Source organism: Oncorhynchus gorbuscha, linkage group LG12 (assembly GCF_021184085.1).
Source record: "Oncorhynchus gorbuscha isolate QuinsamMale2020 ecotype Even-year linkage group LG12, OgorEven_v1.0, whole genome shotgun sequence".
Taxonomy (NCBI): domain Eukaryota; kingdom Metazoa; phylum Chordata; class Actinopteri; order Salmoniformes; family Salmonidae; genus Oncorhynchus; species Oncorhynchus gorbuscha.
Window position 1 is genome coordinate 15,572,381 of NC_060184.1, and position 105,453 is coordinate 15,677,833.

The 105,453-nt window shown below is 42.0% G+C and overlaps 3 protein-coding genes across 14 annotated transcripts; 2 read left to right on the forward strand and 1 right to left on the reverse strand.

Moving 5' to 3' along the window:
* Positions 1-41,680: 41,680 nt before the first annotated feature.
* Positions 41,681-64,687, reverse strand: LOC123990593 (TATA box-binding protein-associated factor RNA polymerase I subunit A-like). 6 transcript variants are annotated; one of them, XR_006830678.1, is made up of 8 exons: positions 52,670-53,859; positions 52,480-52,591; positions 50,550-50,745; positions 49,955-50,073; positions 49,067-49,719; positions 43,652-43,771; positions 43,319-43,476; positions 41,681-43,062 (listed from the first exon to the last, which is right to left on the reverse strand). XR_006830678.1 is itself a non-coding variant. In XM_046291218.1 (8 exons), the coding sequence occupies exons 4-8, from the start codon at positions 49,671-49,673 to the stop codon at positions 42,983-42,985; spliced, it is 537 nt and encodes a 178-aa protein (XP_046147174.1). In that variant the 5' UTR covers positions 49,674-50,745; positions 52,480-52,591; positions 52,670-52,794; positions 64,571-64,687; the 3' UTR covers positions 41,681-42,982. The 6 variants fall into 6 exon arrangements, 3 of the variants coding, with proteins under 3 accessions (XP_046147174.1, XP_046147173.1, XP_046147172.1); XR_006830680.1 differs by having other exon boundaries at positions 49,067-49,139; positions 49,383-49,415; positions 49,568-50,745; XM_046291218.1 differs by adding an exon at positions 64,571-64,687 and having other exon boundaries at positions 49,067-49,139; positions 49,568-50,745; positions 52,670-52,794.
* On the forward strand, positions 56,906-76,573 carry mia3 (MIA SH3 domain ER export factor 3). Of its 3 annotated transcripts, none has more exons than XM_046291213.1 (27): positions 56,906-57,174; positions 58,136-58,269; positions 58,371-58,457; positions 58,572-61,242; positions 61,758-62,048; positions 62,141-62,274; positions 65,481-65,612; positions 66,438-66,459; positions 66,587-66,675; positions 66,783-66,860; positions 66,985-67,095; positions 67,394-67,465; positions 67,574-67,678; positions 67,766-67,888; positions 68,048-68,129; positions 68,449-68,501; positions 68,626-68,716; positions 68,805-68,943; positions 69,153-69,351; positions 69,552-69,619; positions 69,703-69,791; positions 72,114-72,227; positions 73,020-73,091; positions 74,144-74,190; positions 74,378-74,431; positions 75,397-75,745; positions 75,918-76,573. In XM_046291213.1, exons 1-27 carry the CDS (start codon positions 57,054-57,056, stop codon positions 76,202-76,204), a joined length of 5,814 nt encoding a protein of 1,937 aa, XP_046147169.1. In that variant the 5' UTR covers positions 56,906-57,053; the 3' UTR covers positions 76,205-76,573. The 3 variants fall into 3 exon arrangements, with proteins under 3 accessions (XP_046147169.1, XP_046147170.1, XP_046147171.1); XM_046291214.1 differs by having other exon boundaries at positions 74,381-74,431; XM_046291215.1 differs by lacking the exon at positions 74,378-74,431 and having other exon boundaries at positions 56,907-57,174.
* Positions 76,574-82,940: 6,367 nt separating this feature from the next.
* LOC123990594 (NACHT, LRR and PYD domains-containing protein 3-like) lies at positions 82,941-98,409 on the forward strand. 5 transcript variants are annotated; one of them, XM_046291222.1, is made up of 15 exons: positions 82,941-82,960; positions 89,028-89,084; positions 89,267-89,440; positions 89,604-89,633; positions 89,876-91,625; positions 91,891-92,064; positions 92,217-92,390; positions 93,490-93,663; positions 93,747-93,920; positions 94,103-94,282; positions 94,469-94,642; positions 96,112-96,285; positions 96,381-96,554; positions 97,239-97,412; positions 98,025-98,409. In XM_046291222.1, exons 2-15 carry the CDS (start codon positions 89,072-89,074, stop codon positions 98,056-98,058), a joined length of 3,573 nt encoding a protein of 1,190 aa, XP_046147178.1. In that variant the 5' UTR covers positions 82,941-82,960; positions 89,028-89,071; the 3' UTR covers positions 98,059-98,409. The 5 variants fall into 5 exon arrangements, with proteins under 5 accessions (XP_046147178.1, XP_046147179.1, XP_046147177.1 ...); XM_046291223.1 differs by lacking the exon at positions 82,941-82,960 and adding an exon at positions 87,607-87,626; XM_046291221.1 differs by lacking the exon at positions 82,941-82,960 and adding an exon at positions 87,747-87,845.
* The last annotated feature ends 7,044 nt before the right edge of the window (positions 98,410-105,453 follow it).

Genomic DNA, 105,453 nt, shown 5'->3' on the forward strand with positions numbered 1-105,453 from the left:
ACCGAGGTGTCCAGTGTCCTGTTATAGGAGACACCTCACCTTCTGCCTTACTAGGTCCTCAGTCTATAGGTCCAGAGTATCTTAGCCCTGAGTTTCCTGATTCCCTAGTGGCTTCACAGTTTCCTGCTAAGCTGGGTTCCCAGTTTCCTATCCCAGTAGGCCCAGAGCTTTCTGTATTGTTTAATATCCCCTAGCTCACAGTCTGTGACCCCAGCATGCTGTGTGGTCAGAAACATGCTTTCCCCATCCTGATGAGCACTTCCACACACCCTCCTGCATAACTTTTCCTCCTGTGGACTGAATCCCTGTATGTCTGATGTTTAATTGTGCTTGCATCTAAATGACCACATAGTTAATGTCAGTTCTCACTGGACATGATTCTCGGTTATCTGAACCATGAGTGGTCAGATGTGTGTGTGAATGTGGACATCTTCCATTAAACTCCCCTTAACCTGGACATCAGCCTCATCTTTGCTCTGACATGACATTCTGTAGTGGTTGCTATCGGCTCTCAGCCAGCACCTAAGGTTTCTTATTACATTCATGGTCCTTCGATTCTCTACAACCCAACCCCTATTTTTCACATGTCGTGGGGAGAGGGTCTCACCGCTATCAAAGTCCAAACAACATCTGAGCTCTCTATTTATACCTGTCAGCAGCCTTGAACAATGCAGGACTTTTATTATGGCTGCTATTCTTAGCAGCTGCACAAAGGGGGTATTTAGAAATGTGTGACTGGAGCTGATCAAAGCCCTATCCAAATTGAATTCTCAGAGACTCTGGTATCATTTGTTGAGGAAGGGTACAGGGACAGGGACCCTTGCCCATAATTGAGGATTACCTTGGCCACAAAGAATTGTTCACCCCGCAAAACCGTGCTATAATCGGATCAATGTCCATGATAAATGGTTTGGTATTATGGCTCGATAGAGTGTTTGATGTTGTTGACATTATGTTATGTTGTTCCCATAAACTATTCTGTTCAAAGTGCAAAGGAGGTAAGCTACTCCTGGAGTTTATGTTTTTGTTGGTGTTGCTGAATGTGGTAAAAATGAACCACAGTTGTAGATCCAGGAAAAGCAACACGTTGAGATTTACATAACATTCAAATGAATACTAACAGTCAATGCTGAAATAGCATCGGCAGTTGGTGACGGTGGTGTGATCACAGACAGGTTGTGTTGTTATGAATATGTGTCACTGTTAATGTCCATGAAAAGCACTTACAGTAAATGTGCAAGGTTGAAAAAACAACACAATAAATCAACAACCATGTGTCATTAGTTGTACTAGGCCACTATCAGACCATGTTTGATCATGATCTCCCATTGTTTTCTGTGGTAGGAGTTAGGATTAGTTATTTTTATCAATTTCAATTTTTTGGAGAATAAATAGAGAATTGTTTAAGAAAAGTGCATTTGTGCCAATATATTTGGGTGCCAATATATTTGGCTGCAACTGTAGCACTATGGTGTGTGGATCTTTTATCAGAGCAAAGGATATGTAGCTGTCACGTTCTGACCTTAGTCCTTTTGTTGTCTTTGTTTTAGTATGGTCAGGGCGTGAGTTGGGTGGGTTGTTTATGTTCCTTTTTCTATGTTTTGGGATTTCTGTGTTTGGCCTGGTATGGTTCTCAATCAGAGGCAGCTGTCAATAGTTGTCCCTGATTGAGAACCATATTTAGGTAGCCTGGTTTCACTTTTGAGTTGTGGGTGATTGTTTTCCGTGTTAGTGCCACACGGGACTGTTTAGTTTGTTTCATTCTTTCACTTTGTTATTTTGTAGTTTAGTGTTCTTGTCAATAAAGTAACGTTATGGACACTTACCATGCTGCAAATTGGTCCGATCTCTCTTACTACTCGTCAGAAGAAGAGGACAGAGTGTTACAGTAGCATCTTTGTCAAAAGCCACAACTGAAGTTCCCTTTGGTAAAAAGTCAGTTATTCTATTCTAAAGCCTTTTCCAAAATACACAATATACTCCTTACCATAGCAGGTTCATCAGCTTTTCCCATTGAGACCCATGCAAACGCTGACAGTGTGGTTGATGTGCTTACGCAAACTAAACCAGTTTAGTGTGGTCACAAACCATGGAATAAAAGTATAGGTCAACATTAGGATTATGTCACACTGAAGTTAGTGAGGTCTTTTGAAGGCTAGTTTGTTCTGTAGTAGAGTTTATCTGATGCACGTAGGTTCTATGTTTGGCTTAGAAATAGCTCAGAAATACTGCATGAATACAGTGCAACCTAGCGTTTCTGGTCTTGTCACTTTCCATGATGAACCATTGTCTTCTGACTTAACAAGACATTGAAAGATCACTAAATTATTTGTTACCAATGCATTCCATTGTAGCATGTAATTCAAAATCAAATCAAATCAAATGTATTTATATAGCCCTTCATACATAGGCTGATATCTCAAAGTGCTGTACAGAAACCCAGCCTAAAACCACAAACAGCAAGCGATGCAGGTGTGGAAGCACGTTGGCTAGGAAAAACTCCCTAGAAAGGCCAAAACCTAGGAAGAAAATGTTGTGGAAATTTCCTCTATTTACCAAATCATGAGAGCAAACCACACAAGTCAGAGTTAGTTATCACAAAGTCTATCTTTAATTATAGGAACTCCATCACAACCCCGTGACTCTCAGATCAATTCAGTGTCTATGAATGAATTCTCTGAGAGTCCCTTACACATTGCAACTGAGATCCTTTATAGCAAAGACACACATAGCCAGACAGCATTGGCATAATTTATCATTCAGCTTTGTCTCCTAAACTATGTTCTTTTCTCAAACTCAGATCCATAAACCAAATCCACATATCAACAGGCATACAGTGCCTTGCGAAAGTATTCGGCCCCCTTGAACTTTGCAACCTTTTGCCACATTTCAGGCTTCAAACATAAAGATATAAAACTGTATTTTTTTGTGAAGAATCAACAACAAGTGGGACACAATCATGAAGTGGAACGACGTTTATTGGACATTTCAAACTTTTTTAACAAACCCAAAACTGAAAAATTCGGCGTGCAAAATTATTCAGCCCCCTTAAGTTAATACTTTGTAGCGTCACCTTTTGTTGCGATTACAGCTGTAAGTCGCTTGGGGTATGTCTCTATCAGTTTTGCACATCGAGAGACTGAAATTTTTTCCCATTCCTCCTTGCAAAACAGCTCGAGCTCAGTGAGGTTGGATGGAGAGCATTTGTGAACAGCAGTTTTCAGTTCTTTCCACAGATTCTCGATTGGATTCAGGTCTGGACTTTGACTTGGCCATTCTAACACCTGGATATGTTTTTTTGAACCATTCCATTGTAGATTTTGCTTTATGTTTTGGATCATTGTCTTGTTGGAAGACAAATCTCCGTCCCAGTCTCAGGTCTTTTGCAGACTCCATCAGGTTTTCTTCCAGAATGATCCTGTATTTGGCTCCATCCATCTTCCCATACATTTATCCATCTTCCCTGTCCCTGCTGAAGAAAAGCAGGCCCAAACCATGATGCTGCCACCACCATGTTTGACAGTGGGGATGGTATGTTCAGGATGATGAGCTGTGTTGCTTTTACGCCAAACATAATGTTTTGCATTGTTGCCAAAAAGTTCAATTTTTGTTTCATCTGACCAGAGCACCTTCTTCCACATGTTTGGTGTGTCTCCCAGGTGGCTTGTGGCAAACTTTAAACGACACTTTTTATGGATATCTTTAAGAAATGGCTTTCTTCTTGCCACTCTTCCATAAAGGCCAGATTTGCGCAATATACGACTGATTGTTGTCCTATGGACAGAGTCTCCCACCTCAGCTGTAGATCTCTACAGTTCATCCAGAGTGATCATGGGCCTCTTGGCTGCATCTCTGATCAGTCTTCTCCTTGTATGAGCTGAAAGTTTAGAGGGACGGCCAGGTCTTTGTAGATTTGCAGTGGTCTGATACTCCTTCCATTTCAATATTATCGCTTGCACAGTGCTCCTTGGGATGTTTAAAGCTTGGGAAATCTTTTTGTATCCAAATCCGGCTTTAAACTTCTTCACAACAGTATCTCGGACCTGCCTGGTGTGTTCCTTGTTCTTCATGATGCTCTCTGCGCCTTTAACGGACCTCTGAGACTATCACAGTACAGGTGCATTTATACGGAGACTTGATTACACACAGTTGGATTGTATTTATCATCATTAGTCATTTAGGTCAACATTGGATCATTCAGAGATCCTCACTGAACTTCTGGAGAGAGTTTGCTGCACTGAAAGTAAAGGGGCTGAATAATTTTGCACGCCCAATTTTTCAGTTTTTGATTTGTTAAAAAGTTTGAAATATCCAATAAATGTCATTCCACTTCATGATTGTGTCCCACTTGTTGTTGATTCTTCACAAAAAAATACAGTTTTATATCTTTATGTTTGAAACCTGAAATGTGGCAAAAGGTCGCAAAGTTCAAGGGGGCCGAATACTTTCTCAAGTCACTGTATATCAAATCCATCCTATCTTGACAAGATCACAGAGACACATTGACTGGCACACAGACATTGTGGAGCCAAGTGATACACGCTTGACCTCTCCCCTCTCTCCGGCCCAAGTAACTTAGTCTTGACATAGAACAGATAACTGCAACCCCGGCCACAGTATAAACATTCTGATGAGAAGTAACTTACAAACATATAATAATAATAATAATAATAATAATAATAATATAATAATAATATAATAATAATATGATGCCTACATATGATGAATATAAAACATCTTACCTATGTTACCAACTAATTCTGATTATTCCTCAACAAAACATAGAGAGGAACCAGGCAATGAGGGGTGGCCAGTCCTCTTCTGGCTGTGCCGGGTGGAGATTATAACAGAACATGGCCAAGATGTTCAAATGGTCATAAATGACCAGCACGGTCAAAAAATAGGTCCGGGACAGGTAGCACGTCCGGTGAACAGGTCAGGATTCCATAGCCACAGAAGAACAATTGAAACTGGAGCAGCAGCACGGCTTGGTGGACTAGGGACAGCAATGAGTCATCATGCCAGGTCCTGAGGCATGGTCCAAGGGTTCAGGTCCTCCGAGAGAGAGAAAGAAAGAAGAGAGAGAGAGCATTAGAGAGAGCATACTTAAATTCACACAGGACACCGGATAAGACAGGATAAGTTCTCCAGATATAACAAACTAACCCTATCCCCCCGACACATAAACTGCTGCAGCATAAATACTGGAGGCTGAGACAGGAGGGGTCAGTAGACACTGTGGCCCCATCCGAAATAACCCCGGACAGGGCCAAACAGGAAATATATAACCCACCCACTTTGCCAAAGCACAGCACCCCACACCACTAGAGGGATATCTTCAACCACCAACTTACCATCCTGAGACAAGACCGAGTATAGCCCACAAAGATCTCCGCCACGGCACAACCCATGGGGGGAGCCAACCCAGACAGGAAGATCACATCAGTGACTCAACCCACTCAAGTGATGCACCCCTCCTAGGGACGGCATGAAAGAGCACCAGTAAGCCAGTGACTCAGCCCCTGTAATAGGGTTAGAGGCAGAGAATCCCAGTGGAAAGAGAGGAACCGGCCAGGCAGAGACAGCAAGGGCGGTTTGTTGCTCCAGAGCCTTTCCTTTCACCTTCACACTCCTGGGCCAGACTACACTCAATCATATGACCCACTGAAGAGATGAATCTTCAGTAAAGACTTAAAGGTTGAGACCGAGTTTGCGTCTCTCACATGGGTAGGCAGACCATTCCATAAAAATTGAGCTCTATAGGAGAAAGCCCTGCCTCCAGCTGTTTGCTTAGAAATTCTAGGGAATATTAGGAGGCCTGCGCCTTGTGATCGTGGCGTACGTGTAGGTATGTACGGCAGGACCAAATCAGAGAGATAGGTAGGAGCAAGCCTATGTAATGCTTTGTAGGTTAGCAGTAAAACCTTGAAATCAGCCCTTGCCTTGACAGGAAGCCAGTGTAGGGAGGCTAGCACTGGAGTAATATGATCAATTTTTTTAGTTCTATTCAGGATTCTAGCAGCCGTATTTAGCACTAACTGAAGTTTATTTAGTGCTTTATCTGGGTAGCCGGAAAGTAGAGCATTGCAGTAGTCTAACCTAGAAGTAACAAAAGCATGGACTAATTTTTCTTCATCATTTTTGGACAGGAAGTTTCTGATTTTTGCAATGTTACGTAGATGGAAAAAAGCTCTCCTTGAAACAGTCTGATATGTTCGTCAAAAGAGAGATCAGGGTCCAGAGTAACGCCGACATCCTTCACAGTTTTATTTGAGACGACTGTACAACCATTAAGGTTACTTGTCAGATTTAACAGAAGATATCTTTGTTTCTTGGAACCTAGAACAAGCATCTCTGATTTGTCCGAGTTTAAAAGTAGAAAGTTTGCAGCCATCCACTTCCTTATGTCTGAAACACAGGCTTCTAGCGAGGGCAATTTTGCGACACCATGTTTCATTGAAATGTACAGCTGTGTGTCATCTGCATAGCAGTGAAAGTTAACATTATGTTTTCGAATGATATCCTCAAGAGGTAAAATATATAGTGAAAACAATAGTGGTCCTAAAACGGAACCTTGAGGAACACCAAAATGTACAGTTGATTTGTCAGAGGACAAACCATTCACAGAGACAAACTGATATCTTTCCAACAGATAAGATCTAAACCAGGCCAGAACTTGTCCGTGTATACCAATTTGGGTTTTCAATCTCTCCAAAAGAATGTGGGGATCGATGGTATCAAAAGCAGCACTAAGGTCTAGGAGCACAAGGACAGATGCAGAGCCTCGGTCTGATGCCATTAAAAGGTCATTTACCACCTTCACAAGTACAGTCTCAGTGCTATGATGGGGTCTAAAACCAGACTGAAACATTTCGTATACATTGTTTGTCTTCAGGAAGGCAGTGAGTTGCTGCGCAAGAGCCTTTTCTAAACATTTTGACAGGAATGGAAGATTCGATATAGGCCCGATAGTTTTTTATATTTTCTGGGTCAAAGGTTTGGCTTTTTCAAGAGAGGCTTTATTACTGCCATTTTTAGTGAGTTTGGTACACATCCGCTGGATAGAGAGCCGTTTATTATGTTCTACATAGGAGGGCCAAGCACAGGAAGCAGATCTTTCAGTAGTTTAGTTGGAATAGGGTCCAGTGTGCAGCTTGAAGGTTTAGAGGCCATGATTATTTTCATCATTGTGTCAAGAGATATGGTACTAAAACACTTGAGTGTCTCTCTTGATCCTAAGTCCTGGCAGAGTTGTGCAGACTCAGGACAACTGATCTTTGAAGGAATACGCAGATTTAAAGAGGAGTCCGTAATTTGCTTTCTAATCATGATCTTTTCCTCAAAGAAGTTCATGAATTTATTACTACTGAAGTGAAAGCAATCCTCACTTGGGGAATGCTGCTTTTTAGTTAGCTTTGCGACAGTATCAAAAATACATTTCGGATTGTTCTTATTTTCCTCATTTAAGTTGTAAAAATAGGATGATCGAACAGCAGTAAAGGCTCTTCAATACTGCACGGTACTGTCTTTCCAAGCTAGTCGGAAGACTATCAGTTTGGTATGGCGCCATTTCCGTTCCAATTTTCTGGAAGCTTGCTTCAAAGCTCTGGTATTTTCTGTATACCAGGGAGCTAGTTTCTTATGACAAATGTTTTTAGTTTTTAGGAGTGCAACTGCATCTAGGGTATTGCGCAAGGTTAAATTGAGTTCCTCAGTTAGGTGGTTAACAGATTTTTGTCCTCTGACGTCCTTGATTAGGCAGAGGGAGTCTGGAAGGGCATCAACGAATCTTTGTGTTGTCTGTGAATTTATAGCACAACTTTTGATGCTCCTTGGTTGGGGTCTGAGCAGATTATTTGTTGCAATTGCAAACGTAATAAAATGGTGGTCCGATAGTCCAGGATTATGAGGAAAAACATTAAGATCCACAACATTTATTCTATGGGACAAAACTAGGTCCAGAGCATGAATGTGACAGTGAGTAGGTCCAGAGACATGTTGGACAAATCCCACTGAGTCGATGATGGCTCCGAAAGCCTTTTGGAGTGGGTCTGTGGACTTTTCCATGTAAAGTCACCAAAGATTAGAATATTATCTGCTATGACTACAAGGTCCGATAGGAATTCAGGGAACTCAATGAGGAACGCTGTATATGGCCCAGGAGGCCTGTAAACAGCAGCTATAAAAAGTGATTGAGTAGGCTTCATGACTAGAAGCTCAAAGACGAAAACTTCATTTTTTTTTTGGTAAATTGAAATTTGCTTTCCCTTTGCGGGATGCACGGGGGATATGGTCACTAGTGTAACCAGGAGGTGAGGCCTCATTTAACACAGTAAATTCATCAGGCTTAAGCCATGTTTCAGTCAGGCCAATCACATCCAGATTATGATCAGTGATTAGTTAATTGACTATAATTGCCTTTGAAGTAAGGGATCTAACATTAAGTAGCCCTATTTTGAGATGATTCAGTATGCAGCCTGTATTCTGCTGGTTAAAAAAATATACATGTGTCTCACTGGTCACATTACCTAATGTAAAATTGAAAAATGACATTCAAACAAAGATGGCATAAGTCAGACAAATTCAAGGGTGGAATGAGACCAAAGCGCAGCGTGGAAATTGTTCATATTTAAGCCTTCTCGTCAAATAATGCGTTGTTGGAAGGAACCAAAGGGGAACATCATACCCAATACACATCTACGCTGAACAAAAGTATTAACACAACATGTAAAGTGTTGGTCCCATGTTTCATGAGCTGAAATAAAAGATCCCAGAAATGTTATATGCACAAAAAGCTTATTTCTCTAAAATGTTGTGAACAAATGTGTTTACATCCCTGTTAGTGAGCATTTCTCCTTTGCCAAGATAATCCATCCACCTGACAGGTGTGGCATATCAAGAAGCTGATTAAACTGCATTATCATTACAAAGGTGCACCTTGGGCTGGGGGACAATAAAAGGCCACTCTAAAATGTGCAACACAATGCCACAGACGTCTCAAGTTTTGAGGGAGCGTGCAATTGGCATGCTGACTGCAGGAATGTCCACCAGAGCTGTTGCCAGAGAATTGAATGCTCATTTCTATACCAATGTCATTTCAGAGAATTTGGAAGTGCATCCAACCTGTACATCCAATACACATCCAATAACCTGTGCATCCAATACACACAACCACAGACCATGTGTATGGTGTCGTGTGAGCAAGTGGTTTGCTGATGTCAACGTTATGAACAGAGTACCCCATGGTGGCGGTGGGGTTATGTTATGGGGCAAGCATAAGTTACAGACAATGAACACAATTGCATTTTATTGATGGCAATTTGAATGCACAAAAATACAGTGACAAGAGCGTGAGGCCCATTGTTTTTTGGGGTACTTGTACCCCTTTTTCATGATATACAAATGGTAGGTCTTGTCCCATCGCTGCAACTCCCCTAAGGACTCAGGGGAGGCAAAGGTCGAGAGCCATGCGTCCTCCAAAACACGACCTTGCCAGGCCGCACTGCTTTTTGACACACAGCTCGCTTAACCCGGAAGCCAGCCACACCAATGTGTAGGAGGAAACACTGCCCAGCTGGTGACCAAGGTCAGCTTGCAGGCGCCCGGCCCACCACAAGGAGTCCCTAGAGCACGATGGGACAAGGAAATCCCAGCCAGGCCAAACCCTCCCCTAACCTGGAAAACGCTGGGCCAATTGTGCACCACCTCATGCGTCTCCCAGTCACGGCTGGCTGACACAGCCTGGGATCGAACCCAGGTCTGTAGTGATGCCTCAAGCACTGAGATGCAGTGCCTTAGACCACTGCCCACCCAGGAGGCCCCCTGAGGCCCATTGCAAGGCCAATTTATTTTTAAGGTATCTGTGACCAACATATGCATATCTGTATTCCCAGTCATGTGAAATCCATAGATTAGGGCCTAATGAATTTATTTGAATTGACTGATTTCCTCATATGAACTGTAACTCAGTCAAATCTTAGACATTTTTTCATGTTGTGTTTATATTTCTATGACCATACCTACAGTGTTTTCAGAAAGTATTCACATCCTTCGAATTAATCCAGATTTTTGTGTTAGAGCCTGAATTATAAATGAATTACATTTACATTTTTTGGTCACTGGCTTACACACAATACCCCATAATGTCAAAGTGGAATTATGTTTTTAGAAATTTTTACAAATTAATCAAAAATGAAAAGCTGAAATGTCTTGAGTCAATAAGTATTAAACCCCTTTGTTATGGCAAGCCTCAATAAGTTCAGGAGTAAAAAGGTGCTTAATAAGTCACAGAAGTTGCATGGAATAGGGTTTAACATGATTTTTGTATGACTACCTCATCTCTGTATCCCACACATACAATTTTCTGTAAGGTTGCTCAGTCGAGCAGTGAACTTCAAACACAAATTCAACCACAAAGACCAGAGAGGTTTTCCAATACCTTGAAAAGACATTGACTAACACTTGAGCACGTGTATTAATTACACTTTAGATGGTGTATCAATGCACCCAGTCACTACAAACATACATGCGTCCTTCCTAACTCAGTTGCCTCACTCAGTTGCCGGAGAGGAAGGAAACCGCTCAGGGATTTCACCATGAGGCCAATGGTGACTTTATAGAGGCAAAAACAATACAACACTGAGTACCACTTTTCATATTCCAAGCATGGATGTGGCTGCATCATATTATGTGTATGCTTGTCATCAACAAAGACTTCCGTCAAAATCTACGGAAAAGAGCTAAGCAGAGGTAAAAATCCAAAAGGAAAACCTGGCTCAGTCAGCTTTCCTACAGACACTGGGAGACAATTTAATCTTTCAGCAGGACAATAACCTAAAACACAGTTGCTTACCAAGAAGATATTAAAACTTCCTGAGTGGCCTAGTTACAGTTATTATTTAAATTGACTTACAAATCTAGGGCAAGACTTGAAAATGTCTTTCTAACAATTAGCAATTTCACAGAGCTTGAAGAATTTAAAAAATGTACAAACGATGTACAATCCAGGTGTGCAAAGCTCTTAGAGGCTTGCCCAGAAAGACACACAACTGTCATCTCTGCCAAAGGTGCTTCTGCAAAGTATTGACTCAGGGGTGTGAATACTTATGTTAATTAGATATTTATGTATTTAATTTCAATAAATTTGCTAAGATTTCTACAAACATGTTTTCACTTTGTCATTATGGGGTATTGTGTCTATTTAAGCCATTTTAAATTCAGGCTATAACACAACAAAATGTGGAATAAGCCAAGGGGTATGAGTACTTTCTGGAGGCTCTGCATACGTACAGAAATGTTCATGAAATGTGGGAAACCCCTTGATATGTTAACATGCAATTTTTCCCGTTTCGTTTTTTGAACTTGATTATCTTGAGAAGCTCACACCACCTGTCATTCCAAAGTTGCACTGTAAGGCAGAATTAAATGTACCTTGGTCCTGTAAATAATAAAACTTACGCGATAGGAATTGTATATTGACATAATATCATAATGGAGGCTTATTGTTTTGTTTTTAAATAGCAGCACTATGGCATATAGGAAGGGATCTTGCAATTCATTAGCTTTTTCGGGTGCTCACATTATTTGATTTCTATTTAAGTTAGTTTATCAAACTTCATGTGTTCTCAACAAAGAGGATCCATGATTTGGAACAGCAGCACAAGGGAAATGCCCACGTTCCATATGGGGTCACAAGGTCCCCATTGGGAGAAGAATGTTCATGTGTCTTGTATCTTCTATTTTTCAGGCTTAAGTCACATTTAGCTGCAGATATGGTTCAGTCTGTGTCTTACTTCAATGGCAGCTTTCTTAATGTCAAGGCTTGGAAAGCATGACACAATTTAGTCACAGGTTTCCGTCGTCGACCGATTGCATGCATAATACCGGATCATGTCAAAAGTTTGATGCTAAACAGGGTAATGTGGGTTTGTTCGTGTTTCTCGCTCTGTGTATGGAAAATCTGACAGCTATCTCACTGTGTGGTATTTGCTGGCTCTGAAGTACAGGAAGAAGCTAAACCATTTCCTGCCTTCACTTAAAGAGCAGCCAGAGAAATGAGGGCAGTCACAACTCGGTGAGTTGTAACCTTGTAACCTTAGAAACAGGTTGTCATACGTATATATATTTTTTAGCTAACCCTAGAAACAGGTTTTCATGTATACCCTCCTTATGTTTGCCTAGACTAGTATATGGTGTTACGTGAGCTGCATTTAAAGCCAATAATCAATAAAAAAACAATATACATATTTTCTTTGGGCCCATCTGGCCATGAAATGCCAACTTATACCATTTTGTCTGCGAGGCTAAGGATTTAAGAGATGCTTTTGGGTTTTTGTGAGAAAATGGCACAGATGGGCATACTGCAGAATCGACAGCTTGAAAAGCAACATGTCCAAATCGATCAAATCAAATCAAATTGTATTTGTCACACGCTTCGATAACAACAGGTGTGGACCATCAGTGAAATGCTTACTTACGGGTCCTTTTCCAACAATGCAGAGTGAAAGATATGAAGAAGAACAAAATTAAATAGTGACACGAGGAATAATACACAGTGAATAACCAATAAAAATAATGAGTTAAAATAACATGGCTGTATACAGGGGGTATCAGTGCCGAGTGATGGGTGAGAGAGACAGTGCCAAAGATTGAACAGTCTGTAGACCCTAAACTCTCTGCATATTCATCCGTTTGGACTTAATTTACGTAGCACAGCATTCTTGTAAAGAGGGGGATTATGGACTTGGAAAGAGAGACGAAGGGTGTCGGGGTGTTATCCTTTTTATCATTGTTTTAAATCCATTTCAAAAGCTATATGAGAAAATCACAGACACACAAACAATTCACTTACAGGTCCTCATCCATTTCAATGTCAGATATTTTATTGCCTTAATGACTAGGTTTCATTTGATATACAAATGTCCTTTATTCAGCACTGACTCCCTCCTATTTTTTTTAACCTTTATTTAACGAGGCAAGTCAGTTGAGAACAAATTCTTATTTACAATGACAGCCTACTCCGGACGACGCTAGGCTAATTGTGCACCGCCCTATGAGACTCCCAATCATGGCCGGATGTGATACAGCCTGGATTCGAACCAGGGACTGAGATGCAGTGCCTTAGACCGTTGCGCCACTCGGGAGCCCTAATCTCTCTCTCTCTCTCTCTCTCTCTCTCTCTCTCTCTCTCTCTCTCTCTCTCTCTCTCTCTCTCTCTCTCTCTCTCTCTCTCTCTCTCTCTCTCTCTCTCTCTCTGTGTATAAAACTACAGTAAGATGGATGTACATTATTTTGTCATGTCCAGGCCTTATAACATGGGTCAACCAATCATGAGCCATAACTACCAAACTCTAACAGATCACCAACAATGAGAGCAGAGAAGAAGGTGTTATGGGCAGCTCCCAAAATTTTAGCTGAGGCTTCTTGTTTTAAACAAAACTTGATGAATTATTTGCTATTGTTGAAGGATAAAATGTCCCCCAGGAGCTTCACTGTCAAGCTGTCTGTGAGCAGAGGCCAACGTCTGTGACAGTCTCCAGAGAAAAGGCATAGTTTACTTTTAGCCAAAGAAGCTCCATCACTGTATTCATAACAACCCTATTTTCACCGAGTTGGCGCAGTCTTCTCAGTATTATTCATTCAAGCTGGCATGTCCTTTAGCCCGAAGTGGGGGTGAATCATCCTCACAGTCACTTAGCAACTGCCAAATATTGTTTGGCTAATAATAAATAAAAAAACACAAACACACTCACTCTCTCACTCACACACACTCACTCTCTCACACACATGCGCACTTTCGCATGCTTGCATGAAGCCCATGATGTAATGGCCCTAAAATGGACCCTTGATGTAGGGATGGATATATACCATGACATCTGGGTGTGCAATATTGTTTTAGCTCATGCCCTGTTGAAATACAAGACAGAAATCTTAAGAATAGCAAATATTGTCGTTCGGCCTACAATAAAAAAACACATTTTAATGGTGACCTGATCCCAGAATGGAAGCATATCTTACACATGGATCCATTGACAGTACTTATATTACATGAGGAACTTGTTAGTTATGCTCATCACTACCAATGGAAAGCAACATTTAACATCAATCAGATATTAGTATTTACTTTAAGTTCAAACTAGTATGGCAAACACAGCAACCACCATACAGAGCAAAGTAGTTGAAATCCAGATTCCCCCTTCAACCTCTGTGATGGAGTCTGAAACAAACATGGGGATATTGGCTCTGCAGCAGAACTGTAACTCTGCACAGTATAAATAACAATGACTCTCTCCGCGCGCTGCCGTCGCTAATGCTAATCACGTAAAAACAGCAACTGTTTCTAGGACAGGGGGTCACCTGCTGCAGGCCTGGAAGGGAACCACGGGCCGTTTGAGAGACACGGCAGCCGTGTTGGCGTATGCATGCTGTGTGGACCGGAACGCATTCTCCAAGCAGCAGGTCAAGTGCAACTGGACTGCAGGGATAGAGGGAACACAGAGGCTGTGTGGTCTGTCACCACAAACTTAATAGGCCTCTATATATATTTGGTAATTACACATCACACATGTACAAAATACTGAAACTATATTGGGAAAAATGTGCCATGTGTAATAGCTGTTCTTTCATGAAAATAAACATTGTCAAATGTTGTGTCAGGTTTTGTCAGTGATGTAGTCCCAGTTATTGTGCATGTGTCGTGAAAGGCCTGCAGGCCAGGGTCAACTGTGTAGAGAAACGGCCTCATAGGCCTACATACCGGATCCAGTACACAGGAATGAGGAGTGTCCTGCTCTCACCACTTAACTGTCATTCTTGTGAGGGTGGAGATCAGCTCTGCAAAACACCATTAATGTATTTTGGTTTGAGTGTTTCTTTAGACGGACGTCATTAAAACATGGAATAGATCAGTTATGACACAGAGCAAAACCAATGTACAGTACAAGTCAAAGGTTTGAACACCTACTCACACCTACTCATTCCAGGGTGTGCCTTTATTTTTACTATTTTCTACATTGTTGAATAATAGTGAAGACATCATAATTTTGAAATTACAGTAGTAACCAAAAACGTGTTAAACAAATCAAAATATATTTTATATTTGAGATTCTTTAAAGTAGCCACCCTTTGTCATGATGACAGCTTTGCACACTCTTGGCATTCTTCAACCAGTTTCATGAGGTAGTCACCTGGAATACATTTCAATTAATATGTGTGCCTTGTTAAAAGTTAAATTGTGGAATTTCTTTCCTTCTTAATGCGTTTGAGACAATCAGTTGTGTTGTTACAAGGTGGGGGTGGTATACAGAAGATAGCCCTATTTGGTAAAAGACTAAGTCCAGGCTTCCGGGTTTGATGCGCACTGTGTTAAGAAGCAGTGCGGCTTGGTTGGGTTGTGTATCGGAGGACGCATGACTTTCAACCTTCGTCTCTCCCGAGCCCATACGGGAGTTGTAGCGATGAGACAAGATAGTAGCTACTAACAATTGATACCATGAAATTGGGGAGAAAAATGGGGGTAAAATTCAAAAACAAAAAATTTCAAGAACTTTGAAAGTTTCTTCAAGTGCAGTCGCAAAAACCCTTAAGCACTATGATGAAACTGGCTCTCATGAAGACTGCCACAAGAAAGGAAGACCCAGAGTTACCTCTGCTGCAGAGGATAAGTTCAGTAGAGTTAACTGCGCCTCAGATTGCAGCCCAAATAAATGCTTCACAGAGTTCAAGTAACAGACACATCTCAACATCAACTGTTCAGAGGAGACAGCGGGGATCAGGCCTTCATGGTCAAATTGCTGCAAAGAAACCACTACTAAAGGACACCAATAAGAAGAAGAGACTTGTTTGGGACAAGAACACGAGCAATCGACATTAGACCGGTGGAAATCTGTCCTTTGGTCTAATGAGTCCAAATTAGACATTTTTGGTTCCAACCGCCGTCTTTGTGAGACACAGTAGGTGAACGGATGATCCCCGCATGTGTTTCCCACCGTGAAGCATGGAGGAGGAGGGGTGATGGTGTGGGGGTGCATTGCTTGTGAAACTGACTGTGATTTCTTCAAGGCGCACTTAACCAGCATGGCTACCACAGCATTCTGCAGGGATACGCCATCCCTTCTGGTTTGCGCTCAGTGGGACTATCATTTGTTTTTCAACAGGACAATGACCCAACACACCTCCAGGCTGTGTAAGGGCTATTTGACCAAGAAGGAGAGGGATGGAGTGCTGCATAAGATAACCTGGCTTCCACAATCCCCCGACCTCAACCCAATTGAGATGGTTTGGGATGAGTTGGACTGCAGAGTGAAGGAAAAGCAGCCAACAAGTGCTCAGCAGACTTTTGGAAAAGCATTCCAGGTGAAGCTGGTTGAGAGAATGCCAAGAGTGTGCAAAGCTGTCATCAAGGCAAAGGAATCTCAAATATAGAAAAACCCTTGAATGAATAGGTGTCCAAACTTTTGACTGGTACTGTATTTGCTTACATACTGTACCTGCATGATGTTAAATGGACAGTTCAACTATGTGAAATCGATGAACTATCCCTTTGCACAGTTATTTGTCTACTTACTGAAACTGCTGTTAGTTAGGAAATGGGGCTGTATAAATGTGATACAACTTTCCACCTACAAGTAATTGCCCATGTTGCCCTGATTCCTACTGGGGCTTTTTTGCTATTTCAACAATGTCCCACCAAGAATGCCAACAATAGAGTATATGCGGTCACACACCAGGAACCAACCACATGACTTAAACATTGTTTGTTCTCATGTTTGCAATCCCTTTATCTAGATTCTAAGCAATGACATGACTTAACTCTGTTTGCCTACTGACTAACTAGGTGATGTCACTCCATTATATCATTCTATTCTTTGCCATTTAACAAACTAACAAAGTGGTACTATGAAGGTGGTGGTGGACAGGGATAGCCTGGGGGGGGGGTGCAGTGGTGACAGAGGATGACATCACCCAGCCAGCAGCCTGTCAGACAGGTTGTAAAAGGGCTTAGTCCCGCTGTCCCATTGTCCCCTGGTTAATGCTGTTATTCAGCCCAGGAGCAGGGCTACCATTCATTAATCTGACCTAACACACAGTTGAACAGGACAAACAAGCCACACAAACAGCACGTTTACAGGATAGAAGTGAAAGGAAAGTTATAACCAGACTTTAATACAGAAGCTTTGTGAAAAAAGAAAAGACACACAACATAACTGTTATTATTCAAATGATTGAAAAACAATTACTGATTTAGCAGAGGGCAGAGCAGGTACTGACCGTGAAATGTGTAAGGACACCATGTGTTGGAGTTAATGTTTCCTATTGCTACATCACACATGAACTTTGTTGTTTTATTAAAGGGCAAGTCACTTTTCAACCTCCTATTCATAATCTCCAGCACCAAACCAGTCTATATATATATGTGTGTTTCTATGACCGGTTGTTAAAAAGATAAGAAAAAGCCCGTCTCTATTGGCACTTTGAAGCCAACCCAGGTTGGGCTGGCCTTGGAGGGCTAACTCCAATTGCATTTCCACTGCCTCCAGAAATGAATGAAACATGATGTAATGTTGCTAGGTAGCCAATATATGACAGCAGTTGGCTTCACAAATATTTCTAGCTAACTAGCAAGATGTTGAAGAATGTAATTCACCCTCACCATGCTGTAATTTACGTTACCCCGTACTCCTGCCAATACCAGCCAGACTCAGAGCCATGCATTTAGCTTGCTGACATTAACTAGCTAGCCTAACGGTTAGTATCATCGCTAGCATAGCAAGCTAGCTAGCTTAATTCCTACCTTGCTTGCCATGGCATTGGCTATTAGATATAGCTAGCTATCCAAGAAAACCAGATGACAGGTTTGATATGATGTAGCTAGCTATTTAGCTTTCGATACAACCCGGCCAGCTAGAATTCCTGCTAAGTTCACCGTTAGCTAGCTATCCAGCTTGTTTCAACTCTAATTTGATTGCTAATGTTTGGTAGCTACCATTCAAGGGCTGACTGTTCTGATAAAAGTTTATTGTGTAGTGCAAAAAATGAATGAGGGACTCAGCTATAGTGGTTATTTGTTTAGTGTCTGACTACTGCAGTACTGCTTGTCTATGTGCTAACAAACAGCAACAAAACCCAGACGAGCTAGCTAAATGGTGTGTCAGCATTCAGCAGTGATCAGCTTGGTGGTTGCATAGTAACGGCGTCACAAGCCTGAATTCTAATCGAGCGGACACCAGTTGTGAAACTGGGCTGCGCTGGCCCGGGTTTCCCTCGACCCAGCTCGGTTTTGAGAATTCCTTTCAAGCATCTCTAATTTGGCCCTAATTATAAGTGCCAGTTGAAACTAAGCTTAAATGTCCTACACAAATACTTCTCTGTGACATCACAATGTAGGATTAAAAGACTGATTGTCAAAACCTGCAATGAGGTTCTAGCCCAAGGGAGGGTATTTTCTTGCTCCGCAAATCTCATAGTGAAAATCACTGTTTTTAAAATGTTTAACTTTTGATGATGTCATCGGGTAGAACTTTTTGACTTCAATATTTAATCTTTTTTTTTTTTACAAAACTTAAAGATGCGCCGTTTTCACATAATGTTGACACTTGTATTGTGCTGGAGATAATGAAAATGGGGTTGAAAAGTGAGGGAGTTGACCTTTAAACAGACAAATAAAAGGCCTAAATCTAAGGTTTTAGATGTCTACTGTGTTATCTTTGATATAAATGACAAAAAAGGCACACATCTAAAAAAAAAAAATTTAGACAGAGAGATGAATAGATCATATCCATTTAACAAATGGGTGGATACTCTCCAACGCCCACATTGATTCACACCGATTCAACGTTGTGCTCTGACAGCAGTGTTTTCCGACCACAAAACCAGCCATCTCCATGTACTCTCTAGGCCCCACAAAGTTGCTCATTGTAGTCACTTAGCATTACCGATAGTGAAAATTAGTCAATTGAGCTCACCATGTATGCCTGTGAGTATACATGAGTCATTTGGTTGATTACTGGCACTACATAAACAGTGGGTGTGTCCCAAGTGGCACCCTAATCCCTATATAGGCACCTAACTGGGTTCTGCTCAGAAGTAGTGCATGATAAAAGGGTGCTATTCGGGGTGCTATTCGGGATGCAGCCAGTAGGTTCTTGATGGGAAAGCGACCAGTAGGTTGGTAGATGGGAAAACATTATCACACCGGTGGTTCAAAATGTCACATAATGAAATGGGTTTAATTACCCTGAATAATAACTGTGAGTGTAAAATGTACCTAATTTGCAGACTGCAGGTATGATAGTTGAGTCAAATCAAATCAAATCAAAATCAAGTGTGAGTGTGTGCGTGTGTGTGTTTGTGTGTAGGAGGATGGGTGGTTGATAACACATTGACTACATTACAGGAGTGTAAATCTTTCCCTTCCCACTCTCAAATTTTAAAAATATCCCTTGTTTTCCTTTCACAGGAGGAAAGCGGAAGAGTGGAGCGAGAGAGGAAGTGAGAAGAAGCTGGTAGAATAACAATTAGCTGTCAGTGCCTGCGCACGCTCAAAATAGAATAATTATACTCGACAAAAAGGTCAATGTCTCATGATATGAAACCAGTCTCAGAACATAAGAATCAAAACGATTAAAACGTTGCTTCACAAAACACAGAATAGCACCAAGAATCATTCCACTTCAAAGCTAGTCTACGCTCATATATTTATGCCAACATTTTCTGTCGCTTGGCATGAGCTTTTTCTGTGAAGAGATGGGATGGAAACAAACAAGGAGGCTCATTTTTAGGTGTTCCGTTGCCTCACTAAGTATAGAACACCACTTATGTGATATTTGAGTATATCTTAACACCAGTGGAGGCTGCTGAGGGGATAACGGCTGATAATAATGGCCAGAATGGAGCCAATGGAATGGCATCAAACACCTGGAAACCATGTTTTTGATGTATTTGATATCATTCCACTGATTGCGCTCCAGTCATTACCACGAACCCATTCTCCCCAATGAAGGTGCCACCAACCTCCTGTGCTGAGCCACTAGGTCAGGACTCCAACATCAGTAATGTCACAGGGATCTTCTCATAGCTCATCAGCGTAGCAGGTAGCTTTAGTGCCCTCTGCAGGAGAGGAATGGTAACAGTGGCAATTGGGCAACATTATGCAGTTACCACTGATGAACATGGGATTCAGGCCATAGATATTTGATGTAAAATCCCATTTCCGTTTTCAGCATCTAAAACAATAACCTATGGTGAAAGATAATAGAAAGGACACAAAGCAGTTATTTCACTGTTGAACATGGGATTCGGTTCTAAAATTGTATGTTATTTGACAGATATTCCATGCAAATCTCAATTTCAGTCTTGAGCATCTTTAACAACCTATGGTGTAAAGAAGGCAGAAGAGGATGTCATGGTATGCTGTTGAGCTGATTCCCTTTTAAGCCAGTCCGTACTATATGCCTGTCTGGCTTGTCATGATAATTGATGTCTGGCTTGGAAATTAGTTTCTTTCCCCATCTTGATAATCCTCTCAAACTTTCACTCTTTTCTTGGTGCATTGACTGGACTTAACAGGATTCAAAGTAACACCGTGATTGCCACTTATCACAAAGCAAGAAATTAAACTTCACATCCTCACGTGAACGTTCTGTTGGCTGAGCCACTTACAATTCTGTGTCATTACGTCCCTGTTACACACAGTCTATCGCACCATTCGCCTGTGCTAGGTTTTAAAGAGCCAATGACAGCCCTCTCCCTCACTCATTTCCTGGAATGACTCAAGCCTCTGTGGCTGTGTGCACCTTGTGTGTTACGGTAAGAATCTGTTCAGACAGTATGGTGTGAGATTAAACAAGGTCCGAGGGGTGTGGTATATGGCCAATATACCACGGCTAAGGGTTGTTCTTATGCATGAAGCAATGCAGAGTGCCTGGATACAGCCCTTAGCCCTGATATATTGGCCATATACCACAAACCCCCGAGGTGCCTTATTGCTATTATAAACTGGTTACCAACTTAATTAGATTAGTAAAAACATGTGTTTTGTCATACCCATGGTAAATGGTCTGATATACCACGGCTGTCAGCCGATCAGCATTCAGGGCTCGAATCACAAAGTTTATAAAAACAGTTATTATAGGCTAAGCCGTAGAGATATCTGTCTAAAGTGGTTTGTTCGAGGCCTTCGTTAAGGTGAATTTGTGGATGAGTGATGGTCGTTGGTCATTATGGGCCCAATCTCACATCAGCATATTTCATATCACCATTACAAAATATGTCAAATCTTCACAATTACAAATGTTGACAAATGTGACAAACCTATCTGATGCGTTTCTGTCTGTAAGTGACATACTATTTGAAGATTACCTTGCTGTGATAGAACTGTGTCACAGTTAGAGAAAATATTTAAAGAATATAAAAAATAACAATAAAAAAAACCTCTCCAACATTAGTTTTTCTCTTAAGAATTGAGAATGAATGCAGTAACAGATCCTTCCTGCCCTTGGTGTATATAGAGCCAAGAACCCTCTCCCCAGATATCAACTCCTGGTTGCTATTCACCTAATACATTATTGAAAGCTATTTTTGCAGCCGCGCTCTGAGAACAAAGGCATTGCAGTTGTCACTTTCGACATCACAGAGAGAGGGGAGGGAATTTTGGGATTCATACTTGCCCCTTTTCTTCTCTCCTCGTCCTGAACTTGCACAAGTGTTTGAATCCCCTCTAGCATTTTTGTTTCAACATCTGCTTTAGTCTCGGGTGAGCCAGAGGAACACAGGCCTACTGGTTTTATCATAATGTTGATGTCAGCGTTAGTCTACAGCGAGCACACGGAAATCATGTCACAGCAGTAAACATGTATATACCATAGTAAGGTACAGGACCACAGAGACACAGCTATACATGTGCAATATATCTATGTCAGTGCTTGACTAAAATAGGTGGCGGTTCTCATTTTGGGTGCCGGGACTGTTTATTTTTAGGTATAGGAGCTCCACAATACTTTTGAGCAAATATTCTAAAAGAGGAATAGGATCTCAAACAGTAGAACATTTGATGTGCCGGTACTCAGCTCCTGCCCAAGTCAAGCACTGATCTATGTATTGAATAGTATTGTGCAGGATCATATGTGTACCTTTGAAGGAACACCATTGTTCTTAGGGGAATAGAAATCAACCCTAATCGCACCTATTTGCATTACTTTTGAGTGTATACGAAGGTGCTTTCTAGAACCTAAAAGGATTCTTCAACTGTCCCCATAGGAGAACCCTTCGAAGAACCTTTTTCGGTTGCAGGTAGAAACCTGTTGCTTCCAGGTATAACCCTTTTGGGTTCCACATAGAACCATTTCCACAAAGGGTTCTACACGGAACCAAAAGGAGTTCTACTGAAACCAAAAATGGTTCTCCTATGGGGACAGCCAAAGAACCCTTTTATAGAACCCTTCTTTTCTAAGAGCGTGGCTAGCTTGTGATTCAAACTCCACTAAGAATCTTGTCATTTATAAGTTGGAGTTCTATTTTCATCATAATTTTGTTCTTCCCTCTTGTAACAGAGAGTATTCTGCAGCTGAAGCCTGCAGTCATTCTCTGTTATCTCCTCTCTGCTTGTAGTGCCAAGCAGCACTGGCGAATATATCAAAATGTTAAGCCCGACTAGCATAGCAGAAATATCACTCTCCTTCCCTCCCTGTCACGCTCCTTCCCTCCATCCTCCCATCTTTCTCACTCTCTCTCTCTCTCTTTCTAGCCATACCATGCTGAATTTAAATATATTGCAGCTCTACCAAGATGTCACTCTGTAAATCTGGATTTTTAGCTTAGATTACAAATCCTCTGAGTCTTGCAGACCAACTCAAGCGAGACCTCTGAGTCACTCTCGCTGCAGTCTGTGTTTGTGTGTGAATGCCTAAGTGCATGCATGTGTATGCAGGGCCGGCTCCAGCCTTTTGGATGACCGAAGCGAGATTTGGTTGATACGTTTTAAAGTGAATTTCCTGAAATTCTACACATTTTTTGGGGCAGAGAGAAATTTGTTCAATTTAATGACGCATTTCCTTGAATTCTACCCATTTTGCCATGGGGGGGAGATAAATGTTTTCAGGTTTAAAGCTAATTTCCTGCAATTCTACACATTTTGCCATGACTCATGCTATGTTAATGATGTCTTAGTGTGAGTGACTAACAAAATCAATGGGGGCCCCCTAGAAGTCAGGGCCTCTGGACACGTTCCCTGCATGACTGGTCGGTAAAGGGCCATGTTTACTGCAAGTTTAGATAGCTGGCTAGACAATTTACCTATCTCAAAATGTTTTGTTGACATGGCTTGTGACTGTCAGAGAATGACATGACAAGAGACTCATTTGTTATTTATTTTATTTATTTCACCTATATTTAACCAGATAGGCCAGTTGAGAACAAGTTCTCATTTACAACTGCGACCTGGCCAAGATAAAGCAAAGCAGTGCGACAAAAATAACAACACAGAGTTACAAATAAACAAACGTACAATCAATAACACAATAGAAAAATATATGTACAGTGTGTGCAAATGTAGAAGATTAGGGAGGTAAGGCAATAAATAGGCCATAGTGGTGAAATAATTTGAATTTAGCATTAACACTGGAGTGATAGATGTGCTGATGATGTGCAAGTAGAGATACTGGGTTGCAAAAGAGCAAAAAGATCAATAACAATATGGGGACGAAGTAGTTGGGTGGGCTATTTACAAATTGGCTGTGTATAGGTACAGTGATCGGTAAGTTGCTCTGACAGCTGATGCTTAAAGTTAGAGAGGGAGATATAAGACTCCAGCTTCAGTGATTTATGCAATTCGTTACAGTCATTGGCAGCAGAGAACTGGAAGGAAAAGTGGCCAAAGGAGGTGTTGACTTTGGGGATGACCAGTGAAATTTACCTGCTGGAGCGCGTGCTACAGGTGGGTGTTGCTACGGTGACCAGTGAGTTGAGATAAGGCGGGGCTTTACCTAGCAAAGACTTATAGATGACCTGGATCAAGTGGGTTTGGTGACAAATATGTAGCGAGGGCCAGCCAACGAGAGCATACAGGTTGCAGTGGTGGGTAGTATATGGGGATTTGGTGACAAAACGGATGGTAGACTACATCCAGTTTGCTGAGTAGAGTGTTGGGGGCTATTTTGTAAATGACATTGCCAAAGTCAAGGATCGGTAGGATAGTCAGTTTTACGAGGATATGTTTGGCAGCATGAGTGAAGGAGGCTTTGTTGCGAAATAGGAAGCCAATTCTAGATTTAATTTTGGATTGGCGATGCTTAATGTGAGTCTGGAAGGAGAGTTTACAGTCTAACCAGACACCTAGGTATTTATAGTTGTCCACATATTCTATGTCAGAACCGTCCAGAGTAGTGATACTAGTGGGGCAGGTGGGTGCGGGCAGCAATCGGTTGAAGAGTATGCACTTAGTTTTATTAGCATTTAAAAGAAGTTGGAGGCCATAGAAGGAGTGTTGTATGGCATTGAAGCTCGTTTGGAGGTTTGTTAACCCAGTGTCCAAAGAAGGGCCAGACGTATACAGAATTGCTGATGCGTAACCCAATTCCGAACTTGCACCTTGTGTAGCCTAATATTCTAACTCTCATCCACAGGAGGTTGGTGGCACCTTGATTGTGGAGACCGGTCTCATGGTAATTAATGACTGTAGTGGAATTAGTGGAATGGTATCAAATACATCAAACACATGGTTTCCATGGTTTCCAGGTGCCATTCTATTTACTCCGTTCCAGCAATTATTGTGATCTGTTCTCCCCTCAGCAGCCTCCTGCCCTGTCAACAGTAAGTTGAGACCCCGATTGAGTTCCCGCTAGGGGGTTGGGGTTTCACTAGCGGCCTGGGGCCCTAAGCAACCTCTTATGCCATTTATGTCTGGGGTCGGCCCTGTGTGTATGTGTGTGAGCACAAATGAAAGAGGGAGCAAGAGAAAAATAGTGAGCGACGAAAAAACTCAATTAAACCCAGACTGTGCTGCAGCGACCAACACAGACACAATTTTGCAGGGCCATGCCATGTCAGGCATAAAATTAAAGCATATTTTCTCTCTCTCTCTCTCTCTCTCTCTCTCTAGACTCAGTCTGCTGCGCGTAACAATGATTAATTAGATAAACAATTGTGACGCACGTCTACCTGTGGTCTCGCTTGCTATTCTCAGAGGCACTGTGACAAAGACATCAGTAAATTTCAGGCCCTGTCGAAGCTATAATGGCTTTCACAGGACCGATAGCCCCATGGAGACCCTGCTAAAAGGGGAAGCCTTTTTTAAGGGCCATTGCTTTCACTTGATAGATTTCACATATGTTGGTGGTAATGCCCATTAGATGTCCAGGCATCACTACTACAACATTTAAGTTTACCATTCCCATCTTGATTTCTTATTCAGTGGCATTTTTGAGGATGCCCATTGCAATACTATATAGTGATATGATATGGTAGTAGAACAAGCTATAGTTAGAAGGTATGCAGTACATAACAATAGCCAACAGCCAAGATGTCAACCATTGTAAAGGATGAAATGAAATAAGTCACAAGTCAATGTTTTCTATCTTTGATTAGAAATACAAAATGGAAAGGTCAGAGTGAAAGGCTTCTCCACCTTGTTGATTATCATACAGAGAGAGAGAGACTGAGGACTAAAGCAGGTGGCATAGTCAAAGGGACAACAAACTGAACTTCCCCACTTCATTCCCAACCATTGTTCTTAAAAGCATCTGTAGATCATTGAACATCAATGAAGCCCTATGATAGAGAAAAATACAATTTGCCAGTCAAACACAAATGGATTCACCATGGATCTTCATATGATACAGAAAGGGTCCCAGGGTGACTAAAATAATAATAATAGCCATTTAGCAGACACTGTTATCCAAAGCGGCATACAGTCATGCGTGCATACATTTTACATATACAGTGCATTTGGAAAGCATTCATACCCCTTCACTTTTCCCACATTTTGTTACATTACAGCCTTATTCTAAAATTGATGAAATCAAAATAAAATCCTCATCAATCTCCACACAACACCCCATAATACCAAAATGAAAACAGTTTAACTTTGCAAAATATTAAAAACAAAAAAATGAAATAACTTAGTATTCAGACCCTTTGCTATGAGACTAAGGAGAGAATTCCAGGACCATAGAGCTGAGTAACTAAAACTATTTCTACCATGACCTGTTCTAATTCTTGGTACTGTTAAAACAAGTGAGAATGGGACTGTAATCAATATTGATTTACTGATCAGATTAAAAAATAACAGCAATAAAGTGCCATTTTACCCAATATGTACTTAAAATTAAATTAATTGGACATGATTTGGAAAGGCACACACAGGTCTATATAAGGTCCCACAGTTGACAGTGCATGTCAGAGAAAAAACCAAGCCATGAGGTCGAAGGTATTGTACGTAGAGCTCCGAGACAGGATTGTGTCAAGGCACAGATCTGGGGAATGGTACCAAAAAATGTCTGCAGCATTGAAGGTCCCCAAAAACACAGTGGCATCCATCATTCTTAAATAGAAGACATTTGGGACCACCAAGACTCTTCCTAGCTTTGGCACATGACAGACCTCTTGGAGTTTGCCAAAAGGCACCTAAAGACTCTCAGACCATGAGAAACAAGATTCTCTGGTCTGATGAAACCAAGATTGAACTCTTTGGCCTGAATGCCAAACGTCACGTCTGGAGCAAACCTGGCACCATCCCTGTGGTGAAGCACGGTGGTGGTAACATCATGCTGAGGGGATGTTTTTCATCGGCAGGGACTGGGAGACTAGTCAGGATATAGGGAAAGATGAACGGATCAAAGTACAGAGAGATCCTTGATGAAAACCTGCTCCAGAGCGCTCAAGACCTCACACTTGGGTGAAGGTTTACCTTCCAACAGGCCAACGACACAGCAAAGACAACACAGGAGTGGCTTTGGGACAAGTCTGTGAATGTCCTCGAGTGACCCAGCCAGAGCCCGGACATGAACATGATCAAACATCTCTGGAGAGACCTGGAAACAGCTGTGCAGCGACACTTCCCATCAAACCTGACAGAGCTTGAGAGGATCTGCAGAGAAGAATGGGAAAAACTCCCCAAATACAGGTGTGCCAAGCCTGTAGTGTCAGGCTTGGCACACAAGTGTCTGAATACTTATGTAAATTTGATGTTTCATTTTTTAAATTTTTTACATTTGCTAAAATTCTAAAAACATGTTTTTAATTTGTCATTATGGGGTATTGTGTGTAGATTGATGAGAGCAAAATACAGTTGAATACATTTTAGAATAAGGCTGTAACGTAACAGTGTGGAAAAAGTCATGGGGTTTGAAAACTTTCAAAATGTACTGTGTGTACTGTGTGTACATATATATATACACATATATACACACTGCTCAAAAAAATAAAGGGAACACTAAAATAACACATCCTAGATCTGAATGAATGAAATATTTCTTTACATAGTTGAATGTGCTGACAACAAAATCACACAAAAATTATCAATTGAAATCAAATGTATCAACCCGTGGAGGTCTGGATTTGGAGTCACACTCAAAATTAAAGTGGAAAACCGCACTACAGGCTGATCCAACTTTGATGTAATGTCCTTAAAACAAGTCAACATGAGACTCAGTAGTGTGTGTGGCCTCCACGTGCCTGTATGACCTCCCTACAACGCCTGGGCATGCTCCTGATGAGGTGGTGGATGGTCTCCTGAGGGATCTCCTTCCAGACCTGGACTAAAGCATCTGCCAACTCCTGGACAGTCTGTGGTGCAACGTGGCATTGGTGGATGGAGCGAGACATGATGTCCCAGATGTGCTCAAATGGATTCAGGTCTGGGGAACGGGCGGGCCAGTCCATAGTATCAATGCCTTCCTCTTGCAGGAACTGCTGACACACTCCAGCCACATGAGGTCTAGCATTGTCTTGCATTAGGAGAAAACCAGGGCCAACCGCACCAGCATATGGTCTCACAAGGGGTCTGAGGATCTCATCTCGGTACCTAATGGCAGTCAGGCTACCTCTGGCGAGCACATGGAGGGCTGAAAGAAATGCCACCCTACACCATGACTGACCCACCGCCAAACCGGCCACACTGGAGGATGTTGCAGGCAGAAGAACGTTCTCCACGGTGTCTCCAGACTCTGTCACGTCTGTCACGTGCTCAGTGTGAACCTGCTTTCATCTGTGAAGAGCACAGGGCACCAGTGGCGAATTTGCCAATCTTGGTGTTCTCTGGCAATTGCCAAATGTCCTGCACGGTGTTGGGCTGTAAGCACAACCCCCACCTGTGGACGTCGGGCCCTCATACCACCCTTATGGAGTCTGTTTCTGATCGTTTGAGCAGACACATGCACATTTGTGGCCTGCTGGAGGTCATTTTGCAGGGCTCTGGCAGTGCTCCTCCTGCTGCTGGGTTGTTACCCTCCTACGGCCTCCTCCACGTCTCCTGATGTACTGGCCTGTTTTCTGGTAGCGCCTCCATGCTCTGGACACTACACTGACAGACACAGCAAACCTTCTTGCCACAGCTCGCATTGATGTACCATCCTGGATGAGCTGCACTACCTGAGCCACTTGTGTGGGTTGTAGACTCCGTCTCATGCAACCACTAGAGTGAAAGCACCGCCAGCATTCAAAAGTGACCAAAACATCAGCCAGGAAGCATAGGAACTGAGAAGTGGTCTGTGGTCACCCCCTGCAGAACCACCTGTTGTCTATTCCATTTGCACAACAACATGTGAATTGTATTGTCAATCAGTGTTGCTTCCTAAGTGGACAGTTTGATTTCACAGAAGTGTGACTGACTTGGAGTTACATTGTGTTGTTTAAGTGTTCCCTTTATTTTTTTGAGCAGTGTATATATATATGGGTGGATGGTCCCAGGAATCGATACCATGACCCTGGCTGTGCAAGTGCCATGCTCTACCAACTGAGCCATACAGAACTAATGTTTGACTGATGTGTTCTGAACAGATGTGGTGAAGCATCAACCATTAAATATAGTCTTCTAACTACAACAGCCCAGCATGGTTGAACCTGATGTTCCCCTGAAGACGTGTCTCACACGGGAGGTTGGTGTCACCTTAATTGGGGAGGACAGACTTGTGGTAATGGCTGGAGCAGAATAGTTGGAATGGTATCAAATACATTTACATTTACATTTAAGTCATTTAGCAGATGCTCTTATCCAGAGCGACTTACAAATTGGTGGATTCACCTTAAATACATCAAACATGTGGTTTCCACATGGTATTCCACTCCAGTCATTACCGCGACCCCATCCTCCCCAATTGAGGTGCCACCAACCTCCTGTGCAGTATATGTACAATATGTCTCATGTGATAGCATCGAAATCCGAGCAGGTCAAATCCAGCAGCTGATGGAAAGGTCAATGAGTTCCCTCTTTAGGCCACATGTTCAAAGGAATGAACATATGGCTGTAGCATATATAAATATACATACATGATAAGTTCACACTGAGATCAGAGCCATGAATGTATTTCTGTCTGTGTTGAAGAATGTCTGTGTTTCTCAGACCCGGTACCTACACTTGATCTCAGGGAGAAAACATTTGAGATTTCATACTTAGACGTCAAACTCAAGAGTTACTCATCATAGAGGGGTCAGCAAAAGGAACATTAGAGACCATGACTACAGTGAGGGAGAGAGATAGTTATGGAGAGAGGGATACAGTGAGTGAGTGAGTGAGTGAGTGAGTGAGTGAGTGAGTGAGTGAGTGAGTGAGTGAGTGAGTGAGTGAGTGAGTGAGTGAGTGAGTGAGTGAGTGAGTGAGTGAGTGAGTGAGTGAGTGAGTGAAGGAGTGAATGAATGAGTGGGTGACTGAGTGAGGGAGTGAGAGAAACAGAGAAACAGAGAAAGAGGGAAAGAGAGAGAAAAAGTGAATAGAGGGCCAATGTAATGAATTCTGCACCAGTTACACCCAGAGACCAGCAGTCAGCTGTTTAAAAGAGGTTGATGTGCTCACTGATGTGTTCACTCTTATGAACCAGGCCAGACCTTATGAATGCCCCACTGTGTATGTGTCTCGCACACACGCACACACACACACACACACACACACACACACAGTGTCACATGCGCGCGCGCACACACACACACACACACACAGTGTCACATGCGCGCGCACACACACACACACACACACACACACACACACACACACACACACACACACACACACACACACACACACACACACACACACACACACACACACACACACACACACACACACACAATCATCCCCTGAGGGGCTGAGACTTTTGCCCACAGTTGACCGGTTGCTCCACTTCCTTAATGCATTTGGTCACGTGTACCGGGCACTCATTTTGGCATTTGAGCTGCAGAAAATCATCAAGCACAAACAAGGACTGGAACTGAAGATTTTAGGTGGAGTTCAAATGTCCCCTCAGCTTTACAGTGCCTTCCCAGATACAGTTTTTCTAGTAGATTACTGAAAATTAATTTTCAAGGTGCATGTATGAGCTGTAGATGACTGATGATCCCTAGGGAGCCAAAGGGTTTAAATCAAGTTAGTCTTGCATGCTTGACCCTCAATAACTCTGAGAGATAGCAGGGCATAATTAGAGTTGTAGGGACATGTAAACAGTGTGGGTTTGGTGCCCCATTTCCCTCAATGTGACACTCATAATTACCTCTCCTCACACAGACAGGTGTTTAGTGCTCTCTCTCTCTCCTCTTCTCTGCTCTTGGTCTCTCTCGACCACAGATGCTGTTGATGAGGTTAGAGGTCAGCATGTGGAAAAGTTCAGGAGGGACTAAGATAGATATAGATACCCAACAACCAGCACAACCACCAGGGACCAATCAGAAGCCAAAACAGTGTTGTGGTGTAAGCACTGAGGATGTCACCATCCATATCTTATGACCATTGGGCTAAATCCTTGGGACGTCCCTACCCCATTAAAGTTGACATTTAAAATGGTCAAGGTAAGGGTTATGGTAAGGACCTCCCAAGGATCCCAGATAGGACTAACCCATTGGGCTAAACTAGAGAAATGGTGCCTAGTTGACCTGTTGCTGTAACCTAGTTATATAATAATGTTATTATAGTTTATACTATGTATGCTACTCTAGTTATATAATAATGGAGAGGTTGTATACAAAAATATTTTACTTTGGATTTAAGCGACAAGCTCTCAAAACGACAGATGTCTTAAAAAAAAATCTTCGGTTTGTGATGACATTCTATTTCTTAATTTCACCAAATGCCATGGGAGATTGGGAAAGACAAGACGGTGTCTGACAAAGCCAGTATTGTACAAGTATCACACACACAGCAGTAGCAGTCACCAGAGCAAAGGTTTGTTATGCCAATGGTTTGATGAGGCAATGGCTGAATATAATACCTCTCTCACTCTCTGTTTTCCAAATAGAGAGAAGAACAAGCATCTGGTGGCATGAGTTAGGACAGTCCTTAAGAGCTATTGCGTGTGGTTTTCCACGATCAGTCATAAGAGATTATCATCACCTCTAAGAAGGGCCACTGTGCCAGTTGTCAGACATGAGAATGCAACATTTAGATACAGTTTAATTACTTGACTACAGCCAGGGACAAAACAGAAACCATACAGACCAGGTCTTGATTCAAGAGAAGTGTTTACCCTTAGACTTTGTAGGTAGTCAAAGGGAGGTAGTTGTTCAAAAGAGTACCGTGTGCATCGACCAGCAGTAGCAGTACACGTGTGGCATTGTCAACAGTCTACAGGCAATCTGATTCTCAATATATTGATTTGTTTTAGTTTTAATCATCGATTTCCTTGCTGGTGGATTTTTACAGGCACTATAGTCTATCACTCTAGGCCTGAGGTCAGTGTAGTCATTGACACATGGATACACGTGGCACAATTCTAATGGCTGTCAACCATATCAATCAACCGTCCCACGCCATATCAGTATGACCTATAGTGAGCCATGCAATGTGCAACACAATTCTTTGACTTCAGTGGTGCTGCCTGACCCCTGGATAAGGAGCCATGAAGAGGCTCATATACATTCAAACTGATGTCACTTTTTAGGATAAAAATACAAGATATATCTTATTGATATGGCTCTAACTCCTCTAGCTCCACAATGAGATAGTGTGCTGGCCAGGCAACAGGCTGTTAGCCAGCCTGCCAGCTTAGTGGAGTCTGCCACTAGCACAGTCAGTGTAGTCAGCTCAGCTATCCCCATTGAGACTGTGTCTGTGCCTCGATCTAGGTTGAGCAAAACTAAACATGGCGGTGTTCGCCTTAGCAATCTCACTGGAATAAAGACCTCCTCCATTCCGGCCATTATTGAAAGAGATTGTGATATCTCAAAACAGGGCTACTTAATATTAGTTCCCTCACTTCCAAGCCAGTCATAGTCAATTAACTAATCACTGATCATAATCTTGATGTGATTGGCCTGACTGAAACATGGTTCAAGCCTGATGAATTGACTGTGTTAAATGAGGCCTCTCCTCCTGGTTTCACTAGTGACCATATCCCCGTGCATCCCCTAACGGTGGTGGTGTTGCTATCATTTACGTCATAACATTTAAATGTACAGCTTCTAGTCATGAAATCTATGCCGCCTACTCAATTACTTTTTATAGCTACTGTTTACAGGCCTCCTGGGTCGTATACAGCGATCCTCATGTAGTTTTCTGAATTCCTATTGGACCTTACAGTCATGGCAGATAATATTCAAATTTTTTGTGACTTTAATATTCACATGGAAAAGTCCACAGACCTACTCCAAAAGGTTTTCGGAGCCATCATCGACTCAGTTGGTTTTGTCCAACATGTCTCCGTGTAACGGCTGTTTGAAGAAGAGGACCAAGGTGTAGCGTGGTACGTGTTTATGATTTTTAATAAAACTGAACACAAGAACAAAAAATAACGGAAAAAAAGCGGAACAAATGAAACAGTTCTGTCTGGTGCAGACACACAAAACAGACAATAACCACCCGCAAGACACAGGTGGGAAAAGGCTACCTAAGTATGGTTCTCAATCAGAGATCACGATAGACAGCTGCCTTTGATTGAGAACCGCACCCTTCCAAACACACAGAAATGGAAAACATAGAACACAAAAACATAGAATGCCCACCCCAACTCACGCCCTGACCAAACCAAAATAGAGACATAAAAAGGATCTCTAAGGTCAGGGCGTGACACTCCGGACTTACTCATTTCTACAGTCATACCCTTAATATAGTTTTGTCCCGTGGAATAAAATATTGTGGATCTAAATGTTTTTCCTCCTAATCTTGGACTATAGGACCTCCATCTTATTATGTTTGCAATATTCTGCTCAGACCCCAACCAATGATCATCAAAAGCAGTGCTATAAATTCTGACAACACAAAGATTAATTGAAGCCCTTCCAGCCTTCCAGACTCTCTCCGCCTACCCATGGACTTCGGAGTAAAAAAAATCGGTTAACCAACTAACTGAGGAACTAAATTTAACCTGGCTTAATACCCTAGATGCAGTCGCACCACTAAAAACATAAAACATTTGTCACAATAAATTTGTTACGATACACAGAATATACCTGACCAGATGACCCCTGGCTGTCCCTAGTCCACCTGCACCAGTTTCAACTGTTCTGCCTGCAGCTATTGAACCCTGACCTGTTCACTGGACGTACTTTCTTGTCCCGGACCTGCTGTTTTGACTCTCTCTCTCTTTCTCTCTACCTCACCTGCTGTCTCAACCTCTGAATGACCCTGCTGGTCATCTATGAAAGTTTAAACATCTTGAAGAACAATCTGGCCTTAATTACCATGTACTTTGCCATCTCCACCCGGCACAGCCGAAGAGGACTGGCCACCCCTCAGAGCCTGGTTCCTCTCTAGGTTTCTTCCTAGGTTCCTACCTATCTAGAGAGTTCCACCGTGCTTCTACATCTGCATTGCTTGCTGGTTGGGGGTTTAGGCTGGGTTTCTGTATTGCACTTTGTGACATCTGCTGATGTATAAAGGGCTTTATAAATACATTTGAATGATATACACAGAGAATTCATCTTAAACAGTGCAATACACAGAACAAAATATATATATATATTTTAATGTTTAGCTCACATAATAGAATTTGAAAGTATGAATTAAGGTGTCTAAAAGAATAAATGTGGCGAAAACGAGTGTAGAAATTAAATAAATTTCTATAGCTTTTAAAATATATTTTACAATGGTGGGAGAGTGTCAAGATGGAGGCACGGTGGCGTCAAAACAGCACCCCCTTTCAGTCATCTAGTGTATGTATAAATCACTGGTCCCTTTCCCAATTGCTCCCTGTGAGGTTGAATTCTCAGACAATGTGTTCCTCCTCTGATGCACTCCCCTCTCTCTGCCTTCTCTACCCAGACCAGCTGCACTGTGGTTTGGCTAACTAGCCTAGCCTAAGCGCTCTGGGCTCTGGTTATGTAATGACTGCAGAGCAGTTAGACGCATAGAGCCACATCCCCTGGTCAACTGAGGTAGACTGCATCCCAAATGGCACCCTATTCCCTATGGTGCACTCCCAAAACTAGTGCACTACATAGGGAATAGGGTGCAATTTCAGATGCAACAACTGACTGCATGCATGGCCAACATTAAGGCGAGCTCCTACAACAGAATCATTACAAGCACTTATGTTTATTAAATTGGCACGGGGCCCAACCTGGAGCAAGCCCCTGAGACGTTAGACCATGAGAATGACAGAGTAGAGCATGTGTAGGGAAGCATCCTTTAACACCCACGAAAGAGAATGACAGTGACAGAAAAATGAATTCCAATGGAATAAAAGTACATTATTCAAGTAGCCTTAATAAAATACCAGACATAGGAGGAGTGAGGTGTGGTGGGGGGCTTTGGACGTTCCAGGGAGCATTTTTACAAAACATGTAGCAACCGAAACATGAGTTCGAATTTCAAGTGGAAGATGAAGATAGTCCACTTGAAATACGATGTCACTACGTTTTAAGACTACACTCATGGACATTCTTTGATATACAAGACTAGAAATATAAAAATGGGCAACAGTTGCATTTCACACACACGCACAAACACAGTCCTCTAGCCATTTGAGCTCAATTAAATGAATTAATGTCATTTCCCTATGGGTGAATTACGGTAAATTCATTCAGGACATAAATATTGTTCTACCAAGATATCAAATATTGAAGCACAAACGCATTATATTGAACACAAACATATATTATCAGACTAAAGTTATCAGACCAAAGTTTGAAAGGCTGGTCATAGCTCACATCAACACCATTATCCCAGAAACCTTAGACCCACTCCAATTTGCATACCTCCCCAAATCTCTATTGCACTCCACACGCCCTTTCCCACCTGGATAGAAGGAACACCTATGTGAGAATGCTATTCATTGACTACAACTCAGCGTTCAAAACCATAGCGCCCTCAAAGTTCATCAGATAGCTAAGGACCCTGGGACTAAACACCTCCCTCTGCAACTGGATCCTGGAATTCCTGACAGGCCAGCCCCAGGTGGTAAGGGTAGGTAACAACACATCCGCCACACTGATTCTCAACACAGGGGCCACTCAGGGATGCGTGGTCAGTCCCCTCCTGTACTCCCTGTTCACTCATGACTGCACGGCCAGGCACAACTCAAACACCATCATTAAGTTTGCCGATGACACAACAGCGTTAGGCCTGATCACCGACAACGACGAGACAGCCTATAGGGAGGTCAGAGATCTGGCCGTGTGGTGCCAGGACAACAACCTCTCCCTCAACGTGATCAAACAAAGGAGATGATTGTGGACTACAGGAATAAGAGGACCGAGCACTCCCCCATTCTCATCAGCGGGGCTACAGTGGAGCAGGTTGAGAGCTTCAAGTTTCTTGGTGTCCACATCACCAACAAACTAACATGGTTCAAGCACACCAAGACACTCGTGAAGAGGGCACGACAAAACCTATTCCGCCTCAGGAGACTGAAAAGATTTGGCATGGGTCCTCAGATCCTCAAAAGGTTCTACAGCTGCACCATCGAGAGCATCCTGACTGGTTGCACCACTTCCTGGTATGGCAACTGCTCGACCTCCAACCGCAAGGCATTACAGAGGGGAGTGCAAATGGCCCAGTACATCACTGAGGCCATGCTTCCTGCCATCCAAGACCTCTATACCAGGCGGTGTCAGAGGAAGGCCCTAAAAATGATCAGACTCCAGCCACCCCAGTCATAGACTGTTCTCTCTGCTACCACACGGCTAGTGGTACCGGAGCACAAAGTCTAGGTCCAAGAGGCTTCTAAACAGCTTCTACCCCCAAGCCATAAGACTCCTAATCAAATTACTATCCAGACTATTTGCATTGACCTCCCGCTTTTACACCACTGCTATTCTTTGTTGTTATCATCTATGCATAGTAAGTTTAATAACTCAACCTTCATCTACATATTACCTCAACCAACCAGTGTCCCGGCACATTGACTCTGTACCGGAACCCCCTGTATATATTCACGCTATTGTTAATTTACTGCTACTCTTTAATTACTTATGCATTTAATTTCTTATTCTTAACCATATTTTTTTTCCTGAATTGTTGGTTAGGGGCTTGTAAGTAAGCATTTCACAGTAAGGTCTACACCGGTTAAATTCAGCGCATGTGACTAATACAAATTGATTTGATAAAGTTACATGGGTGAAACAAAAATACTTAAGCTTCAGAGTCATTAATTATAAACAAATATATTCATTTAGGCAATATTTTTTCAGCCAACTAATCGAAAGTGTTTATTCAGTAACAAACAGTACAAAATACAGAAGTCACATTTGCCATTCCACAGGCACACAGACTACAGCAATGAATCAGGTACAACCATTCAAATTTTAACAATCAAGTCACTCTCCCCTTACAGTAAAGTATCAGAGTATTTTTTTCCTGTAACTCCCTGAAATTGAATAGGACAGGGCATAAAGCACAGTTACAGTTGGAAGTTTACATACACTTAGGTTGGAGTCATTAAAATTTGTTTTTCAACCACTTCACAAATTTCTTGTTAACAAACTATAGTTTTGGCAAGTCGGTTAGGACTACTTTGTGCATGACAAGTCATTTTTCCAACAATTGTTTACAGATTATTTCACTTATAATTCTCTGTATCACAATTACAGTGGGTCAGATACACTAAATTGACTATCCTTTAAATAGCTTGGAAAATTCCAGAAAATGATGTCATGGCTTTAGATGCTTCTGATAGGCTAATTGACATAATTTGAGTCAATTGGAGGGTTACCTGTGGATGTATTTCAAGGCCTACCTTCAAACTCAGTTCTTCTTTGCATGACATCATTTTCAGACATCAATTGTAAACCTCCACAAGTCTGGTTCATCCTTGGGAGTAATTTCCAAACGCCTGAAGGTACCACGTTCATCTGTACAAACAACAGTACGCAAGTAAAAACACCATGGGAACACGCAGCCGTCATACCGCTCAGAAAGGAGACGCATTCTGTCTCCGAGAGATGAATGTACTTTGGTGCGAAAAGTTCAAATCAATCCCAGAACAGCAGCAAAGACCTTGTGAAGATCCTGAAGGAAACAGGTACAAAAGTATCTTTACAGTTTGCAACTGCACATAGGGACAAAGATGGTATTTTATGGAGAAATATCCTCTGGTCTGATGAAATAAATATAGAACTGTTTGGCCATAATGACCATCGTTACGTTTGGAGGAAAAAGGGGGATGCTTGCAAGCTGAAGAACACCACCCCAACCGTGAAGCACGGGGGAGGGACTGGTGCACTTCAGAAAATAGATGGAATAATGAGGTAGGAAAATTATGTGGATATATTGAAGCAACATCCCAAGACATCAGACAGGAAGCTAAAGCTTGGTCACAAATGTATCTTCGAAATGGACAATGAACCCAATCATACCAAAGATTGTGGCAAAATGGCTTAAGGACAACTAAGTCAAGATATTGAAGTGGCCATCACAAAGCCCTGACCTCAATCCTATAGAAAATTTGTGGGCAGAACTGAAAAATGTGTGCGAGCAAGGAGACCTACAAACCTGACTCCGTTACACCAGCTCTGTCAGGAGGAATGGGCCAAAATTCACCCAACTTATTGTGGGAAGCTTGTGGAAGGCTACCTGAAACGTTTGACCCAAGTTAAACAATTTAAAGGCAATGCTACCAAGTACTAATTGAGTGTATGTAAACTTCTGACCCACTGGGAACACGTTGAAAGAAATACAAGCTGAAATAATAATTCTCTCTACTATTATACTGACATTTCACATTCTTAAAATAAAGTGGTGATCCTAACTGAACTAAGACAGGGAATGTTTACTAGGATTAAATGTCAGGAATTCTGAAAAACAGATTTCAAATATATTTTGGTGTATGTAAACTTCTGACTTCAACTGTAGTTTTTTCAGGAACAAAAGGCTCCATCGCAGGTTGTGACAACAAACATGAGTGAATGATGTCATCCTTAATCATGATAAAGCTGGGCCCACTGTTCTCTGTTCCCAGGCAGCATGCGTACGCTTGGCCTGTGAAACTGAGCTGTTATCCTGCATCGAGCAGCTGGAGGGGTGTACAGTAATCAGACTTGCGTTCCGCCTGTGTGTGTGTGATGTAGAATGTTGTTTGTGGTGTCAGCATGAACTTGGCAGAAGAATCGCAACAGCAGTTCACAGAAATGTACTTTTCTCTCTCTGTATCATTGCATTGTCTTTTGAGTCTGTTATTATGCTGCTCTTTGGAGTCCCAAAAGATGAGTAAATTCCAACATGTTGCCTCCACATGAATGCAGCTGAGTTTTCCATGAATCAGAGGTTCAGTTGAGGCCACAGCCAGCTTCAGAGCGTATTACCTCCTCGACCAGGGCTCTCCAACCTTTTCTAGCACCAGCTCCTTTAAAAAATATCTAAAATGTTGCTTTCAAATAGGCACATGCTTCTCTGCTCCCAGTCCTTGGTGTACATGAGATGTGTTTTCTGTCAATATACCTGTTAAAAATAATGGTGAAAAAACACCTCTAAGGGGCCCCATTAAATTATTTTGTATTTTGGGGACTTTTGTTCTGTTTCTCTATTTTTTTACTCATAATATTACAATTATTGATAGAGGACCAACAAGAAAATTATGTTCTGAATCCATGTCAATGCTTTTACTTTTTTTTTCACCTTTATTTAACCAGGTAGGCCAGTTGAGAACAAGTTCTCATTTACAACTGCGACCTGACCAAGATAAAGAAAAACAGTGCAACAAAAACAGAATTAGACATGGGATAAACAAACGTAGTGTCAATAACACAATAAAAAAAATCTGTATACAGTGTGTGCAAATGAAGTAAGGAGGTAAGGCAATAAATAGGCCATAGTGGAAAAGTAATTACAATTTACCAATTAACACTGGAGTTATAGATGTGCAGATGATGTGCAAGTAGAAATACTGGTGTGCAAAAGACCAGAAAAACAAAAACATGGGATGAGGTAGGTAGTTGGATGGGCCATTTACAGATGGGCTGTGTACAGCTGCAGCGATCGGTAAGCTGCTCTGACAGCTGATGCTTAAAGTTAGAGAGGGAGATAAGTCTCCAACTTCAGTGATTTTTGCAATTCATTCCTGTCATTGGCAGCAGAGAACTGGAAGGAAAGGCGGCCAAAGGAGGTGTTCGCTTTGGGGATGACCAGTGAAATATACCTGCTGGAGCACTTGCTACAGGTGGGTGTTGCTATGGTGACCAGTGAGCTGAGAAGGCGGGGCTTTACCAAGAAAAGACTTACAGATGACCTGGAGCCAGCGGGTTTGCGACGAGTATGTAGCGAGGCCCAGCCAACGAGAGCCTACAGGTCGCAGTGGTGGGTAGTATATGGGGCTTTGGTGACAAAACGGATGGCACTGTGATAGACTACATCCAGTTTGCTGAGTAGAGTGTTGGAGGCTATTTTGTAAATGACATTGCCAAAGTCAAGGATCGGTAGGATAGTCAGTTTTACGGGGGTATGCTTGGCAGCATGAGTGAAGGAGGCTTTGTTGCGAAATAGGAAGCCAATTCTAGATTTAATTTTGGATTGGAGATGCTTAATATGAGTCTGGAAGGAGAGTTTACAGTCTAACCAGACACCTAGGTATTCATAGTTGTCCACATACTCTAAGTCAGAACTGTCCAGAGTAGTGATGCTAGTCGGGCGGGCAGGCGAAGAGCATGCATTTAGTTTTACTTGCATTTAAGAGCAGTTGGAGGCCATGGAAGGAGTGTTGTATGGCATTGAAGCACGTTTGGGAGTTTGACAGTGTCCAAAGAAGGGCCAGATGTATACAGAATGATGTCGTCTACGTAGAGGTGGATCAAATTATCATCCGTAGCAAGAGCGACATCATTGATATATAGAGAAAAGAGTCGGCCCGGGAATTGAACCCTGTGGCACCCCCATAGAGACTGCCAGAGGTCCGGACAACAGGCCCTCCGATTTGACACACTGAACTCGGAGAAGTGGTGGGTGAACCAGGCGAGGCAGTCATTTGATAAGCAAAAGCTCTTGAGTCTGCCGATAAGAATGCAGTGATTGACAGAGTCGAAAGTCTCGGCCAGATCGATGAAGATGGCTGCACAGTACTGTATTTTATCCATGGCGGTTATGATATCGTTTAGGACCTTGAGCGTGGCTGAGATGGACCCGTGACCAGCTCAGAAACCGGATTGCATAGTGGAGAAGGTACGGTGGGATTCGAAATGGTTGGTGATCTGTTAGTACACTTAGCTTTCGAAGACTTTAGAAAGGCAGGGCAGGATGGATATAGGTCTGTAACAGTTTGGGTCTAGAGTGTCTCTCGCTTTGAAGAAGGGGATGACCGCGGCCACTTTACAATCTTTAGGATTCTCAGATGATACGAAATAAAGGTTGAACAGACTAATAACAGGGGTTGCAACGATGGAGGCGGATCATTTTAGGAAGAGAGAGTCCAGATTGTCTAGCCCAGCTGATTTGTAGGGATCCAGATTTCGCAGCTCTATCAGAACATCAGCTGTCTGGATTTGGGTGAAGGAGAAGCAGGGGGGGGCTTGGGCCAGTTGCTGCAGGGAGTGCAGAGCTGTTGGCCGGGGTAGCCAGGCGGAAGCATGGCCAGCCATAGAGAAATGCTTATTGAAATTCTCAATTATCTTGGATTTATCGGTGGTGACAGTGTTTCCTAGCCTCAGTGCAGTGGGCAGCTAGGAGCAGGTGCTCTTATTTTTCATGGACTTTACAGTGTCCCAAAGGTTTTTGGAATTAGTGCTGCAGGATACAGATCTCTGTTTGAAAAAGCTAGCCTTTCTGAAATGGGCATGATTACTTAAGATGGTGAGGAAAGCACTTTTAAAGAACAACCTGGCATCCTCTACTGACGGGATGAGGTCAATATCCTTCCAGGATACCCAGATCAGGTCGAATAGAAAGGCCTGCTCGCAGAAGTGTTTTAGGGAGCGTTTGACAGTGATGCGGTGGTCATTTGACCCAGAACAGACGCAGGCAATGAGATCCTGGTTGAAAACAGCAAAGGTGATTTAGAGGGCAAGTTGGTCAGAATGATATCTATGAGGGTGCCAATGTTTACGGATTTTGGGTTGTACCTGGTAGGTTCCTTGATCATTTGTGTGAGATTGAGGGCATCTAACTTAGATTGTAGGACGGCCGGGGTGTTAAGCATATCCCAGTTTAGGTCACCTAACAGTACGAACTCTGACGATAAATGGGGGCAATCAATTCACATATGGTGTCCAGGGCACAGCTGGGAGCTGAGGAGGGGTCTATAACAAGCAGCAAAAGTGAGGGACTCATTTCTGGCAAAATGGATTTTTAAAAGTAGAAGCTCGAACTGTTTGGGCACAGACCTGGATAGTATGACAGAACTTTGCAGGCTCTCTCTACAGTAGAACTGCTGAAGGGGGTGGAGTTGCTATCTTGACAGAAAATGTAATTGAGGAAGGAAATTTCAGAATTTAAAGAAGAGCAATTGAAGTCTGAAAAATAAAAAATAAATTTCAATTTTCATGTGCAACTCTCCTTTAATTGCGCATTCAGAAAGTGGGGAATGTGTCAGTGTAGATGTTTGTTAGGCCTACGGCTGCAGCACGTTATGGCAGCGTTTGCAAAAGGATGGCCACCCAATTGATAAAAATAATCATATCTTTCTGTCAGGCAAGCCTGCTTTGCAGTTACCATTTAATTGAGTTTTTGCAGAAAGTCTGTCTACCCACAAGATGGTTATCATTACTAGCACGGCTAACTGGCAGCATACTGAGTGATAGACAAATGCACGTACCAAGCAGACAGACTGAGGCAAATGGATATTGCAAGAAATAAATTGGCAGATTTAGTGTTAATTTGGGCTTTTTAAGCCAATAGTGGCTAACCAGGGGTAGGATAATGTCAATGTGGTTTTGGTTGTATAGTAGCCAGGAGCTTGTTTATGAAAGTTTGCGATGGGAACACATGAAAAACATGCATGCACTTTCAGAATTGCTTGTAAGCTACTCATACATGTTGGCTGCGATCTACCCGTTGGGAGAGCTGTGTACCGTGTCCTAGACTTAATACTGCAGCATACCCAGCCTCCTTTTTTCCCTACGAACTACCACAGTGAACACAGCTCTCAGTTACAAGCTCAGCAGCATTCAGAACGACTCAAAACTTAGCCATCGTGTGAGCCCTCCCTGGTGGACAATCGTAGAACTTGAGAAGTGAAGCAATGCAAGGAGAGTGAGGCCTGCAGTGAGGGGGTGTAGTTGGAGCAGCTGTCATGGAAGGGGAGAGAGTATGACCCGATGACCGCATGAGGAGGTTATGTCTGCCATGATCAGGCAATGGTAGAAGGTTTTCACGTATTTTTGAAACGTTTCGGTTCTCGCCGATGCGCCCAGCAGCGTTCCGAGACGCTTTCTCAAAGTCAGCTTTGCTTTCCGCATTCTCTTCTGAGCCTTAGCCGTCTTGGATTCCTTATCCTTCTTCTGCCTTCTGCGCCTCGGAAGTAACTTCTTTTTGGGTGTCCTTACCTACATCACAGTACATGAAGGCATCTGGCAAGAGACAAAAAAAGGATTAAACTACATTTGATTTCATACGGCTAATTTTCCACTATCAGAACCGGAGGAACAAGACCTAAGGACAGCCAATAATGGTGATTCAAGGAAGTAAACATGTATTCTTAAACTAATTGTATATTTGGCCACATAGTGACAAGGCTGCCAATAAGTGAGGAAGTCTCAATCTCACACAACTGGAAGAAAGTAATACTCCACAACAACAAAAGTGTTACTGTGTAGCTTTACTTACAGCGAGGACAAAAGGCTCCAAGCACAAAGCACTTCACTTCCAGTAGCACCCCATTCACTGCCAAGTCTCTCCTGGCCTGGAATGTTGTGAAGTGCATTGCTAGCCACCAGTCCATTCTGTTCACCAACTCCTCTGCAACAATCTTCAGCCATTGTTTTCTAAAGGAAAATATCAACCAGTGGAATTACAAGTATTATGCATAATATTACATTTTGTTAATTAGCAATGAGAAGAGATGCAAGCAATGTAAGGTGACTAATTACATGAATGGAGAGGAACTTCAAAAGCATCCTTTTGAGAGAGAATAGTATGGATTCATGCTGTCATCCTTACCTGGGCCTCAGCCTCTTCACGATGGTCATCAAATGGTTCCAGACATCCAAATTTCTCCTCCAACTGGATAAGTCCAGGAGATCCAGAACAACACCTAGAGCCTTCTGAAGATCACTCTCTCTAAAACAAATCAATTCTTCCTTTACTATGAACACCTTCAAGTGACCAACGTCAATGTGAAGGGCACATCCACCAAACACATTCATCTTAATGTGTAAAAGCCCCTGTTTCATGCACAACATTGAAAGAATGGCCAGAACATCAAGATACACCATAAATTGGCTATTTTCACACATTTTACACACTAGGGCACAGTGTCATTCCCTCTTAAGGATCAGACCATTTTCATATAAAATGACATACCCAAATCTAACTACCTGTAGCTCAGGACCTGAGGCAAGGATATACATATTCTTGATACCATTTGAAAGGAAACACTTTGAAGAAGTTTATGGAAATGTGAAATTAAATGTAGGAGAATAACACATTAGACCTGGTAAAAGAAAAACGGTATTATTTGTTCCATCATCTTTGAAATGCAAGGGAAAGGCCATAATGTAGTACTGCAGCGCAGGCACAATTTAGATTTTGGCCACTAGATGGCATCAGTGTGTGCACAAAATTGCAGATTGTTCCGGCGAAGCATTTCAATACTGGACAATATTCTGTATCAAGTGTGCCCAAATGTGCCGAATTGGTCAATTGATACATTTTCAAGTACATAACTATAGAGAACATTCAAAAATGATTTGGTAATAAAAAAAATTGAAATGAAGTTTACACACTCCCAGGAATGTCATACATGATGGATCATTAGCTTATACAGTAACTTTCACACATCTAGATGGCCGGGCGGTGTGGGTGTGGAGCCAGACACAGCAGGGGATCAAACTGTAGAACTCAGTTTCCACATTTGAATATAAAAATAGATTTGATTCAAAACTATGCTACATTTTATCTCTGGGACCCTAAGGATGACAAATCAGAGCAAGAGTACTGAATGTAAGTACATTATTTACCTTCAGAGGTGAATGTATGAAATGAGTTGACGTGATAGAAGTTGTTGTTGTGTACTCTACTCAAACAATAGAATCGTATTTTTTACACTGTAATCGCTACGGTAAATTGGACATTGCAGTTAGATTAACAAGAAATTAAGCTTTCTGCCCATATAAGACATGTCTGTGTCCTGGGAAATGTTCTTGTTACTTACAATGTTATACTAATCACATTAGTGCACGTTAGCTCAACTGTCCCAGTTGAGGGACACCGATCCCGTAGATAAGACACTGAAAAGTATAATATAAGTACCAGTCAAAGGTTTGGACACCCATTCCAGGGTGTGTCTTTATTTGTATCATTTTCTACATTGTAGAATAATAGTGAAGACAAACTATGAAATACCACATATGGAATCATGTAATAACCAAAAAAGTGTTAAACAAATCAAAATATATTAGAGATTTTTAAAAGTAGCCACCCTTTGCCTTGATGACAGCTTTGCACAATTTTGGCATTCTCTCAACCAGCTTCATAAGGTAGTCACCTGGAACGCATTTCAATTAACAGGTGTGCTTTGTTAAAAGTTCATTTTGTGGAATTTCTTTCCTTCTTAATACGTTTGAGCCAATCAGTTGTGTTGTGACAAGGTAGGGATGGTATACAGAAGATGGTCTTGTACTAAATAGGGCCAAGTCCATATTATGGCAAGAACAACTCAAATAAGCAAAGATAAATTACAATCCATCATTACCTTAAGACAGGAAGGTCAGTCAATCCCGGAACATTTCAAGAACTTTGAAAGTTTCTTCAAGTGCAGTCGCAAAAATCACCAAGTGCTACGACGAAACTGGCTCTCACGAGGACCACCACAGGAAAATAAGACCCACAGCGCCAGAGAACAAGGGTGAAATTTTACGGATTCCTAACCAGTTGTGTTTGTTCGTGTCTTTGCGTTGTTTGTAACTTATTTTGTACATCACCGCGGACTGGCAGAATCCTTTCTTTCCTTTAACGAGTCCGACATGAATGATATACTGCCTTCCCGGGAACAGGCCCAGATCCACATAATTTGCGTGAAGAAAAAGGGGCCAGAGGGCAGGCTGCCTTCTGAGAATTCATAGGCGTTCGAATAAACCCCCACTTCCTTCCATTCGTCTAGCAAACGTGCAATCTTTAGAAAATAAAATTGATGACCTACGCAGAATATTAAACTACCAACGGAACATTCAAAACTGTAATATTTTATACTTCACGAAATCGTGGCTGAACGACGACATTATTAACATATAGCTGGCCGGCTATACGCTGTATCTGCAGGATAGAACAGCTGCGTCTGGTAAGACAAGGGGCTGCGGAAAACATATTTTTGTAAATAACAGCTGGTGCACGATATCTAAGGAAGTCTCGAGGTTTTGCTCGCCTGAGGTAGAGTATCTAATGATAAGCTGTAGACGACACCATCTACCTAGAGAGATTTCAGCTGTATTTTTCAGAGCTGTCTAAATACCACCACAGACCAATGCTGGCACTAAGACCGATGCTGGCATGAAGACCACAGTGAATGAACTACTCCGCCATAAGAAAAGAGGAAAAGCCTCACCCAGAGCATGTTAAATGTGCAACTCTCGACCACCTTTACTCTACACAGAGACACATGCAAAGTTCTCCCTCCATTTCGAACATCTGACCATATTTCTATCCTCCAGATTCCTGCTTACAAACAAAAATTAACATCAGGAAGCACCAATGACTCGATTAATAAAAAAATGTGGTCAGATGAAACAGATGCTAAGCTACAGAACTGTTTTGCTAGCACAGACTGGAATATGTTCCTGGGATTCTTCCTATGGCATTGAGGAGTACACCACATCAGTCATTGGCTTCATCAATAAGTGCATCGATGACGTCGTCCCCAGTGACCATACGTCCATACCCCAATCAGAAGCCATGAATTACAGGCAACATCTGCACTGAGCTAAAAGCTAGAGCTGCCACTTCCAAGGAGTGGGACTCTAACAAGGAAACTTAAAGAAATCCCGCTATACGCTCCGACGAACCATCAAACAGGCAAATCAATACAGGACTAAGATGAAATCGTACTACACCGGCTCTGAAGCTCGTCAGATGTGGCAGGGAATGCAAACCATTACAGACTACAAAGGGAAGAACAGTCGAGCGCTGCCCAGTGAAACGAGCCTACCAGATGAGCTAAACTACTTCTATGCTAGCTTTAAGGGAAATAACACTGAAACATGCATGAGAGCACCAGCTGTTCCAGAAGACTGTGTGATCACGCTCTCCGCAGAAGATGTGAGTAACACCTTTAAAACAGGTAAACATTCACAAGACCAGGCAGATTACCAGGATGTGTACTGCGAGCATGCGCTGACCAACAGGCAAGTGTCTTCCCTGACATTGTCAACCTCTCCCTGTACGAGTCTGTAATACCAACATGTTTTAAGTGACCACCATAGTCCCTGTGCCCAAGAAGACAAAAGGTAACCTGCCTAAAGGACTACTGACCTGTAGCACTCGTCTGTAGCCATGAAGTGCTTTGAAAGGCTGGTCATGTCTCACATCAACACCATTATCCCAGAAACCCTAGACCCAATCCAATTTGCATACTGCCCTAACTGATCCACAGATGATGCAATCTCTATAGCACTCAACACTGCCCTTTCCCACCTGGACAAAAGGAACACCTGTGTGAGAATGCTATTCATTGACTACAGCTCAGCATTCAACACCCGAGTGGCCTCAAAGTTCATCAATAAGCTAAGGACCCTGGGACTAAATCACCTCCCTCTGCAACTGGTTCCTGGACTTCATGACAGGCCACCCCCAGGTGGTAAGGGTAGGTAACAACACCCGCCACGCTGATCCTCAACACAGAGGCTCCTCAAGAGTGTGTGGTCAGGGTGTGTGGTCAGTCCCCTCCTGCACTCCCTGTTCACTCATGCACGGCCAGGCACAACTCCAACACCATGATTAATTTTGCCGACGACAACAGTGGTATGCCTGATCACCGACAACAACGAGACAGCCTATAGGGAGGAGGTTAGAGACCTGGCCGTGTGGTGCCAGGACAACAACCTCTCCCTCAACGTGATCAAGACAAAGGAGATGATTGTGGACTACAGGAAAAAGAGGACTGAGCACTCCACCATTCTCAACAATGGGGCTACAGTGGAACAGGTTGAGAGCATCAAGTTCCTTGGCGTCTACATCGCCAACAAACTAACATGGTCCAAGCACACCAAGATAGTCGTGAAGAGGGTACGACAAAACCTATTCCCCCTCAGGAGACTGAAAAGATTTGGCATGGGTACTCAGATCCTCAAAAGGTTCTACAGCTGCACCGTCGAGAGCATCATTGCCTGGTATGGAAACTGCTCGGCCTCCAACCGCATGGCACTAGAGGGTAGTGCGAAAGGCCCAGTGCATCACTGGGGCAAAGCTTATTGGCATCCAGGACCTCTATACCAGGCGGTGTCAGAGGAATGCTTAAAAGTGGTCAGACTCCAGCCACCCTAGTCATAGACTGTTCTTTCTGCTTCCGCACAGCAAGCGGTACCGGAGCACCAAGTATAGGTCCAAGAGGCTTCTAAACAGCTTCTACCCCAAAGCCATAAGACTCCTGAACACCTAATCAAATGGCAACCCAGACTATTTGCATTGCCTTGCATTGTTTTGAACAGGACAATGACCCAACACACCTCCAGGCTCTGTGGCCAAGAAGGAAATGGAAGGAGTGCTGCATCAGGGAAAGGGAGGTACCTCGTCAGTTGTCCAACTGAATGTATTCAACTGAAATGTGTCTTCCGCATGTAACCCAACCCCTCTGAATGAAAGAGGTGCGGGGGGCTGCCTTAAGTCAACATCCACGTCTTCGGCGCCTGGGATAGTGGGTTAACTGCCTTGCTCAGGGACAGGACAACAGATTTGTACCTTGTCAGCTCTGGGATTCGATCCAGCAACCTTCCGGTTCATGGCTAAATGCTCTAACCACTAGGCTGCCTGCTTCCAATGACCTGGCCTCCACAATCTCCTCGACCTCACCCCAATTGAGATGGTTTGGGATGAATTGGACCGCAGAGTGAAGGAAAAGCAGCCAACAAGTGCTCAGTATGTGGGAAGTCCTTCAAGACAGTTGGAAAAGCATTCCTCGTGAAGCTGGTTGAGAGAATGCCAAGTGTGTGCAAAGCTTTCATCAAGGCAAAGGGTGGCTACTTTGAAGAATCTCAAATATTTTGATTTGTTTAACACTTGTTTGGTTACTAAATAATTCAATTTGTGTTATTTCATAGGTTTGATGTCTTCACTATTATTCTACAATGTAGAAAATAGTACAAATAAAAGACAAACCCTTGAATGACTGGTACTGTACTATCTATACACAACACACTTACTTACCGGACTGTAGCAGAAGAGAACTGTATTCCAGCATTAACTCGTGACTTGGGACCAATGTATGCAGGATCTAAGGCTAATGTAATAGAAAACATGGACTCATTAAAAACATTACTGTACTAGAACGCTATTGAAAGGGCAGAGGAGTGCAGGACTAACTGTAGCCTAGAGCTTAGCAATTACATCTCACAAAAGTACTGTACTTTTTTTTATGGAGGTCAACCTTAGGCAAACATTTTCCGTGGCTTAATTTAACATTCAATAAGTCAACTGTAAACATACAGCTAAATAAACAATGTTTTGTGAGTATACTTCCCACCTATTCCCATTCACACCCTCTTTGGTGCCTTTCCTACAATACAAAAGGAAAGGACATACTTCAGAAAAAAACAAATAAAAGATTTTCATTTAATACAAAATAATGTTTAAAACAAGCAGAGGCCAGTGCTCAACATTTCTTCTAGATACCTTTGTCAAGAACACAAACAATGGCCTCAGTCCTACCTTGAGCACTGAGCAGTTTATTTGATGGGTGGTTGCATTTCTTCATGTACCGGTAGAGGTAGACATGGGCATTGGGGAGGCAAACTGTTGTCATGGGCATAGTCATTCAGAACCTTCACAGCTCCCTCGTGATCGTTGTAAAATTCCAGCATCTACCATTGACACATACAAGTCAAAACATTATCTCATCATAGATAGTGTGATAAAGGAACGTAGTTCAATGAAGGGAAATGGGGATGCCAGGGGTCGTGTTCAGTAGGGCAAATCGTAGTAAACCACTTTGAAACACAAAATGAAAATAAGTGTAAAGTTCAAGTAGTACCATTTCCCATTCTGTTGAAATGTTTCCTCCTGTTGAATGCCTACTAAACACAAACTAGCACTTACATTAATGTAACTCAGAACAAAAGGATCCCAGACCCCAGGAAGTTTAATGATATCCTTCCGGTTCACAGAGGATTGGCAGAAGTAGCTGTGCATCTCTTGATTGACACCATCATACTCATCTGAAATAATTATGTCAAAGTCCATGTTAAGCTGAGGCACCACAGTTTCTGGTTACTCTTTGTTTTACCACGATGTTTGAAATGCATTGGAATTATGTCCCAAAAGGCAGTTACATTATCTGTCCAGTAGATGGTAATGTTATTACTCTTTTTTTTCTTTTTTTAAACTAGGCAAGTCAGTAAAAACAAATTCTTATTTCACAATGACGGCCTACCCCGGCCAAACCCTCCCCTAACCCGGACGACGCTGGGCCAATTGTGTACCGCCCTACGGGACTCGGGACTCTCGATCGCGGGCGGTTGTGATACAGCCCGGGATCGAAACAGGGTCTGTAGTGATGCCTCTAGCACTGAGATGCAGTGCCTTAGGCCTCCCGAGTGGCGCAGCAGTCTAACACAATATGAAGATTTTTACTATCAGTGCAATTGAAACCAATGAATAATGGATGTTTGGGGGTAGCCAGGTGTCGTCTTACCAGTGCTGCAGACGGTGGACTTTTTTCTCTCCCCCCACACCAGATGAAGTAATCCAGGAAGCCACTGTAGGACTGGATCAGCTTAATCCGCTGGGACTGATCGGCTGACTGCTTGCCGTACCTCCAGCTCTCAGCGATGGACGTCCTCAAACTGCCCGTTCACCAGGAGGTGAAACGAGTGCTCCAGACAGATTTACTAGACAAAACACTTCCTCAATGTACATTCACATACAGTACCAGTCAAAGGTTTGGACACACCTACTCATTCAATTGTTTTTATTTGTACTATTTTCTACATTGTAGAATAATAGAATAATAGTGAAGATGTCAAAATTATGAAATAACACATATGGATTCATGTAGTAACACCCCAAAAAGTGTTAAATCAAAATATTTTATATTTTAAAGTTAATTTGTGGAATTTCCTTCTTAATGCATTTGAGCCAATCAGTTGTGTTGTGACATGGTAGAGGTGGTATACAGAAGATGGTCTTTCACCAAATAGGTTAAGTCCATTATTATGGCAAGAACAGCTCAAATAAGCCAAGAGAAATGACAGCCCATCATTACTTTAAGACAGGAAGGTCAGTCAATTCAGAAAATTAAGATCTTCAACAGTGCTATGATGAAACTGGCTCTCATGAGGAACGCCACAGGAAAAGAAGACCCAGAGCTACCTCAAGTAACAGACATCTCAACATCAACTGTTCAGAGGAGACTGCGTGAATCAGGCCATCATTGTCGAATTGCTGCAAAGAAACCACTACTAAAAGGACACCAATAAGAAGGAGACTTGATTGGGCCAAGAAACACGACATTAGACTGGTGGAAATCTATCCGTTGGCCTGATGAGTCCAAATGAGACATTTTTGGTTCCAACCGCCATGTCTTTGTGAGACGCAGAGTAGGTTAACGGATGATCTCTGCATGTGTGGTTTCCACCGTGAAACATGATGGAGGAGGTGTGATGGTGTGAGAGTGCTTGCTGGTGACACTGATTTATTTAGAATTCAAGGTAGTTAACCAGCAATACGCCATCCCATCTGGTTTGCGCTTAGTCGGACTATCATTTGTTTTTCAACAGGACAAATGACCCAACACACCTCTAGCCTGGGTAAGGGCTATTTGACCAAGAAGGAGAGTGAAGGAGTGCTGCATCAGATGACCCAACCTCCACAATCACCCGACCTCAACCCAATTGGGATGTTTGGGATGAGTTGGACCGCAGAGTGAAGGAAAAGTAGCCAACAAGTGCTCAGCATATGTGGGAACTCCTTCAAGACGGTTGGAAAAGCATTCCAGGTGAAGCTTGTTGAGAGAATGTCAAGAGTGTTCAAAACTATCAAAGGAAAGGGTTGGCTACATTGAAGAATCTCAAATATAAAATATATTTTGATGCGTTTACCACTTTTTTGGTCTCTACATGCGTCAATGTGTTATTTCATAGTTTTGATGCCTTTACTATTATTCTACAATATAGAAAATAGTAAAAAAATAAAGAAAAACACTTGAGTAGATGAGTCCACACTTTTGACTGGTACTGTACATTTCCATGTTAAACACATTGTTACATATTCCATCCATTTGTTTGTTTTTGAAGGTGTCATACTGGCTCAAAACATAATAAAAGTATTGACTTGTTTAACCTATTGGCATATATATTTTAACCTTTATTTTACTAAGTCCGTTGAGAACAAATTCTTATTTTCAATGACGGCCTAGGAACAGTGGGTTAACTGCCTGTTCAGATTTGTACCTTGTCAGCTCGGGGATTCGAACTTGCAACCTTTCGGTTACTAGTCCAACGCTCTAACCACTATAGGCTACCCTGCCGACTTAAAAAAAATATATATATATTGACTTAGGATCCTTTGGGAAAGGTGATGTTTTTTTTAACTGACTGCAGAGGTGAAGGAAAGAAGAAACATACCTTCAGGTAATGTTTCACTCCCGCATAGATCTCTAATAGCGCATAGAAACTGTTGTGGTCTTCCAGCTTCAAGATGGGACGGTAGTGTATCTGTGCTTGTCCTTCAAATGATCTGAAAATCAAATTTAGTATTTCTACAGTATTTTGAGTTAATTTTGTTAGTGTTTAGTCAGAGCAAAGATATCCCTACCTCAGCGTAGAGTTGTGGCACGTCCTCCAGTGTTCGTGAGTAACTGGACATGTACTCAGCAGTCTCCTTGATGTGCTGGAGGCAGTTCATTGTGGTCTTGTGAAAACCAGTCTCACGGTGTGTCTCTGTGATCATACAGGAGACAGACTGGTTACTAGGTCTAAGAGATCTTACACAATGATGAACACGATAATCTGGCATATAGTCGTGCGTTCTCGTGGCGCGATAGGTCCAGAGCAAGCAAACAGCCACCGGTAGCAGCACATTGTCAAGATAATAAATTAGCGGATCACATATTCGTCAACAAAGTGTATTTTATAATGTGCCTTTAAATATAGTTGACTCCGGGGGAGGTTTGGCTGCTTGATTCGTTTTCTGTTGATTGATTCATCATCTGAAGAGTCATTTTCGCCCAGTTCTTCTAGCTCCCTCAGTTCTGACTCAAGATCATCCATGACACAGTTTGGCCCATTTCGTAGACAATCATGTGAAAGCCCACAATATGTCATATTCTGGCTAAATATAATGTAGTTAGTTTAGTAAAATGTTAATTTGCTTCAAACCCCATGCATGCTTTTCATTAAAACACAGTTAACATAGTGGACGCTCTAACAATGACATTAAATCTTCAAAAATGAAGGCAAACGGGAGGAGGCAAGATCAGGTGGGACCATTCTAGCCAATGACAGGACAGATACGCGTGTGAGCAAAAAGCACAACGGTTACCACAACCACCAAGTCAGAATTGGCTGTGTCGTAAAAAATGTATAAAAACAAAAATTAGATTACATTTAAGTTTAAGCATAAGGTTAGCAGTGTGGTCCAAGTTATTTTAAAAATAACATTTTAAGAAGATACATTGTAGAAATAGGCGGGGTTTATGACTTTCTGACTGGGGTGACTAGTAACGACCAGGCACAACGGCGATATAGTGTTTTTCCTCGAATTTCCCGGGATGTCACTTGTTCTACTTATATCAGTACACTCGTAACAGCCTAATAATTACGAAACTTCTATTCAATCAAATAAGCCACACGTACTAAATAAGCCATTCAATGTTTTGTTAACCAAATGCGACACGCTCTCATTGACCTCCATACAAACTGCTCGCTTGATGAGCGGAATGAAACGAAAAATCGCCCCCTGCTAGAGAAGACAGATTTTGCGCTCAGTTATCACTCTCGCTTTCCCCTCTTCCTCTCTGGTTCATAACATGCCTCACTTCCGGTATACTTCCCGAAGAGCTTCCTGGCATTCTATCATTGGTGGAAAAACTTCTTGAAGAGCTTTCTGGCATTCTATCATTGGTGGAAAAACGTATTCCGCTCGTTAGTAAGTAAACAAAGTCTCTACCGCTGATGTAGGGATAATTATATCAGTCAGTTACCAATACCTTTATGAATTAGGTAGCCTTATGTGATTTTTTTTAAATGTCATAAATTATTCAGAATTCACAAAAAGTGACGTTAGTTGGAGATGATCTCATAGAATAAAACGATCTCCTAAACCTGTGTTTACCACAGACCTTATTTTCTGATTTTTATCCCAAAACACCATTCTTTCCCCCGCATAGGATTTGTTCAACGAACCATGGTGGTGTTAAGGCCAACAAAAAGACGCAATTACTATTGCTCGCTATATGGGAAATATTGGGAACAGCTGAAATGTAAAATCTGCTCAACCTGTATTACTTAAGGGAAGCAGCTTGCTTTAAGATGTGGGGTAACTGAGCTCTAAGAAAATTGCTAATATCACGGAGATTGAGCATCTTGATTTTAAGGCTAAATTTAATGATTTACAGAGCCAACTTACACAAATGATATAAGGAAAAGGCTAAGAGCCTTCATAAGGTTAAGAAAACAATGGCTTGAAAAATGCGAAATTAACAGATGCTTTTTTATTTGGAAAAGAGAAGGGAACTCGGAACACTTCGGAAAGATAAGATTGATGGGGTAACCTCTGAGGATAGAGAGTTGATATCAGACTTTACCACTATGTTTTATGAGATTCTTTACTCCTTAGATACATTTCAGTGATGAAACTTTTTGGTTCTAAAGAGAAGGTCAACTGTTAATGAAGAATTCAATCGGACTTGCTGTCAAGATTTGTCCATTATGGACATCCAATATGAGATTGCCCCATTTAAAAAACAAAGTATCCAGGCCCTGTTGGATTACCCTCTGAATTTTCCAAAACCTATGAAGAAACAGCACAATTTTTACGTGAAACCTTTAAAGGTGGCTATAAATAAAGGGAGAACTACCTGCCTCTAAAGCAAGGTTATTATTCAAGACTGAGGGACTATCTATTGACATTAAAAAAATCCACTTGCTGTACCTCAGGCTATTGTACAACTTCATATGGAAAAACAAGCCAAAATAAAAAGAGATGTTATCACCAACAGGGTTTGACGGTGGTCTAATATGTCTTAGACTTCATTCTCTTTAACTAAATAACGAAAGTCAACTGGGTTAAAAAGGTACTTACTAAACATTTTTAAAAAATAATATTGTACCGCATTTTGGTTTTTCAGAAACTCGATTGTGACTTTTTTTTACTACAATGTCCTTATATTGTGGGTAAACTTACTGTGAAATTGGCATCTTTTCACAAGCAGGCTTTAATGTGCTGGGCTTTGCTGTATAAACAACTTTTCACTTCAAATGTTTTATATGGAATAATAATTATATATTACATGGAAACAAGATGTTATTTTACCGTAATTGGTTCTCAAACAACATTGTTCTAGTCAACCAATTAGTATCAGTGGGAATCTGTATACACTGAGAGAGTTTATGGAAAGATACAACTGAGGTTTCAAGCAAGGAATATGATACCGTTATAAAAGCTATACCTAGTGGCGATAAAGTCTTTACTACAGAATAATGCATATTGTGGGATATTTCCGATTGTAAGTGATATCCAGGTGAATGGCATAGGTTTACCAGATTAGAAATTCAACAATCGATTATTAAGGGATATTTTCTACAGGAAATCTATTCCTTCTGCCATATTTTGTTGGGCTTCATCGTTTGATATGAACTGGCACCGTGCTTGGCTCACTCCTCACAAATTTATGGTGACCAACAAAGTAAAGGAGTTCTCCTTTAAGATTTTCCATGGATTCAAACCCCTGTAATAACTTGGTTTCTAAATATATACACACCTGATGTTACCAGGGAATGCAGTTTTTGAACTAGAAACTTAATCTATTTAACACTTATTTTGTGTTTTTTTGCATGATGAGGGTTTCTGGACCGATGTGACGCTATATCTTGGTAACAAAATGCATACAACCATTGAAATATCCAAGTTTGACATTTTACTACACAGATTCTATAGTTGAATGTCAGTATGTCAATCTCTTATTAGGAAACATTTTTATACACATAAACATTCGTTTTGTATTGAAACGTATGCAAAGCAAAATGTCTCAGATGTATTTGTTACTTTTTGTTGAATTGTAATCACTCTGGCTGTTCTATTGTTTTGTATGTTACTGTTGTTTAATCAAATAAAAAGTCAAATGTTATGCACTTTAACGCACCTATTGGTCGAAGTGAGTAGGTAATATAACCATGTGAGAATATACTAGCAAATCATTGGAAGGTTCAGTGCCTCACGTCACTGGAATCGTGAAGGCAAGTAGGCCTCAAATAGTGCTGGGAAATGTATTATTTATGGGAGTGAAATAGAGATCCATTTAAAAAAATAATGTCAATACCTAGGGGAGATATTTACTCTGAATGTGGAATGGAGCAGCCCAGTTAGCCAACGTCACTTTTATGGGCTGTAAGAATAGGCAGAAAGAGGTTTATGTCTTTGGTATAGGCCTGTAATACCCCCCCCCCCCCCACACACCACCACCAAATGGGAGCCCTTCCGGGCTACCCTGGACCTACTATTTTGAGAACCGGAATGCACCACGCTCTCATACAGAAAGGTAGCCATGCAGAAAGGATAGCCTAACCACCATGAGGCTGCGAGAGATTCAGTATCATATTCTCTCTTTATTTGTTTTGTTTGTTAGGGTACACCACACACATGTTTTGAGGTGTCATAATACATCTGCTGTAGTCAGATTGGCAAATTGAATGGGGGAAAAGGAAATTGCGACCACAAGCAGGCTTTAATGTGCTGGGCTTTGAATGTTTGAGGTGTATCCAACAAAGACGTACTAAACCCGAATCAGAACGTATGCGATTCAAAGGAAGATTATATTCTGGTTCTATGGCCTTGCTCTTTAATATTTGTCATTGTCCGCCCATATTTTGATATTTGACTCCACGATCAACATCCTGCAAGTTGCACCAGCCTTGGATTTGCTGACGTGTCGGCTTCATCTGCTCATGCTCGAGCAGAACCAGATAGCCCAACTGACGACATGGCTGTAAATGTATCTCATGTATACATTTTACTTTTATTTATTATTAATTTCATATCCAATGCCGCCACCGAAAGGAGATTCTCCGACTTCAAACGATGTGCTGACGAAGAATGCAGTAGTAAGTACTTGGCGTTTTGCTCACGCGAACTTTCAGGAATGATGCTTCCATCGATCGTTAAATGCACTCTCCCCACCTCATTCCAGTGTAACGCAGCAGCTAGCTTGCTAATAAACCGGCGTTATCTTTGACCTGTTGCCATTTCAAAGGGATGAACTCGGCTAACCTAGATAAAAGTACTGTCATTGGTATTCTTATCAGCACGAGACGAGTAACGTATTATTACTAAATATAGCTAGAAACCTGGCTTGTTTGGTTGTAGCCGAATCCTGGATTGGCTACTGCTGGCTAGTTGCCTAATTCTGGAGCTAGTTAACGTTACCTCAACTCTGTTTTCTGTAGTAGCTTGTTCCATGTAAACAAGCTTTCGGCCTACATATTTTATTGAAATCAAAGCCTCCGAAGGCCCCAGTGCTTCATGGGCAATGTTCACCAGTGTGGACTACACAACATAGCTGGCAGTGTCCTTGGTTAGCGAACACATCTATGTTGTGTGTATGGTAGGCTAAGTTATTGTAATTAACTAGCTCCCTAAGTCAATCAAATGTACTTATAAAGCCATTTTTACTTTAGTATGATCATCTTTAGGGACCATTTAATTATGTTGGCTTTTAGGAAGCAAATAGCCACTTTCACTGTAACTAGCTCAATTGCAAGATTGTGTATAGGCTTAGCTATTGTTGACATTAAAAAAACGTCATTAACCCCCTCTCTGCCTGCAAGTTCTTGACTTTTTGCATCTGCCTTATCAAAAACAATAGCTGTTTCAGTGAACCCTTGATACTCACTGTAAAGTGTAAACAGATTAGATTAAGCAAGGTTTACCTTAGGGATGTGTATTTACACATGGGGCACTAAAGGTGGACGCCCAAAGACTGTCCATGGCTGGGTCATTGGATGAGATTTTTGGTGTGGGTGACATTCCCACAACAACTGATCTGTGAATCCTTCCTCTCCACAGTGCTCCTATGCCGGGGGAAAGCATCAAGTGATTTCACTGGACCAGACTGTCGGTTCCTGTCTTTTAAAAAAGGAGAGACTGTATATGTCTACTATAAACTCTCAGGCAGAAGGACAGATATATGGGCGGGGACTGTAAGTATGAGTTAATATTTAATCATGTGATAACAAAACATTCTAGACTGCAATGTTAACATTGTTTCATTCTTTGTTTTGTTTCCATTTCTTACAATTAGGTTGGTAGCCGCTTTGGTTACTTCCATAAGGACCAACTCGCAATCAATCATATATACACTGAAAAAGAATTGGAGATTCCTGCTCAGGTATGAAAATAACTTATTTATTTTATTTCCAATGCATTATTAAGAAATTATCTGAAATGCCTGTACTTTCTGAAATGGTAGTATGACTCAAACAAGGTTCTTTTTTCTTTTCAGGAAACCGACTTTGTTTGTTTTGACACCGGACACGATCAGTTTGACAGTTATGACATTGAGTCACTGTTAGTCTCCTCCTTATTGTTAACGGACCAAGACAAGTCTGTACAAGGAACCACAGAGACTTTAGACCGAAACAAAAGTGCAGAGAGCACCACAGTGGAAGTGGATGAGCCTCCACCTGAAGTGACTCTGTTAGAAAACAATGAGATTGATAGTGATGTTCCTGAGGACATTGATAAGGTTTTAGAAGAGGTTTCAGAGGAGTTTCCAGAGGATAAAGATCCAGGCCAATTTGATCCTTTAGAGTCCTCTCGACCTCAGCCTGAAATTGAAACTCTTGACGCAAAAGGAGTTGAATCTAACACAGTAGTTGAGCCCACAGCTGAGAGGATCAAAGATGACCTTCAGAAATATCAGCTGAGGACTGAGGACTCTGTGCCGGACAGTGTTGTTGAACCAGAGCAAGGTGAGACTAAAGAAAGCCTTTCAGAACCTCTATCCAAAGATGATCCTGAGTTGGATAATGCACCAGCTGGTTTTTCAGAAGGCAGACATATCCCTCAGTTGAAAACTACACTTGGAACAACTTTTGATGCTGTCACCTCTGATGACGAGGAAACTAGGAAGGTGACTCCATATGACGAGGAGGACAAGGGAAGTGAAGAGTTTGAATATCAGCAGGATGAGAAAAGTGATTATCATCTTAGGGAAACTCCATTGCTGGCTTTTTCTGAAGAACATTCTAATTTAGAACACGAAGACATTGATAAGGTTTTAGAAGAGGTTTCAGAGGAGTTTCCAGAGGATAAAGATCCAGGCCATTTTGAATCTGATCAGACACATGAGGAAGAGAGTCCACCAGAGACAGCTGAAAAACAGGACTCCAAGGACAAGAACCTGTGGTCTTCATTAGGTGATACAGTTTTTAACATTGTCAGTGGTGGGGAAAGAACAGCTCATGTTACAGGTTCAGAGGAAGAGGACGACGACGATGACGACGAAGGTGAGATTGCACCAGAGGAGCCTCCCAAAATTGAAGAACCCAAGGAGAATATACAGCTGCTAGCCAACGACCCAAAGCAGGAGCCAGAGGGAACAGAACAGCCACATGAGGTCATCTTTGAGGAACCTGTAGTTTCTCATTTCCTTGAGGCGGCTGTCAAAATGCCTGATGTGGATTCCCAGACTTTGCAGTTGGAGGATGAACCTGAAGAAGGTGACATTGAACCTTCAATACCGCTTGCTGATGAGGTGATTCCTTTTGAACATACTGAGGAGGCTATAGCAGAGAATCTTACAGTCAATGAAAGCCCAGTCCCTAAACACGTCTCACAGACAGAAATGCTCTCAGACTTTGATAGTAATACTATCGACTCAGAACAGACGCAAGCTGTTGAAGAACTCCCCATACAAAAAGAACCCAAGGAGAATATACAGCTGCTAGCCAACGACCCAAAGCAGGAGCCAGAGGTAACAGAACAGCCACACGAGGACATATTTGAGGAACCTATAGACTCTGATTTCCTTGAGGCTGTCAAAATGCCTAATGTGGATTCCCAGACTTTGCAGTTGGAGGATGAACCTGAAGAAGGGGACATTGAACCTTCAATACCGCCTGCTGATGAGGTGATTCCTTTTGAACATACTGAGGAGGCTTTAGCAGAGAATCTTACAGTAAATGAAAGCACAGTCCCTAAACACGTCTCACAGACAGAACTGCTCTCAGACTTTGATAGTAAAACTAACGTATCAGAGCAGAAACAAGCTATTGAACTCCCTATACAAAAAGAGTCGAGAGATTTCTCACAAGTAGAGAATAAATTGAAACCGGGCGGTACAGAGCTTTTCAGACGATTTAGAGGACCTAACGTCCCAGATCCAACTAAAAACACAATGGTTAAAGAGAGGCATGAAGAACTCGCTGTAGATGAGGAGGATTTGATAGACTCAGAGAACTTGGAGATTGAAGAAGAATTGCTAGAGGATGAAAATGCAGCATTGTCTTCATTCAAAACCGAGCACACTGATAAGGACAAAGAAAGTAGATCGGAATTTGGGTCAGAGCAATCCAATAATGCTACAGAAACCGAGGTATCTAGTGATGAGTTGGATGTTGTCCAACTTGAGGAGGCTATTGACATAGAACCTGAGGAGCATGACATAGAAGATTCAGAAAGCGCAGGCTTGGATCAAACCAATACACCCTCACTTGAAGACAACGTTCCGGATCCCCTTTCCGGCCAAGAGTCAGAATACAGTGATAATGTGTTGAGGCTGACGCTACTGCGCTACCACTTCAAGGAACAGGATATGAAACTCTTCCAGAAGATTCTGGGTCTGCAGAACCTCTTCAGGGTGGAGTTCTTGTTCTCTGACCTGGAGCAGGAGCTGAATGCTGCCCTGATGTCACAGACAAACACCAGTGAGGACATTGAAAAGGTGCTGGAGGCCATTTTGGAGGCCTCTGAGACCCCAATCCTGGATGAGATTGAGAGGATGCTGGATGCCCGGGAGAATGCTGACGTACAGCAGGAGACTGGTGAGCTTGATGTGGAAGCCACCATCTTGGACAACTTCCAAGAGTTGGCGTTCACCCTGCATCAGAAGTACTCAATGACCAGCGACAGTGCTCCTTTGGCAGAGGGCAGTCAACTACACCCTGACACCGGTAAGATTGCTTATTTACTTCAGTTAATGTCAGATTATGGGAGGATTAAAACCTTTTAAATTAATTTATTTGGAAAATGTCATGTTGCAAATGACATGATGATAATAATGCCTGGCGATTGGGTTTGCATGAGAAGCTGTATTTAAAGCTGGAATCCATAATTGTGAAACGGCCATGTCCATTTGCGATATTACAACAGCAAAGTTAATGCAAACAACAAACACTTTTTATTTTTCCCTCTGACTTCATTGTATGCCTGATAGAACAAAATATGTACTGCATTTTTTTTTTACCATGCTGTACGATAGTCCTCAGCTCGGCAACAATAACAACGGTCGTGGGGTGACCAGTGGCGCTGTTTCCCCCTATTGCGGATTCCATTTTTAAGAAATGCCTATGAAGTACCACAAAGTAAATAGTCTGACATAGCACAAAACCACACCCTGACAATGGCAGTTAGTACATTTTCATGTATTGCAATCTAACTGTTTGAACCGCTATAAATATTTGAGAAGATGGGGACGTGTCTGATGCAGAGGAAGAAAAGACGTTCCTGCACTCTGTGGGGGACATAAACGAGGACAACCTCACTCTGACGGTGACAGGTGAAGAGACTAAGGCACCTGAGGAGAAGCCTGACCATGAAGGCCACAACAGACCAGATCTGGATCTGGGTCTTGAGGAAGATGTGGGGCATTTTAACAGAAACCAAGACAATCAACCAGAAGAAATCCAGAGGGGCCCTCAAGCTATTTTGGAAAATACCTTGGACATGGGACTTGTTGACATGGAGCACCCTTCCTCAGGTATGCGCTCTTTCAACTTCATCTACTTTTTGAGATTGCTGTGAGGGATAAACTGCAGACATTAACCTAATTTGCTTGTCCTTTATTGCCAGGCTCTTTGGAGTCGCCCCCTGTTTCTGATTTCCAGGAAGAGGAGCAGAGTAGTTCATCAATCGTATCGGTGTTAATTTTCTCTGGTAGTCTAGTCACCGTGGTTTATGAGTACCTTGGAATATATGCTGTTATGGTAAGTTACTTCATGTACTTATATGAATGAGTTTGTCTTCCTATTAATTGACTAACTTTTCAGACTGTCCGAATTGAATGCTTAGGCCACAAGTGTGGTATGCATCAGGGTTTCCATTTGGAAACCATAAATTTACGAGTAACGAACAACAAAATCACTAGCCTAAAACAATACTATACTGATAGAATAGATTAACATTTCTACAATTGGTCAGCTATTCGAGAAAGAAATAGTCTATTCCAAATGGACTCTCGGACACTTCTGGGAAGGTGGATCCAAAATTCAGTCAACCAGTAGGCATAGGTGTAAAAATTCAAAAGCAGTGCGTGATGCTATAGATAAGAACGTTTCACTAAAAATGTTGATAAACTATTATTTCTAAACATAAGGGCAAGTGTTCGTTCCATAATGCAGTTATAGGGAAAACACCATTGTCAAAAGGGCACCGCACATGCAAGCGGTTTCAAGCAACAGAGATTAAAATATCTGTTAGAAATGTATAGAGATCTAATAGGCTACTTTTGAAGCAAGGTAAGACATTTCAAGTCTTAAAATGTTCAGGTTTCAAACAATTTAAGTATATGTTTTCAAAATGCATAGCCTACTTCCTCCAGCTCATTGCAAAGTGGTATGTGATGCACTGATGAAGCCTGTCTTCAGTTGCTGTTTGAGATGCTGGTGCTCTCGCGCTGTCTGGCAGGTTTTCCGCTCAAGGACTCTGTGTGTGTGATGAGATGCATAAAGAATATTCTGTGCCTACACATTATGCAAATTAACCTATAGGACTGATAAGCATGACCAGTCAAATGTATTTCCATCGACTGGTTTCCATCAATGAATAGCTAAAAAGCATTATTTCATAATGGGATTGTTTTTCTTTCCCCAGACAATTGGCCAGGCGCCAATTTTATTTCTCAACTTTTCTATTTATTTCATACCTGGTAAACTGGGTATGCATATGCATTTTATCTCGCCTAATTATTGCTGCGACAATGCATAGTTTTCAAATGTTTTGTTTTTTAGCTTTATTTTATTATTTTTTTAAACATTGGTTTTGCACAGAGCAATATTTTTCCCACTTGAATGCTTGACGCTCGATGTGATGTCATTAGGTCAAATGTTCTGCAGGGCCACGTTCATTTGCAAAACGTTCTCGAACGTTGCAGATAGAAATCCATTAATCGAGCAGAAAAAAATCCTCATTCAAACATGTCTGAGGTATGTTTGTTTTACAGAGCGTTTTTCTATCTGAACGTAAGAAAAACGTTGCGCAATGGTTTGAAATAAAGATTACAGCAGGAAGCAACTAAAACGAGTTTCTATTGGACAAATTCAGTTAGGTCCCGCCTCGTTTTACGGTTTCCTTTAAGAAACGTTTTGTCAACGACAGTACAGTAGGTAGGATTTTGCAACAGAATCGACCGAATGAATATATCCCAGGTTTATTGATCTTCCTTCTTTTTTGTTGACGTGTTCTAGGGAAGTGTAGGCTGAAGTTCAGTGACCACCACTGTCGGTTTATTGGTATGGTGTAGGGCATACATTACACCGCCGCTCGTAGTACAAGCCTTCTTTCTACTTGTCCATTTGTCGTGGAAAGTAATCGCGGTCAAATCTCTAAAAGGAAGCTAAATGCATAACTAGCTATCTACGCGTCCCTAGTAGACAGGTTGTTGGCGAATCAGTCAGCAGGCTAACGTTAGCTAGTAAGCCTATTAGTTCACCAAGCTAGATGGGCACAGCTTGTCATCTTCGGTGTCGTCAAAGACAACCACGATGAAGGAGCCTCAAGTATTCTACGTTGATAGGTTTGTGAAACGAGGAATTTCGGATTTCCGCAAGCCAGTTGCATTGCATATTAGCCTAGCTAGGTAGCTCAGCTATCAAACAGTATTACTTTCAGTAGCAATGAATTCGGAATTAACAACCCCTTTGCCCATGATGCCAGAATCTGATCAACTCTCCGTCTTCTACGCCTCATTTCTAACGGAACTTCAATATGTAAGTAGTTGGCTAATGTTAGTGTTGACACTGCGCATTTATGGAGGCTATAACTATTTCAGCTAGTTGGCTAGCCAAGTCTTAGTCTACCAAATGGATGGCTTGCTATAACTAAATTGCAACTCAATTTTGTTGGCAGCTTCAGTCTTGTGGAATGGTTTAGTTGTCGTCCAATACGTATAACATTTCTCCAATAGTTTCAGCCTAGAAGGGATCACTTGATTGCTCGTTTGTTTCAATGTTATCAAAGTGAAAGTTGACTGTCCTCTTCCTCATAAAAAAATTGGCCACTTACCAGACTTCAGCAGTAACCATTATTCATGTAAATGTATGGCTCGGATCAAGGGGTTTCTCTGAGCTGTTGAATTTTTCTTTGACCTATTCCCTTTTACAATTAAGCAATAAGGCCTGGGGGGGGGGGTATATATGGCCATACCATGACTAAGGGCTGTTCTTATGTACAATGCAAAGTGGAGTGCCTGGATAAAGCCCTTAGCTGTGGTATTTTGTCAGTATACCACAAAAAAACCGAGAGGTACCTTATTGCTATTATAAACTGGTTACCAACATAATTAGAGCAGTAAAAATAAAGGTTTTGTCATACCCATGGTATATGGTCTGATATACCAAGGCTTTCAGCCAATCAACATTCAGGGCTCTAACCACCCAGTTTATGATTAATTATATGCTAGACCTTGTGTTAAGTAGTTGTTTGTTTATTGCCTGCCTTTAACGGGGTGAAAGGGCACATAATGCACTCTAAATCCAAATTGGCCTTAGTTTGTTAGAGCCACTCCACAATGTAGTGTTTTAATTTAGTTTGTTTGATCTAATCCAAGATTTTCACTGAGTGACTGAGATGTATGGTCTGTGTTGGGCCTGTATGCCACGTTCATAGTGCAAAGGTCTCTGGTTGGACAGTGGCAGGGCCCCAAGTCAATCCCCTTTTGATTAGATAAGCTTAAGGCACGTTTACCCTCTATTGATTTTGATCAACAACTGGGTTACAGGCTAGGTCTATTTCAGAACCCACCTTGATTTGATCTGAAGAAGTGTCTGTTTGCTTTGACTGAATGCCTGATGGTTTAGTAAAATTATTTTCCTCTGTCCTTCATCTCAGCCCAACTATTGCCCAACTTATTTGCTAGACCTGAAATATGAGCTGTAGCAAGGAACGCTGTGTGATTGGGCCTGTGTCTCCCCAGATGGTCACCTGCCTGCCAGAGGAATGGAAGCCAGGTCCAGACTTTTATGGCGTGTCCTGGGAACCCGTGCTGGCCACTGCAGGCGCCGGGTTCATCGGCTTCCTCTTCCTCTTTTGGAGAAGTGTTCTATCTGTAAGTCATTTTTGCTCGGTCACTGCTTTCAGAACTTCATATGGTGTCCGAGACACAAGTGATTCTTCATGTTCTGAATCATTCAGTGGGGTTTTTCTCTAACATAACATTGTCTTGGATTTTGTGAACTAATACATCTGATAATAAGTACCAAGCTCTGTTGACAGAGCAGTGCCGCCTCTCCCATTGACTTGAGGATTTTACATGGATTTTTAAATCTTCTGCAACGTAGTTTCCACAGGTCGCAAAATTAACTTGGCACAAGCTGAATGACATGTAAAAAGCTTGGAGTACGCTCAGTGCTCCATTGACATTTCAGAGAAACGCTTGTTTTTCAGAGATATCTTTGAAAAATAACAGGAGTAGCCAGTAATATGAAAAGCGTACAGTAAAATAAATAAAAATACTAAATGTAATGTATCAACATCTATCCATCTTACCTTTGTATTGTTTTATGTCCTCCAGATTAGAGAAGAAAAATTACGAGTTCAGCGAAGAGCCTGTCAGTTAGTCTTAATTCTCACACAGCATCCAGCCTACAGTGCCTTTTTCCACAGATTTTTGACCACTTTTTTTTCTCTGGCCTCCATTGATTTAGTCACCTTAATCTTGACATCCAACAAGGGTAAAAACTCCAATAGCATTTGAATGGATTATGATATAGGTTTGGACCATTGGTCAAAATAAGCATTTTGATTGGACACCCTACATTTCATCATTTTTGTTTTTATTGTTTTTTGTAATTCTATGCAATCGAGGTGGGCATGATGCTATTGAAGAGACTTTGCCTCAATGTGTTGACCTATTTCCTTTTCCATCTCACAGGTCAAAAGGAAGTCCTATCTAAGTAGGTTCATCTTATTCTTTTGCAATTTATGGTGCATAGTAAATCCTCATTCATATATGCCTACTGGCATGTGTTGTCACATTTCTTACACGTCTCATTTTGTACTCTTAACATATTTTTTGATTAGCTACTGAAAAAGAGATGGCAGACAGGATGAAAACATTTGAACAAGAGAAGGAGGAGATACTCCTAAAGGTTGCTGAACTGCAACAACAGGTATGTTGCTGAGACTTTTCACTGACCAAGATCCAGACTTTGGGTTCAATGTGAATTAAGAGACATAACAATGTTTTGATCATATATTTCTACTGGGTTCCCCTCAGGGTGAAGAACTCAAAGAAAAGAAAAAGTTGTCTGAGAAATCTGCCACCTCATCTCTGGAAAAGATCCAAGAATTAAAAGTGAGCCTCTGGAAAATATTCTCTTGATCACACGTCATTGTCAGGCTGACTATTGTTTACTTGTTTGTTTTACATAGTTTTTTAAATGTGTTTGTCTCACCCTTTTCTTTCAATATCTATCCAGAATCTTGTGCAAGAGATGGAGAGACTAAATGAGCGCCTGGACGAGGAAAAGAACTTGCTCGCCAGATCCTTTGACGAAGAGCGGACAAAGGCGGCAAAACATCAAGATATGGTGAGTCATGCTGAGCGATAAGCCGAAATGTTGGACGGGGTTTTCTTTTGGGTTTTTTTAACAACCAATTGATCAACGTTGTTCCTTCGAAGTATCTCTACCTGACAATACATATAATAGATGGTATTCAACAGTCTTAAAATTATGCCTTTATCTAGTTTGAAGAACTAGTAATATTGTGATTTTTGTCAGACCACATAGTCTGCTACTACTAGCCAGCTAATTGTCTAAATATAACAACTTGTTGAGGAGCACAGAGAAACATAGTAGTCATTAAGCTCATTATCTTTACCTGTAGATGTCAGAAATGGACAAAACTATTGAGAAGTTGAAGCGGAGCAGAAAGAAGACTCAGGAGGCTCTCTCAAAGGTACATATCAAAGATGTAAACATCAACATTGCACCACTCAAATATAAATGGCATATGGCCGTTTTTAAAATATAGCACAGTATACAGCACACATTTTTGATTCTGCAGGCCACCATTCTGATGGAAGAAGCCAAGCTCCGCGAAGATGCACGGAACGTCCAGCACCAGGTTCTGGAGAAGGATATCGCCACCCTGAGAGAGGAGAACATCTCGGTGAGTACCAACACGGAACAAATATTCACACTTTAAGCCTTGTGACATATGTTGCAACGTCCTTATGACCTAATATCCTCCTTCCAGCTGCACCACGCTGCTAATTCGTGGGAGGAGAAGCACAGGGAGTTGAGCGAGCAGATCAAAGTCTACCAGAAGTCCCAGAAAGACCTGGAGGACTCCCTTGCTCAGAAGGACCACAACGTTGAAGTGAGTTTTTTAAATTATTTTTTTATTATAAAAACAAAAATGTAACGTTACGATTTTGTATTTGTTCTAAAATTGTTGTCCAGAAGTCTTTTTTGTTGACTGATCCAAGGGGAGAAGTGTAGTGTATAATTAATTGGTGGTTCTCTCCCTCTCTGGCAGGTTTTGTCTGACCTCCTGGGAGACCTCGAGGCCTGCGACGACCTGAAAGGAGGCGTCGTGGCTAACGGGGAAGCCGCTAACGGTAATTCACCTGACACCTTGTCAAAAATGACTTGATAACTTGCTAATTAACATGCCAAATATGTAAGTGTTGTCCCACTAAGGCTTTGTTTAGACAGGTAGCCCAATCTTTTGACCAATCAGATCAGCTCTGAAAAAGAGCTGATTTGAAAAGATCTGATGTGATTGGTCAAAAGACCAATTAGTGGAAAAAGGATCAGAATTGGTCTGCCTGACGCAGTTAAGACTGAACACAAACTTAGGCCTATATGGCGGCATCTGCTAGCCCCCAGTGTGTATCTGGGTAAACTGGATTTATAGTCATGTTTGGTCTGTTTCAGACAAGCAGACCGTCATCCGAAACCGCATTAAGCAAATGATGGATGTCACTCGGGTAAGACTGAGTCCATTCTTGAACAAACCCACATTTTTGTGTATCTGAAAGCCAAAATAATGATATTCAGAACTAAGAAGTGAGTCAACTCTTACGAACTCTTGGCATACAATACTTTCTACAGGTCCAGACCACTCTGTCTGTTGTGGAGGAAGAGCGCGATCGCTTCATGACCAAGCTGCTGAATGAAGAGAAAGCCAGGAAAGAGCTGGAAGGTATATCAAGCACTATATCCCAGCAGCTAGAATTTGATATGCATCACTCCCTTTTCTCTCTCTCAACACAATCAACTTATCACCACAGAACAATACCAGAAGCTGGAGCATGCCATCTTGTTGGTGAAAAGTGATAAGAACCACCTGGAGAACCAGTACAAGACCCTGCAGCAGAAGAACGAGATCATCACAGAGATGTACCAGCAGAAGGAGAACGCCTTGCAGCAGTAAGTAGAATTAGACGCTGTTCAGTTCATGCATTATTACCATTGTAGGGTTTGTTCTCAGCGGTACCACAGCATGTAAAAAGAACAATGACTTTTTCCTCAATGTGCCTTCTTCAAAACATATTTTATTGTTTTTCTGTGAAGTATATTGAGATTATTGAATGCACTTTAAGTAAAACTTCATTTGATTTGTGTTCATCGTCTCACAGGAAGCTAACCAAGGAGGAGTTTGAGCGTCGCAACAATGAGGATAGGCTGACTGAGGTGGACGGCAAGGCCCTGGAGGCCGAGGAGGAGGTCAAGGTGTGCAGGCAGCGTATCAAGGAGATCCAGGATGAGCTGAAACAGACTGAAAAGTCCTACAAAGCCCAGATCATTGAGCAGGAACAGAAATCCCATGAGAACTGGGTATGTACAACTTACTTGTTACAACATTAATGTGTCTCCTACTCATTTCTCAACCCCCACTGATTGCACACATGTAGAACAACAAGGACATTAAAAACATTTATTTAAAAAAACTAAATAAAATAAGTCTGCTGTTTGACCAATATTAGGTAAATTTAGTCCCAAACATGACATTTTAAATACCTCTTCCTTCTCTCCAGGTTATTGCACGTGCCGCAGAGCGAGCTCTGTTGGACGAGAAAAAGGAATCAACCAACCTCCGTATCAAGTGAGTGCTACAACAAACTCAGTTGGGCAATACCAATTGGGTTAGCGACACCAGTCTAGATTTCTTTTTCTCTTTCACCTTAGACTGACGGAGATGTCCAGCAAGCTGAATGAGCTCCGTAGGCCTCTATTCAAACCCACCCCTGGGATGGCTCCCATGCCTCTCCGACGAGGTAAGAACAAATCCCCACAGAGTTCCCAATGTTATTAGGTGCTGGCGACTGGCACATCTGGGGTGCATTCAGTAAGGGAAAATGTTGAACGTGCAGTGCGCTCCAAAAGTTTTGGGACAGTAGCAATTTTGTTGTTTTGGCTCTGTACTCCAGCACTTTGGATTTGAAATTATACTTGACTACGATGTTAAAGTGCAGGCTGTCGGTGTTCATTTGAGGGTATTTTCATCCATATTGGGTGAACCGTTTAGAAATTACAGCACCATTTTAGGAGACCAAAGGTATTGGGATAAATTAACTTAAGTTTATTAAAGTAGTCAAGTTTTTATTATTTGGTCCCATATTTCTGGCACACAATGACTACATCAAGGTTTTGACTCTACAAAGTTGTTGGATGCATTTGCTGTTTATTTTGGATGTTTCAAATTATTTTGTGCCCAATTGAAATTCATGGTAAATCGTGTATTGTGTAATTCGAGTCATTTTTATTGTAATATTTAATAGAATGTTTCTAAACACATTCATTAATGTGGTTACGGATAGCTACCATGGTTACGGATAGTCCTGAATGAATAATGAATGCGAACGTTAGAGACATAGACATGCTAACCTCTCACCATTTCAATAACAGAGGATTCAGCATTTTACGTAATCATAGTAGCATCCACATTAATTTAGAAGTGTTTTTAGAAACATATTCTATTCTTATTTACAATGAAATTTACTCAAATGACACATTATTTACCATTCGTTTCTATTGTGCACAAAATAATCTCAAACGCAACTAAAACAAACAGAAAATGCATCCAACATATTTGTAGTCATTGCGTGCAATGAATATGGGACCAAATACTTAACTTTACTGCTTTAATACACAAGTGTATTTGTCTCAATACTTTTGGTCCCATAAAGTGGGAGGATTATGTACAAGTGCTGTAATTTCTAAACTGTTCAACTGATTATGGATAAAAATACCCTCAAAGTAAAGTTGACAGTCTTCACCTCATAGTCATTAGCCGTGTTTGAATACTCATACTAACTGTACTATTTGTGACATAAATTGAGTATGTAGTATGGTCATAGTATGGATATACTGTAGTTAGTATGCCAAAGCTTCCCTGATGTCTTACTACATTACTTGTATACTTCGTAATTTGGCGAGTGGACACTCTTTCTGTGTTTTTAGGGCCCATAATGCAATTCTTCAGAAAATGGCCGTGGCTTCACAACAGATTTGAAGAAAATAGTGGAAAATATGCAGCCATAGTCTGACAGCGGATACAAATTCATTCAATGTTGAGCAATGTTATGACTAAATGTAAATAAATTACGTTACATGTTATGTTGGCTGACAAGTTGTTAGCTACGCTAGCCTTGCGAACCGCATAACATGTAATTAAATCACATTTATTTATTAAGCCCTTTTTACATCAGCAGTTGTCACAGTGCTATTACAGCAGTTGCTTGTATGTACTGGTATGTTAGCTACCTAACTTTAGTTGGCTACTAATACATCAAACTTGCCAGTATATAAACTATACGCTATCTAACTAACTACCCAATGTGTATTGACTTGATTGTTCACGTCATTCTTAGCATAGCTAAGTGGTATAGTTGTTGTGTGTTCTCAATGCACATTGTTAATGACATCGTAAGATGTCTAGCTAGTTATTTGTTATGCTAGCATGAAGTTGCATAGCAACAGCATCTACTTCCGGTAGACAGGTGCAGCGTTAATACACTCAACTGGAAGGATACTTTTTGTTTACACTATACTAAGATGAACTAATAGTATGTAGTATACAGTATGTTCGTTTGGGTATTCAAACACAGCTATCATTATCATTTCAAATCCAAAGCTCTTGAGTACAGAGCCAAAACAACCTAAAATGTGTCACTGTCCCAATCCTTTTGGAGCTCATTGTGTTTTGCTGATAGATCTGAAATGACTCTATTCTTGAGGACAGAGATGGATACATGCTCTACATCATATGTTTATATCTGAATATTCTGTCATGTTGCACCTTCCTGAACAGACCCCTGTGTTCTTTGAGTCCTCGTTGGTTTGGCTGTATTCTATTGTTGGTTGGATAATAGCTGTGATTGCATTTCAGATGAGTTCTTGGACTTTGTTCTTGACTATTGGATAACCAATCTGCTGTTGGAGCTTTACCATCGGAAATATGTGGAGTTGTGTTGTTGATTTGACACCTATTCCTTGAAGCTGGACCAATGTGGAGAGACTGACCACCATATTTGGTTGTGTGCTGTTGGTTGGGTGTTCATCATTTTAAATGATGTTAATTGGTTTGGTTTAAACAGGTGACTCGTACGGGCCCTCGCCCGTGAGCGGAGGTGCCCCGTCCCCCCCTCTCATGATGGAGGGTCCTGGGCGACCCCCCTCTGCCCCTGTGGGGAGACGGAACGAGCCCTACGGTGAGTCTCCAGAACCCTTCCCCGGACAGCCTTCGGCCCTGATGATTGGCCAAGCAGTACCGTCCCTCAGCCAATGAAATCCCTTCTAACCTTTTCACCTTCCTTTATATCCCCTGTTCTGTTTCAATCATGTCCCCTTTTTCTTCCTACTGCTCTCATCCTGTACCTAGTTGGTTTCCACGTCTGATCACTTATTCCTCTTATCTTCTGATTCCTTCCTGGTTTACATTGAGATTTTCTTGTGACATGCTTTCCTTTCTCTCTCTGCCATCTTTTCTCCCCATACCTACCGCCGTACCCATCTCTTTCAACCGGGTTTGCGTGTCCAGGCGGTCCAGAATGTCCCCTTGCCTCTATCTTTCACCGTCCTTCTCATGCATTCCTCCTGCTTTTTCTGTACTATGTTGGTTTCTTGGTGGTGCTCAGCTGCTGGGAGGTCATATGTGAGGGGCATGTCCTTGGGATAGTCAGGTTGCAGAAGCCTTAGCCATTGTGATCCCCTGTGGAACTTTGTACAATCCAGTTGTTCTTCAGCCGTGTGATATTAATACTGATTCACAAGTGTCCTGTTGTGGAATAATCCTACCAGTATATGGCCAAATATTTTCTTCAGACTGCAAATAGACCAGACACTGCTATAAATAGCTGGTAGCATAAAGCAGTAACGTGAACCACAGTGGTGTAGAGTCAGGTGCCTAATGACACCCAGGAGAGCCGAGGTCCGAGAATATGGCAGTGTTAACATTTCGCCTTGGTAGGATGATGTATGACCGTGTATTTTGTGTTCAACAGGACCACGACCTCCATCTGACCCTCACGGTCGTTACCCCCCTGACCACAAACACCCAGTGGCTGCCAGACCTGGTAGGGATGATTTATTTGTCAATGAAGGTTGATTCAGTATTATTCCCTATGATTCAATATCCAGACCTGCCAACATGCATGCATTTTGCATACCAACTATGCAAGTCTCTATCCATGTATGCAGGTTCGAGATCTGAGTTAAAAGTAGGCAGAAATGATTAGGGACAGATTAAAAAATATATTTTTTAATTTAATTAAATAGAAAAAATCCACTGAGGTTTTTTTTTTAACCTTTATTTAACTAGGCAAGTCAGTTAAGAACAAATTCTTATTTTCAATGACTGCCTAGGAACAGTGGGTTAACTGCCTGTTCAGGGGCAGAGCGACAGATTTGTACCTTGTCAGCTCGGGGGTTTAAATTTGTAACCTTCCGGTTACTAGTCCAACGCTCTAACCACTAGGCTACCCTGCTGCCCCGTAAATTTAACATCCTGGTTCTCGGGCTGCAACACACAGACATGTGCGGAGTTTGTGTCAACAGACATGGAGATTAATACATCATTATTGGACGTAGCTAACCCGTGTCTGCCCCTCCTGTTTGTTGTGATGCTGAGTTTGCCGGCTGTCAGCTGTACCTAAACACATGGACAAATCCCTTTTCGACTCTGTGTGGAAAGGTGAACACTAATTGTTTCAAGCTAACGTTAACCAACATAAGATGGACATTCAGTGGGCTCTAAAGTGCCAGCAGTTCGCATTTGTAGATTTTGTACCGAAACAAATAACTTTTTAAAAAACTCCAAGAATAAAGGCCTTTGTTCTTTTTCATTAGATCTTGTTAGTGACTTTTTACCATATGTATAAATAGATTGCTGTCAAGAAAGTATTCCAACCTTTTATAGACTTGATTTGGTACAATTCTATAATTGTGATCAGACTCACAAACAGCATGAGCGTGCGGGAGGAAAGAACCTCAATTCGGCGTGCAAGTTGAATCTCCACTTTGCCGTGAGTGTCTGGTACTCTAAAAAGTTGGACAGGGTTGGCATGTGTGAATGTCTCTATCCTAGCTGTATTTCCTTTAATCATTCTGCTCTTTCCATCACCTTTAGACACCATTGCACCACGGACATCCTCTCCAAGCAGTCTGGACAGCTCGGTAAGTTTTCAGTCAATTTGTGACAATGTCCACAACTTCTTTCCTTATTACGTTACAAAGTTAGGAATGGAAAAGGGACATGGAACTAGCAAAGAAAAGTTTCATTGAAGCACCTCGAGTCCTTAGTCTTATGTGCATCCCCCCCCCCCCCCTGTTACTCCAACATGTGGGTGTGTTTGCTCTAAAGCAGACCGCCCCACCACAGGCTGAGGCCCAGGCCTCCACGGAGAACCCAGAGGCAGTGAGTATTATGTAGGAGGCTGAGGCACGGTGGAAGGGATGTGGATGTGTGAGCATGCTTACCTCAGCCATGGATCAGTGGCAGGCAGTGGGCTTGTGGCCTCACAAGGTTTGTCAGACTTAACCGTAACTGTCCAGTGAAAATCATTCTGTTAACTCATACCCAAATTATGTTGACTCATCCTAAATTATACTTTGTGGCCAAAGTATAATTTGGGGGGAAAAAAACATATTTGTATCTCAAACCGACCATTTAAAAAATGCGTGCTATTTCCCCAAAGGATGATGTCATCCTCTAGAGGAGGATGAGCTGGCCAATCAGCGGTCTACTCGCAATATTTTTTATTACTGGTATACGCCCACACCATTCCACACGGAAAAGTGTATATTTAACATGCTTAATGACAATTGTTTTTGGAAGGGAAAACTATTTCACTCATTGTGATTATCGGTCATTTCATTGAAATCTGGAGACACTGAACAGTTACTTGAATATTGCTGGCTGGATTTTCACATGCATGGTTACTTGCCTTATCAGTTCTTTACATTACAACACCACCCCCACTGAATGAAATGTGGTGACACTGTTCTACAAAGCCATAACAAAAGCACAACTGCATGATGTGAATTGTTTTATCGTTAAAAGCTGTGTGTTTTGAGGTTAATGCTTTGTGGAAAGGTCCTGATTCCCAAAATCACGGTGATTGGAACTTTGTCGTGTGATTTTAAAATAAAAATAATGTAATATATATATTTTTTTTGGGGGGGGGGGCTGCATAACTTACCTTACTTTTGTGGGATTTTGAAGTTGTTTCTGACATGTGCATGATTGTGTTTTGTTCTAACGAAATTGTTTTGAAAGGAGCTCACGGGTGGTGCCAGCAACAGGGCTACAGGCACCACCAACCTACATCTCCTCTTTAAGACTTCTAGGTTTGTAATGGTGTTTATTGGTGGTTCCTCCAGAACTCAGGACCTCGGGGCCCTGGCTCCCTCCTGGCCTCTCCTATCAGCTCCCCCCCAGACTCAGGCCCCGGCCCCCTCAGACCAGTTATCAGCCATCCCTCCGGACTCTGCTACCGTCCTCCTGGCCCTGGGCCTCACCACATCCCTCCTCCCTCACCCTTCATGCCTCCCATGTACCGACCAGCCAACGGACACCCAGGCATGATGCCTCCCGGACCCCCACCACCTAATGGACACCCACCTGGCCCCATGATGCCACCTGGACAGCGGCCTCCACCTCCTGGTGCCTACGGCCCCCCACACCACCGGGGCCCTCCACCTCACTATGGACCAGTGCCTCCCCCATTCGGTAGGTGGTAAATTCGGCGACCCATTTGTTTTATTTTTTAACCTCAAGTTGACTTTCTTTGCTATTGTTATTTCAGTTGTGGAGAGTAACGTAGTAGTGATATTGTTATTTTTGTAGCAGGATATTATATTATTGCTTTTCACTTTCTCATGTTTGGTCTCGCTCTCCCCAGGTGTTCGCGGCGGCCCCCCTATGGCCCGACCCATGGGACCACCACGTCCCTACATGCACTACGGACCACGTGATCACTCCATCCCACCCCAGCACCTACCCCCAGGAGCGGCCCCATACCCTCCTCACAGTGGCCCCAGAGACTTCCCCGGGCAGCCCCCCATGCAGCAGGCCCCCCATGGGCATGACTCTTCTGTGGGTCCCCAGGGGCAAGAATACAGCTCCCAGCAGGCAGAAGCTACCCCCCAGCCCCAGGACTCAGTCAGCTCCTCCATGGGAGAGCCTTAAGACACCCACCAACTATGTCAGAGGGCTTGGATACCACCTGCTACCATTAACAACCCGGCTATGTCTAATCGACCACGATTTCTCTTTATTTTTCCCCTTTCCTTTAGATTTAATTTGGATATATATATTAGTGCCAGTCAAAAGTTTGAACACGTACTCATTTCAAGTTTTTTTTATTTTATTTTTTACTTTTCTACATTGTAGAAGAATAGTAAATACACCAAAACAATGAAATATCACATAGGGAATCAAGTAGTAACCAATAAAGTGTTAAACAAATCAAAATATATTTTAGATTATTCAAAGTAGACACCCTTTGCCTTGATGACAGCTTTGCACACTTGGCATTCTCCCAACTAACTTCATGAGGAATGCTTTTCCAACAGTCTTGAAGGAGTTCCCATATATGCTGAGCACTTGTTGGCTGCTTTTCCTTCACTCTGCGGTCCAACTAATCCAAAACCATCCGAATTGGGTTGAGGTCAGGTGATTGTGGACGCCAGGTCATCTGCAGCACTCCATCACTCTCCTTTTTGGTTTAATAGCCCTTACACAGCCTGGAGGTGTGTTTTGGGTCATTGTCCTGTTGAAAAACAAATGATAGTCCCACTAAGCCCAAACCAGATGGGATGGCATATCGCTGCAGAATGCTGTGGTAGCCATGCTGGTTAAGTGTGCCTTGAATTCTAAATAAATCAGACGGTGTAACCAGCAAAGCAACCCCACACCACCACCTCCATGCTTCACAGTTGAAACCACACATGCAGTGGTCATCCATTCACTTACTCTGTTTCTTGAAGACAGTGGTTGGAATCGAAAATCAAAAATTTGGTTCCTCCGGTCTAATGTCCATTGCATGTATTCCTTGGCCCAAACAAGTCTCTTATTGGTGTCCTTTAGTAGTGGTTTCTTTGCAGCAATTCAACCATGAAGGCCTAATTCACGCTGTCTCCACTGAACAGTTGTTGTTGTGTCTGTTACTTGAACTCTGAAGCATTTATTTGGGCTGCAATTTCTGAGGCAGGCAACTCTAATGAACTTATCCTCTGCAGCAGAGGTAACTCTGGGTCTTCCTTGTGACAGTCTTCATGAGAGCCAGTTTCATCACAGCGCTTGAGGGTTTTTGCGACTGCACTTGAAGAAACTTTAAAAGTTCTTGAAATGTTCCGCATTGACTGACCTTCATGTCTTAAAGTAATGATGGACTGTCATTTCTCTTTGCTTATTTGAGCTGTTTTTGCCATAATATGCACTTAGCCCTATTTGGTAAAATACCTTCTGTATCACCTCTACCTTGTCACAACACAACTGATTGGCTCAAACGCATTAAGAAGGAAATGCCACAAATTAACTTAACGAGGCGTACCTGTTTATTGAAAGGCATTCCAGGTAACTACCACATGAAGCTGGTTGAGAGAATGCCAAGAATGTGCAAATCTGTCAAGGCAACGGGTGGCTACTTTGATGAATCTCAAATATAAAATATACATGATTCCATACGTTATTTCACAGTTGATGTCTTCACTGTTCTACAAAGTAAAAATATAATTCCCTGGAATGAGTAGGTGTGTCCACACTTGACTATTAGTGTACCAAGTTATTTCATATATCCCATTACTACATGACCAAAAGTATGTGGGGACACCTGCTCATCAAACATTTAATTTCTAAATCATTGGCATTAGTATGGAGTTGGTCTCCCCCTTTGCTGCTATAACAGCCTCCACTCTTCTGGGAAGGCTTTCCACTAGATGTTGGAACATTGCTTTGGGGACTTGCTTCCATTCAGCCACGAACATTAGTGAGGTCGGCACTGATGTTGGGCGATTAGGCCTGGCTTGCAGTCGGCAGTCCAATTCATCCCAAAGGTGTTCGAAGGGGCTGAGGTCAGTGCTCTGTGCCGGCCAGTCAAGTTCTTCCACACTGATCTTGACAAACCATTTCTGTATGGACTTTGCTTTGTGCATGGGGGCATTGTCATGCTGAAACAGAAAAGGGCCTTTCCCAAACTTTTGCCAAAAAATTGTCTAGAATGTCATTGTATGCTGTAGCGTTAAGATTTACCTTCACTGGCACTAGCCCCAACCATTATTCTGCCTCCACCAAACTTTACAGTTGAGACTGCATTCGGGCAGGTAGCATTCTCCTGGCATCCTCCAAACCCAGATTTGTTTGTCGGACTGCCAGATGGTGAAGCGGCCTTCATCACTCCAGAGAATGCATTTCCACTCCTCCAGAGTCCAATGTAGGCAAGCTTTACACCACTCCAGCCGACGCTTGGCATTGCACGTGGTGATCTTAGGCTTGGGTGTGGCCGCTCGGCCATGGAAACCCATTTTCATGAAGCTCCTGACGAATAGTTATTGTGCTGACGTTGCTTCCAGTGGCAGTTTGGAACTGTAGTGAGTGTTGCAACCAAGGGCAGATCATTTTTACGCGCTTCAGCACTCGGTGGTATCGTTCTGTGAGCTTGTGTGGCCTACCACTTTGCGGCTGAGCTTTAGTTGCTCCTAGATGTTTCCACTTCACAATAACCTACAGTTGACCAGGGCAGGCATTTGATTTGTTGGAAAGGTGGCATCAAACTCAGCAGAAAAAGAAATGTTCTCTCACTGTCAACTGCATTTATTTTCAGCAAACGTAACGTGTAAATATTTGTATGAATATAAGATTCAACAACTGAGACATATAAACTGAACAAGTTCCGCAGACATGTGACTAACAAATTGAATAATGTGTCCCTGAACAAAGGGGGGGGGGTCAAAATCAAAAGAAAGTCTGTATCTGGTGTGGCCACCAGCTGCATTAGGCAGTGCAGTGCATCTCCTCATGGACTGCACCAGATTTGCCAGTTCTTGCTGTGAGATGTCACCCCACTCTTCCACCAAGGCACCTGCAAGTTCCTGGACATTTCTGGGGGGAATGGCCCTCACCCTCTGATCCAACAGGTCTCAGATGTGCTCAATGGGATTGAGATCCGGGCTCTTCGCTGGCCATGGCAGAACAGACATTCCTGTCTTGCAGGAAATCACGCACAGGATGAGCAGTATGGCTGGTGGCATTATGCTATAGGGTCATGTCAGGATGAGCCTGCAGGAAGGGTACCACATGAGGGAGGAGGATGTCTTTCCTGTAACGCACGTCGTTGAGAACACCTGCAATGACAAGCTCAGTCCGATGTTGCTGTGGCACACCACCACAGACCATGACGGACCCTCCACCTCCAAATCGATCCTGCTCCAGAATACAGGCCTCGTTGTAACTCTCATTCCTTCGATAACTGCGAATCTGAAGAGCACTTTTTGCCAATCCTGTCTGGTCCAGCGACGGTGGGTTTGTGCTCATAAACGTTGCCGGTGAGGACCTGCCTTACAACAGGCCTACAAGCCCTCAGTCCAGCCTATTGTGGACAGACTGATCACTGATGGAGGGATTGTGCATTCCTGGTGTTACTCGGCAGTTGTTGCCATCCTGTACCTGTCCCGCATCTGTGATGTACCGATCCTGTGCAGGTGTTGTTACACGTGGTCTGCCACTGTGAGGACGATCAGCTGTCCGTCCTGTCTCCCTATAGCGCTGTCTTAGGCGTCTCACAGTACGGACATTGTAATTTATTGCCCTGGCCACATCTGCAGTCCTCATGCCTCCTTGCAGCATGCCTAAGGCACGTCCACACAGATGAGCAGGGACCCAGGGCATCTTTATTTTGGTGTTTTTCAGAGTCAGCAGAAAGGCCTCTTCAGTGTCCTCAGTTTTCATATCTGTGACCTTAATTGCCTACCCTCTGTAAGCTTGTTAGTGTCTTTACGACCGTTTCACAGGTGCATGTTCATTAATTGTTTAAACCCTTTACATTGAAGATCTGTGAAGTTATTTGGATTTTTACAAATTATTTTTGAAAGACAGGGTCATGAAAAAGGGACCTTTCTTTTTTTTGCTGAGTTTATATCCTATGACGGTGCCACATTGAGTCACAGCTTATCAGTAAGGTAATTCTACTGCCAATTTTAGGCTATGGAGATTGCATGGCTGTGTGCTCCATTGTATACACCTGTCAGCAACAGGTGTGACTGAAATGGCAGAATCCACTAATTTTAAAGGGGTGTCCACATACTTTTGTGTGTGTAATATATATAGTGTATATATTTCCAAACGGAAGCATCTAAAAACCTAGTTTTCCTACTACAGCATCAGAAAATTTGTCTTATGTTCCGTGTCTGAAATGTAAATGACCGTCTGCCACCATGCAAGAAGGCTTATTGTGCAATAACATTTCTATTGTATGCCTGAAAATTACGTTTTTATTTTGTAAGGTAAAACAAAAGGGTATTACATTGATTTTGTATTAATTTCACAATGTTATGGTTTCCTGTGGAAATGATTTAAAATAAAGGGGCGGGCTTAACAAGTCTTTGTTGCTTGATCGATCATTTCAGAAGTAAAGTATTATCTTACCACTCTCCCTAAAGCTGATTTTTGACCTTTCGCTAAACCCGCCCCATTTTGGGCAACTAATCGCCGCGCTCCACCTCGGACAAGCTCGCGGCACGTTTTAAATCGCATAAAAGCCAGTGAGGGCTATTGCAAAAACGGAGTTTTCTTAAGCTAAATATTTGCACAGGGCACCAGGAGTACTTGCTACTGTGATTCCTGAAATTCTCCGTAATTATCAATTTTTACCTTGTTTGCTAGCTCAGCTGGTTAGCTAGCGCTGTCTCATTGACCAGCAATTGTTAGGTTAGTGTTGGGATTTTAAGAAACAATGAGGTTTAGCCATAATTATGACTTTGGCTGTGGTAACTAGTGATGACCATTTAATAAGTTATTACCTGAATGAATGTTGGAATTCAGCATCCCTGGAAAATGTCTGAGGTTGCAACAGTAACCAAGGGGGGTTAGTGAAGGGTCAATTGAAGGTCAGATGTATAACTTGTGTTCTTAGGATCTTTTATGAATAAAGCTGGTCAAATCGACTGCAGTTATGAAACATGAGAAGACTCTTGAATGAAACCCATTATAGTTTGAGCACTGTAAAACATTTCCCTTCAATGTATGTTTTGTATGAACTGCTATATCATGTGTAACGCCATGTAGATCTAACACCATTAACTTTCACGTTTGTAATTTGTTACATTTCAGGGATACTTAACATTTCTTTTAAATTAAAAACAACCATATTTTTTTGTACATGATTAAAGACAATGCAAATACTATCTTGTATGGTGGGGTGAAAAGTTTCATTCTGAAGGTTAAAGAGCATTGTTCAATGTACCCACAGCCAAGATTTACTGTAATCAAAACACTTGACTGATTGATTTAATTGCATATCTAGAATGTTATGAGGTATGTTGTCAAGGCTGTCATATATATATTAGTATGAGACTGCTCTTCCTGTAAACAACCTACTGTATACACTGACAGTGGTTCTGAGTGAATGACAGGGAGAAGTACAAGCATAGGAAAGTTTCGAGTCTATGCTCTAGTCCAGTGGTTCCCAAACGGGATTTGTTCTGATTATGTACTCAAACCAAGAACTGGTTTTGTGTGCATCTCTACATTGGGTACATCAATAAGTAGCCTGCATTGTGATGGTTCACAGATCAGAATTTACCTCAAGGGCACTGGCTGCACAGCAAAAGGAAATTCTTTGTTATAGTCAATATATTCTTTAACTGTTCAGAGAAAAGCACAATGAATGAGTAAAGCAGGTGATTGACACATTCTTCTTAGTATACGTACTGGGTTCCAGTTTCTTCAGACCTTCCAATTTTCCTGGGACTCTGTGCACTAGAAGAGCAAAGGAAGATGGAAAATACTGAAATATTCAACGTCTTTAGAGAAAATTTGCAGCAGACTTGATCAAATCTGCCTGTGATTCACTCAAGGTTGTGTTACAGTTAAATTAGTATTATAGCTAGTTTAGAATTAGAAATCATCAAAAAACTGAATGAGTATCGTCATGTGGGGCGGCAGGGTAGCCTAGTGGTTAGAGCGTTGGACTAGTAACCGCAAGGTTGCAAGTTCAAACCCCCGAGCTGACAAGGTACAAATCTGTCGTTCTACCCCTGAACAGGCAGTTAACCCACTGTTCCTAGGCCTTCATTGAAAATAAGAATTTGTTCTTAACTGACTTGCCTGGTAAAATAAAAAATATAAATCTGTTAGTTTTAACGCAGACACTGGATTTTCAACAACACAATTGTCTGCAGCTGTGTTTATTTTGCTCTATTCTGGAACAATGAGGACTGTCTGGACATTCAATGTATCAACTGTGACTACCACTTAATGTTAACTGAGTTAGCTAGCTGCGCGCGTGTGCTATCGTGCATACATTTATTTTGCCCCCCCCACACCAAACACGATCACGACACGCAGGTTAAAATATCAAAACAAACTCTCCAGCAGCAAGAGCGACATCATTGATGTATACAGAGAAGAGAGTCAGCCCGAGAACCCTGTGGCATCCCCATAGAGACTGCCAGAGGTCCGAACAACATGCCCTCCGATTTGACATGCTGAATTCTATCAGAGAAGTAGTTGGTAATCCAGGCGTGGCAATCATTTGAGAAACCAAGGCTGTCGAGTCTGCCAATAAGAATGTGGTGATTGACAGAGTCGAAAGCCTTGGCCAGGTCGATGAATACGGCTGCACAGTAATGTCTCTTATCGATGGTGGTTATGATGTCGTTTAGGACCTTGAGCGTGGCTGAGGTGCATCCATGGCCAGCTCTGAAACCAGATTGCATAGCGGAGAAGGTACGGTGGGATTCGAAATGGTTGGTAATCTGTTTGTTAACTTGGCTTTCGAAGAACTTTAGAAAGGCAGGGTAGGATAGATATGTCTGTTGCAGTTTGGGTCTAGAGTGTTGCCCCCTTTGAAAAGGGGGATGACGGCGGCAGCTTTCCAATCTTTGGGAATCTCAGACGATACAAAAGAGAGGTTGAACAGGCTAGTAATAGGGGTTGCAACAATTTTGGCAGATAATTTTAGAAAGTGAGAGTCCAGATTGTCTAGCCCGGCTCATTTGTAGGGGTCCAGATTTTACAGCTCTTTCAGAACATCAGCTATCTGGATTTGGGTGAAGGAGAAATAGTGGGGGCTTTGGCAGTTTTCTGTGGAGGGTTCCAGGCAGTTGACCGGGGTAGGGGTAGCCAGGTGGAAAGCATGGCCAGCCGTAGAGAAATGGTTATTGAAATTCTCAACTATGGGTTCGTGCCCAGGCTCTGTCGTAACCGGCCACGACTGTGAGGTCCGTGGGGCGATGCACAATTGGCCTAGCGTCGTCCGGGTTAGGGAGGGCTTGGCCGGTAGGGATATCCTTGTCTCATCGCGCACCAGCGACTCCTGTGGCGGACCGGGCGCAGTGCGCGCTAACCAAGGTTGCCAGGTGCACTGTGTTTCCTCCGACACATTGGTGTGGCTGGCTCCCGGGTTGGATGCACGCTGTGTTAAGAAGCAGTGCGGCTTGGTTGGGTTGTGTATCGGAGGGCGCATGACTTTCAACCTTCGTCTCTCCCGAGCCCGTACGGAGTTGTAGCGATGAGACAAGATAGTAGCTACTAACAATTGGATACCATGAAAAAGGGGTAAAAATTCAACAACAAAAAAAGACATTCTCAATTATGGTGAATTTATTGGTGGTAACAGTGTTTCCTAGCCTCAGAGCAGTGGGCTGCTGGTTCTACATTTTTTGAATGGGGCATGCTTATTTAAGACTGTGAGGAAGGCACTTTTAAAGAATAACCAGGCATCCTCTACTGACCGGATGAGGTCAATGTAATTCCAGGATACCCCGGCCAGGTCCATTAGAAAGGCCTGCTCGCAGAAGGTTTTTTAGGGAGCGTTTGACAGTGATGAGGGGTGGTTGTTTGGTCGCAGACCCATTACGGATGCAGGCAATGAGGCAGTGATCGCTGAGATCTTTGATTGAAAACAGCAGAGGTGTATTTGGAGGGCGAGTTAGTTAGGATGATATCTATGAGGGTGCCTGTGTTTACAGATTTGGGTTTGTACCTGGTAAGTTCATTGATAATTTGTGTGAGATTGGGGGCATCGATCTTAGATTGTAGGATGGCTGGGGTGTTAAGCATGTCCCAGTTTAGGTCACCTAGCAGCACGAGCTCTGAAGATAGATGGGGGGGGCAATCAATTCACATATGGTGTCGGGGGCAGAGGGTGGTCTATAGCATGCGACAACCGTGAGAGACTTGTTTCTGGAAAGGTGAATTTTTAGCAGTAGAAGCTCGAATTGTTTGGGTACAGACTTGGATAGTAATACAGAACTCTGCAGGCTATCTTTGCAGTAGATTGTAACACTGCCCCCTTTGGCAGTTCTATCTTGGCGGAAAGTGTTATAGTTAGTTAGGGATGGAGATTTCAGGGTTTTTGGTGGTTTTCCTAAGCCAGGATTCAGACACAGCTAAGACATCCGGGTTGGAAGAGTGTGCTAAAGCAGTGAGTAAAACAAACTTAGGGAGTAGACTTCTAATGTTAACATGAAACCAAGGCTTTTACGGTTACAGAAGTCAACAAATGAGAGCACCTGGGGTGTGGGAGTGGAGCTAGGCACTGCAGGACCTGGATTAACCTCTACATCACCAGAGGAGAAGTAGGATAAGGGTACAGCTAAAGTCTATACGAACTGGCCATCAAGCACGTTCGGAACAGAGAGTAAAAGCAGCAGGTTTCTGTGCACGATAGCATCGATTCAATAATAATAATAGTGTACAGACAAAGGTAAGGTAGGTAAAACTTGCATATAAATGTGCGAAGGCTGATGTCTAAACTGGACATTATGGATGTCTGGGTGCATGACACTAGCCCAGACCTGGTTATCTCAGAGACCTGGCTGAATAATTTGATAATAATATAATTTATCCAGGTAGTTTCTGTACTGAAGCTTTTATATACACTAGCCAAGCCCTTCTGCATTCTCACTTAAATTTCTCTCCATCCCGCATGGAGCAGCAGTCTAAGGCACTGCATCTCAATGCTAGAAGCGTCACTACAGACACCCTGGTTCAAATCCAGGCTGTATCACAACCGGCCGTGATTGGGATCCCATAGGACGGCGCACAATTGGCCCAGCGGGTGTAGGCCGCCATTGTAAATAAGAACTTGTTCTTAACTGACTTGCCAAGTTAAAGAAGTGAAGATTTGTATAACTAAACCAAGATAGACCACAGCCTGTCATTTTCAAATGGGAACAAATTAGCCATGCTGGGTAGAACAATCCAGGAGGTGGGCAGAGCCAAGCACGAGCTAGCGAGATCCTATTGGTGCATTTTAGCACATATTTGCATATTTCCATAGGGGATGCCTACTTTGTAAATAGCGCATGTACAATATCTCAATTTGCCTTTGCACTCTTTCTAAACGATGCAAAAAAAAAATCAACTTTGGGATATGGTAAAGTCTACAAAACCTTGTCTACTCCGGTGAAATATGTCTCATTGTCCTATCTGTTGTGTTTCTTCTGTGATATCACGATGGTCTTCAAACAAACGTTTAAACTGCATGCCGCCAACTACTGTGCTGGAATGTAGGTTCAATCGTGATCTGCCCAATTTTGTACGACCATGAAAATGAAATTATAAATAAATAAATCCTTAACTTCTACCACACCCTCCCCACTCTCCAAAAAACCCTCCCTAACCCCATTAAACCTTATCTATATCATGCTGAAACACTCCACCCTTAGAATTGCTCAGCATGTTAACAACCATTTCAACAGTAACATGTGTTACCCCCAATATCTCTCTTGCCGTCTTCACAATAACCTTCAACCTGGTATTTCTGCTTTCCACAACCCGGGTCATATTGATAATCTTACCAAGTGTCCTTAGACACCACACATTCATGAGTACACAAGATTTCTGAACAGGCCTCTAAACCATGCCAGGACCATCAGAAGCACCAGCCCAGACAGTAGGTCCACTTACTACAGGTACATCCATGTATACTCCATCAGTCCTCACTGTAGTTCTACCAATGTGTCTTATGGCCTCTGCATATGATACATGGCTGATCCTACAGTGCCTTGCAAATGTATTCATCCACCTTGGCATTTTTCCTATTTTGTAGCTTTACAACCTGTAATTTAATTGTATTTTTATTTGAATGTCATGCAATGGACAAAATAATCCAAATTGATTAAATGAAAAAAAAGCAACTTATTTTCCACCATAATTTGCAAATAAATTCATTAAAAATCCTACAATGTGATTTTCTGGATTTTTTTTTCTAATTTTGTCTGTCATATCGCTAGTCAGGTCGGCACCAAGCTCAGACAGTCTGTGTTTAAAATACCATGAAGACATATTGTTTTACCCTAATTCTGACTAGGACTACACATTTATTGACTATGATTTTATACATTCTAATCAATTCCATACAATTATATGTTTCAGGACGGAATATTCTAATCATTCAATTAACAGATAATTCTCAACTAACAATCGCCCTCACCTCGATTTGTATTATATATATATATATATATATATATTTATTTAAAAAATCATGTTTATCTTATTTTCCATAATTAGCTATTCATATTTGTAGTTTATGCAAAGGATTTTTACCTCTCACCAGTCTCGCCATTATCAAAATTACATTATGGCAAGTGTTGATAAAAGGTGAGATACTTAGGTGAGCGAGTCGGTCAAGGATCAGTTCAGACGAGGAGCTAAAGTTTAACAATCTGCAGTTTATTCAGAGTAAAAGTATTGTGTACAGCGTATACGGGCTCTGTTCCTCGAACTCAGAGGGAGTCAGAAAAAGAGAGCCCCTAATTTAGACAGCATACATGTTTTATACAGTACAGAAAGTAGGTTGATTCTGGAAGGTCTGGTCCTCGGATTGGTCCAAACCCGGGCCTTGTCTCTCCTTATTGGTCCAAGGTTGTTGTTGCCATTGTCTCAGAATGTTCCTGCTTAATGTCTGTTTTGTGTTGCTCAATAGTTTGCATGTGTCAAAAAGCAGATACGCCCAAGATCCCTTGAGGCTTAATGCTGGGTGTGTGGTTCTAAAAGATCCCTTGAGGCTTAATGCTGGGTGTGTGGTTCTAAATGTGAATGTATCTGGGTGGGGTGTGTGTGCTTGTGTCTGCAAGTCAAGGCTGTGTCTCTTCCTCCCAATGTGTGGGTGTATGTCTTATCTGTGTGTCCTCGGCAGTTAGTGTGTGTGTGTGTGTGTGTTCCTGTCATCAGCAGTTATGTCCTCACGAGATGCAGCTTCTCCAGTCTTGTGGTTTGGCCCTCTTCCTGTTTTCGTGACTATGTGTGGAAACATTTGCAGAGGCGCACCCAAAACAGTTACAGCAACATTATAGCAAACATATTAGTAGTCTCCGTTTGGTTATGCCCTTCGTTGCTAAGTGCTGAAGCATTAGATATAGAGGCCTGTTACGGCCTTCAAGCATAGGTATGGTTATCAAAGTATTATCTACACAAGCAATTATTATTTTAGCAAACAATTATAGTGATTCATCATATACAAGGTTGTTTATCTGTCCGAAGCAGTGTACCACGTTCGAGTTCGATTTTGTCGATAGCTTCGCGTGGGATCTGAAGCGCTGTAAGGAGGAACTGTCAAACTACACATTCAGGAACTTCTTCTTTCTCTTGGATAGCTGTAACTGTGGTAAAGACAGTTTAAAATTGTATATTCAAAGGATATTCGCGCTTTCAAACCACTTGAGCCACAGACTCCAAATAAGTGTCATGATGTTGGAAAAATATGTCTTATGCGTAGGCCCAATGAGTGGACATTCTGAACCTTGTTTGAAGTCAGTAGGTCACATGACCAAGGAGCTATTGAAATTTTAACGTTTGAAAAATTCATGTAAAATCGAGAGATGAAAATGGACAAACATTGGTGTGCAATGTGTAGGCCCACAGAAGAATTCTGAACCTTGTTTTGAAGTCATTAGGTCACATGACCAGTGAGCTATTGATATTCAAAAATGTAAATATATAATTTAAAATAGTGCAAGATGTAAATAGACAAAACAAGTGTGTGCAATGTGTGTCTTTGCCATCGGGTTAGCTACAACCAGTTTTGAACGTTTTAGGAGTAATGTTGATTTGTCACTTTGTTGGCATCCCTAACTGCTGTTGGTGGACGTAAGGAAAACTACAGACGAATATCCAACCTTCATTACCTCGGTCTGCCAGTTTTTCTCTCATGGATCTAGTCTGTATGTCAAGTAAGGCTTCTCTCAGAACGATGTTCTCCATTTTAAGTTCATTAACTTAAGTTTTAATCTTATTGACTGTCCCTGTTAGCTTGTTTGTCTTTCTCCAATGTCGCAGCTGTTTCGTCACTCATCTTGAGACTTGCCTTCAACTCTTTTATATCCTTACTGACTAGTTCAAGTTTGCGCAGTTTGTCATTTATTGATTTTTAACAGATCTGGTTCGAACTTCACGGTGGTGAAAAGATGAAATCGTCTGTGTCTGTAGAAGAGTCACGTTTTCGTTTTGAAATATGTTCCCCTTTTACTCTCCGTTATGTTTGGGTGTTGCTTGTTTTCGTAATATTTTATCGATGGATTTCTCTAGTCTCATGATTTGTTTTGTGTTGTTATCCAGATTGAAGGTTATTTCTCACCAGATTGTGTAGCGCTAATATTTAGTCTAATTTACCGATATTGAATATTTCGTTTTTATCATGAGGGGGTCTACATAGTTGTTTTCAGTCCGCCATCTTGAAGTGTTGGCTAAGCATAAACGTCAACCTGCATTTGGAACATGAAATGAATGTTCACCTAAGCTAGTAGCCAAAACATTTACATCTCTTTCTTGCTTTTTCTCTGTTTTCCAGGTTAGTCCTTGTCTGTCCATTCCAGCCCAGCTGAGATTGTATCTATGGATTCCAAAGGTAATTAACTAGAATTGTTCAACCCTTATACAGGCCATAACTGTAGAATAAGCTACTAGTTAAATAAACGTTGTGTTATACAGAGGACAGGACTGGTTAAAATGGAAACAAGTCTGGAATTTGTTTTGCTCCTATATATAGATGCATCTCTCTATTTTCCCTGTCTGACTCCTCTCTCTCAGAACGCCAGGAGGCTGGCCCTGTGAAGAGGCCAGATCTCTCCATACCTACACAAGGAACTTCTTTCCAGTCCACCAACACCGCTCAGGATGGCAGCAATGTCATATCACCCACAATCTCTGGCAGCCAAATAAGAGACATTAATTATTACATCAGTGTGGGCTCGAAGGGTGGTGGTAAGTTACCTCAAACTTCTGACTCATTAAATTGAATACATAAAGTACAACTTACTATCTGGTGTTGGGACATTTTACACACATCCCAGATCTTTTTGTCGCTCTCTCCCTTCGCCTCTCTCTCTCTCTCTCTCTCTCTCTCTCTCGCTTTTTCTCGTTCCAGATTATGAAGATACTTTTCCTAATTCTGAAGGTAATAACACCCTCTACAGACCATCTAAGTAATGTTTTTTAGTTATTTTTTAAATACAGTAATTACTTTTAACTTTACATGCAAATCTGACACTAAGTGTGAATCTTTCTATATTTTTGGTGGATGTCACAGCCCTTTGAATAAAAGGGCACACACAAGCTACTGAGCATAGATTTCTGTTAACAATCAAATCTATCGTCTTCATGTTTTGATGTATTTTTCTGTCATTTTGTTTCTTTCAGATATACATGTTGAAGACTGCCATCAAAAACTAAAAGACTATCTGAAGATTAACAGTAAGATCAGTACTATTCAGGAGGGTTTAGCTCAGCATGGAAACTCCAAACTGCTTAATGACATCTACACAGCGGTTTATATAACAGAGGGGGAAAGTGGAGAGGTCAATAATGAGCATGAGGTAAGACCATTTGAAAAAACAGCTTTACAAGAAACTTCAATCCTATCCAACGACATCTTCAGAGCCATAGTTGGGAAAGACAAACCGATCAGAACTGTGCTGACAAAAGGAATCGCTGGCATTGGAAAGTCGGTCTCTTTGCAAAAGTTTGTTTTGGACTGGGTTGAAGGAAAAGCAAATCAGGATATAAAATTCATCTTTCCACTTTTTTTTCGGGATCTAAATTTGATGAGGGAGAATAAAAGTTTGATGGACATTCTTCATCCTTTTCTTCAGACAAAAGAAGCAGGAATCCTTAACAACAATGAACACAAAGTGTTATTTATCTTCGATGGTCTAGATGAGTGTCGACTTCCTCTAGACTTCCAGAACAACAAGATCTTGAGTGACATCACAGAGTCAACTTCATTGCAGGTGCTGCTGACTAACCTCATCAAGGGGAATCTGCTCCCATCTGCTCGCATCTGGATAACCTCCCAATCAGCCGCAGCCAATCGCATCCCCCCTGAGTTTGTTGACAGAGTGACAGAGGTACGAGGGTTCAATGACCCACAGAAGGAAGAGTTTTTCAGAAGGAGATTCAGTGATCAGAAACTGGCCAACAGAATCATCAAACACATTAAGTCAATACGGAGCCTCTACATCATGTGTCACATACCTTTGTTCTGCTGGATTTTAGCCACTGTCCTGGAGAGAATGAACAAAATGGAAAGTGGAGAGATCCCCAAAACCCTGACCCAAATGTACACGCACTTCCTGAACATCCAGAGAATGCTAAGGAAACGAAAGTACCCTGGAGAAAATGAACAAGATCCACTCTGGTATAAAGCGAGCATCATGTCACTGGGGAAACTGGCCTATCAGCAACTGGAAAAAGACCATCGGACCTTCTTTGAAGAGGATCTGACAGAGTGTGGCATTGATGTCAGAGAGGGGTCCATTTTTTCAAGGGTTTGTTCAGAGATGTTCAATACAGAGTTTGGACTGTACGAGAGCAAGACGTACCAATTTGTGCATCTGAGCATCCAGGAGTTTCTTGCTGCTGTGTATGTTTTCATCTCATTCAAAACCAGCAATGAAAATCCAATGCTAGAAGAACAACACTGCTCCAAAGGCAAAGACATCTACTTAAGTGCAGTAGATAAGGCCGTTCAAAGTGAGAATGGGCACCTAGACCTTTTCCTCCGCTTCCTTCTCGGCCTCTCGCTGAAGAGCAATCAAGATATCTTACAAGGTTTACTGATAGAAAAAACAGGCAGCTCACAGACCAATGAGAAAACAGCCATGTATATTAAGATGAAGATCAAGGAAAAGCCCTCTCCAGAGTGTTGCATCAATCTGTTCCACTGTCTGAATGAGCTGAATGACCATTCCTTACAGGAGGAAATCCAAAGCTACATAAGGTCTGGAAGTTCCTTGTTTGCCAGACTCTCATCTGCACAGTGGTCCGCTCTGGTCTTTGTGTTGCTGACTTCCACGGACGAGCTGGAAGTGTTTGACCTGAAGAAATACATCAGATCGGATGAGTGTCTTCTGAGGCTGCTGCCAGTGGTCAAAGCTTCTAGAACCGCTCTGTGAGTATTTGGTCAAATCGATGTACTGAAAGTTAGCAAATCAATATTCTATTAATTGATGGTAATTGAATTTCGTAGTCCCTGGACAAAATCATACTACTGATCTATTCAAGTGAAGATAATTCATTTCTATAAGTAACCACCATGTTACCCGTTCTAAAATGCCATGGTTCATTTGTGCAATATTTTTCGCTCTGTGAAGGAAGTTTTGGAGACAGAAGATGTCGTCTGATAACTCATTGCATTTGACAATATATTTTCCCAGACTCAATGGATGTAAACTTACCTGGAGATGCTGTGAAGCACTGGCCTCAGCTCTCAGCTCAAAGTTCTCTAGTCTGAGACAGCTGGACCTAGGAAACAATGACCTGCAGGACTCAGGAGTGAAAACACTCTGTGCTGGACTGGGGAATCCACTCAATAAACTAGATACACTGAAGTAAGACAATCTTCTGAGCGTGAAATTAGATTTTAAATGCTAGATAACTGTATTTACGGCCAACAATGAGTTGTGATTTGATTTGTACTACCATTTAGTGCACATCCCTATAGTAAGTGTATGCCATTTAATTGTAGAATGTCTCTCTTCAGACTGTCTCAGTGTAATATCACAGAGGAAGGCTGTGCTTCTCTGGCTTTAGCACTGAGGTTAAACCCATCACACCCAAGAGAACTGGACCTGAGTGGAAATAATCTAGGAGACTCCGGTGTAAAAAATCTCTCTACTGTACTCAAAGATCCACAATGTAAACTGCAGAAACTGAGGTGAGTATTCTGATCAGTGGAATTAAGCAAAAACAATTGCATTAGAAAAAGTTTACTGTGGAGGTAGATTCCCATTGACCCGGCGAAGGCACACCTGAGTAAGAATCCTAGCTTAGTTTCACCTTTTTACCACGTTACCATTACTTTCCCTTCCTTATGGAGACATCAACAGAAATTTGAAAGTCAATATGCTTTTTAGACTGTCACACATTCAACATTGTGTGTTTTGTAGTAGATTTGACTAATTTGATAAAAATGTATTCAGAAAGTCCAAATAGATATATGACATGTAGAACAGACATGCTTCTGTCATGTGGAGAAAACAAACAGAAGACCATTTGATGTGCAACATTAAGGACAGTACACCTTCCACAGTACACCTTAATACAGGATTAAGACATGTTCAGCATGCACCTGTCTAAACACAAGCAGCAGCATTCACTTAAAGTAAACTGGGAATTTTTACCTCATCAAATCTGAAGTTTACTTGCTAATTGATTTCCTCAAATTATGGCATGAGTGTTGCCTGTGTGGTTCATATAAACATATATAACAATCATTGATTTCTTTAAACTCATGAAACCAGTTATAGGCTAGCATTAGGGCCGGGGTGATACCAGTATTACGACAGTATCGTGGCAAGGAAACAAAATACAAAGCAGATGTAACTTCTTTAGGAAAACAGCCCTAATTGTTGGAAACAAACCACATTATGTTGTCATCCAGAGTCACATTTATTTATTTTCCAAGCTATTCCGCAGGTTTTTAAAGGACCAGACAGTTTGGTCTGCTTCATGTTTGATTTTTTGCCATAGAAGAAATATTGCGATACTGGTATCATCACAGCCCTAGCTAACATATGCTTTTGCTCATGGTTGTAGCTATGTGTGCCCCTTCCTCCCCCAAAATATCATTTCTGGGTAATATTTCTGGCCATTTAGGTGACCCATTTCAAGCCAAATGTTCCATAATTAACATGAATGATTTTTGTAAAACTACAATGCTTTACTTTTATTCACAATGACACTGAATATTTTCTAAATGTGAATCATCTTTTGAGGCAAAGAGTTGAATGTTTTTACATTAACTAACATCACAGGATGTCAGGCTGTGGAGTCTCAGAAGAAGGGTGTTCATCTCTGGCTTCAGCCCTGACGTCGAACCCCTCACACCTGAGAGAGCTGGATCTAAGCAGGAATGGCCCTGGAGGCTCAGGAGTGGAGAAGCTCTCTGCAGTACTGGTGGATACACACTGTAAACTTGAGACGCTGAGGTGAATAATTGAATAGTCTTTTCTTTACACAGTATTCCATATTTCTGAGTGAAGAGTGACAGCGTTATTCCTTCTTTCTGTAGGCTGTCAAACTGTAGTATCACAGAAGAAGGCTGTGCTTCTCTGGCTTCAGCTGTGGCGTCAAACCCCTCTCACCTGAGAGAGCTGGACCTGAGCGGGAATAACTTAGGAGACTCAGAATTAGAACAGCTGACAGTTGTTTTGAAGAATCCACAGTGCAAACTTGAGAAACTGTTGTAAACAACTCATTATTTTGAGCACTTTGAGAAATGTTTTCATAGATCATATTTTATGTTATTGATATTTTCAATTCAACACTATGGTCATATTTTACATTAACTAGACTATATAACAATGCATATGAAATAATATGCACCTCATGTTACCAATCTTTAAAAAATGTCACTTCTCTCCAAAGGCTTAAAAAATGCACATTCACAGTGGAAGGCTGTGCTGCTCTGGCTATGGCTTTAGCCCTGAGGCCAAGACCATCACCCCTGAGAGAGCTGGACCTAAGTGAGAACCAACCTGGTAACTTAGGAGTAAAACTACTCTCTTCTGTACTGGAGGATAAACGCTGTACACTGGAAACACTGAGGTAAATACTGTGTCCTCATGGTGGTTGGTTTAAGCAGGGCAATAAGTCGGGACTGAACCGGCAGACTGTATTTGATTCGGCAGCACTGCTCTGCGGCTGATGCTGTTCTGTTTCCACCCTTCTGGGTGTGTGTGTTGTGAGGTTTGGTCAAATAAACAATAAATGATCTGTTCTTTATCTCCCTAGGTTGAATGATTGCAACCTCACTGAGAAATGCTGTGAAGCGCTGGCTTCAGCTCTCAGCTCCAGCACTTCAAGTTTGAGAGAGCTAGACCTGGGGAACAACAAACTCCACGATGTGGGGGTGAAGCTGTTCTCTGTTGGACTGGGGAATACCTACTGTAATCTGGCAACACTGAGGTAAGAGAGCTAAATTATACATGATACTTTTGTATATATAGTGTATGTGGACACCCATTTAAATAAGTGGATTAAGCTATTTCAGCCACACCTGTTGCTGACAGGTGTGTAAAATCGAGCATACAGCCATGCAATCTCCGTAGACAAACATTGGCGGTAGAATGGCCTTACTGAAGCGCTCAATGACTTGCACCGTCATAGGATGCCACCTTTCTGACAAGTCAATTCATCAAATTTCTTCCCTGCTTGAGCTGCCCCAGTCAACTGTAAGTGCTGTTATTGTGAAGTGGCAACGTCTAGGAGCAACAACGGATCAGCCGCGAATTGGTAGGCCACACAAGCTCACAGAACGAGTCCGCTGAAGTACTTAGCATGTAAAAATAGTTTTTCCTCGGTTGCAACACTCACTACCAAGTCCCAAACAGCGTCTGGAAGCAACTGCAGCACAATAACTGTTAGTCGGAAGCTTCATGAAATGGGTTTACATGGTCGATCAGCCGCATACAAGCTTAAGATCACCATGCGCAATGCCAAGCCTCTGCTGGAGTGGTGTAAAGCGCACCGGCATTGGACTCTGGCCTAATGGAAATGCATTCTCTGGAGTGATGAATCACGCTTCACCATCTGGAAGTCAGATGGACAAATCAGGGTTTGGCAGATGCCAGGAGAAACGCTACCTGCTCCAAAGCATAGTGTCAACTGTAAAGTTTGGTGGAGGAGGAATAATGGTCTGGGGCCGTTTTTCATAGTTGGGCAAGGGCCCTCATAATGCTACAGCTTACAATGACATTCTAGATGATTCTGTGCTTCCAACTGTGTGGCAACAGTTTGGGGAAGGCCCTTTCCTGTTTCAGCATGACAGTGACCCCGTGCACAAAGTGAGGTCCATACAGAAATGGTTTGTTGAGGTTGGTGTGAAAGAACTTGACTGGCTTGCGCAGAGCCTTGACCTCAACCGTATCGAACACCTTTGAGATGAATTGGAACGCTGAATGCAAGCCAGGCCTAATGGACCAACATCAATGCCCGACCTCACTAATGCTCTTGTGACTGAATGGAAGCAAGTCCCCGCAGCAATGTTCCAACATCTAATGGAAAGCCTTCCCAGAAGAGTGGAGACTTGTAGCAGGAAATGAGGGACCAACTCCATATTAATGCCCATGAATTTGAAATTAGATGTTCAACGAGCAGGTTTCCATATACTTTTGGTCATGTAGTGTACGTGTCCTAAAATGAACTATCACAAAGTTAATCATTTTGATTGATTAAACTTGAGTTAGATAATGGAGAAGTTAGACAATCTTGAAGGTGACAGATGATTCATATTATTTAACAATGTATATTAATCAATAAATGTTATTGCAATGTACAGTATATTGGATGATCGTATTGAATCTACAAATGATACACTATTACTTATTGGATGATTATGATGCATTGATAAATATGTCTTATGCTTCTCTCTGTAGGCTGTCAGATTGTGGTGTCACAGCGAACGGGATTTTCTTCTTGTCTTCAGCAATCAAGACAAATCCCTCATTCCTGAGAGAGCTGGACATGAGTCGGAATAGTCTAGGAGATTCAGGAGTAAACCTGCTCTCTGCTGTACTGGAGAATCTACATTGTAATCTGGAGACATTGCAGTACGTATTGTGACCATTATATTAGAAGGTATATGTTGTTTTAACTATAAAGCGATTTTTTTACACATTCCAATCAAAAATGGTATTTCCTTCAGCTTGAAGGACTGCAATCTCACTGCGAGATGTTGTGGTGCCCTGGCCTCAGCTCTCAGCTCAAAAGGCTGTAGTCTGAGAGAGCTGGATCTGAGTGGCAACGAGCTGAAGAATTCAGGAGTGGAACTGCTCTGTGTTGGATTGGGGAGTCCTCACTGTAAAGTGAAGACACTCCGGTAAGCTCCATAGAAATATAATTAACATATACCCTCAGACTATGGCTAATTCCAATTCTATGGTATCATTGACTTGAATCACATAAATTAGCACCACAACAAAGACGGTACATCAGAATGACTACACTTTGGAAGATAATGTTAGGCTGAGACATTCAATCAGAGGTTATTCAGTCACATTCAATCACACTGATTTCTGAGCTGGGTTCGGTGTATGCCAGGGTTGGGGTCAATTCAGGAAGTACATAGGAATGTCTATCATACTTTTCTCGCAATGTTTTTCAATTAGGAACATTTGGGATTTGGTTTACTTCCTGAGTTGCCTGGAATTTACCGCAACCCTAGTGAAGGCAACATCTGTAAGATACACAAGCGTGTGCACATAACACTAACACACAATGTGTGTGTGTGAGTGTGAGGAAACCTGGGTGTTTTATCTAAGCCTTTTCTCCCTCTGGTGGCGAGAACACCCATACAGTACATTATATTCTATTGCACATGTAATATTCATCTCTTGCTGTCAAGTCAATTAACATGCCTTTATGTAATAATACTTGATTACAGAATTGCTGTTTTGAGTCTGCTTATCTGAGCAATGTAACTAGGGTTTACAGACAGTTTTTTCATGTTTTCTCTCTCCTTGCTCTCTCGGTCTTTCTCCTCCCTCTCTCACTTTCTCTGCAGAATGTCACGCTGTAGAGTCACAGATGGGGGATGTTCTTCTCTGGCTTCAGCTCTGTCGACCAACCCGTCACACCTGAGAGAAATTAATCTGGACAACAATAACCCTGGGTACTCTGGATTGAGACTGCTCTCTGCTGTAATGGAGGACCCAACCTTTAAACTGGAGACACTGAGGTTAGTGCTTTTGAAATGTTCAGGGCCCAGTTTTTCAAAAACATTTAATCCAGATCACAATGATCCTGTGCTGTCTCAATCCGGTTTCCCCATTCGATTTTGGAAACACACAGGAAGACAATATTTAGACTTAATGTCATATAACATATTTTTGTAGCATTTAATGGGATTTTTCATTTTGTCTTAGTACGACATCCCAAAATAAAAAAGGGACCACATCTGGAGGGGGATCAGAATTTAATACAACACAGGATTATTTTGATCTGGATTAAATGTTTTTGGAAAAACTGGGTCCAGAAAATCTATATCAGATCTGAGTTCAAATACTATTTTTAAGTAATTTTAAATACATTAGCTGGGCTTGATTTGTACTTTCATTTATCAATAGAACCAATAGAATAGTCGAGTGCAAACCCTTCCCACCTGGCACTATTGGCAGGCAACATCAAACACAAAAGTATTTTAAAGATTTTAAATAGTTATTTTAACCCAGGTATTTTGATATTAATGTTGATCAATAGTTGCATTCTTTTGGGACATTAATCAAATATGGGTATCTGTATCTTTGACCTGAATGATTGTCTATGTTTATGTTTATCAATCTATCAACAGTGCATGGCCTTATCCTGTGGGGAGAGAGAAATGATCGAAGGACATAATGGATGAATTCTGTATCCAAAAACACAATGTACAGAGCAGATATATATTTGTACTGATAAATATTTGTAGATGTTTGTACATATCTGTAGATCTTTTATGACATAATGAATGACTGCCTGTATCCAAAGATGCAGTGTACTGAGCGGATGCATTTTTCCATGTAGATATTTTATTATGTGGGTGATTTTTCTACAGCTGTTCATTTTTCAATGTATGCTATGAGTCTCGAGGCTGGGAATGGGATTCAGGCACACCACTATGGTACGTTGTTATTATTTGTTTTCCAGTTATGCATGTTCAATCAATATTTCAATAAAGAAGCATTAACAGATTATAATTTGCCTTTGTCAGTTGTGGAATTATTATTTTACATCTGTCATCAAACACAGGATATAAAATGTTTTACACTATTAGCTGGTAATTATTGGTGCTATAACAGGACAGACACCCATAATATTTGAACCAGCCACCTTTTGGTTACTGGCCCAATGCTCTAGCTGCTAGGCTACCGGGATGCATCCCAAATCTCCTGAAGTGTGAACTTGTTCACTACATCCCACAAATATAATAGCATTGAATTGGGGGAGGTATGGGCTAGTTTATACCGGTCATTCCAGTAAAGGGATGTGATCAAGTGGAAAATTGACAGATTTCAAAGCATATTTCCTTCATACTGTAATTTGCCAGTACCTCATTTGACATGTGGACACCTGCTCGTCGAACATCTCACTCCAAAATCATGAGAGTTAATATGGAGTTGGTCCCCCATTTGCTGCTATTACAGCCTCCTGGGAAGGCTTTCCACTTGATGTTGGAACATTGCTGCGGGGACTTGCTTCCATTCAGACACAAGCATTAGTGAGGTTGGGCGCTGATGTTGGGTGATTAGGCCTCGCTCTCAGTCGGCGTTCCAATTCATCCCAAAGGTGTTCGATGGGGTTGAGTTCAGGGCCCTGTGCAAGCCAGTCAAGTTCTTCCACACCGATCTCAAAAAAACATTTCTGTACGGACCTCGCTTTGTTCATGGGGGCATTGTCATGCTGAAACAGGAAAGGGCTTTCCCCAAACTGTTGCCACAAAGTTGGAAGCACAATACCGTCTAGAATGTCATCGTATGCTGTAGCGTTAAGATTTCCCTTTTACTGGAGCTAAGGGTCCTAGCCTGAACCATGAAAAACAGCCCCAGACATTGTTCCTCCTCCACCAGTTGGCACCATGCTTTGGGGCAGGTATCGTTCTCCTGGCATCCGCCAAACCCAGGTTCGTTCATTGACTGGAGTCCACCTGTGGTAAATTCAATTGATTGGACATGATTTGGAAAGGCACACATCTGTATATATAAGGTCCCACACTTGACAGTGCATGTCAGCAAAAGCCATGAGGTCGAAGGAATTGTCCGTAGAGCTCCGGGACAGGATTGTGTCGAGGCTCAACCTATCTTGTCGGCCGACTGGTCCCATCTGTCAGGCCGACTGGTTCCATCTGGCCGGTCGGACCACCCTATCAGGCCGGCCAGACCGGTCCTATCTGACCAGCTGGTCGACCGGACCTATCTGGCTCCTCCTCTCCTCTTCATTCTCTATTGTCTCGCTCTCTCCTCTCCTCTTCTCTCTCCACTGCTCTCCCCCCTCCCAGGCCCTCTAATGGGCGACCCACTGGTCAGGCTGAGCCTGTACCCAAAGTTCCCCTTCTGTCTGTGAGTGTTCTCTCCTTCCAACCCTTGTCTCAAGTCAGTTCAAGTTGTTTACAAACACATTTAGCCATGTCATTCTATTTGGTGTTAATCCAAATCCAAAGGTAAATGGTGACATTGTTTGACAGTTAATGTTTACATCTAATAATTTGTAGCAGGTAGGCAACATATTTAAATGTCTATGTCTTGGGCCTTTAATATATTGTGGTGATGACCATTTGACCTTGTGTGTGTGTCTTTTTGGATGTCAGTAAGAGTGAGGACTACAGCCCGAAGACTATGGATGAGGCTCTGCAGAATTTGAAGAGACACACACACACACACACATTGTAATTCACACAAGTTCCACCTGAAACACCTCAAACTCCCCAGACCATTCCATGACTTCAATCACATGTACTGCATGTTCACTACAATGACATGTTAAGTTACAGAGTTACACCCAACTAATGGCATGTTTAGTTACAGAGTTACACCCAACTAATGGCATGTTTAGTTACAGAGTTACAGCCAACTAATGGCATGTTTAGTTACAGAGTTACACCCAACTAATGGCATGTTTAGTTACAGAGTTACACCCAACTAATGGCATGTTTAGTTAGTTACACCCAACTAATGGCATGTTTAGTTACAGAGTTACACCCAACTAATGGCATGTTTAGTTACAGAGTTACAGCCAACTAATGGCATGTTTAGTTAAATAAAGAGTTACACCCAACTAATGGCATGTTTAGTTACAGAGTTACACCCAACTAATGGCATGTTTAGTTACAGAGTTACACCCAACTAATGACATGTTTAGTTAAATAAAGAGTTACACCCAACTAATGGCATGTTTAGTTACAGAGTTACACCCAACTAATGGCATGTTTAGTTACAGAGTTACACCCAACTAATGGCATGTTTAGTTACAGAGTTACAGCCAACTAATGGCATGTTTAGTTACAGAGTTACACCCAACTAATGGCATGTTTAGTTACAGAGTTACAGCCAACTAATGGCATGTTTAGTTACAGAGTTACACCCAACTAATGGCATGTTTAGTTAAATAAAGAGTTACACCCAACTAATTGCATGTTTAGTTACAGAGTTACACCCAACTAATGGCATGTTTAGTTAAATAAAGAGTTACACCCAACTAATGGCATGTTTAGTTACAGAGTTACACCCAATTAATGACATGTTTAGTTAAATAAAGAGTTACACCCAACTAATGGCATGTTTAGTTACAGAGTTACAGCCAACTAATGGCATGTTTAGTTACAGATTTACAGCCAACTAATGGCATGTTTAGTTACAGAGTTACCCCCAACTAATGGCATGTTTAGTTACAGAGTTACACCCAACTAATGGCATGTTTAGTTACAGAGTTACACCCAACTAATGGCATGTTTAGTTACAGAGTTACACCCAACTAATGGCATGTTTAGTTAAAGAGTTACAGCCAACTAATGGCATGTTTAGTTACAGAGTTACACCCAACTAATGGCATGTTTAATTACAGAGTTACACCCAACTAATGGCATGTTTAGTTACAGAGTTACACCCAACTAATGGCATGTTTAGTTACAGAGTTACACCCAACTAATGGCATGTTTAGTTAAATAAAGAGTTACACCCAACTAATGGCATGTTTAGTTACAGAATTACACCCAACTAATGGCATGTTTAGTTACAGAGTTACACCCAACTAATGGCATGTTTAGTTTTTTGTAGTCACTTTGGTACTATTTTCACAAGTATGTGATGCATTTTCACAACTCTAAGTATAAAACTCCAATCCAAAGGTAAATGACCCTTTGCAATGAGACTCGAAATTCAGCTCAGGTGCATCCTGTGTCCATTGATCATCCTTGAGATGTTTCTGCAGCTTGATTGGAGTCCACCTGTGAGAAATTAAATTGATTGGACATGATTTGGAAAGGCACACACCTGTCTATATACGGTCCCACAGTTGGCAGTGCTCGTAGAGCTCCGAGACATGATTGTGTCGAGGCACAGATCTGGGGAAGGGTACAAAAACATTTCTGCAGCATTGAAGATCGTCAAGAACACAGTGGCCTCCATCATTCTTAAATGGAAGAAGTTTAGAACTACCAAGACTCTACTTGGAGCTGGCCGCCCTGCCAAACTGAGCAATCAGGGGGGAAGGGCCTTGGCCAGGGAGGTGACCAAGAACCCGATGGTCACTCTGACAGAGCTCTAGAGTTCCTATGTGAAGATGGGAGAAGCTTCCATAAGGACAACCATCTCTGCCACTCTCCACCAATCAAGCCTTTATGGTAGAGTGAACAGACGGAAGCCACTCCTCAGTGAAAGGCACATGACAGCCCGCTTGGAGTTTGTCAAAAGTCACCTAAAAACTCTCAGACCATGAGAAACAATATTCTCTGGTCTGATGAAGCTAAGTTTGAACTCTTTAGCCTAAATGCCAAGCGTCACGTCTGGAGGAAACCTGCCACCATTCCTACGGTGAATCATGGTGGTGGCAGCATCATGCTGTGGTGATGTTTTACAGTGGCAGGGACTGGGAGACCAGTCTGGATCGAGGAAAAGATGAACGGAGCAAAGTACAGAGAGATCCTTGATGAAAACTTGCTCCAGGTCCCTCAGGACCTCAGACTGAGGTGAATGTTCACCTTCCAACAGGACAACGATCCTAAGCACACAGCCAAGATAATGTAGAAGTGGCTTTGAGACAAGTCTTAGAATTTTTTTTATTTTTATTTTATTTTTTTATTTCACCTTTATTTAACCAGATAGGCTACTTGAGAACAGGTTCTCATTTGCAACTGCGACCTGGCCAAGATAAAGCATAGCAGTGTGAACAGACAACACAGAGTTACACATGGAGTAAACAATTAACAAGTCAATAACACAGAGAAAAAAAGGGGGGTCTATATACAATGTGTGCAAAAGGCATGAGGAGGTAGGCGAATAATTACAATATTGCAGATTAACACTGGAGTGATAAATGATCAGATGATCATGTACAGGTAGAGATATTGGTGTGCAAAAGAGCAGAAAAGTAAATAAATAAAAACTGTGGGGATGAGGTAGGTGAAAATGGGTGTGCTATTTACCAATAGATTATGTACAGCTGCAGCGATCGGTTAGCTGCTCAGCTAGCTGATGTTTGAAGTTGGTGAGGGAGATAAAAGTCTCCAACTTCAGCGATTTTTGCAATTCGTTCCAGTCACAGGCAGCAGAGTACTGGAACGAAAGGCGGCCGAATGAGGTGTTGGCTTTAGGGATGATCAATGAGATACACCTGCTGGAGCGCGTGCTACAGATGGGTGTTGCCATCGTGACCAGTGAGCTGAGATAAGGCGGAGCTTTGCCTAGCATGGCCTTGTAGATGACCTGAAGCCAGTGGGTCTGGCGACGAATATGTAGCGAGGGCCAGCCGACTAGAGCATACAAGTCGCAGTGGTGGGTAGTATAAGGTGCTTTAGTGACAAAACGGATGGCACTGTGATAAACTGCATCCAGTTTGCTGAGTAGAGTGTTGGAAGCAATTTTGTAGATGACATCGCCGAAGTCGAGGATCGGTAGGATAGTCAGTTTTACTAGGGTAAGCTTGGCAGCATGAGTGAAGGAGGCTTTGTTGCGGAATAGAATGCCGATTCTTGATTTGATTTTCGATTGGAGATGTTTGATATGGGTCTGGAAGGAGAGTTTGCAGTCTAGCCAGACACCTAGGTACTTATAGGTGTCCACATATTCAAGGTCGGAACCATCCAGTGTGGTGATGCTAGTCGGGCATGCGGGTGCAGGCAGCGATCGGTTGAAAAGCATGCATTTGGTTTTACTCACATTTAAGAGCAGTTGGAGGCCACGGAAGGAGTGCTGTATGGCATTGAAGCTCGTTTGGAGGTTAGATAGCACAGTGTCCAATGACGGGCCGAAAGTGTATACAATGATGTCGTCTGCGTAGAGGTGGATCAGGGAATCGCCCGCAGCAAGAGCAACATCATTGATATATACAGAGAAAAGAGTCGGCCCAAGAATTGAACCCTGTGGCACCCCCATAGAGACTGCCAGAGGACCGGACAACATGCCCTCCGATTTGACACACTGAACTCTGTCTGCAAAGTAATTGGTGAACCAGGCAAGGCAGTCATCCGAAAAACCGAGGCTACTGAGTCTGCCGATAAGAATATGGTGATTGACAGAGTCGAAAGCCTTGGCAAGGTCGATGAAGACGGCTGCACAGTACTGTCTTTTATCGATGGCAGTTATGATGTCGTTTAGTACCTTGAGTGTGGCTGAGGTGCACCCGTGACCGGCTCGGAAACCAGATTGCATAGTGGAGAAGGTACGGTGGGATTCGAGATGGTCAGTGACCTGTTTGTTGACTTGGCTTTCGAAGACCTTAGATAGGCAGGGCAGGATGGATATAGGTCTGTAACAGTTTGGGTCCAGGGTGTCACCCCCTTTGAAGAGGGGGATGACTGCGGCAGCTTTCCAGTCCTTGGGGATCTCAGACGATATGAAAGAGAGGTTGATGTCCTTGAGTGGCCCAGCCAGAGCCCGGACTTGAACCCGAACTAACATCTCTGGAGAGACCTGAAAACAGCTGTGCAGCAACACTCCCCATCCAACCTGACAGAGCTTGAGAGGATCTGCAGAGAAGAATGGGAGAAACTCCCCAAATACAGGTGTGCCAAATTTGTTGCGTTATACCAAAGAAGACTCGATGCTGTAATCTCTGCCAAAGGTGCTTCAACAAAGTACTGAGTAAAGGGTGTGAATACTTATGTAAATGTGATATTTCAGTTTTTTTATTTTTAATAAATTAGCAACAATTTCTAAAAACCTGTTTGTGCTTCGTCATTATGGTGTATTGTGTGAAGATTGTAGAAAAAAACAATTGAATCAATTTTAGAATAAGGCTGTAACATAACAAAATGTGGGAAAAGTCAATGAGTCTGAATACTTTCCAAAGGCACTGTATTTACTGTATTTTAGTCAATGCCACTCTGACATTGCTCATCCTAATATTTATATATTTTACTTTTTGATTTGTGTGTATTGTTGTGAGTTGTTAGATCCTACTGCACTGTTGGAGCTCGGAACACAAGCATTTCGTTACACCCGCGATAACATCTGCTAAATATTTGTATGTGACCAATAAAATTGGATTTGATTTGAAATGCACACTGGACAAGTGGAGAAAAAAAGACATAGAAAATAAAGTGAATAATTCTAATTACTAGTGTTAAGACTGTTTTGGGTAAAACAATGTTAACCTTTCCTTATTAAAACAGACGGGCCTCGAGCGTCAACGCGGTCAAAAGCGTCATGCTTGCTGCGAAAGTAAAAGTATATTTTTCTCGTGTTTACGTGAATCCATGGTCGTTCGCGTTTCATTTGATTTGGCTTACAGGGACAATGTTGCTATACAATTAATTGCAGATGTGTTACCTTTGGCTTTTTAGGCCAATTATTGCTAAATAGGTTTGATAATGTCAATGGGGACTTGATTGGATAGTAGCCGGGAGCTTGAGGTGTCTGATACTTGTGAGATTTGTTTATGCCATACATGACCTTTCATAATTGTTTGACGAGCTACTTATAGGTGGGCTGCGAGCTCGCGATCGACTTGTTGGAGCCCTTTTCCAGAACAATCAATGGTCCAGACATGAAGAAAAAGTTTGGTCGTCACTAGTTACCACAGCCACGAAG

Coding starts and splice junctions, on each gene's coding strand:
- LOC123990593 (XM_046291218.1), bottom strand. CDS start 49,673: ATGACTATGCCCATGACAACAGTTTGCCTCCCCAATGCCCATGTCTAC. Junction 43,772..49,066: donor TTCTCTTCTGCTACAGTCCG/GTAAGTAAGTGT, acceptor GATTTGTTTTAG/AGAGAGTGATCTTCAGAAGG. Junction 43,063..43,318: donor TGGAGCCTTTTGTCCTCGCT/GTAAGTAAAGCT, acceptor GTCTCTTGCCAG/ATGCCTTCATGTACTGTGAT.
- LOC123990594 (XM_046291222.1), top strand. Junction 94,283..94,468: donor TGTACACTGGAAACACTGAG/GTAAATACTGTG, acceptor TTATCTCCCTAG/GTTGAATGATTGCAACCTCA. Junction 97,413..98,024: donor TTTAAACTGGAGACACTGAG/GTTAGTGCTTTT, acceptor ATCTATCAACAG/TGCATGGCCTTATCCTGTGG.
- mia3 (XM_046291213.1), top strand. CDS start 57,054: ATGGCTGTAAATGTATCTCATGTATACATTTTACTTTTATTTATTATT. Junction 68,502..68,625: donor AAATGATGGATGTCACTCGG/GTAAGACTGAGT, acceptor TACTTTCTACAG/GTCCAGACCACTCTGTCTGT. Junction 69,792..72,113: donor TCCCATGCCTCTCCGACGAG/GTAAGAACAAAT, acceptor TGGTTTAAACAG/GTGACTCGTACGGGCCCTCG.